The following is a 144179-nucleotide window of genomic DNA, read 5'->3' on the forward strand; positions in this document are numbered from 1 at the left end:
TCTTTTCTTTTTTTTTTTTTGCCATTTTGGTCTCTGTGTCTTCCATGTGGGGTGTTGCCTGAAATGTCCAATGGTCACTAACTGTCATCCCATATTTAAGATTGATGCTCAAGCAATTTCTTGTTTTCTATAATAATGAGATACTTAATTCAGGCCAAACTTTCCAGGAAAACAACTATATATATTGGATAAAAGTATAAAAATAACTTCTTAGAAGCAACATAAATGGGAATACACTTTAATACAACTGTTTTGGAGAGGAATTTACAAAATCAAAAAAGCTACACGTGTGCTTACATTCTGACCCATCAATCCAACTTCTATAATTACCTTGGTAGATATAACTCCACAATATGAAAATGTATATGAACAAAGTCATTAATTACATGATTATTTATAATTGTAAAATATGGAAAACAATCTAAGTGGCCAGACATAGGAGAGAGGTTAAATAAGCTATGCCACATCCACACAAAGTACTACAAGTAAAATAAATAATAAGGGTGATTTCTATCAACTGACATGGAGTGATATCCCAGACATATTGTTCATTGAAAATGCAAAATGTAGATCAGTGAAGGAAGGGAGATAAGAAAATATACATGTGTCTGATTATTCATGGAAAAAAAAGAGAAAGAAACGAAACTTAGAAATAATAGACCAGAAACTAATGAGACTGTTTTCCAAGGCTAATGGGTGAAAATTGGGTGGAAAGCATGAGGGCACTGGAATAGAAGTGATGACAAAGGGGCATTTCTTTGATTTACTTTTTAATATGTTCTGAATTTTAGAACTATGTTAATGTTTCACATACTTAAAGAAAATATTAACAAGAGTGGGAAATAACAAAAAAATAGAATACAGAAACAAATGAACTTAAATATATTCTAAATGGATAACATGACCACACTGAAAGGCCATGAGGGATAACTTTGAACACAGTATTTTGAATATATGCCCACAGGCTAAAGACCACAAGAACTGTAAACAAATATTGTGCTCTAGTTAGTAAGTGTGGGTGAGCAATTATGAAACTACTTTATGTGTATTCCATACTGGATAAGTAAATATATTGTGGATAATGAGAGCCAGGTTTCTTACTGTTGAAGAAAGCAGTTAATGTATGAAAAATGCTAGGCTGAATTCTGAGTTGTTTGGTTGAAATTTTTGGATGCATAACTGTAAACTGATGGATAATATCTATCTATCATCTATCTATCTGTCATCATCTATCTATCATCTATGTACACACACACACACACACACACACACACTTTTTCTCATCTATCCAGAGGAAAGAAAACTTCAAGACAACATCTCTCACGAACACAGACACAGAAATCCCCCCAAAATATTAGCAAATCAAATCCAGCAATATATAACAAAAGGATACTATCTCACATCTAGTATGGTTCATCCTAGGAATGCAAGGCTGGTTTAACATTCAAAATCAATCACTGTGACTCACCATATTAGTATACTGAATAAGAAAAAACATCATCATATCAGTAAATGCAAAACAGGCATTAACAGCATCTATTCACGATTTTTAAAAAAATTATACTAACTACGAATAGACAGAACTTCCTTAACCCAATAAAAAGTATTCATGAAAGCCCTACAACTAATATTATATTTAATGGTAAGAGTCTGAATGTTTTCCTCTTAAGATCTAGAACAAGGCAAAGATGTTCTCAATTACTGCTTCTATTCAATATCATACTGGAAGTCCTAGTTTCTACAAGAAAAAGAAAAGACATAGAGACTGGAAAGCAAGAAATAAAACTGTCTATTCACAGATGATTATCTGTGTGGAAAATCCCACCAAATATACACACACACAAAATCCCTTGGAATTAATAAATGAGTTTAGCAAGGTCACAGGAGACAAAGTTAATATTTTGTGTATTCTTACACACCACCAATGAACAACTGGAATTTGAAATTCTAAAAAATACCATTTACAATAATAGCAAAGAAAGTAGTGACAAAATATGTGCAGGATTTGTTTTTTTTTTTATGTGCAGGATTTGTATGCAGAAAACTACAAAGTACGAATAAAAAAATCAAAGATGATCTGGATGATTAGATCTATACCCTGGTTCATACATTACAAGACTCAGTATTTGAAAGGTATCTACTCTTCCTAATTTGAGTTATATTTTCAATAATCTTAATAAAAATCCAAGCAAGCTTTTTAGTAGATATTAATAAGCCAATTCTAAAATGTATACAATCTACACAGTGTATGTAAAAACAAAAGGAATAGTTAAGTCAATTCTGAAAAAGAAAAATATACTTGGAAGACTCACATTTTCTGATTTTGAGACTTTTACAATAATTGTAACAATGTGATGCTGGTGAAAAGAAAGAGACAGGTCAACAGAACAGAATAGAGAGGCCAGAAATAAACAAGTGGTACTAAAATAACTGGATGTCCATATGCCAAACAAACAAAATGGAAGAAAAGGATCTCAATACATAACCTCACATCTTATACAAAAACTAAATAGAAATGGAACATAGACCTACATGTAAAACATAACACTAAACAAGTTTTAAAAGAAATCTTGGAGAAAATCTGCACAGCCTTAGGTCTGGTTTTTAGATACTACCCCAAAAGTACAATTCATGAAGGAAAAAGACATATAAATTGGATTTTACAAAAGTTTTAAGTTTCTCTTTCAAAGACATACTTAATTAAAAGACAAGTCACAGACTGAGAGAAAATCCATGCAAAATACCTGTCTGATAAAGGATTTAAATCCAAAATACATAAAGAACTCTTAAAATTCAACAATAAGAAAATAATCACTTTAATAAAAAACATAAAGTCCAGTTTAAAAAATGGGCAAAGGATTTAAACAGATATTTTACTATACATGATACATAATTGCCAGTAAGCATATGAAAAGGTTCTCAACATCATCATTGGGAAATGCAAATCAAAACAATGAAATTCCAGTTAACATTCAAACATCCTATAATATCAAACCCTGGGAGGATGTGGGGCAACAAGACCTCTTTATTCATGGAAATGAAAAATATGGTACAGCCATTTTGAATGATGGTATAAAACTTGGTTATTATATTAATCATATGCTTATCATATGATCTAGTAATCATACAAAATATTTTGCTACATAGAAAAAAAGAACAACCCTTCATATTGTAGGCAAAGGCCATACACAATAAACCAAGGAAAAACATAATATTGAGGAACTTTTTCTAAGGTCTAACAGATTTCATAGCATTTTCAGATGCAGGTATTATAAACCAAAGCAAATAAAATTCACTTTCCAAGTTTATTACATTCCCAGGAACTACTAAGACTCAGATAAAACTCTGCTTCTTACGGAGTTGAAAAACCAGACACAGAGTTTGAAGGGAATACAGAAGCTGAAAAGGTGAACAAGGAGAATCCCAGAAAAGAGTGTTATCAAGCAAGAGCCAAATTCTGTGTATAAACTGGCCCAAATTTCTAATCCTTGAAATAGCCATCTAAAAAAAAAAAAAAAAAAAAAAAAAAGAAATAGCCATCTATTTATTATTGGGCAGACCCCAAAGAGCCCCATTTAAGCTAAAAGAACCTCTATATCAGTTACAGCCCACCCTAGAGGAGATAAGTCTCAAACAAACAAACCCAAAACTCTTTAGAGAAACATACCAAAATCACACAATTACTAGAAATATGAAGAAGAAATCTGTGAGCCATACACAAGAAAAAGGGTGATTGATGGAGGCTGACCCTAAGAAGGAGCTGTGGCTAGAATGAGAAGAAAAGAAGTTGAAATCTGTGCTCAAAGGAATAAGAATAAATATACTCCCTAAACAAACAAATAGGAAATCTCCACAGAGAAAGAAAAATCATAGAAAAGAACCAAATGAAAACCACAGAATGTAAAAAGAAACTATTCGAACGAACCTTTTCACTAGATAGTCACATAGAGTTACAGAAAATAATAAATGCTGCTATCTCGTTACTGCCATCAGGCAAGGAAAACTAAAAGGAAACCAAATGCTTATTACTTACTGGTTGGGGAGGTAGGAGATAGTGTTTTTGCATATTGCTGTAGGAATGTGAAGTGTTAACAGCAACTGAACAATATAACGTTTTTGAAAAGCAATTTGGCAACATCTCTTAAAATTAAGATTTCAAATACTCTTCAGCCCCTTCTGAGAGTTTGTCCCATAGATTGATTAATAAGGACTTATGATCATGAATGCTTACTAAAGCATTGCTCATACTGATCAAGATCAGGAAACAAAAACATTGCCCAACATTCGCATTCTTATGAAATAATGCTTAAGCAAATTCATTTAAATATCATTGTAAGCAATGATTAATATTAATGTATTAGATATAATTAATAAGTTTTGATGAGTTGTGTTAGTAATGTTTGTTTGGAAAATTTTGCTAATGATACTTACAAATTTTATAGTTAGCTGAGAACTTGCACCAATAGTAATATGCATTCCTCTTATGCCCCCCAAATCCTTGGGTACATTTCAAGATCCTAATGAAGAAAGTGACATTATGGTAGTAACATCCATCTGGAAAAATAAGCACATATAAATAGCAACTTAGAGAAGAATAAATTCCTTTTTAAAAAATTTTTTTTAAAGACTTTGTTTATTTATTCATAGAGACAGAGAGAGAGAGAGAGGCAGAGGGAGAAGCAGGCTCTATGCAGGGAGCCTGACGTGGGACTCGATCCCGGGTCTCCAGGATCACGCCCTGGGCTGCAGGCGGCGCCAAACCGCTGCGCCACCGGGGCTGCCTGAAGAATAAATTCCTATTTAAAAATGCTCACCTTCTTCAACAGTTAGAAAAAAAAACACATGTAAGTTGGTGTTACTGTTTTGGAGGGCAATCTGGCAATATTTAGCAGAATTTAAGAATTTGGGGAGAATTCAAAATTCTCCCATGCCTGTTGAAATATCTTAGTATCAGGGAGGGTGTATTGTGTGTTGTCAGTGGCTCAGTACGTGACCCATTTTGAAGTCTCATGAAAGTCTCAAAACTGCATATTTGACCTTCACGGGCTCCTAATTCCCTGACCCGCGTGCTGCATGTGTTAGCGCCGCCTCCTTCCCTGAGGGGTCTCTGCCGCGGTCCCGCAGGCAGGTCCCGCAGGCAGGTCCCGCAGGCAGGTCCCGCAGGCAGGTCCCGCAGGCAGGCTGCCTCCAGGTTGCTCCTGACACTGGCACCCTGGGCCTGCTGGCCGTGCCCGGCGCCCTTAGCTGGCCATCTCTCTCACAGCCGCGCTTGCACCAAGCACTTCAGGAGTCTGGAAGCTGGAACCCCATCAAGGTCGAGTGCTCCAGGTTGGACGGGCACCAGCGAGGGAGGGGTATAAAGTGGGGTAGTCCCCTTCCCAGGTCATCCCCCAGTTGTCATTATGAGTGTAATCTCTTCACCACCATAGCTTCTCCTTTTCAGCCATTCAAAGTGGATCTGCAAGCTCTGAAGAGGCGGTGGTGGGTGTCAGTGGACACTGAGCTGTGGCTTGGTGGACACAATGTCCACTTCTGAGATGCAGGCCCACATGCTGGCAGCAAACAAGGAGGTGTAGTTTCTTAGCATGATCCTGAGTGTATTTGGGGAGCATTGTGGCCAGGAGCAGGGAAGCCTGGCTTTCACTCCTTGGGAACTCACTCTAGTGAATGTGGGCTCATGGGAATAGAACTTGGTGTCCAATACTGTATTGCCAGCGTGTGGAGTAATGCCTGATGCATAGTAGGTGCCCAGTCAACGATTGTAGGGTGAATGGATCCCGTTTGTCAGGAATCAAACTTGGGAAGGGGGTGCTGGTCATACGTAGGGCAAATCCAGTCTCCCCAAATCTGAATTACTGCGTTGGGATTTATTTAATTTTGATGCCTGAAGGATAGCTGTCATCTTGTCCTGCCTTCTTCTTCCTAACAGTGAGAATTTGGGGTTCTCTATAGGTTTCTGTAAAAAGTTGAGCTTCTCCAGTATTGTTATGGCACCAAATTGCTCCCTACCAAACTGGATTGTTCCATATCTCACTCCATAGTACTTGTTATATAGCTTCATGTAGAAGTCTCCCAAGATTTCTTTCCATGTGTGATCAGACCTTGATATGTAAGCCTAGTCACGTGAGTGGTGACTACATTCCCACTTGAAGGCATCTGCATTACAGTCATATTTCTCTCTTTCAAAAATGCTTGCTCCCCAGCAAACAATCATACTTCAAATTTAACCAAATTGTTGGCATTATTGTTCACCACTTATGTAGCTTCTGCTTTCTTGAGATGTCCATATTGATTTCATTATTGCTTTTCTGGGTTATTTGTAGCTTCTTCTCCTTTAAATAAAGAGAATAATTTACTTTTTAAAAGCCTCCACGTCAGAAGTCTTATTTTGCTTGAACAGTCTGACAACTTGTTTGGCTCCACTGGCTTCTATCATATAATTTTTTAGGTAAGTCTGATGTCAGTTTTGATTTTTTTTCAAATTGTAGGTATCTGGAACCTTTTTTTTTTTCATTTGTTCTCATAATTCCCCATATTTTCTTAAGTAAGACTGTGGCTTAACCAAAGTCTCCTAGCATTTCTAAAAATGTTTCATCTATTTTGTTGCTAGGTTGTTTGGTGTGAAAATATTCAGTATACTTTCCTTGACTTGGTGGAACAGACTTTTTTTTTTTTTTTTTTAATCTCACATGTTGGATCTTCCTTTAGCTTGGGGTGGGGTGGGGAGATTCTCAGTGTATTTTGAGAGTGCTGTCTCCCCAATGCCCAATCTCCACTTTCCTCTCTCCTTCTTAATGCCTGGGTATTGGCTGTCCTGAAACTAGAGTACTTAAGGACACAAGACCTGGGGTCAAAAAACCTGGTTTAAGTCCCACCACTTCCAAGTCACCATCTCTCCAAGCCTTGGATTTCTTCGTGTAAAATGAAGATAGTAATAAGCCCTGACAAGGGAAGCAAAGCCATGTGGTTTTTGTTATCTTCCCAGAATTTGAAACTTGAAGGCAAAGCACGAGACTTTTAAGAGATTTCTGCTTGTGGCCTTGCAGGTGGTGACACCTCTCCCCTAAGTGGTGTTATCTCCCAAACAAGGCTGGCTGGGGTGGGGAAATTTAGCCACCTGCAAGCAGAAGGAGCTCGGGGCTGTGTGGGGAGACCCCAGGGCCCTGCCTCGTCTAGCTGTGTGGCCCTGGGCAGCAGCCTTCACTCCCTGGACTAATATGTAAAGGCGAGGGGAGAACTTCCAAGGTCAGCTTTAGGTTTAGAGTTTGATTTTTTTTTTTAAAGGAAAATTGATTTTCATTGTTTGTGCAGCATAAGCGAACAAAAAGTTTCCCCTTCAGTGGTGGCTTTTTATTCAGTGGTCTAATTGTGAAGGAGAAAAAGCAAATTAAAGTTTGAATAATATCGAAGGAGATTACAAAGAGAGAGAATTTCTGTTACGAGCACTTATTGGAGTACTTGATGAAAAAGATCTTAAGAACTCCAGCTACTGATGCCTGTTACCTGGTCACTCACCTTCCAGAAATCTTAAACAGAGCCAAAGACTCCATGGTGAGAGCTTTTGAAGGATAAATGTATAAGAATTAGAGTTCTCAGAGGTTCTTAGTTTTGGTTCATTGTAGTGAAAGCATTTAGAGCAGTTTACTTCTGAAGAAATCATATGTTATTGTGGGATGTGCTCGGTTTGGTGCAAGAGGGTAGAACAAAATGGAAGTTTTAAGTGTGATCACACAATCTTTAGTGTATCAAATAAACTTTTCTATACCACAAAGGTAACTCAAGTGATAAAATTAACACAAAGTTTTCTAGGCTCATATTTTGAAAGAGTATTTCCTTCAAAAAACAGATCCTAATTACTAGGATGGTTGATTACCCTTCAGCCAATAAATATGTGTGCAGGGGACGGTGTGAACAGGGTTTTGCCCTTAACTGCTTAGAAGAGTTAAAAAATATACATATTATCGAGAAGATCTCATATGCTGTAATAAACATTCAGAGAAAAAGTTACTTTTCTGTGGGTGAGGCCAGAGAAGAAACGGAAGAGCCATCATTTAAAAAGGGGGTGGAAGATGATGAGGTTTTTCACATGTGGATTCATAAGCAGGAGCAAAGAAAGGAAGCGGTGAAGGCAGAGGGATGGAGGGGCACAGGGAGTAACTTCACATGAAAATAAGAGAAAGAGGAGGAGGCGGCGACAGGCAGACTGCTAAGAATGGACAAGAATTTTCAGGGTCATTCAGATCACTGACTGGTACTGACTTACTAGAAGTAAATAGGGAAATACCACACGAAAGAATTCACAAAAGCAAATACCACAGTAGGTAGCACTTTACTCCTGCGAAAGGTAATTTAGAGAATGGGATGAATCGAACTCATTTGCCTGAAGTCTTTCAGCAACATAGTCTTTGTGACCTTTCAAAGGGCCTGTATCTGTGACAGCCACTAAGCACCACTAATTCTGGGGTGGGAAAAACTGACATACCTTGAAATGTGAAATAGGGCATGGCTTAGGCTATTAACCTACTAACACAATGAACGTTCCTAGGGCATGAAAATCTGGTTACAGGAGCCTTCTTAGAAATGTCGTCAGGGGTGTGTGAATGTTAATAACAGATTATGTATTTTTAGAAACAGGGCAGTTTACCAACATCATTCCAACAATACTGAATGCACTGACGCTTTGAAAGCCCCCCCCCCCACCGCCCTGCCAAAAGATTAGAGTTCTCTAATTACAAATGAAATAAACCAAAAGGTAAACCTTTTCAAAAATTCCAGTATCATAAAACAGAAAATTCCATAGTTTATGTGAGGAACCATTATACTTTTCTCATTTCCTCAGAACCCTAATTCTTATTCTGTAAGTGGTTTTTATTATAAATGGACTGTCTGCCTGTTTTCAAAAAAAGATTCAATTTACAAACATTCCCATATAAGCATGTATAATAAATACTGGTCTTCATTTCAAGTATGCTTCTACTGAGTGGAGCAAGATTAGCCCGTTCACATTTTTAAGAAACTTGTTCATTGGGAGAGAATCCTTTCCATCTGCAATAATAGGAACCCAAATAACAGTACAGAAAAGGAGATTCTGAGGACTTCTTTATGGACACAATCTCTATTAAGCACTGTGCTCTTTTGTGTGTCTTTTCTAAAGCAGCCAGAACCTGGGAATTTATATTCTCTGGCATAAGTGTATCAGAGAGGAAAATATTTCTACTACTTTCAAGGTAAAATCATCACAACTAAAGAATGAAAGTTGAAACTAGTTGTATTAAACAGGGCTCTTAAAAGAAAAAACAAAAACAACAGGGTTCTTCAGAGAAACCAAACCAATCGGATGTGTGTATAAACATATACACATATGTATATGTATTATTTGAAGAAATTGTGATCATGGAGGTTGGCCAAGTCCAAAATCTGCAGGCAGGCCAGCAGGCCGCAGACCCAGAGAAGAGTTGATGTTGCAGCCTGAGTCCAAAGGCAGTCTGGGGGTCGAAATCCCTCTTGCTGGGGAACCTGTCTTTTCTTCTTAAGGCCTTCAACTGATTGGATGAGGCCCACCTGCATTATGGAGGGTAGTGTTTTAAGGATTTATTTAAGGATTTTGTCTGAGAGAGACAGAGTGGGGTGGGGGGTGCAGAGGGAATCTTCAAGCAGACTCCCCGCTAAGCCTGGAGCCCCACTGGGGACTCCATCTCACGACCCTGAGATCATGACCTGGGCTGAAACCAAGTCAGACATTTAACAGACTTAACCAGCCAGGCGCCCCCATTAAGTCAACTGATTATAAGTGTTAATCACACCTAAAAAAATACCTCGCAGCAACGTCTAATCTGGGTACCCAGGCCCGTCCAAGTTGACGCATAAAATTAACCATCACACTAGCCAAGAGTCAAACATCTTCAGAGTAGAAAAATTTATTATTGACCTCTGTGTTGAAAAGAATGCAAGTGAAGTCAAGACATCTTGGGTTTTGTTGTTTTGTTTTAGTTTTAGGCTGACATTGCCAATATTTGACCATTTTTGATCTGCAAAAAAAGAGTAACTGGGTATGGCTCAATACAATATTTTGGCTTTCCAGCAGTTGCAGTAACACTGCCATCATCACTTGGATGCTTGATCAGAAAACAACTTTTTATAAAGCCAATTTCTTTTGGAATACCCCGAGGATTTAGCACAAAGTGGTGCCTGTTGCTGAGGACATGTCTGATTGAGGAAAAATGGCAGCCAAACCCAAGCTGTCTGTAGCCAGACTTGAAATTTTGTCTCCCCTCAATGGTAAACCATCAGTATGAACTTTTTCGTTTAACAGTGACACAAGTGAAAAAGTCTTTTAGCCCCGTTGGGTCTGATACAAAAGACAAACTGCATTTCGAACTACTTTTCCATAAGGGAGATTATACCTTAAGTGAATGAATTAATCCCAAACGTACTTTTTTAAAGTATTGTAACTAAGCATCTTATTTTGATACAGTCCTCAAAATATTTCACATGCATGAATTTTAATAAAATAAAATGTATTTAGTGTTAACCTTAAGAATTAACAAAGGGATGCTTCTCGATTTTCTGAAAGTTAGCACGTGAAGAGAGGAACTGCTGATACTGGAAATCACCGGTTCCTCTCTCTCTCTGAAAGCGGGAGGGCCTTACAACAGGACAGCCAAAGGTAAAGAGGCAACTTTCCTATCGCACTGAAAGAGGTGCTGTTAGATATACAAGGAATCATTTCTGCAATTGACTCCCGCTCAGATTATTAACCGAATCTCTGGGTGATGTCGCTCTTTCTGAAGCTGCATCACTGTTTCTCTGATGACTTTTAGACGAAGTGGTGTGTGTGTTTTGGTACAGATAACTGTCAAAGGAGGGTTTTCAGCAAAATTTTAGACAAAGAGCCCAAAGGGAACCTCTCCAAGGATCATTTATAGCACTGGCAGACAGTAAGTGTTAAAGGAATACTGAATGCCAATCTTATCTCATATGAACAAGAAACACTGATTTATACATTCTAATTGCCTTTTGGAAGTCTTTTTGGATGCTCATCTGGATTACAATTCTGATGCATGATCTTTTGACTTTTATTATTATTATTATTTACAGTTCCTATCCTTCCTTTAAAGGTACAAAAGTTTTAAAACAAAACAAAAGAAACCCTGGAACTTTACATTTTGTTTCAACAACAAAGTATTGTCCTAGAGCCAGCTATTAGAATCGTATATTTACGAATGAGAAAATATTTAAAATTCAAAGTGAAGAGAAAAAGTTATACCAAATAGAAATGTATCATCTATTAAAATTTCAGGAAGATCTACATTATCTAAAGCCATTCTATAATTTTATTCATATATTTTGTGGAGTTCACATATCTTTTTCTTACAGCAAACATAACACTGTAGGCCACAAGAAGCTGCAGTACTATTGTTTCATTAGCAGCAAGTTAATATTTTATATCTGGGTAACTGGACAATAAATAGCCTGCTTCTTTGGATGTGGATGTTTAAAATGTAGTATCACTGCAGCTTCATAATGTGATTGCTATTTTACAGAGCTTATACACACACAAAAAAATACGATCTTTGTCTATATTTTATACAAATACAACAGTAGTTTGTGAATACATTTTAAGTACATGATATACATGATAAGCCACTTGATTTCCCAATATCACAGAATAGCGATTTTAAATGCAATAAAAATATACAAAATTCAGCCTGGAATGCAGATTTTTCTATTTTGACTCAAAACTTTATCATTAGAACATTTTTTAGAGTACTAGTCCAAAAACTTTTTCATCAGCTAAAAATACAATTTCAGCAGTCCAGCTTATGTTCAGGCATGACGCAATCCATCTCCTAATGGATTCCCAGTTTTTGTTAAATTCAAAGGGCTGTTAGTAACATACAGCATGTTCTTCACTCCACACCATATTATAAAGCCCACTTTTCATTCTGAGTTATAGTCACCTTGTGGACAAAAGCTGGGTTTGTTCTGATAACATTTGCACGTCCAAGATTTCCTTTTGCAAGTGCACGTGAATACATTGTGGTGGGTGGTGTAAAAGTCTGTTAATGACAAGTCACAGTATAAAAATATATTGTACACCTTTACGCCTACTGGAGTCCTTTTTTTCCTATGGCTAAAAAAATATGACTGAATGAGACAGAGAAGTTTGTAGCACCATGAAGAGTTGTATCCCAAGTTACGTTAGCAGCATGATCCAACATGATATTGAAGGAGTGTTTCTGAGAAGATAAACATTCATTCTGGTTCATCTGTACCATTGAAGCTTATACAAGGAAGTGTTTTATACATTAGCAATAGTTCTGTCATTTCTAGAGCTAGATAAGCTTATCAAAGACACTGCCTTTCCATCCTCAAAGGGGTGATAACAAGAAGGGCCTAAGGGTGATGATCTAAGTGTGCCTTTACCAACGCTGGTGGGATTGATTTGTTTTATGTGATCCAAAAGGCGCTTTGTAGGGGTAATTTTTAGCACAAAACTACACAAGGCGACTTCTGTGGATCTACATAATCACGACAGACTATCTGTGCTGTAGACATGGCTTCTGACACAGTGTGAGAAAAGACGTAAAGTCAACGTAGGCACTATTTGTCAGAGATAACAGTCTGCTATTGCTAATGAAGAATACTCGACATTTAAGAGACCTCCTCCAATGTCACATGGATCTCAGTAGGCTAGAAGCAACTTGGGGGAACTGGTAATTTTTAATTTACATACTGGGAAGACAGTGTGTTTTGAAACACGTAAACCTTGTAAAAAAATAAACCATTGTAAAACCTTATGAAAAGACACACACTGATTCTGTGCAATATAGCAAATTGATAAGAAAACACTGTAAAAATGTACCTGTTTAATATACATCTACCATTTTTGAACACAAAGCATTATATATCAAAGGCCTACATATATATCATCTAATGGCACTTGAAACAAATTATAATAAGTCTTAAAATAAAAGGCATAACCTATAAGAAAGTTTCTGTAAAGGTTTAGATTCGTTTTGAAAGTGCTATATCTTGTAATATGTGTAGTATAGAGGTTGACCAAGCTCTATTTTTTAAAAAAATATTGGCCTATATATGTGTATTGCTTACTAGATGAATGATCCTGAAATATGTACTCTTTAACATTCATTATTAGCTTAATAAAGCAATCAGCTCTGGCTCATGTTTCAGTCAGTATATGGTTTTTAAAAACCGCTACTGTCCAAATTAACACAATATATCACTCTATTCCACAAATGACTAAGAATAATAAAGCACAAGTAACAAATAGGCAAAAATACACAGCTTGGAAGAAACACTAATTAAAAAGTTGCACAAAGAGTGGCGAGCGATCAGCCAGGAGAACTGAAACTTTGAAAACTGCACTTGGTAAATAAGAGGATTTGAAAATGCGAATTTTAACAGTGGCCAATAACTAAAGATGTTATCTGCATATATCAGTGGATAATATTGCTTACAGCGCAAGGCCCTTCCACACTCATGCTTTTGTGCCTGGTGACTTTGTACACACGTGTGGAAGTTCAAACTGAATGAGGTTCAATATCTTGTCTGAGGTCCAAATTCTAAACTGAAATATTTTTACTTAATGATAATCCCTTTTTTTTTTAAATCAAGCAAAGGCACTACTAGAAATTTCAAGGATGATGATTCTGGCCATGGGGAGAATGAAAACAGCATTGGCAATTTTTAATCACATCCAGTTGATGTAAAAACACATCTTTTTCTAGAAAAAAAAGAGCTGGTTCTGCATTACATCCTTGTTAGAGCACTGTGCAATTAAAATAAGTGAATCTGCCTCGTCTTGAACAGAAATTCTCTCAATAAAGGGTTTAGTGACCAGTATATAGTCAATTTGAAAAACATGAGCTGAATTCTCTCTTCCTTGGAAAGTGTTATTTCAAGTCTATGAGGCGGCAACAGGCAAAGAGGGGTTCACATGAAGATTAGTAAGACTCTACAATATTAACCCTGGTGCCCTGAAAGATGTGCCTCCACGTATTTTAATTCCAGGCAGGGTGAGAATTAGGCTAAAAATATACATACATGTATGGTGCCACTCCCCATTTCCAAAATGCTTTATTAAATAAATCCTGGTACTCCCTTTTTAATTGTTTATTAGCAGTGAAATACAGCCTACTAAGGCCAACGTCTCAGGTCATTAATTTGACTTCTCCTTAAGCAAATTTTCGACAAAGTAAAGTAGTGCTTCCACACTTGTATTTGTGACTTCTATGTAAAAATAGGTTTTCTATTTATTTGTGCTGTCACCAATTTCTTTTTCCTTTTTTTTTAAATGGTGATTAAAGCAATATTGAACACTAATCATTCAACTAATGATTTAAGTAAGCAATCTGTTTCATAGAAACTAGAGGAAGCAGTAATAAAGCAGAGCTAAAAGCCTACTTTCAGAGCAAATATTCTCCTAATCAAAAGCTTAGGAGCAGTTTGAAAAATTTTAAATGTATTTCCTTATTAAAACATATATAATTTTAATGCCTTTGGAACACACTTTTTTTATAAAATGTAATTTTTTATAATAAAATTTAAATACATAAGTATAAAAACTACTGCTCCTAGAATTAAAAAAAAAAAAAATAGGAGCATGATAGAGTATCAGGGAGCCACAGCTCCCTTAAGAGAGCAATTCTGATTCTATGAAGTGCGATATATGTGTGTGTGTGTGTGTGTGTGTATAATATATATAGTGAAACCCCCATTTACATTATTACAATTTACATTTCTCCACAAATTATACTACTCCCAAATATTTTAAATAATGTATTATATTCAGTAATCTGCACTCATTTTTAGAAATTCTTGGTAAACATCGCAATCTGCAGTGATAATTGGCCCTATAAACAAACAAAGAAGCTTCCATATAGGGCTAATGAGTGCTCAGAAATATTTTTTTTAAGAGATATATACTCTTCTATAAACCCTCCCCCTTACACCCACCCCAACAGACAGGTCCCAAAATAAGGTGTTAACAAGTGCTTAATAGATATGTTTCGTAGGCTGATGTCGCAACCAATATTCTGAAAAGTATAATCTGACCATCAAACAGATGATGGTGGTTGTCTACTCTGAGGAAAGCCCGTACTACTTTATTTAGTGAACACAATATTCTTGATTGTTGCTTTCACGTTAACTAAGACAGTGCTTGTTCTGCTCTGGTTTCCTCCCCCTTCTACAGATTCGACTGATTCGCAACACTCCCCTGATTTCCCAGAGATGTGTAAAAGTGGGGTTTTACTGTATATATTTTTAGCCACTTAAGACTTTGTGGTCATTCCTCGAAGAGTTTTCTAATGCATTTAACTTTAAATTCTCCCTCCAAAAATAGCAAGGAGAGAGAAATCGATACTGAAGAAAGATACCATGAGGGTAGGGCTGTTTTGTTTTCTGCTTTTGGCTCTTCTGGGAAAGAAAACTGTATTAAATTCAGCAAGGAGTGATGTAAGCGACATGCTTCTCCTTTACACCTAAAGAGTCTAGTTTTTAAGCCTGGCAACAAGGGACAGGATCCCTAGACAAGTTCGCAAGTTGAACTAAGTGCTTCACATCTCCCTTCTTAGGAGACCATCGCCACTGGAGAAAAGACAGGCCACTCTGGGATAAAGACCCCTCACATCTGTGCTCCACGATGGCTCTCGGTTCTGGATTAGCTGCGAACTGACAATTAAGATAGAGTTGCTGGCTGCACCTGACCCACCCTTTGGCCCTACAAGGCAGAAAAGATTAAAGAGATCTAGCCACACACTGACTCTGAAGACTCCCAAGCCATAACACGATGCATGCTGTTAAGTTGGAACAAGAACAACTTTGATATGTTGCCAACATCCCGTGTGCTAGTTTAAGGCCAACTACTGAATACCATGGAATGCCACTGTCACCTCACCAGGAGTCTCTTTTTGCTAGAAATACTGGTGCTTTGTGTTTAGGTTTTGTTTTCCTTATATGTGTATAATAAAGACGGCAAATATTTGAGCCAGACAATAGCAAAGTCTTCAAAATATACCGACCTGAAATTACGGTGTATCTAAGAAAAATCTATTATCTCTCCAAACTGGATTAATTCCTTTGAAACATTTACTTATGAATCCATTCAGAGACTGGAAAAAATTTAAAAGCTCTCAGGTTATTCATCCACGTTTTAGAAACTGTACATTCTATTGCAAAGATCTTTAGTGAGCCAAAATGTCAAAAGGTAGAGCCACTGTTGCTGGACAGAAAATTTTAAGATCTTAAAGTAATTTGAACATGGGACTCATAAGACTTTACTGCTAATAATGGCTTTCCTAGAAGAAAAAATCATCTTAAACTATGACAATTGGCAGTGAGTGTGGACAAAAATACCCAGGTAAACATAACTGAACACAAATGGTTCTGAAGCTCATTTATAAAGCTTGTTTCTATTTCATACTGGCTTAATGAAAACTGGTACTGTACAAAAGCAGAAAGTTTTATGCTGTTTTAAAGTAGGCACTAAAATAAAAATGGTCATCTAAGTCAGGGCTACACATAGATTGCTGTCAGCAGTCCACATCTTGGACTTCTACTGAAAAGCTTGATGGAAACGTGGCAGTGTGGTGCTTGTGCTGAAGCTACTGGTGAATGCTGCTGACAGAGAGTGCAGGGAGCTGAGACCTAGGGTGTTTGCAGGATCCTGAAGATCCTGTGTCTGGGGGGGCAGCTGAGACACAGAAGAATGGGCTTCTTCTTGGGAATAGCTCATTCCGAGGCTCCCCACCGATATAGGATTATAGGGAGGGCCATTTAGGGGTATGAAATTGAACAACTGGGAAAAATCCAAGGCTGGTGTGTTTAGGGGGTCACTGATAGAGATAGAGCTTTTTGACAGGGAAAGGTCCCCTGCACCATCATCAAGGGACCCAACCTGAGGATCCAACCCTAGCTTAGATGACGATGCTTGGGAATCCTGGGACGAAGAGGGCACGCCACCTTGTAGCTCCATCAGATAACTCTCAATCTCCCCCTTTAGTGGCTGTTCTTTCTCAGGAATAGAAATGGCATATGAGGTAGAGCTGAATGGGTATTTGAAAGAAAGGTGGTGAGAAGGATGGACAGCATCCATATCTATGGGGCACGTCATTCCCAAGGGTAAAGTCGTGATCATCTGGTGAGCAGGTCCCGAGCTCTGCATGGACTGAAACGGAGTGTTATAGAGGTTTAGCTGCAAAGTGTTTGTGAATGGCTTTGACAACAGTTCACTGGAAGGTAAGGACATCACCGGGAGGAGCTCATCTTTTATAGGCACAGAAACGTTGCAGGTAAATGGATCCAGAAAGTCCACCGGTTCTGTTTTGACCTTCAGAAGTTCTTGATTGTGACTCTTCTTCATGTGTCGTGTCAGGTGATCCTTCCGCCCGAATCTCTGTGCACAGTACTGACAGAGGAAGTCCTTCCTTCCTGTGTGCACCACCATGTGTCTCCGGACATCCTTCCGGGTGTAGAAGCGGCGATCACAGTGCTCGCACTGGTGCTTCTTCTCCTTCGCCCCACCAGATGACTTGCCCGCATGAGATTTAAGGTGCTCTAGCAGCACTCCCGTGCTTTCAAAAGTCTGCAGACAGACCTTGCAGGTGAGGTCACCACTGGTCGCGGCATGCAGGGCCAGGTGACGTTTGAACCCGAGCTTAGTGTTGTAGTTCTTGCCGCATTCTTCACACTTAAACGTCTCTTTGTTAGGGTCGTGCGTATGGAGGTGATTCTTCAGGTGATCTTTCCGGTGAAACATTTTTTCACAATAATTACACTTGTGGGTTTTCTCAGGAGAGTGAGTAGCCATGTGCCTTTAAACACAGACATATTCTGTAAGTATCACAACACAAATGGCACGTATTCACTTTTCAAATGGAAGCTAAACTGCTATGCTACAACAGAGGCTCCCTGATAACGGACACACTTTAACTTAACATGCGCTACAAGGACAGTCAGTACCCCTAAACACTGCATGAGCCACTGAAGTTGCCACTTCAGTATTCGCTGTTTTTTAGCTATTACTACACAAACAAATGAGCGAGACTGAACATACTCACGTAAACGTCCAGACCCTTTCCTTGTAATTTCTTTGAACAAACGGAAATTCTACTCTCATTAAGCATTTCATTAAAAAAAAAAAAAAAAACCCAAAGACAACTAACACATCAAAGTATGTGACTTAGAATACGAAAACTAGCCGTCTAATCTACGTAACATTTCCTCTCTGCAAAGCAGCTAAAGAAGGTGTATACAAATATATACGTTTACAACGGCTTCACATGGCCAACATAATAGAAAATATAATCTGAAAGACAAATAGAGTGTAATACCTTTGTAATTTGTACTTAGAAACAAAGGCCTTGGTGCAGTCTTGTTGTATGCACTTGTAGGGCCTCTCTCCTGTGTGAGAGTAGGAGTGAACCTTTAATTTCTCAACACTGTTAAAGGCCTTGTCACACAGTTGGCAAGGAAAGTTTTTTCTTGGTTTGGTTTCACCACGCTTACGTTTCCCTGAAGGGACTTTCTGGGTATCTCTTACTTCTGACAAATCACCAGGAATGACAGTGGCCATCGCAGCCTAAAGCAGGCCTTCTTGTTGGACACTTGGGAACTGCCCAACTCCACTAAATGATTTAGCTTTAGGTGGCTTCTCAAGTTTCATGTGGTCGTAAAAGAAAGCAAAAAGGGACTGGAAAAAAAAATAAGAAACAACTAGTTTGTAACTAAATTTAATTTTAAAAAATTTTATTTGCTATGTGATGCTTTTGAATTCAAAAAGGAACCATAAAATGGATTCAGCTGGTCTAATGTAATATCTGTAGGTTTCTTTATATTTGCCAAAATACACATTAATGCATTGCTCAGAATGAACAGTTCACACACCCCCAGAAATTCCACCTAACAAATGTCGTACTTGGGGAAAGTAGTAGTGATTTCAGGAACTCTCAGGAAGCGTCAAAACATGACACTCAAAGTGGCATTATTAATCTTCAGTTTTGACAAGGGATCAGACAACAGAAATCTGACTAAGGACAGAAAAATGTTTCTGCAAATATTTTAACGTCAGAAAATCATTTAAACTTGTGTGAGTCAATTCTAGTAAGGCTCCGTGTGATAGAAAAATATAGATAAGAGACTGAAAACTCTTTTAGGCACCCTGTGAACCACTTGGTCCATGGAGGAAGTCCTTAATGAAGACTCGGGAGGCCTGAAAGAGTTGAAAGCACCACGTACCCAGAGTAGAAATTTACTCTTTATATCAGTGTCATCACCCACACAGGGATTTCCGAGTCAAGAGTAGAAATGACTTCTCTTCGTAACAAATACACATTCTTAAAATGGTAACACCTTGTGAAGTTATCTGAGGTGAGGATCATGGCTTATCATTTGGAGGGGAAAGGAAGATCTGGTTGAGGTAATTTTCCTCACCTTTTTGCACATCACAGAAAATGATTCTGTTCATGGGGCACACTGAGGTTAGCGGATGAGCCAGAGTCATCAGGCCGCCCCAGGAGCTGAGGGGATCAGTCTTTGGCACACCTGTAACCCGTGTGCGGCACACCAGTGCGACTTTTGGCGTGGAGCACAATACTTGTGCGTGGACACATCATTATGGAGGCGTTTCAGGTAAAAGGTGTGTCAGAGTTTCAATTCATTAGGGGTGCTGTGAGGAAGAATGAAATGCACATATCGTATGGTAAAGAGTACATCTACTTAAACAAAAATTTTTCAATTGATTGAAGCCTTTGAAAAATGGGTAAGAGATAGTAAATATTATCAGCTGTATTTCTCAAAGTAAGAAACCTACTCCCCAAAGATCCACCTGACATAAATGACTCAAGGTTCCTGAGTGCCAATCTAGCAACATACTTTTAAGCGACATAGAGATGAGGAGACCTACAGTCTCTCTTAAAAAAGATCTGCTGTTTGAAGTGAAACTGCATGTGGCTAAATGACTGTTACCAACTACTACTCAGTTGGATTTTTTTATCCTATTATGTATTTAGAAAAAAAACAAAAGTCAGTTTCTCTATATATTCCTTGTTTTGGCATCATACTGATACTCGGTTGCCTTTACGAGCTAGACATGTCATGCTGACTCCTGCAGATTCCAGGTATACTTTTGCAGGGGCTCTAAATTTAACCTAATTTCTGTAAAACTAAGTGTATGCTACAACAGATCCCACTGTGATTCAATGTAGAGGCTGTCACTAAACAGGCAAAATAGGGCAATTATCCACTCATTTGATTAAAATGTAAGGCCTTAGGGTAAGTTAACCATGTTGGCTTCATGTACCCTTTCATCAGTAAGCAGATGCAGACAAGGCCTTCCTGCAAGCTGTGCAAATCGTATCTCCTCTGCAGTTTAAAAGTGATGTTAACACAGTTGACACAGCTGACATTACTAATGCTAACACAATATGCTCCCCTGGTTTTAGATTTCATGAATCCCGGGGACTTGTACTTTTCCTATTATATTCTCATTCAAGAGATAGCTTCTCTATCTCTCTCAGAAATATCTATACATAGCTCTCCTGCTGTGTCCAGCAATGACACTGTAAACTGCTAGAAACTACTCTGCCAAAGCAGGAAAAAACAGTAATTTTGACTATATGATTTCCTAACATGATGCTTTTATGTACCTCTTTAGAGCACTGTGGGAAATAAGCTGATGAATTTGTCAACTGTAAAAATCAACATGGAATGCCAAGCGTCTAAGTCCCTGAATATACCTAGTATTGGGAGATATTTCAGATTGGTTGTATTTGTCATTGTTGTGTTAAGAGATCCAAGCATAAGGGGCAGAGAATTCCAGTTGAGAAAAAAAGAAAAAAGGTAACTTCTGAGTTAATGAAAAAAAAAAAAAAAGTATTGCAAGTATACCATGAAACAACACATAAACATTTGATTGTATTAAAGTTGGTGATCCTCAATATGGAGTAACAAATGAATTGTGTCATCTTTGCATGTACATACTGAGCAATGAAGGACTACAAATTTCAAATATTACACTTTTCTAAGACCAGCTGAAATTTTTTCATGGCTAATAGTATCTTTTCAACTCAATATATTACAAAACTCAAATTAGTTATAGGAGCATTTAAAATTATAGGATAATATAAGGTAGTGAGCTCAACATTGAATAAAAGTCAACATTCATAATATACATATCATATATTTTAAAGACACATGCATAGAATTTTAGTAATTCTTGTTCAATGCATACCTGATGACCGATGGAAAAAGCCTCAGACCTTGATCTTAGCCAGTCCCATTGACTCTTCGTGGAAGAGAGCGGAATCCAGTCCTTCCCATTTTGGCTAATCTGTGAAACAAAAAATAAGAATGGACTACACTCTAAATGGAATCAGTATGTAAATGATGGAAAATAAAGGATGAAAGAATTGCAATTTCATGGCACATGCTTACATTCCATACTCTGCTGACAAGTCATGCATTAATTTTCACCAGTTGCAAATTTTTATTAGTTCTAAGCACATTTACATGACCAAATGAAATGCGGAAATGAAAAGTAAAGTAGTATTACCTATATAAATGGCATTTTGTGATGCTGAATGACTCCCCACTTCTGTCCCAAATTCAATTTTTAAATTTTTAAATCTAACTTGCCTACTGAGAGAAATGGATATTAGGGTTACTGTTTGTAAACCAAAAGGATCAAAACTTCATTAAGCTTACTAATATTATGGAAGACACAAACTTGGTGCATCTGGAACCTCACCAAAGAATAGCTGACTCCCGAAGAAAGTACCTCCTATGCCCACATTGCGCATACTTGTGCAAGGTGGGCTTCTCTGAGCTGCCCTTTTGTTTCTGCAATACCTGCCAATTTAATTCTCAGAATGCTGCAAGGATTGCTGAAAGGTAGCAATAACTCTGTGCTCTTTAGATTTCAAAGCATGCAAGGGAAGTTATATACGGGTTTGCTGCAGAGGTATCCAGAACAAAGCATCATTGGGTTTTAAAAGATCATTGTTGAAAAATCTTAAAATATCTGTAAAAAAAATGCCTATTGGCAGGATCTTCAGTAAACTGAAAACATGCACAGAGAAAATAATCTGCTAATAATTCTTGATTGTATCAGTCAATGTGAAAAGAATGGTCAAAGGCAACCCCCCCAACCCCCCCCCCAAAAAAAACCCCTAGGATTATCTACTGTAGAGACTACAAGGCACAGAGAAATTAGTAAGCTCTGAATATTTTAAAGGATGAACGTTCAGAAATCACAATTGTAAGAACATGAGAGTTATATAATATCAGTCAAATGGTTAAAATGTAATAATAAAAGGATTCACCAATGACAAGTGAAAAAATTTTACTTAACGTTCCAAACATAAATCTAATTAATTTCTCCTGAAATCACATTTTCACATACTTTTTAAGAATTTGATGTGTAAATAAAATATTTGCCAGAGGACATTCAAGCATCATTACAAAAATACTAAAGGTATATTTGAAAGCAGCATTATTCTCATAGTTTAAAAAACAAGAAACATTAAAAATCAGACTAATAAAAGATATTTAAAAAGTTAAAGCAAAAGCTTTATTCTTTGGTAAAGCACAGGACATGCATAAATGGAAGAACTGAATTCTGCACATCAAAATTGCAAAATAATAAAATTAACTTTGTAAATACTTACTTGCCCAGCGTACATACTGAGGTTTTGGTAGGGTAGTTAAGAACATGAGAGCCTGTTTTGTGTATTGTGTTATTTTAATAATATAAATACCTTGCAAGTGTACTGTGTTTTCAGCTCTATGACCTCCCTGGATTTCAATGACCTGAGAAGTGGATGCATTTATCATCATTGCCATTTTAAGGTAAGAGGCTCACAGAGGATGAATATCCTGATAGCACGCATGTGGTCAAGAAGGGGCATAAGCCCTAAAATTCCGATTTTACTCTTACATGACTGCATTCTAGGAGAAGGGTAGGTTGGCAAACCAATATGCAAGTGGATAAATCCTGTCATTACATTTAAAAGACAAGAATAGGGAATAGTGCCTATTATCTCTAGCAGAGCTGCCAATAGGATCCCCCAAAAGAAACAAATATAAGACTTTGCTTCTTTTAATAAAGGCAGTTTGCAAAGTAAATTTTCAGTAATTTATGTAACGGTTAAAATAACAACTAGTATATCTGAATGGACGGTGATTTGGGTAGAAACAAATGCAAACCAAAGTTGACTAGTCAACAATACATTTTTGTATTTTTCCTAATATAAATTTTATTGCATCTCAAATACATTAATAAAAGTTTCATTGATGCTGATTCTTCAATGGCATAATAAAAAGTTGAAGTATTTCAATATAGTTTAAAATTTGTATCTTCATTTGAAATATTACTATAGTCTACAAATTACCCATTTCATATTTTAGCCTGAAATAAAGCCATCATTTTCATTCATTTTATCACAAAACGTAATTCCAAACTCACAGTTAATTTCCCTAACTTCAACTGAACTATTTTGAGTTCTTATGAGTGATCCGATAATTTCAAAGGACTGCTAACTATTTCCCCAAACCAAGGAAACTAGGAGCCAGAGTTCATTATTATTTGGCTTGATAAAATAAACATTAAAAAATATACCGTCTGTATTTATGTAATCCTAAGATGTCAATTAAAATGATGTATTCCTTTTTATAGAAATAAGAAAGACTTTTAAAAAGTATTGTTAGCTATTCTTCTGAAAAGTCTACAACAAAATGCGTACTCCTAGCTTTCTTTTTTGTGTGTCAAAGAGCAGTTATTATGCTTTCCAAAGGATTAAAATTCTTCTTTGCCTTTATCTAAGAATTGTGAGACAATATACCCCTATACCCATTTCATATCGCCCTAAGAAATTAACACTTCAGAATGCCCTTCCAGTTTTTGCTGGTATGAGAACATACTTTTTTTTTTCCCCTCGGGCAACTCTGCATACATAAAAAAAGTAAAGAGAACAGTGTGTGTGCATGCACACACACATGTTCATCATCCTATGTTTTACATTCTATAACAGTGACTCACACAAAAAAACAAGCAAAAATGAATCATACATCAGAGGGTCTACTAAAACAAATTCCTATGAGAATGCTGGCATAAGAACAGCCCTGTACTGGAAACTGTTTCAATACTTTAAATTCCACAGTTCTGATTGTCATTTGTCTAACAGCTGTGAATTTTTACAACACTTACCTGCATCAATAATTCTTTCATATTTAAATTAAAAGTCAAACATACACTTCGATAATTAGGGGCAAACGCCATCGATAATCAAAGCACTGTTCATTCTCCCATATGCTAATCATAAAACACCGTTAGCAAACAATGCAGAAAATGTCAACATTTGCTTAAAACATGTTTTTCATATAAAAAGGTAGCTTGCAAAAGGAAACTTACCAACAGTTAATATTTTAATTCACAAGTACAAAACACAACAGAGCTTCAAATAACATAAACTGAGGACCAATACTGAAGTAAGGGCAACGGCATAGTTGGCACATTTTTTTTGGTCATGAATGTTATGTGGAAATCTTTACATCATTCAATTTCTGTAGGTCTGTAAAATCCCTTATTAATGGATAATAAAAAGGAGAAGTAGATCTTGCAACTATAAAAATCTAAGACTATTAAAAATAGACTGCAGCATTGGGGCAGGAGCTGTGTCAGTTTTATTCACTGCTGTTTCCCATAAAAATTTTTTGTTTTTTTGAATGAATGAAAATAATTAAAGCAGGGCAAGTACTTTCTAGCATCAAAATGAATGATAGGCTTGTTCAATCATCATAAAAGACATAGGATGGAATATACATATCTATGTTCAAGTAAAAAATATTATGGCATAGATACAAATTTGGTCCAACAAACTTGTTGTTATTGTTGTTATTATTATTATTATTATTATTATTATTATTATAACTTGTTATTATTATTATTGTTGTTGTTATTTTGAAACTTACCCACTATTTGTAAAGTCTTATATTAAAACAACAGCAACTTTAGTACAATCTAAAATATTTGTTTTGTTTCAGAAAACAAGCCTTCTCTGATCCATTGCTAAGGAATCTATATAAGTAGATAATATTGATCTAGTCCCTGCTCCTAATAAAAATTTTTTTAAAGATTTTATTAATTTATTCGAGAGAGAGACAGAGAGAGAGAGAGAGAGGCAGAGACACAGGCAGAGGGAGAAGCAGGCTCCATGCAGGGAGCCTGATGTGGGACATGATCCTGGGACTCCAGGATCACGCCCTGGGCCAAAGGCAGGCGCCCAACTGCTGAGCCACCCAGGGATCCCCTCCTAATAAAAATTTCTAAAGTGCAAACATGCCTGGAACCTGCACCCATGGCTGGCATGGAGCAGGAAGCATGGCTGGATGGTTAGATGGTGAGATGGGCTGCATCATGATGCCTCAAGAGGACAAAGAAGCAAGAGATAGTGCAGAGAACTGGGATTGTGCTGGACCCACCCACGTTGTAATAAGGTACCTGATTAACACATATCATACCCCCAATACTGAAAATCAGAGCTTATTTTCCTATAGTAGAAGACACAGCCTGTTTTGGATGACTGTACTTCATGTTTTCAACTTTTGAGCAATTTGTTAAAAGGTAGCTCTAGCACAACTCTTTTGAAACTTAGCATAAAATTTAGCCTTAATCATAGGTAGAAAGCCTCATGTTTAATACACAAATAATAAAAACCAACAGACAAGTGAAGGGACAAAGCAGACCTATTTGTTCTTAAGAACCGACAGGAAAAAAAATCAATGGATTCCAAAGTGGAACCAACAAATCCAACATCAGTTCTCTCTCTGTACAATTAGGATGTTCCCCTTTGGGCCACCTGGAACCTGGGTATGGCTGTTAATTACAATTTCTAGCCTTAAGAGAGAAGGAAGAGACAATCTGATGGAGTATTCAAATAAATTTTACCTTCCAAATATGAAATATTTTCATTGGTTATTTATTTTGTAGAACATAAATGTCATGGTAAGTTACATTTTTTTCTTTTCTTTTAAAAGCTCTTGTTTAATGATCCATAATTTAGAAGTCAGCATTTCATTTAAAAAACTACATGGGGGCAGCCCTGGTGGTGCAGTGGTTTGGCACCGCCTGCAGCCTGGGGTGTGATCCCGGAGACTCAGGATCGAGTCCCACATCAGGCTCCCTGCATGGAGCCTGCTTCTCCCTCTGCCTGTGTCTCTGCCTCTTTCTCTGTGTCTATGAGTAAATAAATAAAATCTTTAAAAAACAACTACATGGAGGATTCTTTCCCCTAAGGCCATACATTCTCATCAAAATAAAAAGCTAAAAAGAATACACATGGGTGGTACACTGGGTATTTCATTTTCTTCACATAGGGCACTTTTAGTCAGTATTTGCAAACAGGATGTGTGAAGGGATTTGTGCACAGGGAAGCGATGGTGCTTGGGAGAGAGCGAAGAATCAATTATATCTGAATACCAAGTAAGCTTGCTTAATCAAAACTTTAACCATTTTTAGAGGTTTTTTTGGCTTTGGTTTTCTTTCTTTCTTTCTCTTTCTTTCTTTCCTTTCTTTTTTTTTTTTTTTTGGTATGAAACATTTCCGAAATTTTGGTGCTCTGGCTAGGTGTAAAGTAGGCAACTCACAGATCAGCCCAATCTGAAAATTGCCTATTTCCCAAATTGTGAGGGGTTGTTTTTATGACCAATGATTCCTTACATTCCTGGGGCTACAACAAAAGTGCCTGCCATCAACTCTAAAAATATTCACACAGATGGACCTCAGACATCTGGAGAACATGCTTCCATTCATTTAGGTTGATACTACAAGGGCCTGATACTACTAAAATGACAAACACAGCATCATCTAGGTTTCATGTCTGAACTCTAAGCACTCCTACTGAATCTGCCTAGAAATGCCAATGGGAAGGCAGAAACAGTACATATTCAAACAAAAGTGATGAGGAGAGAAAGTTTTATGTAGTTACAAAAGCTCATGCAGAGAATTAGTTTTAAGTCATCTCAAAGTAAGATGCACTTGAACAAACAGGCTGGCATTATGGTATACAAGGAGATATAAACATTAAGTGTGTTTTTTCAAAATTTTGAGCCGCATTAATGGTATCATGAAAAAGAGCCCCCATCCAGGTAAGGTTCTCTATGCGTCATTACTCTGTCCTCCTTAAGTTATGCCTGTGTGACCATCCAGGACACAACGACTTCTGGAAACCACCCTTTCTATATATTCCTATAACGGAGTAAATAGGATCAGCTCTAGGCAAAATTGTCACATGAGGGGCGGCCGCTCCCTCCTCCACCTGCAGAGGACATCACACTGCCCGGGCTGACACAATCAGAAGAGATTTGATAATTACATTCCTCAACTGATTTTACTTGAGCCAGAATGAGCTTCACATCTTTACCTCTCAGGGTGTCTGTTACCACTAATATAGACTGTAAAGCTCTTCTTGAGATTACCTGTCTCTCCCCAGGGGATTCTAAATTCATCTGCAGGGAGACTATTATTTATCCTTATACCCCAAGCACCCAGTCAGGGTCCTGGCATGTAGCAGATGTTTGATAAATATTTATTGAACATAACTATGGTCCTGATAAGGGATTTCAGGAATCAGGACAAGCAGGTAAACATGTTTTGACGTTTCTGCCATTTCAAATCAGCATAAAGCAAGCTCAGAAGACAAACCCTGAAGGATAAAGCTGTTAGTTTGCTTTGGCAGAGTAGTAGATCTGAGAGAAGCATCACAACCACCTGGGGGTCCCTCCTGTTTCCATCAGGGGGTGCCAAAAGCTAGGAACACATGGGCAAGTACTACTCAGAGGCTGGAGGGTGACCCACACTCGGGATGCACTCAGCCAGCCTGGATTCTCAGGACATGTCTGCTTTCAAATACTCTGTTCCATAGCTCCTTAAGCACATGCAACCTGCATCAATTACCACCTATCATTTGGAAATTGCCAGTGAAGTTTCATAGGAAAGAAAAAGGAACAAAGTGACATTCAAATATTGAAAGATGATGTTCTTCATGTGAAATTCAAATGTGAGGATGATGTTGAAAATATTAGAGAAAATGTCTGAGGGATTACTGATATGAGAGGAATCAAGAGACAAAATCTACTTAAATGTCGTTGGCTACATAAAAGTAGTGAAAAACTTTTGTCTTTTTTCCAGCTGCTAAAATAGTTTCATCAAAAACAAGTTCAAAAACGACAGTGAGGTAGAAAAGGAAAAACATTCAGAATCTGTAACACTAAAAAACCATTAACATCTCTTCATATGTTTAAAAAACTGACCAAATATAAAAATGACTAGAAGTTTATGTTAACTAGATTTTAATGCTTAATCTTCATAGAATACTGTGATTAGGAATTTTAGCCAGATTAATTTCCGTACCTTTTGTTTAATTATAAAAGCTCTGCTGGTGTATTATACTGTGAGATCCTGCTTGACTCTTGGGCCATGACCTCCTGTCCCCAGGGCTGGGCCCTTCCCAGCCTGCCCTCAGTGGAGTTTATGACCTTTAGACTATCCTCTGGTACTTGGCACTGCCATCTTTGTTTTTATCATTCTTCCTTTCTTAGTGCTGAGGGTCCTGGCCTCTAAACCTCAATCCTGTGTGTGAGGTCCTGCTGACAGACTTACCTGGTATCACATCCATGGGTGCCTGGACTTCCAGTATTGCTACACCTTGGTTCTGTGCCACTGAGCTGCACCTACAGGCTGGGAAGTCTAGATGCCAGGGTGTGTCCCTGTGTCCCCTTTCCAACAAGGCTAGCAAACTGTACTTGTCCCACGGAGCTCCTTATTCTAGTATCTGCCCCATCCCAGCAAGCAGAGTGAGCGCCTTCCCCACCTACCCATAGACAGATTCCTCCCAGCAGACAGAAAGAAGACATAGTGGTAACATGGGATAGTCTATTACTCTGAGCAAGATTTGGAGAAAGAAGAGCTTAAGAGTTCATCTGCAGGCTATCTGGGGGAATGTGAACAAATAAGCTTTTATGGTAGGTAGGCATTTTGTGCACTGCTCATTGCCAGTCTTCTAATTCTTCCATTAGACTAAAACTCTTAATAAAGTCCTGCTGAACACAATACACATTGATAGACCTTAAAATAGTAAGTGGCATGCTTATTATGTGGCATGCTTTTCAAAGCTTTTAATATGATATCTTAAATTATTTGGAAACTGAAATAATGGATCACTTTGAAAGCCATGCCATATAATGATAAAAGCCACCTACCTGAGGCCCTGCTCCAAACTCTACAAGGCACCCTTATTAATAGACCATCACAGAATGAAGCATTCTGGGTGCCAAATAACGGCCAATGCAGCACCAAGGGGCAACCTAAAAAGAAAAGAAGAATTAGTTTGAAATTCCAAAAGTGTGACCCAATCTGGTTAATGGCACAGGAGTCAAATTGGTTTTTATTCATCATATTTTTTACTTTATTGGAAAACCTATCTCAATTCCCATTAGAAACAAATGTGAAACAATACAACATTTACAGTACACTGAGAAGTGAAAAGTAAATTAATCAATATCCCTAGGTTTATATATTTCCCTCCTGAATCACCAGTTATTTAGATTGTTCATATTTTTATTCAAATACTACTCCCAGTTTACTGTCACTCCTCAAAATTGCTGCTTATATCCTTCATTTATATTTGAAACACACGGACTATTTTCTCTATAATAATTTTCAGAAAAACCTTTTGAGGTGTATATCTTGTTCTAAACAATAGCGGATGGAGAAACCCTTCCTGATGAGTGTTTCCCTTTGGCCATGTGTTCACAGGCAAGGGTGTGTCTTTATGATGAAGCTATTACTTGTTTCAAAGAGAATTCACAGGTGGCACGTCCATCTTCAACAACACACAAAGAAACACCAACATGTATTCCAAAGTACTCAAGGTTTGGGATTACTCACAGCTTCATTCTGTTGGTACAGGTAAGGAAGGCCTACCACTACAGGCATTAATCGAGAGACAAAAGGGATGCCGGGAGCTCTATGCAGAAGTCATCTGCTTCATTTTCCCAGACCAGAGAATCAATGTTCAATGATATATGGCTACTGCTCTATTAAGATAAGTAGCTGACACCAATGTGATGCATCTTACCAACACTTATTACATATGGCATCAATCTGAAGTTCCTGAGGATGCAAACATACAAGGTATCTGTTCTCTAGGAGCCTACAAGATAGTTGTGGCCACAAGACAGATAGATACCTTATGTCCAAGTGACTGCTAACTAAAATAAAAGTTGCCCTTGTAAGGCAGTACTAGGGGGACAAATCAACAGTAAAGAACACTATTATATGGTACAAACAAGTACCTGAGAAGGTCAGAAAAGGAAAAGAATACAATGGAGTTTTGGTGATTTTTATCTTGAAGAATGTACAATAAAGAAAGGGGGGGCATAGGGGTGTGGTGGGGGCACACCAGTTAGCCAGAAGAACTCACAGATGAGCACCACAGATTATTACAGATTCTAAGATGATGCTTTGGCTGGAGTGCGGTGTAGTGTATAGACATTGTAAAGATTCAAATGAGAAAAGTTCACTGAATCCCAAGTGGCCGGGACTTGTACCCTCATGTACTAATGACAAGAAGTGGGCCGATTACGAAGCCCTGAGAACAAGCACTCAGGGCGGTGGGAGGGGTATGGGGGAGGGAAGAAGGTTAGGGCATGCTTGTGCAAATGAGATACAGAAGTTGGGTGCTGGAGTAGCATACAGCAGAGAGCTGAAAACTAGCAAAAATGAGCATACAGCAGAGAGCTGAAAACTAGCAAAAATGGGCATTTCCTAGAGGAAAGTGGATGGTCCTTAAGTGTCTGACCAGAGTGACAAGGGAGATACGAAGAAGGGAGACAGGGCTGTGTGGCTCACTTTTAAACAGAGAGACTCAAACCAAATTACTGGTTAACTCATGTTGGTGCCTAGTGACTGCCATTCTAATTTAAAGAGGGGATGGGGGATCCCTGGGTGGCGCAGCGGTTTGGCGCCTGCCTTTGGCCCGGGGCGTGATCCTGGAGACTCGGGATCGAATCCCACATCGGGCTCCCGGTGCATGGAGCCTGCTTCTCCCTCTGCCTGTGTCTCTCTGCCTCTCTCTCTCTCTCTGTGACTATCATAAATAAATAAAAATTAAAAAAAAATAAATAAAGAGGGGATGGGCAGGAATAGAGCTTCAAAGAGAAGGAAGAAAAAGATGGCAAGCCCCACAAAAAGACAAAGCTTCTATGAGTTTTAGAACCACCCTGCAATTCTTGCCTAGAGCTCACCACTTAGGCATGAAGACAGTACACTTCAATAAGAAAGATGGTGGGGCGAGGTGGGGTGGGAGGGCAAGAATGGGGAAGGAGGAGGTGGGAGAAATACCCCCATGTGAATTGCCAATTGAGCAGGAAGGAAGTGACTTCCAACAAAAGGGTGCTTTCTTCCAAAGAGCTGTGTACTGGAAGAGAAGAAAAAGACAGGCTGGCAGCTAAGGGGGATCTCAGGATGCCAGGTGGGGAAGACCTGGGACAGCTTCTGTGCTGAGTGAGGGTAAAGAGGCAGCGAAGAAAAATGGAGCATTCTGGGAGACAAGGCAAAATGGGAGCCTAAGTAAGGGGAGAAGTTTTCATCTTAGATGAAAGAGGGGCTTCTTTATGGACTTGGAAGAAATGTATATTCAACTTCGTAAATGTCTTGGTAAAAGAGGCAAGAGATGCAAGAAGTTTGCTTAACTTTGCCAGGGCCACGTAGAAGGGTCATGTGAGGAGAATGAAGGGGAGTGGGACACTCGGCTGGGGCCAGAGCAAAGGTTAAAAAGACACCATGGAGAACATGAGAGGGTGTCCAGGAGCATCCCTGATGCTTTTTAAAAAACAAACAGAATTTTCCATAAGAATTAAGTTTGTTAGTCATTGTTGGTGGGTGTATAAACCATTAAAACTTTCTGGACTACTCTGTGGAAACATGTAATCAAAGCCATTTAAATGGTCATATATGTTGACCGGATAAATTTCTAAATGTAAGCCAAAAAAAAAAAAAAAAAAAAAAAAAAAAAAGAGTGAGAAACAAAGATTTTAAGTAAAAGCAGGTTCAAAGTATATTTTAAGAATAAAAATTGATAATGTCTAATAAAAGGGGTAAAGTATACATCTATATGACAGAATTACTATGTAGCCATAAAAACCATGCATTTAAAGAATATTAATTCACACAGGAAAACACTGATATAATGCTAAAATTTTAAAAAGCAAGAGAGGATATACTGAGTACAATTTTGTGAAGTACACACTTAGAACTACTCCTTCTACAATACCCTTATCTAGGTAAGTTATTTTTAAAGACTAGCAAGATGTAGGCTTTTTATTCCTCTGTATTTTACAAATGTCCAACTTTTATATTAAAAAAATAGTTTACCAAAAAAAATGGCTTTTCAAATAATGGTGCTGTAAAAGTTTTCTGTCTATCAACAACAAAAATAACTTGAATCCATACCACACAATATATATACATAACTCCAAATGGATCATAGACACAAATGTAAAATCTAAAACTATAAAAATTCTGGAAGCAAATAGACAAAAATCTTGTGACATTCAGTTACTCAAAAACTGCCTGTCTACAACACTGAAAGCAAAACCCATAAATTATAAACTGGATATCATCAAAATTTGAAAATGCTCTTCAAAGGACCATGTTTAAAGAATGAAAAGACAAGCCCCTGGAAGAAAATCTCTGCAAAGCACAGATTTGATAAAGAGCTTGTACCCAGAAAATATTAAGAACTTCCAAAACTCAACAATAAGAAAACAACCCAATTGAAAAATGGGAAAAATATGTGAATAGACACTTTACCAATGAAAGTACATGGATGGCAAATAGGCACACTAAAAGATGCTCAACATCATAGGTCATTACAGAAATGCAGTGAGATATCGCCATCTACCTCCTAGAATGACTACAATGAAGTACTGTATCAGTACTGGTGAGGATGTAAAGCAAATGGAACTCTTACCACTGGCAAGAAGGTAAAAATACTAACGTCACTTTTTAAAAGTCTGTCAGTTTCTTAAAATGTTAAACATGTGCCTATTGTATGACACAGCCATTTCACACCTTTGTGTTTACTGAAGAGATATGAACACACGAATCTATACAAAGACTTGTACATGAATATTCATGTCAGCTTTATTTGTAATAGTAAAAAAACCAGATACAACCCAAATGCCCATTAGGATGTGAATGGATAAACAAGCTGTAGTAGAGTCATAGGATGGATTACAAATCAGCAGTCAAAAGGAATGCGCATACACACAGTAACATGGAGGAACCTTAGAATCATGACGCTGAATGAAAAGAAGTCAGACAGAAAAAGAGTACATATAAAATGATTCTGTTTATATAGAATTCTAGGAAATGCAAACTAATCTATAATGACAGGAAGCAGCTCAGCGGTTATCTGGGGACTGGAGGGAGGGTGGGCTGGGAAGGACAACTCACCAAAGGACATGAGTAAACTTCTGGGAATGATGGTTATGTTCACTATGTCGGTTGTGGTGAAGGTTTTAAGGATGTGGATACAGGTCACAACTTGGCACATTATATACGTTAAATGTGTGCAGTTCATTTAGCATCAGTTGTATCTCAGTAAAGCTAGAGAAGAAAAGCCCAAGTTTTCACATTGAGAAAAAACAAAACTAATGAGGATGACAAACAGATACTCATAGGAATTTACCGAAGTGTGCCAAAAAAAAAAAAAAAAAAAAAGGATGAAACAAAACCCAAACCACTTTCTGTGAACTGATACACTAACATCCTTTATGAGGGCAATGACTCAAAATGACTACAATCTTTCCTTCCAATTCACAGGGGCAAAAAAGGAAAAGAGGAATACTGGCTTCAATGTAAGAGTCACATTCAGTCCTTGCTAGAAAGGCTCTGTCTAGGCAGTTTTGAGAGTCACATTCTCAGCTGTCACCCGTGGAGGAAGCCAGTGCAGTTCACCTGTTGCTTTACAGACTTGCACATCGTGCTGCATGATTTAAAGCCTCCAGGAATACATGCTAGCTGGAACGGAGACTTACAAATAATAAATAGTTCTGGGATAAGTTCCATTTATCAAATACCAAAGGAAGTACCCACTGAAGCAATTCAATGCAGCCTCTGTATAGACCTTTTAAATATGTTAATTAGCGGTAGCCTTAAAAAGAAAGGAGTGCTGAGCTAATTGGTAGGCCTGCCTTTGATTAAAAAAAAAAAAAAAAAAAAAAAAAAAAAAGAATAAATGAAGTAACACTCCAGCCAAGATAACAAAAGAATAAGTACTAGCCAAGCTTGGGCAGGTATTCAGGTAGAGGGAGTCAGAAACTGTAGAGGGGGTCTAGGTAACCTGAGGCAATTTGTTATTTTTGGAGCCAGAGTGAAAGACTGAGCAAAGAGACTGGTGGAGGAGCTTCACAGGAGTCACGTTACCAAGGGCTGAAAACTTTTAAGATTTATTTATTTATGATAGACCTAGAGAGAGAGAGAGAGAGAGAGAGAGGCAGAGACACAGGAGGAGGGAGAAGCAGGCTCCATGCCAGGATCCCGGGACTCCAGGATCGCGCCCTGGGCCAAAGGCAGGCACTAAACCGCTGAGCCACCCAGGGATCCCCCAAGGGCTGAAAATTTTTAAATGATACCGTTAATTTGCGAAGTATCCTAAATGTTGGTACCTGTACAACTTGCTCCCGCCACTCCTGTCCCCAGCCACATTTCTAAATAATTCAGAAAACAACCAATCTTGGTGTGCTTTTGTTGCTTTCTGAAACAGAATTAAGTGGGGATTTTCCTTTTCAGTTTTTATTCAGGATAACATTTTTTTCAAAGAAAGCTGACCTTCCTTAATTATAAATTCACTTAGGCCTTTGGGGTGTTTACTGACGGGTAATTAACAAAAGGGGGTTTAAATTTGTCACTGTGAGGCCTCAGGGTCTTCTTTCTTGAAGCCTCCACCAGGATCTGGTGCAGCCCCTTCTCCACTGCAGGACACACCCCCGCTTGCTCCCCTCACCCCAACTCTGATAGGGACACATATTACAGAAAGGTTGCCTGCCCATAGAGTAGTACACTACTGTTGCTCGAGTACGGTTCTGGCAACTGTCTTTATGGAGCTCTTTTGCAACTCAGAGAGGGCATCGCCCCACAAACCTTACACGGAATCACAGAGTCTAGGGTGCTACAGGGAACAGTGCATGGAGACAATGGGCTTGTTGGGAATCACAACAGTGTCTGAATCCCGCCTGAGCCTTACCATAAGTGTAACTCTGGACAACTTAATCTCTGGTCAGCATTTTCCTCTGCAAGATGGGAATAAACATTCACCTTGTGGTGAAAAATTGAAGGGGATCATGCATGTCCAGTCCCTGCCATAGTTCTGAGGGTTCAAAATGCAAAGCTACTATACTCAGTGTGTTACTCAGAAATAAGTGCTACCCCAAAATGGCTTGATGTGCACTTAAAAATAAGGGATTTGGGTTTGTTTGTTTCCTCCCTGGCACAACCTCCTATAGAATCATAGCCAACAGAATCTTTGAAGGACAATGGCCATACTCCATGTAAAGGAGACTCCACACGTGTGATGCAGCAAGATGACTATTAAGAATGATGTTTGGTAAGTAGTTTATTTTGATCTTCTCATCTCTGCAACATAGGTGGTTATAGTCACATATAACCCCAAATCAGCTAAAACAAAACTGATCCATGTGGACCCAACAGTAATTCTGCATGTTGAGCTGAATGGTAATTTGGTAATATGTGATCATGACGATCCAGGGATGGACTGCCCCTTGCCTGTGGCTTAACTGTGGGAAAAGATTATATTGCACCTCCAAAAATATTTAATTACTAAAAATCAGAGAAAAAAGCTATATATTAGGGAAAAAATGTATTCTGTTGAAGTACATGAAAAGTAAACCAAAATTCTACACTAATAACAACAATGGAATGTCTCTTTCACACAGCATTTCAGATTAATCCCCTAACCTCATCCTCCTGAAATTGAAGCAAGGGTTGGCAACAGGAGTGTGAAAATGAATCCTGTCTTGCAGAGCCAGGCTGGTAGAGAGATTAAGTAGAGAGGAAAGGCACAGTGAGAAGACAGGGATCCAATACTGGGGGGGAAAAAATCAGTGTTTGACTACGACACACCACAAAGAAGGTTGCTCTAGAAGTTAGGATTTCTCACAGTTTTAAGGTAAGCAGTGTGTAATTTTTGAGATCTCCAAATGATTATACGTGTATGACTTTTGCATTCTTGCTTTCCTCTTGCAGAAGAAATGTTTCTCAACACTAGACACAATTTGAACTAAATAAATTTATACTAGGTCCACCTTGGCAAACAGTTACCTTTGGCCACAACACAGTTTATGTCAAATATATCTACAGGTACCTGCCACAATACTGGACTTGCTTTTGTTTTTTTGTTTTGAAGAATGCTACTGGCATTGATCTTGGTCATGAGGTAATGAATGATACAGAGACCTGAGTATGTATTTTTCCATGTACCTAACCTATGCAATATACATGTTTTGACCTTTCTGAGCCTCAGTATCTTGAGATGCAAAGAAAACACAATCAAGTGGGATACCCGGAAAGAAAGGGAGAAGATTATGGTTAACACAAAATTGATCTCAACAATACACTGATTGGTGGTCCTTTTGCATTTTATTTATTTATTTTTCCTTTTGCATTTTAAACTAAAACTCATTTGGTAATATAAAGCTACAGATAATTGTGTCGGGCAAAAGGGGGCAAAGTGACTCCAAGGGAAAAAAAAAAAAAGCAAAGAAACTCTTGGGCCTGTCTTGAATATTGTCCACTGAGTTTCAGCGGAGGATAGAGAATAAGCTCTACCACAGCAGAGATCTTGCTTTTTACTGTCCCTTTCTGTATCCCTAATATCAACAACAGTGGATGCACAAGGAGGTACTCAAATAGGTGTTGAATGAATAGGAGGAGGAAGAGAAAAGAGGGAGGGCAGGAAGGTTTCTATCCTCTTGCCACACAGATCTGGGGAACAAAACAGTTGCCCAACCTACTTGATTACCTTTGTGAATGATTAGGAATTGACTGAATACTTTAAATTTGAAAATCCTCTTGGATTTCCCTTGAGGATCCAGCAATCAAACACCTCGTTCTCTTTCCTCTCTTGGCCCACCCTCAACAGATACCAGGACACTGCAGTCACTGTGCCATCTTGTGGTCATGTCTAGCAAGTTCGTCTTCCTCCATACACCATTACAGTCTCCCTATCTGCACAGAGGCTCTTGGGATGGGCTGTAAGAATAAAGTTTTGGAAAAATAGATCTCCATTATTTCATTCAACTATCATGGAAAATAAAAAGATGAATCAGTCACCAGTCCTACCACCAAGATGCGTGTAATCTAGAAGGGGCGCTATCTCAAAAGAATATTTGTAATTAATAGCAACACAAAATAGAAGGTAGAAAATGTCCTCAAATAAGCGTAGCTTAAGAATAAGGGGAATACCTAGAGATAAATGATTCATTCAAGCTTTGGAGATCAAAGTTAGGGAAGGAAGAGCCACGCGAATGGCAAGTGGAGAGAGATAAGACATGGACCTTTGGGGGGCAGCTGGGAGGTAGGGTGCAGCCCCTGTGGAGGAGCAGGGACAAAGGCAGGGCTTGCAGAGCCTGTGGACACTATGGCAGGTGCAGTTATTTCTTCCTTGACTGCAGCCGACAGTGGCTTTCAAGAAGGCAGTGGGAAATGAGGTTGTAGAAACGGCAGGCTGAGAGGGACCAGGAGGCTAAAGGAAGTGCTCACTGAGGAAAAAGGCACTTCGGTGGGCAAGTTCAGACTCACTTGTGCCTGTCTGTGGAAGCAATATTGCCTGGCGGTTATGGGGACCAAGCAGACCAGTTGTGACGCTGTGGTTAAAAAATGATTTACCTTTCTGCAGCTTGGGTTTTCTCGGCCAAAAAGTGAGACAATTAAGCCTTACAGGTTGCACAAGGGATAGATGGTATCTGATAATCACATGCAAAGCATATGCCACAGCCGTTGGCACTCAAGAGTTTTACTAAAGTTGAGGAACACCAATAATATGAAGACCTTGAATGGCAGCATCTTTAACAGATGAGGGAGAACCAGCAGAGGTTCTGAAGAGTGGGGGAAAAAGCAGGGGAAGGATGAGAGCAGACTATGGCCTGTGACAGAGACACAGGAGCCAGACGGCTCATGACACACAGGTGTTTAGGGGAAAGAGTGCGGAGAGGGGCAAAAGGAGGAACTCTACTACTTGCAGAATGGACAGATCAGACTGGCCAATGTAAGGCTAGAAGGACCGCCACTGAATGGGGCGGGGGTGGAGGGGACCAGGTAGCTGTGCTGTCATAATAGCAAAAGAAAGAAGTTAGTTCATGGAGACGGTGGTCACGATAGGAACTAAATTCTACTCCCTTTTGATTTGGAGACATGTAGGCTTTTGGTAATCCTGGAAAGAACTGTGTCAGGGGATGGAGGAACCAGCATGGGACGCCAAGGTTGAGGAAAGAGTGCCATGTGAGAAATCTGAGGCTCTAAGCTCTTTGGAGAAATGGAATCAGCTGAAGGGGAAGGTAGAGAAAAGACAGAGCTTTCTGTACCTGTGTTTTTAAGATGGCAGAGGTTTGGCATGTTTACGTGCTGACAGGATCAGGTTGAGAAAGGAAAATGGATTAGTGAGGATGCAACCCAGAGCACAAAAGTAGGTTCAGGAAGATGGGCCATGTGCAGATGCTGACCAAAGACCAGACAACACACAGGCGGAGGGCAGAGAAGACAGAAATGAACATTGCCTCAGAGGGGAGGGAACATCTGAGCATAATTTTCAAGGATGAACAGGCATTGGCCAAGTGGGCAAAAGGAGGTAGGAACATTCCAGCAGAGGAAATGGCGTGAACGAGGGCAGGCAAACGAAACCCAGACTGATGAGCCTGAGGAACTTCAAGTTGGTGCTGTGGGGGCATAACCCAGGACCAAATCACACCGGGCCTTGGACTCTAGCTGTCCTTTCATGACCACTTTATGTATGCTGCTTCTAAAGCACCTGGTGATGGGACTGTCCCAGTCACCTGAAAGCCCAAGAAAAGGAAAAACAAGGGGAGAGGATTCTTCCAGGGTTGGGAATACTAAGGTGGGAGAGGGCAGTTGATGCAGTGGAATATTCTCGAGCACTAGCAAGAGCATGACGGGGTGGCAGAAAGCACACAAAACCCATTAGGAGAAAAGGAGAGGCTGAGGGCATCAAGAGTGCGAGGAGACCACCTCCAGCAGAGCAGGGCAGTTAAGTGGAATGGAAGGACACAAGTTGTGGTTAGCAAGGCCCACTGGGGTTCAGAGGCACAGAGGTGAGCAGACTGAGGTGACGACGACACTCTGGAAAGTGTAATGTAAGCACGAGGTGGTTTTAGTTTATGTGATATTGTCAGAGAATCTTATGACATTTGAACCTTCCAAATATTTAGTTTTCTCAACCAACATCTGCCCCTCAAGTTGCTACCTAGAGGTACCAAAAAGGGTGCCGATTTGAATCTTTTTACTTTTTTTTATTTTTTTGAATCTTTTTTTTTTTTTAAAGAACTAGGTAATGTGAATAATTACTTCTTTAGTTTATTTGCTTTGAAAATTCCAATTATTTCAGAATTTGGCAGGTGAGTTTTTTCTTCCTCACCACAGCATGAACTTGTAGTATGATTACACAGTGATGTTTCATTTGTCTTGTAATGTCTGAAACAAGGAGAAAAAACAGAAAGGAGGAACAAGGGTCTGAACAGCCAAAGCAGATGTTACAAGTGCATACATTTCATGCATTTTTATGATGGGAGCAGAGCCATGTTTCCTCCCTCACCAGTGCCAATCTCTCAGGCAAAATGATGCTGAGAGTTTTCACACAGGGAAGATGAGTATGAGTAGCCTCAGGCGTCAAAGGCAAATGTAATGATGGCAGTAGGAGGTGACAGCTTAGGATGGGAAACATACGAAAGGGAAATATGTACAAGAGAAATAAAGCATAGCCAGTAGCATGGTTTCTTTAAGTGGTCATGGCCCACTTGGGGGAGGGTTAAGGAAATGGGCACTCCCACCTGCTACTGTGACTCAAGTCCTCCTGGGGGTCAAACTGGCCATGCAATTGCCAAGCTAGAGAAAGCATTTATCATTTTCACCACCCATTTCACACATAAGAATTTATCTGGAACAAAAAACCCGAGATGCACTAAAGCTTTATGTACAAGGCCATTCATCACTGCTTATGTAATGACCAGAAATAAGCTACAAGGCCAGTAAAGGGATAAGGCTAAATAAATAAATCGTGGTGCTCATTCACCAGTAGTCTAGCTTTTGAGGAATATGAAGAAGTACCATAAAAGTACATGGCAAATAACATTTACACAGTGTTAGGCTTTCAAAAAGTAGGATACAAAACAAAGGAGATTTCAATTTAGTTTACAAAGGTATTGCCTAAGTCGTTAATTTAATTTAAATCCAATTAACATATAGTGTATTATTAGTTTCAGAAGTACAATTCAGTGATTCATCAGTTGCATATAACACCCAGTGCTCATTACACCAAGTGCCTTCCTTAATGCCCATCACCCAGTTACCCCACCGGTCACACCACCCTGCGCTCCACCAATGCTCAGTTTGTTTCCTAGAGTTAAGAGTCTCTTATGGTTTGTCTCCCTCTCTGTGTCTTATTTTATTTTTCCCTCCCTTTCCCTGTGATCTCTTGTTTCTTAAATTTCACATAAGTGAAATCATATGATGATTGACTGACTTATTTCGCTTAGCATAATATCCTCTAGTTCCATCCATGTCATTGTAAATGGTAAAATTTCATTTTTTGATGGCTGAGTAATATTCTATTGGGTATTACCTAGGTAGTTTAGAGGAGGAAAAAAAGCCTGTTTGTATTTAACATAGTTTTGATGATGTGAACTTAAATATTACACCAGAAATATTTCACATATCTATATTTACTATATTCATATCGATGTCATTCTTCTAGCTTACAGCACTTAACTCATTATTCACTTCTTCCACAAATTCAACCTTTCCAACATTTTTTTCTAGGAGACTCTAACATGTTTGGAGGTAAGAGCAGAACCTGAATCTTCCATCAAATGAGGGGCCACAGAAACATGTCAAACAATCCTACAGGGATGCAATTAGCAAGAAACAGACTTGTGGGAAACTCTACAGAACCAAACTAAACCAAACCAAAAAGATTCCACTTCTTAAATAAATTTTAAGGAGGAACAAAAAGAAAGGTAACCAGTAGGTCAGAAAAAATGAAATGCCCTTAGTATGTTATACTAAGGAAAAACCCCCATCTGTGTGCACGTACAATAACTTTTAGTATTTTAATTGGGGTAAAAGGAGTAAGGTGTGACCTTTCTGGAGCTGTGTGACCTGAAGGGTATAGACTGGAGTTTCGGGTGCCCTCAGTGGTCAAGTGATAACATCTTCCTCTGGGAAAACCCAGTGTGGGCATCAGAACACATTACTCCCCAGGACTGAGGGGCATAGTGAATACTTCCCAACTCTGAGTCTCTGGTGTGGTTGTGCAAACACCAATAGCGTGGGTGAGCTGTGTGTCTCTTGTGACTTCTCAGGCACCATGGGCATCTCCCTTACCATGTCTCCTCTCACTGCCCTGTGTACCATCATCCCCTGGGTATGGACCTCCCTCCCTCCTGCATGTCTGCCTCTTTGCCCTCCTGGTATGTGTACATGTGGCTTCCCCTAGGCGTGTGTGTGCGCGTGTGTGTGAGCACACATGCATTGTGAGCACACGTGTGCCCACTCTCTTCTGGATTTTTCTATTGTTCTGCTTTCCCAGTTGGGGGTATACTATTACTCCCTCTCCCTCTAGTTATGTATATTTGTGTGTCTCTAGGTAGGTGTGTGTCCTTCTCTTCCCTCTAGGAGTCTGTCTCTCTCTCCTACTAAAGGTATGAGGATATGGTGTCCCTCCTACTCTCCGGATGCCTGTTGTGTGTCTAGCTCCTTCTGGGTATAAGGGTGCCTTCCCCTCCGCATCCCAGTATGAGTGTGTCTCTCACAACCTGCTGGGTAAGTGCATGTGCAAGTATCTCCCTTCACATCCTGGCCTGAGTTCTTGTTCTCTCCCACCTTCTGGAGGTATGTGTGTCTTTCCTGTCCCCCCATAGCGAGCGTCTCCACCTCATCCTGGTATGACTATGTCTACCATCCCCCAACCTTTCTAGGTATGTATATCTCCCCCTCCCTGGAATCTGTCTCTTTCTCCCTCATCCTTCCACCTTATAGTTGTGTGCCACTCCCTGCCCTTCACCCAGTTATCGGTGTCCCCAAGGCAGAGGAGAGACAAACATAGAATTTCTGTACTTCTCCCCTCTCTGGCTAGGAGCTGAGTGTGCTGCTTTCTCTCCCTCCCCTGAAGAGTAAACCTTAACTCACATATACATACATAGAAAGATAAAGTATCCCTGGGTGTACAGGTCTCCCATCCCCACTGTGTTTAGTTTGTGTCTGTGTGTCCTCTCCCCCCATACACATGTCTGTCTTTGGGGTGTGTGTGTACTTGTCTCCACAGCCCCACCACAAGGCTTGCTGAGGGTGAGGAAGGGGCTTCTATATGTCTTGGAAGGAGGGCTTAGGCTGCGAAGGGAAGGGTCTAAGGGGGGGTAGAGAGGGGGGCAGCAGAGATGCAACAAGCCACCTCGCTACCTCCCAAACTTGCTGTCCTGCACTTCACAGTTGAGAGGCTGGCTGCCACTCCTGAGGGCAACACTCAGGCCTCTTCTTGCTGCCCTTCCCCTCCTTGATGCTGTCCTAGGACACTCCTGTAACAAAGCGCCTAGCCACTGCTCTCAGCTTCCTCCAGCTTCCCTCCACTATGGCCCTCCAGTCTGGCCCCAAGGGCACAGCATACCTTCCCAGATATTTACTGGAGTATTTGCCAGGCGGTTCCAGAGAGAGAAAGGAGGAGGAGGTTGGGGTTCAGTCTAGTGAGGACATGCACAGGATGGGAACAGTGTCTGAGAACAAGGAATGGAATAGGCTGTGCAAGCACAGAAGTGTCACCCCAACCAAGAGCTAGGCAGGCTGGGAACCTTGCTCTGGGACATACCCAGCAACCAAGTTCCAGAGGAGGAACAGAGGGAGGAGGCGAGGAAGGTGTGAACTGGAAGTCACTAGTTCCAGAGAGCTGCACTCTCAAAGATGCCAGGGAGGGGATGACTTCACTGCATCCCGGGCCCTCTGGTTACATGGAAAATAGTCATGAATGAGAATGAGGCCCGAGGTGTTAACCAGCTGGCAAACGGCAACCCATGCAGTACTCAGAGGAATTCTAAGCACTGTGTGGGCCAGCTGTCCCCAAAGAGGGCACAAGACAGTCCTGCAGAGTGGCTCTCTGACCTCACCCCCTACCTCTCTGCCTCTGCCTGGCTGGGCTCCTCTGTCAGGGTCCTCTCTGGAAGTGCCCCTCCCAGGTTGTTCCTGGTTTGCTCCCTTTTATTATTTGGGCCTCTACACAAAGGTTCCTTTAACAACATGTCTTCTCTGAGCACTGTCTCTAAAGGTCCCTTCTCCCCCAGTCCCCCAACTCTTCATCCTCGTATTATTTCCTTCATACCACCTGCCACGAGCTGAGAGAACTGTGTCTACTATCTGTCTCTTTTGTCCCATCTGGCTTAGCATCTGGCATAGTACCCGGCCCAAGGGAGGCCCTCTGTAAAGTCCTCTGACCAGGAGATGTGAAGAAAGGTGTCCTGGACACAGGTCTGGAGATATTTGTGGAAACAGAAACACAGTCATGGAGGCCCAGGAAGGGGGGCAGAGACTGAGGCTTTCTTAGTACAAAGCTGCCAGGCAAAGGTACGGTGCGAGTGGAAACCGGTGCTCAGGAATGGTGTAGTGTATGCTGAGAGGAGAAGCGCACCTAGGAAATGCCGAAATGTTAGGAGAATGGGCCTCGGGGGATCCCTGGGTGGCTCAGCTGTTTAGCGCCTGCCTTCCACTCAGGGCGTGATCCTGGAGTCCCGGGATCGAGTCCCGCATCAGGCTCCCTGCATGGAGCCTGCTTCTCCCTCTGCCTGTGTCTCTGCCTCTCTCTGTGCCTCTCATGAATAAATAAATAAAATCTAAAAAAAAAAAAAAAAAAAAAAAAAGAATGGGCCTCATCAGAGGAAAGTACACTGGACATGTTAGAGCAGGAGCAGCAAGGCCAGAAGAGCAGGAGAGGAGGGAGTTTTCAGAAACCTGTCAAGTCCTGCAGAAAAGCCAGTGGGAACAAAATGGAAAGATGCTACAACTGATGGGATATGGATGTTCTCTTCAGACTCAAAATACTGGGGCAGGATCGTGTAAACAGAAAGAGATGAAGGAAACAGAGACTGGATGGAGACCTCTCAGTGAGTTTGGCACTTACGGAAAGCAAGATAAGACACATGGTGGGGGGATGAAGGCAAAGATCTACAATATTTTGCCTCTGACAGGGGGAGACTGGAGCATACTTTGCAGGTGGTCGCAGGTGGACAGGAAGAGATGGGAAATACCAGAATGGGAGTAATCCAGTTGGCTCTAGCCAACTCATACATGCCTCACAAGGCCATTATGCCCAGCCTCCCTAGGCAGACTCCCCAGGCTCCTCTGAAGCTTAGTCCTACCCACAGAATTGTTGCCCACTATTCTGGAAGAGCAAGAGGCAAAGGGGAGACTGTGCTGATGGTCCCAGTCTTCTCCGTGGCCGGGTCACTGGGTGCGAGGATGGGGGAACAAGGTCTGAGGGCTAAGAATCAGTGAGGAAGAGACTGAACAAAGGAATGAGGAACAGATACACAGCCAAAAGACTGGCTCTGTATCACTAAGGACCCAACTGTGAACCTTGGGAGGTCTCATTTGCAACAGCATAAACACCCTTCGGTGTGGCATTCAAGCTCTGCGACATGCTGGTCCCAGTCTCCCTTTCCAGCGTCATCTACCATCTTTCTGTTCACCCCTGACACGGGAGACTCTAGTCACAGGTGAGGGCACAGGGTGTGCCACATGTCCAGAAAGGTCACCCCTCCCTTATTCTTAGTTCTCCCCTTCCGCTCGCTGCCCTAGGACCACCTCCTCTGTGGAGAGAATAACCTGGTATCAAACTCCTTCTTCCTCTGTATGTCCACCCCGTTTTATGGCTCTGCAATGGAAGTACTAGACCTACGTCTGAAGTTCCAACTGAATGTAGGAGAGGTGGCCAGGGGCCTGGAGGAAGGGTAGGGCCGTTAATAAACTACTGAAATCTGAACTGCTAGTTTAGAGATGTTGAGAGTTTGAGATGCCAGCTTTCCATTTGGGCAAAAGAGTCCCTTGAGAATGTACATCTAGAACTTGCCAGTGAGGGAGGGACTAGCAGTGATAAGCTGCTGAGTCACGTGCACAGCAGTGGACCACTGCTTCAGTGTTACCGGATGACAGTAACATTTCTGTAATTTTCGTCACATGACCAAGAACTCCACTTACTCTGGATTCTGAGTTGACTTTACTTTCCTAACTCATCCTCCCCTGCTCAAAAAGCTACAGTGCCTTCCACAGTGTAGAGTGGGAACTCCTTGGGATGGCAATCAAGGCTGCTCCCAGTCAGGCCTCTGCATACCTTGCTAGTCTCACCTTATACTGCCCCCAACAAACCATCCTACCCAGTCAGACTGGTATTCCCGGTGGCCCAGGACAACAAGCACATTTCTGCCTCCTCACTTCTGGGGAAACCATTCACCTGAAGGCCCTCCCTGCTTTCTGCCCATTCTTAACTCACACTTGTTCAAAGCCCACCTCAAGTTCCACCTCTTCCTCCTGGAATACCTATAATTTTTACTGTCTGGACCATTTGTTTCCCATTTTAAGATATACTGCTTTGTGTTCTCTTTCATAATTAACCTATCACCCACAAAGCATAAAAGAAAGGCAAGAAAAAGGTAGAAGGCAAATATAAGTACCCTAATAGGGTGAGGAAATACTTCTGGCTCCCATTTGGAGAATAAAGAAACATCAAAAAGAAGATGGTTTGAGATGGGACTTACTGGGCAGGTAAGATGTGGAGAGGTATGTGAGAAAAGCTTTGCAGGGACCAGCCAAAGTAAAAAACATGGACACAGTCAAATGCGGGGTGTGTCTCTAGATTCCCTAAATCTGTGGAGGTAAGTGCATGAATTACTAAAATAGGGATCTGGAGCTTAACTTGGAATTTTGGAGAACTTGGAATGATACCATATACTGCATTAAATTCTTTCAATTCTCCAGAGTGGTAAGATCATCAGTGACATTTCTATCTCAAAAGCCCAATATCTGAAATCAACAAAACACTATTTTTTTTTTTAAATTAATTTATTTATTTATGATAGGCGCACAGTGAGAGAGAGAGAGGCAGAGACACAGGCAGAGGGAGAAACAGGCTCCATGCACCGGGAGCCCGACGTGGGATTCGATCCCGGGTCTCCAGGATCGCGCCCTGGGCCAAAGGCAGGCGCCAAACCGCTGCGCCACCCAGGGATCCCCCAAAACACTATTTTTAATTGTCACAATAAAGAATGACATTGTTTACTTAGCTAAAACCACTCAAAAATTCAAAAAGAGACACTCATTATTCTGAAGCTGGAGTGCTTTGCCATAAATGCGTTTTAAAGCAAAAACTGATAAAACTACCCCTAGTGAGATCATTAAATCCTATAAAACAAAGTTTGGATTTATATTTTAAAAAATCTCCTTTAACTTAGCAAATTTATAATTTCCCTCCAATTCCTAATACATGGCTTAATAAATAAATAGACATACAGTACTTTCTAACTTGAGTTAGTATCAACGTTATGACTGAAAGTTTTCTTTTTACAAATTGTTTTTAAATAAATACATAAATTCCAACCTGGATAAAATTTAGGTTTACACTAGCAAACTGATGTATCAATAACTAGCTTACATGGTCTGTCCATTCTAAAGACTTACTTACACAAAATCACAGAATTTCAGTTTCTGAAATCACGAGTGCTCCTTGCATACACGTAATACCTGCACTTCCTATCTCACAACACTGTGGTTAAGAATGAAATGAGAGACTGTAGGTAAGAGCACAAAGACTGTTATCCAGCCAAAGTCCTTTATAACGGACGCATGGCATTAATACTCAAAATATTTTGGGTGATATAATTTAAAAGTCATGTTGGCTAATGATTCAGGGAATAATTTAACCAATCAAGTTAAGTTTCTTTTTCTTTTAAACAGAAACAGTCTCTTTTTTGTGCTCATTTTGGTTTTGCTTTTAGTAGGAAGAACTTTTAACTAAAACTTGGCTAAAACAAAAAAAAAAATCTTAGAATAGCTCTCATTTTTTAAAGGATCAAAACCTCTGCTTTCTTATTTGATCAGTTCCAAGCTATCTTAAAAATACTAGTACAATCTCACCTTATTTTAGTGAAGTAAGTGATGGACCAGATAAAGGTGTTTACCTTTAAAAATTCCCAAATTTCCTTTTTTGGCAGCTGAATACTATCCTTCTGAACTGTGTCATTTCAAACATCGAGCTTAGTACAGCCTTAGACACAGAAGCAGAGGATACTAAAACGTCTTTAAAATTTATAGTAATATGGATGCTTATTTTTCAGAAGTGGTTCAGGACATGATCGCTTGATACAAAGCACAGGAAAAGTAGTACGTACGGCACAGAGGCAGTGCCATACACAGGGTGGCAGCACTGAGAGCTACGGGTGGCCGGCAGACTGCCTGAATGGCCAATGCAGCCTCACAAGTGTGTCTGGAATCTGATTATGAAAACACTTCGTAGATACACGGGTATTTTGGTTTTAATTAAGAAATTCCTTTTAATTCTGGCAGAGGTATCCTGAATTTTAGAAAAGCTCTTCTGAGTCAGCCCCTGAATGTGATCGATTGCAGTTTTCTCAAAACAAACTTTCTCTTCCTCTTCTGCACAGATAAAAGGTAAACTGAGTAGGATTAAATTTAAGCACCATATCATACTCAGTGTTTAAGTAGAGCCATTATATCTCAAGTGTGTGTGTGTATATGTATGTGTGCACAAACACACACACTTTTGTTATTGTTGTTTGGGGGGTGGCTTTTCCCCCCAAAATTTATTTAAGCTAAAAACAAAAACAGTTCACCTACTTCTCCCTCCCTCACCTCACTCCCTGCCTCTGGTAACTACCAATCTGTTCTTCATATATGGGTCCTTGGCTTTGTTCTTGTTTTTAATTTCCCACATGTAAGAGAGATCATAGGGTATTTGTCTTTCTCTTACTTCAGTTAGCATAATAACTTCAAAGTCCATCCAAATGGTCACAAGTGGTGAGATTCATTCTTTTTTATGATTCAGTAATATTCCATTATATACAACATACATTATATTAATTTGATTTTATAATAATATATAATTATATATTACATATTCTACACAAATACTACATTTTATCCATGTATCTATCCATAGGCACTTTGTTCCCATATCCTGGTTATTATAAATAATGCTACAATGAATACAGACAGGGGTGCACATATCCTTTCAAGTTACTGTGTTTTCATTTTCTTTGGATAAATATCCAGAGGTGGAATTGCAGGATCATAGGATAGTTCTATTTTTAATTTTTTAAGGAACCTCCACACTATTTTCCACAGTGTCTGTACCAATTTACATTTGCACCGACAGTGCACAGGGTTCTCTTTTCTCCACAACGTTGCCAAAACTTGTTATTTCTAGCCTTTGAAATAGCCACCCTAACAGGTGTGAGGTGATTAGCTCATGGTAATTTTGATTTGCATTTCTCTGATGACGATTGATGCTGAGCATCTTTCCATGTGTCTGCTGGCCATCAGGGTATCTTCTCCGCAAAAATGTCTATTCAGATCCTCTCATCATTTTTTTAACTTGAATTGTCTGTTTTTTTTTGTTTGTTTGTTTTTTACAAATGAGTTGTATGTGTTTATATATTTTGGACAATAGTACTTTATCAGATAAATGATTGCAAATATTTCCTTCAATTCAGTAGGTTGTTTTTTCATTTTGTTGATGTAAACAAGCTTTTTAGTTTGATGTAGTACCACTTGTTTATTTTTATCCTGTTGCTTTTATTTTTTTTTAATTTATTTTTTATTGGTGTTCAATTTACTAACATACAGAATAACCCCCAGTGCCCGTCACCCATTCACTCCCACCCCCGCCCTCCTCCCCTTCTACCACCCCTAGTTCGTTTCCCAGAGTTAGCAGTCTTTACGTTCTGTCTCCCTTTCTGATATTTCCCACACATTTCTTCTCCCTTCCCTTATATTCCCTTTCACTATTATTTATATTCCCCAAATGAATGAGAACATATAATGTTTGTCCTTCTCCGTCTGACTTACTTCACTCAGCATAATACCCTCCAGTTCCATCCACGTTGAAGCAAATGGTGGGTATTTGTCATTTCTAATAGTTGAGTAATATTCCATTGTATACATAAACCACATCTTCTTTATCCATTCATCTTTCGTTGGACACCGAGGCTCCTTCCACAGTTTGGCTATCGTGGCCATTGCTGCTATTAATATTATATTTTAAAAATCATCACCAAAGACCTACGTCAAGGAGCTTACTGCCTATGATTTCTTCTAATGTTATGGTTTCAGATCTTACGTTCAAGACTTTAACTGATTTTTACTTAATCTTTGTATGTGGTAAAAGGTAGTGGTCCAGTTTCATTCTTTTGCATGTGGCTGCCCAATTTTTCCAGTACCATTTATTGAAGAGTGTCCTTTCCTCATTGTATATTCTTGGCTCCTCTCTCTGTCATAAATTAATTGGCTATATATGTGGGTTTATTTCTGGGGTCTCTATTCTTTTCCATTGATCTATGTGTATGTGTTTATGCCAACATCATACTGTTTTGACTACTATAGCTTTGTAATATAGCTTGAAATCAGGGAATGTGATGTCTCTAGTTTTGTTCTTCTCAAGATTGTTTCAGCTATCTGCTGTCTTTTGTGGTTCCACACAAATTTTAGGTTTGTTCCATTTCTGTGAGAAATACCATTGGAATTTTGATAGAGAGTGTACTGCATATAGATTACTTTGGGTAATATGCACATTTGAATGATATTAACTTTTCTAATCCATGAGCATGGAATATCTTTCCATTTATTTGTATCTTCTTTAATTTATTTCATATTTTCTAGTTTTCTTTTTTTTTTTTTTTTTCATATTTTCTAGTTTTCAAAATAAAGGTCTTTCACCTCCTTGGTTAAATTTATTCCTAGGTATTCTTTTTAATGCAATTGTAAATGGTAATGTTTTTTCTTTTTGATAGGTCATTATTAACGTATAGAAATGCAACAGATTTCTATATATTGATTTTATAACCTGAACCTTCACTGAATTTCATTATTAAATTTAACAGCTTTTTGATGCAATCTTTTGGGTTTCCACATACATACGTACACACACACACACACACACACACACACACACATCACATCAGCTGCAAATAGTGGACGGTTTTACTTCTTCCTTTCACATTTAGATGTCTTTTATTTCTTCTTCTTGCCTAATCTGTCTGGCTAAAACTTTCAATACTATGCTGCATAAAAGTGGCAAGAACAGGCATCCTTATCTTATTCCTGATCTTAGAGGAAAAGTTTTCAGCTTTTCACCATTGAGTATGATATTAGCTGTGGGCTTGTCCTACATGGCTTTTATTATGTTGAAGCGTGTTACCTCTATATCCACTCTGCTGAGAGTTTTTATCATAAATGGATGTTGAATTTTTTCATATGCTTTTTCTGCATCTACTGAGATGACTGTATGACTTTTATCCTTCATTTTGTTAATATGATTATTGACTGATTTGTGGCTATTGAGCTATTCTTACCTCCCTGGAATAAATCCCACTTGATCATGGTATATGTCATTCTTTTAATGTATTATTGAAGTCAGTTTGCTAATATTTTGTTGGACATTTTTATATTATGTTCATCAAGGATATTAGCCTGTAATTTTCTTTTCTTATGGCATCCTATTTGGTTTTGGTATCAGGGTAATGCTGGCTTCATAAAGTGAGTTTGAAAGAATTTCCCCCTCTTCTATTTTTTGGAAGAGTTTGAGAAAGAGTAGTATTAATTCTTCCTTGACTGGTAGAATTCACCAGTGAAGCCATCTGGTCCTGGACTTTTGTTTGCTGGAAAATTTTTGATTAGTGACTCAATCCCCTTACGAGTAATTGGTCTGTTAGTAATGGATCTGTTCAGATTTTCTATTTCATCATGAATCAGTTTTGAGGTCTGTAAGTTTCAGGAATTTATCTGTTTTATTCTCAAGTTATCCAATTTGTTGGTGTATAACAACTGTTCATGGTAGTCTCTCATGATCTTTTGTATTCCTGTGGTATCAGTTTTAACATCTCCTTTTTTCACTTCTGATTTTATCTGAGTCCTCTCTCTTTTTTTCTTGGTGAGTCTAGCTAATGGCTTGTCAATTTTATCTTTTCAAAGAATCAGCTCTTAGTTTCATTGATCTTTCCTGTTGTCTTTTTAGTCTAGTTAGTCTCTATTTCATTTATTTCTGCTTTAATATATGTTATTTCCTCCCTTCTACTAACTCTGGGCTTCGTTTGTTCTTTTTCTAGTTCCTTGAGGTATAAATTTAGGCTGTTCATTTGAACAAGAAGATATAGCATTTGTAAATATTTATGCACCCAAAATAGGAGCACCTAAATATGTAAAACAAATATTAACAGACATAAAGGAAGAAATAAACAGCAATACAACAGTGGGGGATTTTAATACCTCACTAACATCAACGGATAGATAATCCAGACAGAAAATCTGTAAATTAACATTGGCCTTAAAAATGATACATTAGATCAGACGGACTTAACAGATATTCACAGAACATTCCACCAAAAACAACAGAATACACACTCTTCTCAAGTGCACATGTACATTTTCCAAGATATATCATATGTTAGACCACAAAAAAAAATGTCGTAAGGTGATTAAAATCATATCAGGCATCTTTTCCAACCACAGTGGTATGAAATTAGAAATTAATTACATGAAGAAAACTGGAAAATTCACAAACACGTGGAGATTAAGCAACATGCTACTGCACAACCTACCGGTCAAAGAAATCAAAAGAGAAATAAAAGAGACAAATGAAAATGGAAATGTAACCTACCAAAATTTATGGGATGCAGCAAAAGCAGTTCTAAGAGGGAAGTTCATAGCGATAAATGCCTACCTCAAGAAACAAGAGTAGCCTCGTGCATATTTAAAAAGATTACTTGAGCTATAATTAAAAGTGCTTCAAGGTAGAAACTTCTTTTAAGAATAATCTGATCTTGGGAACAAAACTGCTATTAAATAAAAGCAGTTGAAGATTTAAAGTGATTGTCTTAATTATAACATCCAAAAAGAAACTTTTAAGGAAAACATCTGTAATGCTACTTAAAATGAACTAAAATATCCCTAAGAATCTTATATGCTTAATGATTAAAAATTTCAACTACAGTGGATATTCAAGTGACATAGATAAAAACAGTTCTAACCCACTTGTCACCATTCTTCCTTCAAAAAAAACTACAATAATCGAATATTTTAATTCTCTAAGTAGTTTTGTGCCTGTATTTGAAAAAATACACTGTGTCAAAAGATAGACATTTATAAACTTCTACAAACTGTCAATTATATGTATTCACCTTGTTTACAAACTTCTAGGCATATAAAAATAAATTCAGGTACAAAAACAACTTTCAATTAAAATTCCCTAATTTTAGCAGTACATCAAGTTATCCAAATATTTATAACCTTCATTCTATGTCTAATTAAATCTGTTACTTGATAGTTACTTTCATTTTGATTTATGATGATGTATTTTACATGTATTAACCTTTTAAAATGTATGTGTGCCAAATTATTGCTAAGGAATATTTGTCTTCTATTTTTTCCTTAAAAAGAAACTAAAGCAAATTACCTTAAAAGTTAAGCCTGATACATACACTTTACACAAGGCATAGTTAAATCAGTTATTTGTTTATAAGACAGGAGCTCTGAAGATGCTCAAATTTTATGAAGCATTAAAAGAGAAGGATAAAATATCACCAAATGCTGTTCAAAGAGTGCCTGTATTTGCAGGCACCTTCCTTCTTTCAAACACTTTAAACTCTTCCAAATAAGAACTACTAGAGCTGCTTCCACCACTCTTGATAAAATTAACCTATTTTCTTTTAGATCTAATTCTATTTTAGAGCTGAAACGCTAAGCATCTGAATAGTAATTTGCAGATAAACTACTACTAATATTAGAAAAGTAACATAACAAAGGTTGAAACTCTATACAATTAAATGAACTCCGTAACAAATTAGAAAAACACATGAAAAACATTTTATCAGATTTACTTTAAAAATAAGTTTAGAAATACAAGGAAAGTAAATTCATGTTTGAGATGGAGTTTATAATCAGATATACTGGTAATATTTAAGGTTATAATAGATCCTATTCAGCTATATAAAGAGACAACTCTCATAAACTGCAAATTTAGAACAAATTCAATTGAAAGTAAAGGAGCTAATATCTCTTCTTTGGGATGGAACAGTTATAGAAATTATATTTAGGAAATGCAAAAAGCTTAGAAAAGGTAATATACTCTTAAATAAAATTGTATTTTCATTTCATTTACTAAAGTTGATTTTAAAAAAACAACAACCCTGTTATTCTAACTCTTTTAGGGCATGATGAAAAGTGATGTGGGCTCTATGTAATTCCAGCTTTAAGACAATACAAGAAAATAAAATCAAATTACTGAGAAAATGTAACAGACTAAAATTCAACTTGTATTATTTTTAGCCTGAACGTTTGAACTACCTTAATCTTCCAGGTTCGGTTTCTTAAAATTCTCCTGATGGAGAACAATTCGATCAACTTTTTACTAATATACCTTCAAGTTAACAAAACTGATTAAAACATATTTTTATTTTGCCTTTTAGCCAAAGGAACTAAATCCCTCATTATCTGGTTGATTTCTAGTTTAACAGTCTCTAAAAATGTTTCTCAAAATTAAAGGCTCTAAAGTCTAAATACAAATTAAAATGATAGAATATATTTAAAAACCTGATGGCAGCCCTTTGGCTGTAGCATTTAATCTGAGAATTAATATTCTCATATTCAAAAACCAAAAGATAGGTTATAAGTAATCAATATGCACATGTACAATTTCAATATTGGCTTGAGACAATCATTCAAATATTTGATAGTTACAAGTCTAAAATGAGTCTCTCATTCTCAAAAAAGGAAGAGTTCAAGACTCTGCCAAGGGCAGATCATCATTCACAATCTATGGGGAATTGGGTCGTCCTTTAGGAAAAGATGCCTCCTCTACCCTCAAAATATTTTCTCATACCAAAGAAAACCTCTACACTGGAACATAACACTATAATAAGTCTAGATCCTCCTTCAGAAAATCAATTGCTAATTAATAAATAGAGAAGAAAATTTTCCTTTTACTGTCAGCATACACTTAAAAACATTCCAAAAATTAAGAACTATGCTTAATGTTCTTATCATTACCTTGTGAAAAGCTTTTCAAATGTTATTAAGTCTGTAGAAAATGATTGAAATGGCCCTAAAAAAGTCCACAAAGTACCCTGTTCTTAGACTAAGTTTTTAAAATCTATTTCACTAACCTAAGAGAAAGCTTTAAACTTTCTGATGAAGAATGAAGAAAATAATTTTCAATATTTTCTAAGGTTTTTCAGAACACTTCACTTAGGTACACATTTAAAATAATCTCTAAAATCATTTAAACATAGCAAAAAATAATTTTCCTTACTTAAAAATAAAGAATTGCAAATAACCATGACAAATTATTCTTAGAATTTAATTTAGTTTAATTCATAAGCTAAGAAGATATGGAGGAAAGGCTTTGGGGAATCTATTTTTAAAAGGCTATCAAAAGTCAGCAATTTGTATCAGAAATACTATCCTATAGATACCCCCAATTATCTCTCCCCTTCTGGGGGGTAAATTTATCATTTTTGCTTTGTAGTTAGTTATTCTTGATTCACATAGGTTAATTTTTCAATTTACCATGACTTTTATTTTATTCAAAAATTTTCATCTCCCTACTTCTTTCCCATTAATTTTGGACATTTTAGTTCATTCTTATGTTCCCATTACACACTTTCATTATTTAAACTCTTGTTTTTAAAAGGCATCAAAAAGACTTTCCAACACCTTCATAGTTCTAGATTTTCTGTTTTTGGGTTAGGAAAAAATTTCACTTAAAAAATAATGCAAGGAAACATTTCAAGCAAATTGCTTATCCTATTAACCTAGGACCTAATTGCCTAATTTCACTCATTTTACATATGCACACACATCTTTTAGGCAGTCATCTCAAATTCCCAACACACACTGTGGTTAGTTTTAATACCATGATCCTGCAGTAACTCTGTTTACAAGACATCCTGGGACTTTTAAACACTAACAATTTTAATGCAATATCACACCACTTCACTTTTTTAAAATAAGAAATTGTTTTATAAAACTGGATTTCTGTTTTCTGATAAACATTGAAAAAAAAAAAAAAAAAGCAAAAGCCCTAACACCTCAAGGACAACAAACAATAATACATACAGAAAACAAAAATACCAAACATACAGAAAACAAAAATACCAAAGCACCCTTGGTAATTCCCCAACACTCTATCCTTGTCAATATCACTCTGGAAAGTGGAGGCAGGGACAGGTGTACAAACTGAATAGAATGCAAACCACTGGACAGCAGGCCAAGTGATTTAAAAGTAAAAATCAACTTATGCCTCTGTTATAATTTCTAGAAGGCTTTCATACATGTATATTTCTTACAACATCAAATGTTAATAAGTACACACCAATACTTTTATAAAATATTATGACCTAAACATTTTCATTTAATTTCTCTTAATTAAGCTTGAAAATTAAATTTGCTAATGAAATATCAAAGTTGTCCTGTTATAAATGAGAAGTAGTAATACAACAGATGTCAGGTTCAGGCATTTCAAAAAAAATTAGGCATTGAAATAAATGCAAAAAGTAAAAATTAGTTACCTCCCAAGTGATCTTATTATAAAATGGAAAAGAATTCCCACACATGAATCCTAAAATCATAGTTAACTTTGCAGTTTATCAATCTGATGTACCCTGCCTTCACATTTAACTTATTTGTAAATACTTTCACAAGGCTACCTAAACACTTACTAATTGGTTAAATATGCTGCCTACATTAATTCCTGTTAAAATTAAAGAAATTAAAGGTCCCCTTTTGTTTTTTTCACAGTGGCTGATATACATTCAAAGTATCTGATGTTTCAGAAAAGGTGTTAATCAGGTTCTTAAAACATTTAAAACACAGCTCAAGGGACAATTTATAGCCCTTTTACCTTTAACATATTCACTATCTTGGATTTTGTTGAATACATTCAGTTGCTTTTTCCTTCTTCTGAAACTCTTCCCTTACTCAAATAACTAAAGAATCTAAGATGTTATCAATACAAAGAGAAAAAAAATTTATATTTATTCCTTATACATTTGGAAACACATCAAAAAGAACAAATATTCCAGGCAGTGTAAGTAAACTCATTCAGTAAAACTTTTTTCTTGGGTTTGTGTGTGTGTGTGTGTGTGTGTGTGTGTGTGTACATAAATGTTTGTGTAACAGGTAATTTTTTTTATATCTTAATTTTCCAAAGAACAAGATTCCAAATAAAAAATATTAAAACATTCCTGGAAGGAGTCAATATTTTGATTACACAGCTCAAGAGGCAAATGATCATTGAAACAAAATTTACAAGATGACTATAGGTATATGTTTCAGTTATCTGGCTTTTTAAATGTCAAAGACAGGGAAGCATTACATTTCATTTAGCAAACAACAATTTAATCCTTAGAAAGGAAAATTTCCAGAATGCAACCAAAATGTGTATAGTAACAACCAGGATTATGTTAAAAATGAAGGAAAAAATTCCCACCTTTGTGGGATATTAAATCAAAGGATATTAAAATCAAAGAGTACTCTTAAAAATTTTAAACTATACTGATAAAAGCAAATTCACTAATTTATTTAGCTGTAAGATGTCTGCTTATTAAAATATTTTGATTATAATAATCATACATATAGGGAATTTTATCAGTATTAGCCCATATTTATAAATTATCTTCCACAACAGCTAAACTCCTTATAGAATTTTGAATAGCAGAATTAGGCATATAAATTTCAAGTAAGAATCTCAAAGTAGGAGGCTTCGCTAACTGAAATAAAGATTTTGAGTATTCTATATCCTTGTGTTATTTCTGTAAATTGGTATAATTTAGTAGTAGCTTCAGAAAAGCTATGTTCAATAGGCAGTATATCTGAGACATTAAAAAAGCTCAACATAACCAATTTAAATTAGAGATTGTGCTGTGTCCTATCTAAATAAGACTCTCTAAGGAATTACAGATTTTATACTTTGTGCACTCTCAGTGCATTTTCTAATTCACATAAGTAGCTAGTTGTGTAAAACCCAAACACGAAGAAACTTTTATACCACCCTTTGTGAGAGAGGGGGGAAAAAACCACAATATCAGCACTTTTATTTAGGTTGACAAACTAATCATAACTTTAAGTGTCCAAACAGACTAAATAACTCAATGGTCTAATGTACTTGGAAGAAATATTTTTCCTTCACTTTTACAGAAACTGAATTTATTGATAGTTGCATCTAGTTTGTCAAAGTGGCAACTATTCAAGATCCAAAAGTCTCATTTATTTTAAACACAGAGGCTAATTCTGACTACTTATAGTTAATATAAGTTTCTTCAGCCACAATACAATAAAAATGTAAGAGAAATTTCAAAGGTTTTATAAATATTAATGGCATTCTGAAACTTCTGGACAGATGATTATTTTGGGGAAGGGGAAGTTTCTCTTTCCCATTGATAGTTTAATCACTTTCCAATCAGTTTTGATTTAACAGTGGTTCATAGGAATAGTTTTTAAAGAGTTCTTAGAAAGTTATAATTGCTTCCAAAATCAGAAACCACAGGATGATGTACTCAAACACTACACCAATGTAATGCTGTTAGGGAGGTATTTACAGAAGCGTGCAGATAGGAGCTCAGTTGTGAACACATGTTAACATACAATGGGCTTCAAAACAATAATCTGTTTGTACAGCTTGGGAAGTAAAAAATATTCTATATAAGACGTCTAAAAACCTAGCTCTAATTTAAATCCATTTCTCTAACCCATAAAAACAAAGGAAAAGAGGCATTTATTTCAGAACTCCATATACCTGTGGGAAACAGAACACAAGTAAATTCTACTTGAGATGAACCTTAATCTTAAACAGAATTCATCTAACAATTGACGTATTTTAAATTTTGAAAATACTGTGAAAATGTAAACCATTAGAGTCAAGAGTAGTTTATGATCAGTAAACATTTCCTGTTAAATAACACAAATAAATTCAACTTAAAAGATGCAAACTGATAGGTCTCAGGATTTTAAAACCTTTTAATTTCAAAGTAGCAGAGTTACAGCACATGTATAGGATGGGTATAAGTAAACTTTTCCATGGTGTTGGTGTATGTGCTTTTTTTTCCTCCTTAAAGAAATGCCTGCTGCTTACAGGGTAAAAGAATCTCCACCACTCTGTCTGCAGTTTTCAACCAGAAGTCCTCAATGTACCTTAAGCCAAATTGAATATTAGGTATTTTACAGCTTTTACAAAATGGCTGTAAAATCACATTATGGGCATACACAGCTCTTTGATCTTACTGCACAGAATTCATAACTGTTCAATAATGCTATACCATTACACCACACACCTTAAACTATTTCCATTTTTCCACAAATCCTTCCAAAATCAGCTTCCAAAGCAAAGAAATGTAACATGAAAAGTTCCTGGGAGGCGTGTTACACAAAAGAACAGCTTGGATACAAACTAATCTACACAATATCCATCTTCTGTTGAGACTGTTTATCCCTCCTTTCCCTCCATCACTCCTAAAGGTGGGTGCACTTGAGTAATGGAAAGAAAAGGCTCTTCCATCACCACACCCTCCCAGCACCTCTGCCTTTGGTCCTCAGACAGGGATTCTGTGCAGGTGATGAAAATCATAAGAAAAGAGAAGCTGTCCCTTTAAAATGCCCTGCTCTGTCCCATATCCCACGTGGAACCAACATCAGCAGCACTTTCCCATTAACTTCAATGTGATGCAAGAGGCACCATCCTTTTATATACGTAAAACCAGAAAACTTCAGCTTAATATTCTTTACTGAGGACGAACAGGTGAAGCAAACGGGTCAGGAAGGGAGAAACCAAGCAACTCCCCACCCCTCCCCAAAAGGTGCTCCAGTCCTGCACTCCAGTCTCTCTGTGCAACATCACCTCTCTACCCCTCCTCTGTAGAGCCCAGTTTAAAGAAAGGAGGGAGCCACTAACAAAACCTGAAACATAAATGCGACGAAAATGCAATCTAGAGCCGGAAAGGTTTATTCTTCCAATCACACATATTAACTCTATTAAGAAAATGGCATCACATTTTTTTCCACCAAAAAAAAAAAAAAAAAAAAAACAACCCACCCCACAAAGATCATTAAAAGAGAGTTATAAAACAGCAAATATAGTGTTTATCTTATCTCAGATCAGTCCACATTACCAATAAGTTTAGCAGTTTCTGCACTACCACCTCCCCCCTCCCTCCCCCTCCTTCTCTTGCATCGGATTTTCACGTTTTCTCATTGTCGGTTGAGTTATAAAAGGCTTTTGCCCTTCGAAAGTTTTAAAAAATAAATAAATATTAACTCCTTGGTCCCTGCAAAGTCAAAATGGACTTCAGGGGAAAGGCGGTTCATACTTTTACCTTTAGCGAGAAAAGGGGGAGCATCCCGGATTTTTAGGGATTTTTTGCGATTTTTAAAAAATTTTTATTTGGTTATATGCCTGAGTTCTCCCTCCATTTTGGTTGTTTATGATACTGACAACAAGCTGTCCCTGCTCTGTGCAGATCTCCTGCTTTCATTTAGCACCCCCTCCCCCTACCCCCCCTCGCAGCCACACATCCAGGGCTCACACCTCCCCGCAGACCCCGCACCCCGACCCCGACTCGCCCACCTGAGGAAAGGGCAAAAACAAATTCATTTCTCCAAAAAAGAAAAACCTCTTTTGAAAAAGGGGCAAAGTTACCCCAAGTCACTCAAAGTGCCCCCCAAATATTGCCGACTGCGGGTTTCCGCCAGGCCCTTTGGGAAGCGACCTTCCCCCGGGATGTTTTGGTGGAAAATGCGGAGAGTTTACTCTCAAAACTGAATTTATATTAATTTTTCCCTTATTTTTCGGGTCTCTAATGTCTTCCGCTCTCGCTGCTGCCGCTGCCGCTGTCACAATATTCACAGCACCAGAGAGGAGGAGGAGGAGGAGGAGGAAAACTTTTCAAACTTTCCAGACCCTGAATAAAGGGTTTTTTTTTTTTCCCACCGACCTCACCTTTGGGTCTCCAGCCGCATCGCCCCCTGCCCTGTCAGAAGCGACTTCGGGAATCCTCGCACCCCCGCTTAATTATTTTATTTTATTTTTTATTATTATTTTTCTCTCTGGGGTCCTGAGCAGGGGCTGAGAGTAGCACAAACTTTTCCTCCTCCTGCCGCCGCCGCTGCTCCTCTGCCCCCTCGGCTAGTCCCATAATTTAAATAACCCTGATATTTCTCCCGCTAAACGCCTCTCCGCCGCCCCGGACCCCGGGAGAACTCACCGCGGGGCTTTAACATCCTCCCTCCGGCCCGTCCGCCGCCTTTACACCGCCCGCGGAATTTCTAATAATTTTTTTCTCATATTTCGGGCTGGACGCGGCGGGCCTGGAAATTGTTTCCTTACGCCTCTTTCCAGCAGCCATTGTAGTGTATGCGCTGCCCCTGCAGCCCAACTTGCAGCTGCCGCTGCCGCCGCCGCCGCCGCCGCCGCCGACGTCGCGCCCACCGCCGCCTCCCCGGGCCTGCTCGGCCGCCGCCCCCGCCTCCCGCCGGCCCGCCCCCGGTCCCCGCCCGCCGCTGTGCCCGCCCCCCGCGCGCGCTCCGCCCCGGGGCCCGCCACTAGGCGCCGCCGCCGCCGCGGACGGGCCCGCCGATTGGGCCGCGGCGCCGTCCGTCAAACCAAAGTGTTAAGAGGCGGGCCCCCGCGCGGGGGGCGCGGCGGGGCGGGGGAAAGGGGCGGGGCCGCGCGCTCGGCGCCGCCCACTCCCCCCGCCTCGGCCCTCCTCCCGCCGGCTGGGGGCGGGGCGAGACCCGCCCGCCCCCGCCCGGCACGGCCCCGGACGGCTGTCAGTCAGGCGGCGGCGCGCGCTGATTGGGCCGGCGGCCGCCGGGGAGCGGGGGCAGCACGTTGGGATGCGCGCTACTTAAGGTCCAGCTGCGTGAGCCATTGACGTGTTTGGAGCTGGAGACGGCCTGGGCGCTGGTGAGGCGGCCGCCCGAGGTGAGTGGTCCCCCGCCCCTCCTTCCGCGGCGGCTGCGGGGACGCGAGAAGAGAGGGGTGCTCCTGGGCCACCGCGGGGCCCGGGTCCTCTTCTTCGGCGTGGAGCCGCTGCAGCCAGGCCTCGCCCCAGCGCGGGCCCTTTCCTGTCGCCGCTCCTCTCCACGACGCGGGCTTATTCGGGCTGGGGACGAGGAAGGTGACCCTCGCCCTGCCTGGGCACCCCTGGCTCTTCCTTCACGCTGCTTCTCAGCCTGTGGGACCTAACTGCCGACCCCCACTTCCAATTTCCCGCGTGCCCCTCTCCCCTTGCCCCACTCGGCTCCGTTGAAGGTCAAAGCAAGGTGTGTTCACCTGTGCCGGTTGTCCACCGTTAGACGGCCCGGCAGCAGCGCGGGGGACAGCGAGGCCGCGGACTCCCAGCTCCAGTTTCTCCCCGGACTACCCCGCCCCGCCGGGCCGTGCCGACTTCCTGACCCTGCCTTTCTGCCCCCCGCAGTGGGTTAGGGGCTTCAGGTGCTCGCATGGCGTGTTGCAGCTTCCTGCTAGGTGCATCTGCGTTTTAGCAGAGCCACAGACCCTGCCATGGCTCGGACCAGCGTGTGGGCATGGACGTGTTCAATAACGTTCCCTTCCCCTTACCTTTCAAAGCTAGTTGGAGAGTGGGGATGTGAACTGGATGGGAATTCAAGGCATACTTTTTAAAGCAGTTTGCCTTTTGGAAGAGATGTTAGAGTTATTCCTCAAATGTGCCGTGCTTTTGCGGCCCTCCCTCAGATCTTTGGTTTTCTTTCTGGCTGTCCTTTGCAAGTAGAGCTCTAGAATATTTGTTTGGTGCCTTCAGAAAGTAAGCAGGTAAGTCCTCTCCAGCAGATCTTCCCTTTCGCCCCTCCCCTCCCCTCACTGTAAATTGACATTTCAAGACTCTTCATTTCCAGTTGAGGTGTGAGGATTCTCGTGCAAAGGTGACATTTAGAAACCCGAATTTCTATTGACCTGTATTTAGAATCCGGAAGGGAAAGGAAAGGAAATCAGAATAAATTCGTGCTGCAAACCTGATTTGCCTATATGTGATGCTACCTACATGTTATTTTTAAAGAATTCTTGACTGATGATGGTAATAACAATGCAGCGAAAGTGTACTTTCATGTAAGGCACGCAACCTGATTTTGTCTGTGAATGATCATTGTTGAGATTATATATAAGGAATAGGAACAGCTAAGCAGAGTTCTGTGTGCTCACATCATAGGATGGATGAAAAAAAGAAGGGTGTAAGTTACTTAGTATCATCATCTCTTAGTAAGAAGTCAAGCCTCCAAAAGAATTGTGTTTAGGAGAGGAAGAAGCTTCTAGATGTAATTGAATAGCACCTTGAATTTCCCTTTTACCTAGATGTTTCTGTTAGCTAGATATACACATGTATTGTTCAATAAAAATCATAAAATGTTAGGATTACTTGGAGGATTCCTGAAAGTTAAAGGATCCTGGAATGACTAAACTTTTCTCCATCCTTCTTTGCAAAGATTAATCTCGATTAATCGCCTGGACATCCTGGTCTCTTTACTAGGTGAGTCTTGATTGGAAATACCTCCACTTTTTAGGAGTTTGATTGATTTTCCTGAATATGCCTTGTTTCTTTAAACATGACTGATATTGTTTGATGGTGTCATCTACGGCAAGAAGAGTAGAAACCATTTCATACAAAAATTCTGACCTTTGTCTGGTTATACAGAGTGACACAGTTTTTTATTGGATGGTGTTATGTAGGTCATACCATATTATTGCTTGTTTTCCCCAATTTAGGTGGAAGATGATGAAGCTAGAACAGGATTCAAGAGTTCAAGTTAACTCAGCCCCTTAAACTTAGTGCAGAGCATTTAAAAATATTTGTGGGTGTCTCATCAATAGTATCCCGATATATTGAAATGAAAAAAATCACTTGGCAGTAACAGTTTGTCGATTATTGTTTTTTAATTTTTCTCTTTTAGTTCCTTTCTATGACATGTCTTGAGGATAATAGACATACCAATTTCAGTTAAACTCCATTATAGAGAGCAGTTATCCTGGAATATAGTTGACGTATATGAGTACTGTGTGCCTTAGAATCACTAGTTGGCTCTTAGAGAACTGTGATAATCTTTAATTGATAAAGACTTCTGCAGAGTTGCATGTGTAAGACTTGAGTTGGAAGATGAATGGACCAGCACTCTGTGACTTCCTTTAACCCAGGGATGTATCAGTTAAATAGAAGATGCCACTAGAAGTAAAGTTTCAGTTTTTCTTTTTTAGCTTTTTAGAATGCCAGCTAAGCCATAAGTTGGGTTTTTTGTTTTTGTTTTTGTTTTTTTGGTATATTGGCCACCCCTGGTGCTGGCTACAGAGTATACACTGTAAGTTTAGTAAAAAAATGTTTCTGCTAAAGTTGGGTTGTACCAATTACTCCACACTTATTTTGTATAATGATCAAATATATAATAAGGAAGTAGTCGTTAGAATGCATGCTGTATTTGGGGCACCTGGGGGACTCAATCAGTTAAGCATTTCAACTCAGGTCATGATGTCAGGGTCCTGGGATCTAGCCCCTGAGCCCCCAAGCAAGCTTCCCACTCAGCAGAGAATCTGCTTGTTTCCTTCTCCCTCTGTACTCCCCACTGTGCTTTTGTGCACGTGCTGTCTCTCTTGCAAATAAATAAATCTAAAAAAAAAAAAAAATGCATGCTATATTCTTAGGTTTTGTTAGTATACTTAATAGTTTAACATTTAGAAATAAAGATAAACTAAAACTTAATTATATCTGAACTATCTTCCTGGACATTATAATCAAGTTTCAGTGGATGAATTTAAATGTGGCCTGAGGCACCATGGCAATGCAAAGGAAAAACCCATCCAAATATTTATTCTCATAATATAGAGGATGTATGAAATTCCTTACTGGATAATCATTATACCAAAATTAATTTTTAAGTACTCATGGTTCTAATGAGATGTACTGATTTATTTTCTGTCATTCACTGTGTAACTCTTTTCTCCAACATCTGCCTGCAGTAAGAAAACTGTTAGGATGCCCATGGTAGCACGGAGGCTGAGAGATCCTGACATAAACCCTTGCTTGTTGGTAAGGTGGTTTGCTTTCACTTTTCATGAGTATTAACTTGGAAAAACAGGCTTGTTCTATTTTTGTGGGCATCTGTTTTCTGCAGTTCTTGAATAAAGTTATTTCTATTCAAAAAATATTCCTGGCCAGTGTATCCTTATTTCACTAGAGCATTTTTTAGGTATTGATAATTTAGCTAACAAAGATCCATCCCTTCTAGGTTTGCATTTACATAATGTGCAAGCATTTACTTGCTGCTATAGTATCAGACAGACATATGTAAACACCAAGGAAAATGTTTAGTCCAAAAGTAGAAAGTTGCACAGCATATTTTCAACTGCCACTGAAATTTATGTGTTAATGGCAATAATTTCATCTTGTCCTTGAGAGAGCCTGGCTGCAATAAGGGGTATCATAGAATTTGCCTATTTAAAGCCTGAAGGTTTCTACGAAGGTATCTCATGCACAAAATGTTTTGCGGTAGTAATAAGGTTTTATTGGCATTTCTTTGGTATGACTAGCAATACAGACTTGTGGCTTTGTCACCCTGGAATAAATGCAGTCATCAGACTGTGCTCTTCCCTGAAGCTACATGCATTTTCCAAATATGCACATTCGTTAAATATTTGTCATAGAAATTTAGCTTTGTTTCATATGTTAGATCTGTTTTCAACAGCTTTATTAAGTCTCTGTAAAATAGACCGTGTTTCTTAGATCTGTGAAGCAAATTACCTACCCCTTTAAAGCTTTCCTTTAGATGACCTCTCAGAATCATACTTTTCACTTTGAAGTTTGTTATCCAATCTACTTTCCGTTTAGACAGCTTAATTTTAATTCCCCAATGGCTCCTACCTTCCTTTGAACTCACAGCCCTGTGTTGCTCACTTAGGTTTTGAAGTCATATTAATGATATCTATTAAAACTGCGTACATAATAGTATATGTACTTATGTAATGGAGGGAGAGATAGCCAAAAATACATTTAGATGAGTGGTGTTAATTTAAGTTGCCTTGATGTAGACCAGTTATTAGTGACTTACTTAGGATCTTGAAACCAGCTTAACATCAAACAGTCAAGTCAAAGTGAGAACTTGGAAAAGCAGGACAGCTGCGCTCTGCGTCAGGAGACTGGGTTTTGATTCTCCCTGTGCAGTAGTGATTTTCAGCACCCTGCACCTTGCCTCAGCTTCTTTGTTAAATGCTTACTGGGATAAATGATCTCAGTCACTGCTCCAGCTCAAGTTCCCATGATCAGATATTCAGAAAACTGACCCAGACTATGAAAAGGAAGATGTCTGCTCTGGGCAGAAGGAGTGCTGGGATGGTTGGAAAGATAATTCAGTTTCTGTTCATTATATATTCATTAAAACAAACTGAAGGGAATGCTTTGGGGGAAGTGGCTTTAGAAGTTTGGAGTTTTGGGGTTTTAAGATCCCATTCCACTCTCTTAAATGATGCCTATCTTACATCTTGAAGGAATCTGATGCTTCTACCAGATGTATGGATGAAAATAACTATGACAGGGAAAGGTGTTCCACTTACTTCTTGAAGTACAAAAACTGCCGGAAATTTTGGGTAAGCCTCACTTGGTTGGCTTTGTGTTAAAACTCATCTCTTAGGCTTGAAACTGAAGCCCAAACTGAGTCAGTACCCACAATCCCTTCGTAGTGATGAGTAGTGATGACTGGCGAAACTTAACTGTTTGACCCTCCTCTTGTGTGTCCTGAAGGATCCTTGAGAGCTCTTATTGGCTCCCTCCCCCTGCTTCCCCTCCCTCCTCCAGGCTGTAAGAATGCCGTTCTCCTATAGGTGGGTCTTCCTATGCATATTTAAGAGCTGCAGCCCTAAAATAATAACCTTGTTATAACTTTAGTTCTCCTGGAGATGAACAGAATGGATAGCTTGCTCTGTCATAACCATTTTAGGCTTCCGTTTCTGCCTTCTCCTTTCCCACCACCACCCTTGGTTGGTAAAAAGGTGCCATTTTTAGATGCTGGTATATGGTTTCTGTTTCTTTGAGCACTGGATCCAGCTACTTCCTTTCCCTTTTCTATATTAACTGTTGCTTTCACATAGCAATTACTTAGTAGAGCCTCTTGATGGACCACACTTTTGTGCTCTTATACTTAAAAGTATATTCCCTTCCCAATTAGCATCAATGTATTCTTAGGGGAATAATCACTTCTGTTTAATTGTTAGTTTGAAAACATTATCTGAAGTACTAGAATTAGTTTTTTGGCTCTTCTTTACGCTTGATTTTTAGAATTTCCTTTTTGAGGTGGCCAATTACTGGCAAATGATGAGCACTTAGTATATGATTGATTTTGGTTTCTTCTTCTTTTTATACCTTCATGCAGAATTCTGTCATGGTCCAGAGAAGACAGAAAGGAGTGAAGCCATCTATGCCTACAGCAGCAGAAAGAGACGAGATCTTGGGGGCAATGGGAAAGATGCCTTACTGACTGCATTAAAATTTTTAATTTAGAAGCAGATGAATATTTTAAACAAATGATTACTGTAATCTTTTAACACTTTCTAGGCCTTACCCAGACAGATCTTAAATTCTCTAAAGAGAGATTAGGTTAGCCCTGTGTCCTCTGTGTTTGCTCTCAGTGCCATGACGATTGTCTGGCATGGCTGGCTGTGCCATGCTGCTGAGTTCACATTACTTCCTGAAGGTAGGGAGCATTAGAAAAGGTCTGGACACAAGGAGGGGAGCTTTTTTGCTGGGTAATGAACGAAGGTAATGAACACTGGCCATGAAAGGAAGGTGGTGTTCCCAAGGATGGGAAATGATGCCAGCAACAACATAGTGGAAAGGAAGCTCAAGATAACTTTGGAGACCGGTCTGTAGACTGTCTTACCTAGAGTTTAAGGTGGTCGATGGAATGGCAGAACAGAAACTGGGAAGGTAAGTTGAGAGTGGATGTGTGGTGGCCCTCAAATCTCAGGCTCGGTACAAAGTAAGACCTCTAACCTCACTCCCTTATCTTTGTTTATATAAGGTTAGCACGCTGACTGGGTAGGGAAGCAGGGATGCAGGAGGATTATCTTAAATAAATGGCATGCAAAAGAACTGGTTTTCTTTTCTTTTTTTTTTTTTTTTTAGGCAAAGGCTTAGTTAAAGGATTCTGTGACTAAAATCCATATATATTGGATAACCTGAAAGCATGGTCTTCCTGCAGCACAGTAATGGAAAAAAAGGGCGATTCTCTTAGAAATGGGGATTTCTATTCGCTGGAAGAGATGGGCAAGGAAGGGTATGGGGGTTCATAGGTGATACACTGGGATGAGACTGGAGCTTCAATTCATTTTATGCTATAAACAAGAATATTCAGTATAGTGACTGAGGTGGGTTGTGTGGCAGCTCTCATAGCCACTACCTTTTAACGCAGTTTATCATATACTGAACAGTTTTATAACATTATTTAATAAAGTTTAACATTTACTAAAAAATCAACGAAAGAAATAGCCTGTGTCCCTTCTGTTTTTCTGGTGCTGGATCAAGTGTATTATTTTAAAGGCTGCTGACAACAAACTATCTATCTCGTTGGTCTTTGTCCAAAACCCGGGTCAGATGTTTTTAAGCCATATGACCCTGATTGTTAAATGTGATTCTATTTGAATAAAAGATGGATTGTTTGAGAAATTCCTTGATTTGTATTGATTGCTCTAAAAGTGATGGATTAAAATAGGAACTGACAAGAAACTAATACTTGTGTGACAAGCATTTCAGTATCTAAGAGTGCTGTTTAAGGGTTTGGAATTTTAATGTCGCTTCTTTAAATGCACATACCAATGTCAACATTGCTCCCAGAGATATTTGTCCTGGCCTACCTCTTTTTTTTTTTTAATAGCAACTTTATTGAGATACAATTCAGATACCGTATAAATTATCCATTTAAAGTGTACAGTGCAATGGTTTTTAGTATTTGACAAAGTTGGGTAGCCATCACAGAAAGAAACCATAAGCACACATTTTTTGTTTCCTTTTAACACCTCCCTTTTTCATCTCTCCCAACACCTGTGCAACTATTTTTCTATCTCTAGAATGGCCTGTTCTGGTAATTTATATGAATGGAATCATATGATATGTGGTCTTTTGTGACTGGCTTCTTTCACTTTTTTTTTTTTCCCCCAAGACTCATTCATGTTACCTGTATCAGTACTTCATTCCTCTTTGTTGCTGAATAACATTCCATTGTATAGATTTACCACATTTTATGTATCCATTCATCAGTTGGTGGGTACTTGGGTTGTTTCTATTTTGGGGCTACTATGAGTCATGCTGTTTCTTGGACATTTGTGTACAAATTTTTATGTAGGCATTCATCTCTTTGAATATGTCCCTAGGAGTTGGATTGCTAAGTCATATGGTAACTGTGTTCAACGTTTGGGAGAACTAACTATTCTTCAAAGTGGCAGCACCATTTTACCATGTGTGAGGGTTCCAATTTCTCCACATCCTCATTAACACTTATACTAGTGGGTGTGAGCTGGCATCTCAATGTGGTTTTGATTTGCATTTTCCTGAAAGCCAGTGATGCTGAGCATCTTTTTATGTACTTATTGGCTAGTCAAATATCTTCTTGGAGAAGTGTTCATGTAGATCCTTTACCTATTTTAAAGTTGGGTAGTGTATCTTTATTAGTGAATTGTGAGAGTTCTTTACTAAATACAAATCCCTTATCAGATAAAGGTTTACAAATGATTTCTTCCCTTCTCTGGGTTGTATTTTCACTTCATGGTGTCCTTTGAAACACAGAAGTTTTTAATTTTGATAAAGTCCAATTTATTTTTTCTTTTGTTGCTTTCGGTGACATATCTAAGAAAGCATTGCCTAATCAAGCTCAGAAAGTTTTACATATGTTTTTTTCTAAGGGGTTTTGTAGTTTTAGCTCTTTAGGTCTTCAATCCATTTTGAGTTAATTTTTGTATATGGTATGAGGTGGGAATCAGCTTCATTTTTTTTTTTTCATGTGGCTGCCCAGGTCCCCAGAACTTTTGGTTGAAAAGGCTATGCTTTCTCCTGTTGAATTGTCTGGGCACTCCTGCAAATCAATTGTATATGTCAGAATTTATTTCTGGATTTTGAATTCTATTCCATTGATCTGTATGTCTGTTTTTAGCCACAGTCTCTTGATTACTGTAGCTTTGTGGTAAGGGCATAGCTCTTTGATGAATGGTTTCTGGAAGTGTGTTTTCTATGCAGTACTTCTGGTGACAAACTAATTGGAGACTTTTGACCAGCAAATCTTTAATGTATGTAATCATAATGTGGCTCCACTTAGGCAAAGATGTTCAATTCTCAATTTGTCCTCACTAATTCCCTAATTCTTTGTTTGCATCTTTACACATACCCTGATAACTTCAGCAAACTCTTCTTGTAACCGGATTGCGCAAGACCTTGCTGCACCACTCTGGAGGGGCAGAGTCCCATCACCACTGTCAAATTTGCCACTATTGTAGTTCTCTTTCCAAGACACTACAGGAGAAGTGAATCTAATTACCCTGATAAATCAGTTGTATCAGGATGTTTGTTGGTGCAGTGAGAGAATTTTCAAATCTGACAAGCCTTTGATATCAACTGTCAACTAGCAGAATATGTAGAAGGAGGATTACTTGTTCACATGCATCTCTGAGGAAGCATCTCATTACAGGTTCTCTATGCAGTGGGAGAGAGTGGCACACTGAGTGCAGTATGTAAAAGTAATCCTTTTGAGAATCACTACCTACTTGAAAGTATAAGCAGTATCATTCATAGTTACATGTAAGTCATATATATATATATAGTTATAAATAATATTACTCATGGTTATATCCCTAATACCTGGCAAGCTTCAAGTGTGGGTAATTGACTAAAAAATATGTATGTATTGGGGGAAGGGATGGCTTTTTAAACTGAACACATTGAAGAACATGCTCTAATGACGCAAAAAGGTATGTAATCTTCAAAGGTCCAAATAATGCAAAGGGTATACAGTGTAAATAAATCTGCCTAGAAGCAGCCCATGTCAAAAAGTTTTCAAGGTTTTTATGCATACGAAGGATACCTCTAAATTTGTTTTGCACAAAAGGAACAGCATAGTGCATAAACTGGAGGTACCTTACTTTTTTTACTTAGTGATAGAGTTTGGAGTAATTCTCCACCAGTGATTATAGATTTACTCCATTTCTTTTGATGGCTGCGGTTTTCTCTTGTGTAGTTATACTGTCATTGAACCAGTCTCCCACTGATGGATTCGCTGTTAAAGACAAGGTAGCAACAACCATCACTGTGTATGGCTCTTTGCCTGTTCTGTTTTTATATCTATAATACATGCCAGAGATAGAATTTCTATCCAAAAGGCTTCTGCATTTTAAATATTGTAGGTATCCACAACCCCACCCCAACCCCACCCCCGGCAAAATGAACAAAACCTGTGAGTGTTTCTTTCCTCACACTCTCAATCCTACTGGGTACTTTATTATTATTTTTTCTAAAGATTTATTTAGGGATCCCTGGGTGGCTCAGCGGTTTAGTGCCTGCCTTCGGCGTAGGGCATGATCCTGGAGCCCTGGGATAGAATCCCACATTAGGCTCCCTGCATGGAGCCTGCTTCTCCCTCTGCCTGTGCCTCTCTCTCTCTCTGTCTCTCATAAATAAATACAATCTTTAAAAAAATATTTATTCATTTGAGAGTGAGAGAAGGGAGAGAAACTTAAGTAGACTCTACACTGGCAGAGTGCAGAGCCCACCACCGGGCTGGATCTCAAGACCCTGAGCCCAAACCAAGAGTCTGATGCTTAACGGACTGCGCCACCCAGCTGCCCCCCACTTGGGTACTTTAAAACCCTTTCATCCTTAAAATCATTGAATGAAAAATGGAATGGGTGTATTTATTTCCTTTACCCAATTCTTTTTTTTTTTTTTTTTTAGGTTGTCAGTGTGAATGATTTGGGGAACTCTTGATGTTGTAAGGAAACTACCTCTTTGTCATTTGTATTCTGTGTCTTTCGACTTTGAACTTAAAATTTCTGTGAAGTGATTTACATTTTAATGTAATTAAATGGACCGATCTTCTTATTTATGGTTTCTGGTGCTCAATAAATATTAAAAGAATCCAAGTACTAGTACTGCTATTACAGTTCAGTTCTGCTCCACAAATATTTGCCAAGTGCCTATAATGTGCAAAGTGCTAGGCTAAACGGGGTGGAGGAGCATGCATGAATAAGTCACCATCTGGCCCTCAAAGAACTTGGCGATGCTGAGTGGAAGAAGGAAATGAAAGCCACCGCAGGAGCAAGAACAAACTTCTAAGAGGGTAAGTGCCTTCATAAACACGAAGGGAAAAAATAAATAAATAAACACGAAGGGACACATGCATGTGGGGTATTTGGAGATTAGTCTTTACTGACTGAGACCAGAGTAGGTGAAGGAAGAAATGTAGACAGGTAGAGTAGGTTCACATTATGAGGGGCCTTGAATGCTCTGCTTGGGACTTTAAACCTTATTCTACTCCTAAAGGAAAGCTATGAAGTGTTTTGTGATGGAGAGGGTCCAATCCAGTTTGTGTGCAGAATAATTCAGGAGGTGCTGAGAGAGGGTTTAAAACAATCTTAGATCACTACAACTTGTCTCAACTGTTTTCCTCCATAAATTTTTGCCTGACTCCAGTTCCTTTTTTAATGCCGCAGCCAGGAGAGTCTTCCCAAAATGCAAATACCATAATTCCCACTTAAAATTCCAAGACCTGTCCATTGCCTCAGGATACTTGTCCCAATCCTTCCCTTGGTTTACAAGGTCCTCTAAGATCTGGGGACATTTGTGAAGGGCACAGGCTTGTGGGAGTTGGGAACAGGTCTGCTTTTAGACACACAAGACCAAGACTGTGTCTTCAAGGACCTTGGATTTCAGTGAGGGAGGCAGACATGGAAATGTCCGACTGTGTCCTTTCCCTGTGGGGTGTCCTGCTGCCACCTTCTCCATTGCCCGAACGTACCCGATTTTCCCAATTTGAATGGCCATCTCTCAAGAGCTGCAGTTAAGTGCTGCTTTTAGGTTCAGCTCACATGTATTGTCTCTAGTACCCATCTCTAGCACCGCTAGTCAGAATTAATGTCACCTTCTCTTCAGTTCCCTCCCGCCTCTATGGTGACACTCACTGTGTATTCCCTGGGTAGCCACTTACATAATCAGACATGGTAACATGAGACAAATAAAGTCACCTAAACGCTCTTTTAATTTCTCACTTTCTGTTTTTATTTTGCAGAATAAGAAAATAAGAAATGTTCCTTAAGTTTCAAATGCATTATTCTGAAAAGGAGCTAAAAAGAGGTGGGCTTGGTTTGCCTTTCAGTTGCAAACACAGGACAAAATTTTCCTTGACAGGTGGAAGATTACCAGTGGTTTCTACTGGTGGTGGTTGAACATGCAGAGTGGTCAGTGTGAGGTCTGCCTCCCTCCCAGACTTCCCAAGCCTGCTGGATATCTCTCAGAATGCTGAGCTTTTCTTTGGTCAGCTGGGTGGAGCACGCCAAAATGCAAAGTCTGTTTCACAGCGCCTGCTTTCTTCCAGGAAAACTTGTAAATTGACATTTAAAAATCTGCTTATCTCAAAAACTGTCACCTAGGTCCAGGGGCTTAATTTTTCGGTTTCTTTTATCACTGTGTTTAGAATCCACAAATAAATAGGCTTGGGACCAACACAGATTCCTCCACCAACACCGACAGCCCTCCAGAGATGTGAAAAGAAAGTGAGGGTCATTTCACAGCATCATATTCCAGTATTGGCAGGATGAGGGAAAGATGGCAGGTTGCAGGGAAGTTTGCAGGGGTGGAGGGGGCTGGTGGCTGATGGGACAGATGAGCAGCAGAGAGAAAAGATGGGAGTGATTTAATAGGTGCAGGGCGCTGGCTCTGGATTGCAATGAGCATTGAAGAATAAAAAAATAAAAGATTAGTAATGATGAAAATAAAGCTTCCAATGCCAGAACCTAAACCAAAAAATCCCGCTTAATACACAGAAGTAAAACATGACATGATTGGAAACAGCATTGCATCTGGAGTCAAAATATCTGGGTTTGATTCTGGCTCTGCCACTTATTGCCTGTACTGTAAATTGCTTCAGCTTTTAGAGCTTTTCCTACCATGAAGACGTATTTTTTAAATGCCCTAATAGGTTGTTGTGAAACCCAAAGAAGATTTCAGATTATTATTCAGATTACTATAAAAAATAGACATACTGAATTTATTTGTAATAAGTGAAAGCCTAGCTAATTCTTGGTCTACTTGGTAAAGCTATGATCTCAATTGCTATAACCTTTTTACTTGATCCCTTCTCAAAATCCCCCCTAGAATAACTCCCCAAACTTCATCTATGCTAGAAGCGGTTACAAAAAGCCAAATTGATTGTTGTTTTATTTCACTCCTTCACTTTTACAATTTCACAGTATAATTTGGCTCAGAATGTTCTCTCCTTATAATTTTTTTTTCTCACTCACCCCCTCACACTACCCTAGATGCTTCATATACACCTGAAGTCCCCAGTCAGCAAGAACAAGACAATCCATTTTGGAAGAGGGAGATTATAAAAAGAACTGGAAATATTTACCAAGTCACTCAGAAGAAAATATTGTCCATCTATGTTCAGGGCATGACATGCATGAATAAAACTGCCTATTTGCTTGATTGTCCCTCTACCCATGATCAAGAGCCCTCTCCTTTCTCTTCCCTTCAAAAACTGCCCTCCATTCCCTTTAGGGATCACCTCTAGTTTTTCGGACACCCTGAAATCTTTGTGCGTGTCAGCTGTACTCCACACTCCAATTCCCCCAGGTAACTCCCCAACCTCACATGCAGTGTCCCCTCTTTGCACCTTCCCTATGCCTTGACACTGTGTGTAGCTCTAGCTGACTCCGTCCTCGATTATATGTTGGTGCCTATTGTGCTGTCCCTACATCATACACACAGGTTGTATCTGTCACGTCCTGGTCTGCAAAAGCAGAGACTGCTATGGTCCTCCACGCTGGCGCAGCACCCTGCAGTTGGGGTGGGGGGATGTAAGCCCCACCCCAACCCTGTGAAATTGGCTTTCTCCGTGGCTTGCAGACAGGAGACTTGTGGAGCCTAAGGAACTGCGATGCAGGGCAGGGCTCCGCGGCCTGGCCCCACGCACCCCCGTTTTCCCAGTGCTGGACCCTACCTCGTCAATGCCCTTCCATTTTTTGTGGCTCCTGGCTGTGGCTATTATTCGGATTACTATTCATTTTGCCATTTAGCACTTACTGAGTCTGCACACAGATAAAAGGCTTCTCTAGGGGATGTAAAAGTGAATGAGAAAATTTATAATCTAGGAGAAAATTTGCAGATTAATCAGCATCATGGACTGTATAGTAGATTCTCTACCAAACCTTTCATTGATTCGAACGAGTTCTTTTAAAATGTCTGATTCTATGTGCGCTGTCAACCCTGTCTCCCTCTCTGCTCTTGAGGTGATAGTGAGATGTGACAATAGAGAGGACAGTGCTCTTTGTCAGGAAATAACAAGGAAGAGGAACACAAAGGGTCCAGGTGATCTGCAGAGTGGATTTTTTTTTTTTCCTGGATAAAAAGGCTGGTTTTGTCATTTTGTTGTACTGAAGAGCTTCCTGACACATTCATAGGCTCCTTAAAGACTCAGGGAATAGTGGATTGGGGTGGGGTGTTTTCAATTTATAGTTCATATACTTGGCAACTAGAGTGTCATCTTGTCTTTCTGTTTCTTTCATTTCAGATGTATATGTCATCTTGTATAACAACATTCCAAACCCTTGACAGCTTCTGTGCATAATTCCCACTTTTGAAAAATGTCTTACACAACCTCAGTAGACTGCATTTCTTTACCTCTTGGGAAAACAACACTGAACAATGATGACACTACAGTGAAACTTGGACTGGTTACTTCTGCAGTCCTGTCAACCACAGGGGCTACGGTCCCAGCCCTTCACAACTCTGTGACCCCTAACATCTAGCACAAGAGTATTTAGTGTTAGGGTTACCTCTCTTTAAAAAAATCCTTTATTTATAATTTTGGTATGAGGGAGTGGAGAGAAGATGTGAAAAGCTGCGGAAACGAGGTACGGAATAGGATGTATATAGCTGGTGGTTGAAGGTGTGTGCTTTGCTTTGTACTGAGCAGATTTAGAACCCCACTTCTTCCTAACTATCCTAAACTATCCTAGCCATGAGCTTTGGACAAATTGCTCAATGCAAAAGTATCCAATTCTGCAGCTGTAAAATACCAACCTCAGTGACTGAAATCTAGGGAGCCCCAATAAATATTATTTATTTTATTCTCTATCCCTACTTTTTCAAGAGAAGGAAAAGTAAAAAAAAAAAAATGAAATCTCCTTTCAAATAATGGGGTTTTAATTTCAAAACCCCCAAAATTTCAAAAATTTCAAAAAAATTTAATAATTTCAAAAATCAAGAATCTTATACTTTGTCTTTTATCTGCTCAAATAGTAGATCAATACTATCTACTTCCATGTTGTTGAACTCCTCATACTCTCAAATAGAGCTCTTGAGTAAGAGTTTTTAGTGCTGAGTGATTACCAAACTAATTATAGTGATTTTACTATCTGGATATCTTTAAGGGAAAAGGCCAGATGCGTAAGATTGTATGGTTTGGCAACTCAGTAATCTTCAAGAAGACAGTAGTGTATTTACAAAGCATAGAGCATTATGTTAATTTGAATAGAGACCTTTCTCCTGAAATGTGATGGCTCTGAGGTTCTGAATGTTTCCCTAAACAATAAAACAAAGGATGGATTTACTTAGAAGGGGTGAATAACCAAGAGTAAATGAATTATATATTGAAACATAAGGTATTCAGGGGAATATGGGTTAGAATGGATCAAAGAAATAGGTGTGTTTAGATTAGGAAAGAGTTCTGGGCCACAGGGAATTGTACAAGAATGACATGGACAGCGTTTAAAATTTTGCTGGAGTTCAGCACCTAGGGATGAGGAAAGTAAGCAAGGAAAAGATTTAGCGATCAGTAAGGAAGTTTTTATGACCCAAGCATTAGAGGAGTACCTAACTTCTGGCAACTTATTCATTTGTACAGCAAATATTTATTGAATTCCTTAAAGAGTTTCAAAGCAAATGAGATTTATTACTGCACAAAGTAGGCAACGCCTCCTACTCCCCTGGGACTTACTTGATTAGAGAAAGAGAATTAGCAATGAACACAATCAATGAACTAGATAGCATATTAGAAAGTTTTAAGCCCTGTGAATGAAAGGACCCTGAAGGCAAGAGAAGGGGGAGGAGCCCTGGGATGTGGGGGTGGGGCAAGGGGTTACTGGGTATGGCTGGGGGGGATGGGCAACAGAGCTCAGTCCTCCCTGGCAGTTCAGGCCACCACACAAATGGATGAGTTTGCTTCTTGCTATTTTGTCTGACTTTGCTTTTCTAATGAACATCTGGGTTTTAGGATGTGAAAGTAAAATCTTAAAAAAAATTTTTTCTGGGATCCAGGCAGCAAAGGAAACAGTGGGATCAGGACAATGGGTAAGTACAATGAACTTTAAAACTGTACACAGCAAGGAGTGAATAGGGGCTGTTGTCATACATAAAATGAGCAAAGACTTCATATCAAATCAATGTCTTATTATAAACTCTTTGGGTACTCACTCATACTGATCAATGTATAATTTTGTTCTTGTTTATTTATTTAAAAAGATTTATTTATTTATTCATGAGAGAGAGAGTGAGAGAGAGAGGCAGAGACACAGGCAGAGGGAGAAGTAGGCTCCATTCAGGGGGCCCGGTGGGACTCGATCTGGGATCCTGGGATCATGCCCTGAGCTGAGGGCAGACGCTCAACCAATGAGCCACCCAGGAGTCCCTAATTTTATTCTTGTTTAGATTCAAATTCTAGAAAATGGATTTTTGCTTCACAATATAAAAAAAAAAAAACTTATGAAGTTAAAAAAATAAAATAAAGACTGTGCATGAAGTTTTGGAATTCAAAAGCACTTCCCATTTTGAATCTACAGAATGCTAACCACCTCTGAAGAAAATCTCTCCCCATGGGGATCCTAAGATCTTAGGTGAAAAATTCAGTTAGTTTGTCCATGGCCATCTTGTCAAGCCCCTTGATAATTTCCTCAGTTTCTCACTTTTCTCCAGGACATTACACTGTGTACTCATAGTCAAGCTTGGAACTGTGATCAGAAGGCTACTATAAAATACTTAAGATGCTGATTTGATAATGGAGTAATATAACCTCAGGTAGGAGGAAGAAACACTTTTTCCCCTTTTTGGAAATATGCTATTTGTTGTCCTGGCTGCCGGAGGCCCTGCTGTGCTAAACACATGGTATTTTGGATCTTCAACTCTGACGGAGGTGAGCAACCTAAGGAATCCACATCTCACTATGTGGAGGGACCTGGTAAGCCACAGGAGAATTTGACAGCTTCTAATCTATTGCTGTACATTCAGGCCACAGTGGGGTCCTTCTTTTCAACTCCTAGCCCTGGACTAGAGGACCAATTCAGGAGAAGTGGAAGAACAAGAGCCCTTGTGGCAAACTCTGAGACCTTCTCAGTTACCTGCAAGTATGGTCACACCGAATGTCTTCAAATTGTAGGACATGACAGGGAGCAAGAGTTCTCTGAACTGCTTATCTATTTAAACAGAGTTTTTCCCCTCTGATGCTCCAAGCTAGGGCTTGAAATCTCACAAAATAATAAAATAATATATCACTCCTTAGAATATGCTGGAGGTGGTGTGGTCTCCCTGAATGAACTGAATGAATAAGACAAAATCACCTGTACCCTTCGGAACACCCTAGATATCCCACCCACACAAGAAGTGGCTCAAGTCAAAATATTTCACAATATTCCACCCAAATTAAAACAATGGAGGGGCAGACTGGGTGGCTCAGCGGTTTAGCGCCTGCCTTCGGCCCAGGGAGTGATCCTGGAGACCCGGGATCAAGTCCCACATTGGGCTCCCTGGATGGAGCCTGCTTCTCCCTCTGCCTGTGTCTCTGCCTCTCTCTGTCTGTCTGTCTGTCTGTCTGTCTCTCATGAATAAATAAATATAATCTTAAAAAAAAAAAAAGAGCAATGGAGACAACTGAAAAGTGTAATGGGAACTGTATATACCAAAGGAAGAGAAAAGAAAGTCTGGATGCCTCCATTTTTCTTTTAAGATTTTATTTATTTATTCGACAGAGAGAGAGAGAGCACAGCAGGGGGAGAGGGAGAAGCAGGCTCCCCACTGAATAGGGAGCCCAATGCTGGGCTCCGTCCCAGGACCCCAGGATCATGACCTGAGCTGAAGGCAGACGCTTAACCGACTAAGCCACCCAGGTGCCCCTGGATGGTTCCATTTCTAACACCAACAGGCAAACACAGAACATAGAGGTGAAAAAATAGGCACCTGTCATTTTCAGCAATTTTTTTCAAGTTTGGGGGATTCTTTTGTAGTAGAGTTTTTGGACTTTAGAAAAGGGATAACAGGAGGTAGAAGTCTCAAGTGTGAGACAGAAATAAGCAGACAGAGCCACGGGCATAGGAAGCCTATTTAATTTTAATTTGAACCTAAATATTTTTACAGAGATGTCAGAGTTTGTTGGCTTAGCTGTGTAACTCTGCTACGAGGTGCAATTGTTCCATAATGTAGAAATGAGGAAACGTTTCATGGAATTGTATTTCTCGCCTTTGGTTTTCCTTGCTTCAGTGAAAAATGTTGAGAAAAAGTTTACTCTGTGGTTTATTCTAAACAAATTCAATTCAGCATCCAGGTATTATTGCTCAATCAGCCAACTTAAGTACTTATTTTTAAAAGTGTATTTTTGACTTTAAACACTTAAATCCATTGTGGTTTATCATGTCAATATATGTTTTGGCGCACGCACAGCTCTGAGAAGGCCTGGTAAAATTCCTTAAAGGAGTCTTTGAAAAGCTCTTGCAGCAGGAACAGTCCTCTCTGTTCTCCAAGAAGATAGATCTGCATCTGAATACCTTAAAGCATATTCTGCAACTGCCTGTCCCTCCTTTTCCAGAGCCAAATCCAGGCCCCGATGATGGGGTAAATGTACCAACCAAATAAGTTGTTTTTCAGTTAGTACAAATAAAATCCAAGAATTCGTGTTTGTGTGGCTGAGTGAGCTCACATTTTGAAATAAGAACAAATTCAATTTGTACAAGGACTTCAATGACAGTTCAATCCAAGTTTTCCCTCATCTGATCTCCAATAACAACCTTAGAAGACAGGCAGGGCAGCTATGAGGGTTCCTATTTTCACAGATGAAGAAACAGATTAAAAAAAAAATCAGCAATAGGCCAGGGCCACAGTATTCTGTCCAAGGCAGTAGATGGAGGAGTAGGTTAATATATGATGTATCTGGTTTTGTTTCAACTTCAAATCCAGTGCACATCTATTATATAATAGTACTTCCTGAGAATCAATTGACTGAAGGTAAATACTTAAAATAGTCATAATATTAGATCAGTGAAGATTGTTATATTAGAAGTATTGGCAGGAATTGTTATTGTTTTTATCGGTGTCCCGACTATTAAAGTGGCACAAGAAAGCTTTTTAATAAAATCAGAAAAAACAGATGGTCTCAGGAGGGAAAAATGTTTCCTTATCTAGAATATTACTGGATAATGTGTATTTCCAGATCCTCTAGAATGTTCTTTCAAAGGTCCTTGCCCCATTCAGAGAAGATGGGTATTTGTAATGAACCCTAGTCAAGGATGGAAATACTTGTTCTGCCAAGAACATTTTTTTGGGAGATATTCCACTGTTAATAACTACAAGTTGTCTCCATAATGAAGCAATGTTATTACCACTGCTCCTCCTCTTACTGATGCTACATTTCTATCAGTAATAACAATAACTAATATTTTTAAATGCTTACTATGCACCAACCCCTGTGCCATGTACTTTCTGTGGATACATTGTTTTCTTTCCCATTTATTCTTCATGACAACCTTCAACCTTACATGATAGAAGAAACACCTATAACTGCCTTCTGGGCAGCTGCTAGTTATAATAATAACAATAATAATAATAATAATAATAATAGAAATCTGTTGTTTATTATCAAACTTGTTAACACACCTGTTTTTACCAATGATTTAAATGAGCTTTCAAGAGGTGAAGTGATTTCCCATATTCCCGTGCTAGTAAGTTAACGAATACGTATTTGGATTCAGATAATCTGATTTCCAACAAAGAGAAATTGAATCCCCTGATTCTACTATTCCCCCTTCCTGTGAATGATCTCACAAATTGAATTGTACATCTAGATTCTCTAGAACAAGGGACTCAGAACTTAATGTCCTTCTAAATCCAAAGTTCCTAGGTTAGGAATTCTCAAACTTTTGAATTGATGAAGAATCACTTTCATTCTTCTAGAATGCTATGGATTACAAAAGAGCTCGAGAGACCTGGCAAAGTGTAGAGTCACATTAAAAACACACACACACACACAACAAAACAGACTTCTAGATGATTGGGGAGGTTTTTATCAAGTGTCAAACCCAAGACCTGGAGATGCAGGAAATTACATGTTTGTTTGTCTTGAAGATGCTTCCTACCTGATAAAAAATATTTGTTTTCATGAAAAAATATTGCAAGGGAATATGAAATAGCAGGTTCTGTTAGATCCTAAGGCTTTGGAGAGAGTAGTCTGCACAGAGCAAGGGGAGCTGCAAAAGCATGGGTCTAGGGATTAACCCAAGAGGTGCTGGAGAAGGCTCACTGCAGAGCTGGCATGAGGCATGTCAGGTTTTTTGTTCTCTCCCATGGTAAAATGGAAGTGACCATCACCATATCAGGTGACAAAGTCTATGTTTATTATTGCCAATGCCTGTAATGAAGAGAATTATTTTCTATTATGGAGTTCCCTTTAACTTGATCTTCTCTTTCCAGACAAATCCAGAGAAGCGATGTTGTTGAGTATTCCTTTAAATGAATTGGCTTTTTTTTTCTTTGATTCATTAGTCTGAATTCAGAATATGCACAAGGTGCTATAGTGCAATGGCTTTCCAACACTGCAAATTTCTAGAGGCACTTTGATGGAGATCTAAGTCCCTGGGGCAATAAGTAGCCCTATTCTCTTACTGACATTGCAAAAAAGAAAATGCCTGGGTGGTTGCATCTGAAGAGTTGCCTGTAATTATATTCACTGGGTCCACTTTAGAGAGGGACCCACAGTAGGGGGTATGCATGTTGGACCCCTTCCCGAAGCGGTGGAATGACTCCAATCCCGCACAAGGTGGTCTTGTACATCATTTACTGAGGCTGGCATGCAGTTCCAGAGGCATGGATACGCTGAAATGTGTGAATCAATGCCAGAAGTCAAGCATGGCCGTGGCTTCAGTAAGAGCACCAGAGACCAGCCTGATACTGACTGATTAGAAGCGTTTCATGAATGAGAACATGTGGCAGTGACACATGCAGTCAGATATTCTGGGAGTGAGCCACCATTCTGAAAAGAATGGGACTTCTGAAAAGTCATTCAACCAGTCTGGTCTTTACTTTCCCCACGTACTTAATAAAAAGTTAGACTTGCTGCTCATCAACCCCTCCCTTCTCGCTGAAATGCTCTCATCTCTAGTCTAGACTTGAAGACCGTGTTTTGAGAACCATCTATCTAGTGACCTAAAAAATGGACTGGACTTCTCAACCTGTTGAAAGTATAAAGGAAGAAAAGCTTACTCACTACTAGAATTTGGTTTCAGAGATATTTAATTACAGCATTTGGAGATGTGTCATTCATCCATAGCTGGTCAGAGACATGGTCAACTGTTTTGCTAAGTCATTTATTATCTCCTTCTATAATTACTAGTCTCTAATCACCTAATTCTATTCTACCAGTTTGTGTGAGGGGAGCCTTACTTTTCTATCCTCTGTATCAAAGCCCTACAATAAAGCCATGATGCTCGTGATCATCTTTCATTCTGTTGCATTTCAAAATTTTTCTTCTCCTGCGTTTCTGATTATTTCTGTTTTTCCTGGCTATTGAATCATAGAATTATAGTCTTTCAAAACTAAAAGCGATTTTAGAAATTATTTAATCCTCTGTTTTACTTAATTGAAATTTGAGAACAGGAAAGATTATACAATTTGCCAAATGCCTGCAGCTGGTTAGTGGCAGTTACGCTTAGTATCAGGTGCCTGACCCTTGACCTGCAGATTTCAGGGAGACCCAGGAGGCTCTGGCTCCACCAGTGGGTAGAGCCCAACCTGACCTGATCTGAGAGATTACGATACAGCTGCCTGGCTTCAGCGATGCCCGGGTGGAGAGAGCCATGGCGTAAGGTCGAATTTGGGCAGCCCACTAAAGACAGGGTGGAGAGAAGAGCATGAAATTAGAGTTGAGGGCATTTGGCAGAAGGTGAACTCTAGGGATAATCAAGACTAGAAGGGAGTTTACTGATTATAAACAGAGTTCAATGTCTTCAAATGCCAAAATACTCATCCAGACACTATGTATTTTGCCCAAATCTCTACTTTGGTGAGTTTCATTTGTTTGTTTTTGGCGAATGTGTACAACTTGGCTGAAAGTGCTGAACACAAAAGGACGGACGTTGGCCGCTGTTGAGAATGGATGGGGAGGGGACAAGCGGAGGCAGGGAGCCCAATCTCCAGTCAAGGGATGATGGAGGCTTGGGTAGAGGCTTTGAGCAACCACAGAGAGGGTACAAAAGACGCAAGGCAGCAAAAACAGAGGAGGAAATACTGGAGACATGGGAGCACCTGCAGGAGAGAGACGTGAGTTATCTTAATTTTCTTTTTAGATTTTCCTTTTTTTTTTTCTTGGTACATGTTTTATTAAGAAAAGAATATAGTCAAAATCGCTTTACTGGATCTGAGTCTGGAATGACTTTCTGTCTATTATTTTTTCATGGATCACCTTTTTTTTTTTTTTTTAAAGAACAATTTCGGGGATCCCTGGGTGGCTCAGTGGTTTAGCGCTGCCTTTGGCCCGGGGCGCGATCCTGGAGTCCCGGGATCGAGTCCCGCATCGGGCTCCCTGCATGGAGCCTGCTTCTCCCTCCTCCTGTGTCTCTGCCTCTTTCTCTCTCTCTCTCTGTGTCTATCATAAATAAATAAATAAATCTAAAAAAAAAAAACAATTTCAAATTTATAGAAAAGTTACAGAAATAGTGCAAAGGACCTTGATATACTCTTCACTCAGATTCACCAACTGTTAACATTTGCTATGCTTTCACTTTCTCTCTTTTGTGTATTTTATACACATAAAAATTATATATTCTTTCTGCGTCATTCAAGAGTTCATAGCTCTTTTACTCCTAAATGCTTTAATTGTATATTTCCTAAGAACAGGACATCCACTTATGCAACCATGTATGAGTCTCAAAATCAGGAAATTTACATTGATACATGATTAATATCCCATCTATAGACCTTGTGTGAATTTCACAAGATCGTCCCACCCCAGGACTGTTCCAGACCGTGATTTTTTTCTTCTGGTCTGAGATCCAACCCAGGATCACCTGTTGCATTTAGTTTTCATGTGTCTTTGGTTTTCTTTGATCTGAATCAGTTTTTCCTTCTTCTTTGGCCTTCTGTGAGTAACATTTTTAAAGGGTACAGCTCAATTATTTGTAGAATGTTTCTCAGTTGGGGCTTACCCATGATTTCCTCCTGACTGGACTCAGGTCATGTTTTTTGCAAGGGGTCCCACCTGAGAACAATTGCAGTCTTCCCAAGGCATCATATTAGGAGATACATTTTGTGTTTTGTTACTATTGCTGAAAAAATTAATTACTGGTGATCTTAACTTTAGAGAAAGAACACGTATTTCAAACAGTGGATTTTTTTTTTTTTTTTGTCTTCAGCTCAGTGTAGTGTCATTATTGAAAAACAATTCTGGAAATATTTTTTAAATCAACATGGGCTCACATTTTATCCATATTAAAGTTGGGCATACCTACAGAAACGGGATGTGAACATACTGCCGTTATCAGGCTAAGTCCTAACACAGTGAAAATTTAGATAAGGGAAAGTTTCATGCATAAGGAAATGTTGACCTAAGCAGGAATAGTGTTCTTAGCTTCTGCATGTGTATAGTTTCTAGGGAATCATTTGGATACATACATTTTTCAGATCTGTTGACTACATCTAAGCACCAAATATAAATCATAGCATTCGGGGGACATTATATATGGACATTATATATACCTGCGAACTTCTCCTTGGATGACTTCCTTGGTCCCAATTAAAAACGAACAGACTTAGAATAATGGTCCTACAATATTTTGATCTGTGGTGGAGGTGGATCACTCATTGTTATTGCTAATTGTGGCTGTTAAGGAAAAGGACCTATTTCTCTAGATCAACAATGAAAATTCATAAAGATTTTGGGTTTGTGGATGAAATAGGCTTTATTTGTAGGAATCCACTGAGAAACTATTCAGTATCAGAAAATTGGTCTTAAAAGACGTTGATGGAATAATGGTTGACTTTTCTACAACAGCAATTGGGTTTCTGTGGCATCTTTGTTTTTGAACTGCTTTTGTCAGAATGTGGTTTGCCTGTCACTGGTGGTGCTGTTAGACATGGCGACGGGTGATTTGTTTTAATAAAAGTTTTAGCCATAGATGAAGTACTATGGATTTAGAAAGAACAGCTAAAATGCTTACTGCAGAGCAGAACTTGCAATTCTTTATTTTGAGTGTAGATTGATTCTTTTTTGAGTAAATGACTTACTAGTCATTCCGTATTCCCAAGAACGGCAAGAAGAAAAAGATAGAGGAGGGAAAGTGGATGGGGAGAGGATTTCAGGGACACTAGCACTCAGGGCTCAGATGGTGCATTAGAGAATCTGGCTGGGATAATTCTGATTTCCACTGCTGTGAACCCAATTCTCTGGAACGTCATACACAGCTCAGCAGGATGAAGCTGCAATGCTGCTAGAGGGTGACAATGGTAGTAGCTCTATGCTGCCATCTGGTGGTATTTCGCTGCACTGCCTCCCCCAGTGAGTCCTAGGCTCCGCTGCCCTTGAGCCCCTGGCTGGCCCACCCACACCCCCAAGTGTAAAAATCGGGAAGTTTGGCCTGTTGGTCCATTATGTACCACAGTAACGTCTCTATTCTTCTGGTGTTCTTTTCTCCTTTGTGGAGTAGATTTCTTCTCCCCTTAGAAACCTTGGTGCCCTTTGCACTGTCTCTCCTTTCTCCGTTGAGTCCAAGAACAAGAGCAAGAACAGCTAACACTTATGGAATCCTTTCTAGCTACCAGGCTCACTAAGTGCTTTGTAAATATTATTTTATTTAATCATAGGAAAAAAAGCTACAGGAAGTAGAGAGAATTATCATTCCATTTTACAGATGGGGAAACATAATAATGGCCTAGCTCATGTTGAATCATTGGCTTATCTGCCTAGAGCCTGAACCCATCTGTGCATAGCCTTCACACCTGTGTATGAAACTGAATAGAATGTTACCTGTCCCACTCACATTTTGCTTGGTCTTATTTCTAATTGTGGAATGAAAGACTCATCTCTTATGAAAATATGTCAAGCATTAGTGAACAGGTTGCAAAAATATATTTGGTGGGGGTAGGGAGCTGCTAACTAGTGCCCCTTACATTTGGATTCATGTTTCTGAGGTGGCTGATCCAGTCTGGAGAAAATGGAGTGATTTAATAATTGTGAAAGTCAAATGAGATAATGTATATGGATTGAATTTGAATACTCTATGCCAAAATTTATTATTATGTTATAATGTTGGACAGATTCTTAGTGTCACACGTGACCAAATGAATATATTTAATAAAGGTGTAAATATTTATTTTGTGATGCATCTGAGTTAAGTACAGCTTCTTTAACTTAGAGAATAAAACTCTATCTGATTGATTTTAAAGCAGATTAATTTTTTTAGAATATACAATATATATTACATATTTTGTATTTTTTTTTTAGTATAGACTTTAGCCGAACATTTTAGTCAACCAACCAGCCATTCATCCACTCTCTCAGTACAGATTCTTATCAAATTTAAGAACATGATATTGTACTAGTCACCATGTTGCTAAAATTTTCTGTCTGGTCTGGTTTTTAAAAAGGCAAAATAGGGATGCCTGGGTGGCTCAGCAGTTGAGCGTCTGCCTTTGGCTCAGGGCATGATCCCGGTCCTGGGATCGAATCCCACATCAGGCTCCCTGCATGGAACCTGCTTCTCCCTTTGCTTATGTCTCTGCCTCCTCTCTCTCTCTGTGTCTCTCATGAATAAATAAAATCTTTAAAAAAATAAAATAAAAAGGCAAAATATCTATGATTAAAATATCGAGTTTACTATTTGACATTATATTAAATATTCAACAGTTCATGATTAAAATGTAGACCGTAAACTTGTGCAAACAGTAGCTATTTTGTAAATACTTGCTTCCATGGCCCCTTCCAAGCCACTTTTGATTTGTGAGGATTTGTGAGGATCACAGAGTGGGATCCTGAGCTACATACAACCTGTAGATCAGCCTTGCTTGGAGATATCTGGAAGACCCTCCAGAGATTAACTAACATGAGATTCTAGGCAGGACATTAAAGAGTTTTCTTGAAGAGACCTGGTACACATACAAGATTCTTTCAAGCTGTAGAATGAGAAAAGAGGGGAGATAATGGCAACGTCAATATAGTGAGGAATTCCTCAGTAAGGTATTGCCCAGGATCTCCCATAGTGAACTACTTCCGTGCCTAACGCTATGAGGAACGGAGGCTGTGACACACACACAAGGCCTCAGCCTTTACGCCTCTGTAAGCTGCTGAGCACCCCTGACAGGACTGTGTGGGGCCCACACCGTTGTGGGGCAGCCAACAAGAGTGCGAGGCACTGTCTTCCCTTGGACAGCAATGGTGAGAACGTGTTGGAGGACGGAACAAAGCAAAGAATAGAGCCAGATACTGTAAAGTCTGGGTACTCTCAGGGCCATTCCCAGTTTCCTCTCCCTTCCTCTACTCTATGGGTTGGAAAGCTTACACACTCATCTTCCCAGATTCCCTTGCAGGGAGAGGTTCCCATATGAGCTAGTTCTGAGTAACAAGGTGTTAGTGCAAGCCATTAGGTTGGGATACCAGAAAATCTTGGGAAAAGACAATTTGGGTTGGAATGCTCCCTCAGCCCTTTGCCATTCTTCTTACTTTATCTTTCCTGGTTGGAACTAGCCCTGGGTGTGTAGGACTAGATTTTTTTTTTTTTAATGTATAAGCATTTTTTTTTTTTTTTTTTTGCCAGCTATGTGTAGAAGGACTTTCTTATTTGCTACCAAATGCATTCCTAACTGATAGAGCCTCCAGGAAGCACCAAGGTGGTGTTTGTTAATAGCTATCTGGACCAGCCTGCTAGGGCGACTGGGAGCCAGGGAGGAGGGTAGTGGCAGGAATGGTGGTGGGAGAGCTGGCAAATGCCAAGTGTATGCAAGCCTTGGTAAGTATGTGCTGGCCTGGAAATCCTGAATTTCTGCAAGCAGGGTGGGAGGCTGGTCCAGAGAACCACACTTTGGATTTCTTCCTTGTGATTTCTTTGTACTCATCAGCTGGTGTAGCCTGAGGAGGTGGGTTGCAAGTGTATTGGTGTTCATATTCTTGGATTTCAATGTATCAATTTGCTGATTTATTACAAGTGTCTCCAGTGTGCTTCACAATTCACTGGCTCAAGGTTTCACAAACTTTTCTGTTCAGGGGCATATGGTAAATATTTTAAACTCTGCAGGCCACTCAGTCTCTGTGACACCTACTCAATGTCCCCATTGTTGCATGAAAGTGGCCACTGACAATATATAAATGGAAGAGTACAGCTATGTTCCAATAAAACTTTATTTACACAAATAGGCGGTGTGCTGGATTTGACCTGAGAGCTATAGTTTGCCAATCCTTTGCTCTAGATCTCAGAGTGGCAGAAGAGATAAGGGTATTCTCTAAAGTTAGATTTATATGTCACTATAAATTATTTTTGCACTATTAATTTATATTACAAAATTCATTTGTTTCAATAGATTTTTTCTCAAGATTTCCCCTCTGAAAGTTGGGTAATGTCGAGCAGATTTTCTGGGCCAGTTGCCTTTCTGATGCAAAAGACGCTGATAGCCGTGTTTCTGAAAGTGTGTTCTGCAGGAGATCAGTTCCATTGGATACCCCAAATCCAAAAATAAATAGAAACGTTAGATTTAAATACATTTGGAAAGCACTGAATTTAAAAGTTGAAGCAGTTTCTCTCTCTCATATGCTACATCTACTCAGTCACCCAAGCTAGAAATCTGCAGATTATTTCATTATTTTTTTAGTTTCCTGTATCAAATCTATCTCCAAGTCCTATTGATTTGACTTCCTAAATATTCTTCCATTTTTCATTCTCTCTCTCTCTCTCTCTCTCCTTTTTCCCCCAGATATTTTATTTCAGGTTCTGGCTGCTTCTCATATTCAGAATCCACCCCCCGCCCCAAACACTCCAGTCTCAAACCCCCTCTGCCAGAATCCTGTGTCAAAATGCAAATCTGACCATGTGAATGTCCTGCTTAAAACCCATTAATGACCTCTCACAGTGACTGGCCAGGACAACACTTTCTAACCCCTGTTCACTAGGTGTTAGATGTGCTACAAGAAAAATTCTGTAGGAAGCATTAGATAAACGGAGTCCTTTACCTCTCAGAGCTCTTAATATAAAATGAATTTTGACTCTTCAAGAAGGGATACAGGTTGCAGCAATTTCCAAATCCAACTGAATGTACGGCATCCTTTTTTCCTGGGAACTAGAGAATGATTAGTTTTCCTATCAAGCCTTTTGAGAAACACTTCCCCCACAGATACAACAAAGAATTAAAATTAATGGGGGTTTGCTCAACTCTATAGCCCCAGTCTAAGAATTAATGTCTCTTTGATGCTGCCCCACAACTGTTTTTCCTTGGGGAGACTGTCTCCTTTTCCCTGGCGATACAGGCTCAGCATCTGGGGGAAAGTTAGGTCTGAGGTCAAAGAGATTCGCCTTGGAATTTCAACTACTCACCAGATGTGTGAGTTTGGGTAAGTTTCTTCAGTTTCCCTGAGTCTCTTGTTGTTGCTACTTATGCTTGACCTGCCAGGGGAGCACAGCAGGAACGCCACAGAAGCCACTCTGGTTTAGCCTCGCATCTGAGTAAGAACTAAGTGTCCTGGGTACAAGGAGGGGCCCTGAGAAAATCTTATGCAACTAACAGAGCATTAGCCATACTATGCCAATAGGAACTAAAAAGCAGGTTTCAGGTGGCTCTTCCTTCAAGTGAGATCCAGGTGGTTTCCTCTGCTGTACTATGCACACTACAATGTCAGAGATGACCTCTTGCAAAGCCTCCAATGATGCATTTCATTGAGCATCATTTACCTTTTGTATGAAATAATGTGACCATACCTGGTCCTTGCCTTGTGTCAAAAATTCTTCCCCTCTCCTGAATTTATTCACAGAACAAATGGCAGTGTTTTTGTTTGTTAATGAATAACAGCCTGGACCTTGGAGCTGTGCTATCCACTGATTTTTATTCTTTAAAATCTTAATTAAAGATATTTAGGAAAAAATAATGCAAGTTTTAAGGAAAATATGAACAAAATGTGGTGTATTTAAAAATGGGTATGAAGGGGCGCCTGGGTGGCTCAGCTGGTTAAGGAGCTGCCTTTGGATCAGGTCACGATCCCAGGGTCCAGGGATTGAGCTCTACATCGGGTTCCCTGCTCATTGGTGTGTCTACTTCTCCCTCTTTCCCTGCCCCTCTCCCCCACTCATGCCTTTTCTCTCTCAAACAAAGAAATAAAAAAAATTTTTTTTAAATGGGCATGGAATATTTATTGAGGAGATGTAAAATTTTCCTAAATTTGGATATGTTTAAAATGGTCTTGAAAAATACTATAAAATATGTGATGGACAGAGCAAGAAATTAGGTAAGACAATTTCTGGAAACAATTTATAAATGAGAAATATCTGAAGCTTTCGGGTCTCTGTTATGCTCCATTTTCTCAGTAGATGGCGCCCTTCCACCTTCAAAACTTTTATTTACACTAAGGTGTAAAAGGCTGACAATCCATTACAACAGTAATCAAATCCTCTTTGGGTCTTTCCTTATTACATACATACAGCCCTATGGCACCTGCAATACCTTCCACAGAGAAAGGATTGCATAGTTAAGCCAATATTTCGAATACAGTAAAATTTATTTCCGCACTTTAATATATTTGCAAGAGTCAATTCTTTCACTCATCTACTGGTAATTCACAACTACATTCTCACATATTGTCTTCTTCCCAATATTTCTAACCTCACGCTAGGACTCTTACTCCAGATAGGCCACCCAGCTACCGTTTTATCAAGAAGAGCAAGCCATTCCTTTTATCATTAACTCAGTTCTTCAGTCAACAATTATTTATTCAGTACCCACTATATGCCAGACACCACAAAGCTCAAAGGAGGCAAAGATACATGAACAAACGTCTTTGCCTTTAAAGAGCCCGAACTTCTTTGAAGGATATAGAAACAATTATATTGTGTACACAATGGTACTTATCATAATGTTAAGAGAAAGACATGTGGTGTTATAGGATCCCAGAGAAAGGGGACCAAACCCAGTCTGCAGGAGGGAGTGTGGGAGAGCTCCCAGGGATTACTAAGGTTAGCTAAGCCAAGTCTTAAGGGGCATTAGTTTAGCAAATATCAGGGTAGAGCTATGTTCTAGGTAGGCAGTGTTACAGAATGGGGGTAAGGTGCGTCATACCTGTGTAGTTACTTTTCAGAGCAGCTCAACCTTAAATACAGCCAGCAGGTCACCATTCTGGCTGCATATTAAATGCACTCCGGGCTTTCAAAATACCAATTTCTGGTCTTCATTCCCAGATAGCCTTCTCTAATTCATCTAGAGATGCCTGAGTACTGCTGCTAAAAACAAAATTGTCGTAGATGAGTTTAACAGGTGTCTGGGGTTGGGAAACTTTTTGTTGGTGAGTGAGTGAGTAATGAGAATCGAGCTTGGGGTGGTAGACAGGTCTTCACATTTTACACTTGGGAGGCTTGATAAATATGTAGATCCTGGGCCCCCTTCCAGGAAATTCAACACTTTCCAAATGCATCTGATAAAACTAGTCAGAAAGTCACATTTGAGAAACACCAGAACACACCTGGGAAACCTTGTCCTGTTGTCCATGTCATACCTACTAATGAAGTTTTGTTTTGTTTTGTTTTAGCTTGCTAATTTGTTGCAAGGGACTGAGATGGTTTTGGAATTGCTTTTGAGAGGAGCCAGTCCAGCGGTCCTGTGGGAAGGATGGTATGACCCAGGCAGGGAGATAATTAAGAATACTCTTGTAAAACTTCAGGTGAGTGTATGGAAGCCTGACCTTGGATGGTGGCAGTTAAGGACAACGGTGTGGGCAGTGTGGGAGACAGCAGGGATGCCAGAGATACTCAGAATGCTAAACTGCCAGGACGTGGAGATTAGTAGGGGCTAAAGAGAAGGATAGGGCTAGATTAAGATCTTTAGGAGCTCTAAGTATTAAAAATGGTTATGTTGCCTCACTGTACATATTTTTAAAAAATCCATGGTGAACCATATAATGTACACAAGAAAATTCAGCAAAGTCCTTCTTTTAAATTTTTCCTACAGTAAGGTTTTTTGTTTTGTGCAGTTTTAAATATTGAACTCTTTCCAATTTTTTTTCTGATATCCCTCAGTTGTTGACACCTTGAACACTTAGTAGATCTGACTATTGGGAAATTCAGTAACTACTATCAGGGAGAGAGGGAGGGGGAGGGGGGAAACAGGGATTGGAAAGGGACAGAAAAGAGGAGAGGGGGAGGAAGTCTCTTACTCTTCTTATAAGGACACCAATCCTGGGACACCCAGGTGGCTCAGCAGTTGAGCATCTGCCGTCAGGATCAAGCGCATGATCCCCCATCTGGGAAGCCTGCTTCTCCCTCTATCTCTGCTTCTCTCTGTGTGTCTCTCATGAATAAATAACTTAAAAAAAAATCCTAAAAAAAAATAAGGACACCAATCCTATCATGGGGGCTCTGCCCTCTAGATCAGCTCACCTCCCAAAGGCCCCACCTCTGAATACAATGGCATTGGGGATTAGGATTTCAAAGTATGAATTTTGGAAGGACTCACACTATGTCCAAAAGACCTGAGTAGTAGGGCTGCTAATGCCACAGCCAGTACAGCTCTGCTGCAGAGCCCTTCCTTTATTCTGGGCCACTTAAAACTCCCAGCCATCCATTGCACTCAGTAAATGGGCTGGTTGCTAAAAACCTGCAAGGCAGTGAGGGAAGCTTCATAGAGAAGGAGAAAGAGCTAGGTGAGGTTGTGGGTAAATAAAGCTGTACCTTGCCTGGATCCACGTTGATGGAGGGGGCACTCTGGAGCTTAAACCTTAACATTGCATTGTCTCCCGTGTATTCTGAATCAAACAAACACAGGCCCTGAGGTGAGTGATTGGCTTTGCCCAGTCAGGGAGGGAGGAATCTGGGGAGAAGATGACAGGTTCGAGTTGTTGGTAATCACTTGTAGCAGCTGGGATGGCGTGGGGGTGGAGGGGTGGCAGGGGGAAGGGAGATCTGAGTGGGCATCAAAACATCTAGGACATTCTCATTACAATTTGAAAGACACAGGAAAGAGAAGTAAAAAACAACAAAAAATCACCCTGTCACATTACCCATTGAGGCCACACCTAAGATATGTTTGGTACATGTCCATCCATAAGGTCTTCTCCAAATGATTCTAAATTGTTTCAAATTTTATTTTATATGGTCGGATTATACACCATTTGTTATCCTATTTTTTAAAGCCTCGTATCAGTTGTTAGAAGCATTTCTCACTTATCATCCTAAGAGTTTTACAAACATAATTTTTAATCAATACATTTAGACATTTCTCATCACAATGAAAAGCTAAGTTTAAGGTCAAGAAGCAAGCTCTGATTTTATATGATATTTGCAAAACTAAGGGTGTGGATAGGGCTGGTTATGAGTTGAGAACTGTCACTGGCCAGGTGTGGACAGAGAACATGGATCCTGTGTTAGTAGGTACATAAATGACAGGACATGGTGGGTTTGTGCACAGAGAACCTTATATTCTTGGGTGATGAGTCTGTAATGACTGTAAAAGGATGATATTCACAGACCTATTATACCAGGATCCAAAACCTCAAATGTTTACCTAGAATGGCAGATAACACAAATAGATGAGCAGTGGGCCAAAAGAAAAGGCACATGCCCAAGGGGGGAATACTGCCCAAGCGCATTGCCACACAACAGGTTCTGATTAATTTAGCTAAAATCCAGAATTTTGTGTGTGTGTGTGTGTGTGTGTGTGTGTGTGTGTGTGTGAGAGAGAGAGAGAGAGAGAGAGAGAGAGAGAGAGAGAGTTTTAAAGATGGTCCCATTTTCTCCAGTCAGAATTTAGGCCAAAATCAGCAATAAGTCATGATTTCTCTTTGTAATGTTTGTGCTAAGTTTTGTGCTACTTGGGAATAGTCAGACGACAGAATGCGGTTCTCACACTCAGAGGCCTCAGCGGACACATTACCTCTGACACATTAGTAATACAATGACAACCTCTAGCTGCCTGATCTCTTAATCTCACTCCTCCTTTCTGAATTTCAAATCTTTCTCACTCCTGTTTCTACCTTCATCCCAGCTTCAAATAAGCCTCATGGCCTGGCCATGCTACTTGCCTTGGGAGCCTCAATAAGGAACATCTCTATTAAAAAAAGGCAGACTCTTTGGCCAATTCCAAGCTTCATAGATTTTTTTTCTAAAAAAATTAGGTAGACGTTAGATACAAAAGCCTCAACTTCTAATAAAGGTAATATGGGTGTGGAAAAAAGAGTTGGATTCAGTATCATTTAAAATACAGAAGAAGGAAAAGCAATTACAGAAATGAAGAGATTTAGAATTAATAAAAGAGTATTATTGAAGTATATGCTTTATGAGAATGGAAAACTTGAATAAAGTAGCTGCATTCCTAGAAAGAAATACAAGGGCAAAATTGATACAAGATGAAATAGGGAACTTGGATCAACCAATACGAATTAAATATATGGAAATGATGGTTAAAGATCCTCCATCTCAAAACCTGCTAGCCCATCCAGTTTTATGGGTATAGTTTATAGAATTTTCAAGGAAGAGCTAATTCTGGTTTTATGCAAGTTTATATTAGAAAATTGAAAAAACAGTTATTTATGATGTTAGTAAAAGAAATGTTGGAAAATTAGGAATGCAAGAAAACTTTCTTCATTTGATAAATTTTATGTACCAAAAGACTTCACACTGAACTGTAAGTAAGTATATAAACTTTATACTTATCAAAAAAGCTTTATACACATTCCTTTTATTTTATTTTATTTTTTTTACACATTCCTTTTAAAGGCATAGAAAGTTTTTTTTATTTTGTTTTTTGTTTTTTGTTTTTGTTTTTGTTTTTTTTTTTTTGCTATAAGGAAGGTTTTTATATTTATCTACTTGGTTGGACTTATTAGCCTTTTAGTCTTAATTAGATTTTTAGTCTTAATTAGAATGGCTTTTCTTAGTATAAGGCTCTATTTGAATTTTCTCATTTTTTTCTAGTACTTTTATGTGTTTTTAATGAAATTTTCTCATGTTTTTCTTAATGAATTGAATTTGTGAATTGAATTTTCTCATATTTTTCTTCTAGTACATATAATTCTTTTATTTATTTGGAATTTAGTGTAAGATATCCTATTTGTTTTCCTCTTGCTCCAATGAAATTCATTAAGAAGCCCATCTTTCCACCACTCTGCTGGAGAGCCATTTCTTATTCTGAACCACTTAAAACTACTAGTCTTCACATTTCTCAATAAATGAGTTGGTCAATATCAAAATAAAATCCAGTTAGATTTTTTAAAAAAATACTTTATTTATTTATTTGTGAGAGTCCCAGAGAGAGAGGCAGAGACACAGGCAGAGGGAGAAGCAGGTTCCCTGCAGAGAGCTTGATGCAGGACTCAATCCCAGGATCCCAGGATCATGACCTGAGCCAAAGGCATATATGCTCAACCATTGAGATACCCGGGTGTCCCAGTTATATTTTTAAATGAGCTTTGATACATTGGCTCTAAAAATTTTATGAAGGAATTAAGGTTTAAGTTCCATGAGAATCTAAGTCAACCTTAAAAAGAATTTATCAAGGACTTTCCAACCAGATATGAGGACAACTAGAGACTGAGCAACTTTGCTGATTTCTTTTTCTTCCTTTTCTGATTGCAAGTATTTTATGTTCTGTTTTATCTTCTTTAAGCTTTAGATTTAAAATGCTTTTCTCTTTTCTGGCTTCTTTCTTTCTTTTTAAAAATATTTTATTTATTTATTCACGAGAACACAGAGAGAACAGAGACATGGGCAGAGGGAGAAGCAGGCTCCCCATGGGGAGCCCCATGTGGGACTTGATCCCAGGACCCTGCAATCACGAACTGAGCCAAAGGCAGATGCTCAACTACTGAGCCACCCACGTGCCTCTCTTTTCTGGTTTCTTGAGGTAGAAGCTCAGCTTTCTTCTTTTTCTAATGGATACATTTAATGATGTACATTTCCCTTTAAGCATTGCTTTTGCTACATTGCATACATTTTGGTAAGTTTATTTTCATTTTCATTTAGTTAACAATATTTTTAAGTTTCTCTTGAGACTGCCTTGACTCATGGCTTATTTAGAAGTGTGTTGTTTAATTTTCAAATATTTCGGGAGACTTTGAAGATATTTTTCTGTTGTTGATTTCTAGTTTAGTTCCATTTTGGTCAGAGTATATACTTTATACGTTTTCCATCCCTGTAAATTTTTTATGATGTGTTTGATAGCCCAGTATGTGGTCTATCTTGGTGGATGTTCCAAGATAGAGATGGGCTTGAGAAGAAAATATATTCTGCTGTTGTTGGTTGGTGTATTTTGTAAATGCCAATTAGATTGGTTGATAGTACTATCCAGATGATAGGTATCCTACTATTTTCTATTTGCTTTGTCTATGTACTTATTGATGAAGATATATTGAAGCCCTAACTATAATAGTAGATTTCTCTATTTATCTTTCAGTTCTATCAGTTTTTGCCTTATGTATTTTGATTCTCTGTTGTTAGGTGCATACGTATTTAAGACTGTTACGTCTTCAGAGAGAATTGACCTCTTTATCATTAGGTAGTGCTTCTTTTTATCCCTGATAAACCTCCTGGCTCTGAAGTCTGCTTTATCTGAAATTAATAAAGCTACTCCAGCTTTCTTTTGATTAGTGTTAATATGGTGTATCTTTCTCTATTGCTTTGCTTTTATCCTGAGTCTTTATACTTGAAGTGAATTCCTTGGGATATATTGTAGAATCCTGTGGTGTTTTTTTTATCCATCTGATAATCTCTGTCTTTTAATTGGTACATTTAGCCACACATATTTAAAGTGATTATTTATGTAGATGAATAAAGCATTTTCTACTTGTTGCATTTGTCATTTGTTTTTTATTTCTTCCATCTTTTTTCTGCCTTGCCTCATTTAGTTCAACATTTTATATAATTCTATTTGTCTCCTCTTAGTGTGTCAATTATATTTCTTAAAAAAATTTAATGGTTGTTTGTTCTAGAGTTCACAATATATAGTTTCGATTAATTGATTAATATATAGTTTTGATTACTCTTAAATAATACTACACAGTTTCATGTGGCATGGAGCCCCTCCCAACTCTCTTCCTTTCTCAACTCTCCTTTGATCTCCATATTTGCCTCTCATTTGCCATAGCTTGCATGTCCTGGATTGCAATTCCTTTGCTATTCCCAAATAAGTCCATTTGGTTGGTAAAATAACAAGATGTTCTGCTTTTAAGGTTGACATTACTAGGTGTCAGAGAAATAGGATCCAGTAAAGACCTCAATAGCTCCAAGGCTGGTGATCAAATATTTGCCAGTACCTACTGAGGCCATTGAGCTCATTGCTTTGTCGTTAACCCTGGAGTTTGAGGGTATGTTTTCTCCAGTATTCAAGTTCTATTCTCTTTGTGTTTTGAGCTCTCATGGCTGTATTTAGGGATCTGTTCAAAGGCTTTGTCCTTTTTGTTTTCATTAAGCCTTTGTCCTTTCTGGTGAGTACTTTTTGTTTTTGTGAACCTCTGATTTTGAGTAATGGGAGCCCAATCCTCTAAATACTTTGTGGAGAGCCCCCACTTTCTGCAGAGGGCCCAGTTGGTTTTATGTTTGAAAACTATGGTCCTTCCTCATGTGTATTTTTAACTAAATGGTCCAACTTAACTAAAGATAATTTAAATTTTCAGTGGCCATTATGGGGAGCTTTCTATTTTTTTTTTCAAGATTTTATTTATTTGAGAGAGAGAGAGCATGCGAGAGAAAGCAGAGTGAGAGCATGAGAGAGGAACACAAGGGAGAAGTAGGCTCCCTGTTGAGTAGGGAGCCTGATGTGGGGCTCAATCCCAGGACTCTGGGATCATGGCCTGAGCCAAAGGCAGACGCTTAACCAACTAAGCCACCCATATACCCCAGGGAACTTCTATCTTGCCAAACTTGTTTTTTAAAAACTATATTAGAAAGCTACATCTCCAAAATTGAAAGACAAAGAGAATGGGATACCTATTTTAATAGGCATGCAGAAGCCTCCAAAAGATTTCAAAATAGTTTCATTGAAAGATTCACGGCAAAAGGCTTATGAAAAATCAAAGAGATAAAGGGTATCTCACACAAGACTATAAGACTGACCTATAAGATTGATATAATTCCCCTTTACTTTCTTTATTTGAGTGCTTGGTCTAGTACTGAGTATTGTCTAGAACTGCTTTTCCATTCTAAAGAGACTATTAAATGGTTACCTTTTGAAATAATACCACCCCCCCAAAATGAAATAAGACTACCCAACTCTATGAGTGATCCTCTTCAGATATTTTTCAATCCTTGGTCAAAAGCCAAAGTAGGAGCCATAGTTAAAGAATTTCTTAAACCAGGAAGGATCCTTGAAAGTTTTTGTAAACAGATTACCATCTGGGTCTAGTCCAGAGAGGAAAATAAACTTTTTTTTCCTTCCTTTCCAAATCCAGAACAATTTATTATTGATATTCTCCCTCCCACAGATAACTTCTGCCTTCTTGCAAGCAGCCTCATTTTACAAACTTGGTTTTCTGCCTGCCTGGGACATGCAGGTTGTCTGTCCTTTTAGCTATCTATGGAGGTGACTCTAGATCTTGTGAAGATAATATCTTTTATAGTCTCCTTGAGTATGTTTCTTAGATCCATGAAGTTGTTTAATGCTGCCTGAAATATGTACTGTTTGTCTCAGGTACAACCTGACAAGACATTTCGAAGGATTAAATAACTTTGTGATCAGAAATTTGGTCAAATTGGAAGCTGGTATTCAGGGCCTGATAGAATTTTTTTTTTTAGGCCTTTTCCCTAAGCTAAACGTAGTCAGAGGGAAAGACAAACATTCTAGCAGGTGAGTGGAGATGGGTGTGCCAGTCCTTTGATATCATTTAGGTGGCAACTGAATTTTTCTATGAATTGAAAATGGCTGTATTTGCACATATTTAGTCTTTGCAAGACCAGAGGTGTGGCTCCAGAAACAATTTGAAGTCTACAAATCCTATTTACCAATCCTCAAACCTCTACCATTCATCCCAGAAGGCTTGTACATATTGTCCTGAGGGAACCAAAATCTTGCATTTTTCCCCATGTGCCATTGAGATGCCAAGTTTCTACTCAGAGTCTTCTCCAGAACTCATATTTGGACCATCTCTTTGATATGAAAACTTAAAGGAGGCAATTTTTATCAGAAGGGGAAGGAAAGAGGAAAGGTTATTTGAGTAGATCCAATTTCTCTTATAACTAGTGAGTTTTGTATTATTATACCTAATTCATGGCAGTAATTTTACATGGGAGCTTTAAAATCTCTGTTTGCATTTGTCTGTGTGTTCATGTGTGTCTTTATATATGTGGGTATGTAGATATGCGGTATTTTTCCTCCAGATGGTATTACCAAAATTAATTTTTAAAAGAGATCTATGTAATTAGCTTAAAGAACAGTAAGCACTTAAATAAATTGAATTCTTAGAAATATAGTAGAAACTTAATCCAAATGAATTTTAGGTTCACATGATTTAGGAAAAAAGTTAAGTATTAAAGCTACTTTAAGCTTGTTGGTTTAATTAAAACAGGCATGTTTTTAGAGTTTCCAGCAGTTAATATAATACTTTTATTCTACTCAGGCTTACTGAAGGTCAGATGAGTTCCTGTTATCTCTCAGAAATTTGTCAGTAAAAAGGATAATGTAAGATGACGGTTAGCTATTTAATATCTCATGAAATTTTCACGACTAATCTAAGCATAATTATTAAGAACATTTATTATTAAATAGATGTGAGATAAAAGTTTACAAAGGAACTTTTCAGCAATACTTACGTTTACTTAGTTTATCCAAATCTTTTCAGTAACTTAAAAACTTAGAATTTTGCTAAGTTAAATTAGATGATAGATAGTCATTAAATATCTAGATCATTTCCAAATAAAATAAAATAATGAAACATAAATACAAACAGAGTTTTATCTACTTTCGGCTTCTCATAACACAGAAACTAAAAGATAGTTGGAAATGTTAGTGCTACATTGAAAATTGAAGAAGGCATATACTTTAAGGAATTATAAAATTTGTTTAACAAATTTGCCAATCTAAAGAAGAATGACGAAACAGAAAGTTTATCATTGCTTACTTGTTAGTTTTCACTAGAAATTAAGGTTTCAAAGGGTTAAGAATTCTAATAAATGAAGCATACTTGGTGACCTTTCTGAGTCATTGGCTGTGCATATTGGGGCAGTCTGAACAGGGGTCCTGCACCAAGATGCTTCAAAGCCTTGTTAAAGATGGTGCCTTACTATACTCAAATTTACCAGGAAATTTGGGTAAGAATGGGGTTGATGGGCTTCATCTTTTATAAAATCAGAAGTGCTGATAAAAGAAGCAAAGCTTTGAAACCTTGGCGTTTTGCACCCGCTGGAGGTCATCATTAACCAGCTTTACTCGGAGTACACGTCAGATGGACCATCACTCTGGCTGTAAATCTCAGCAAGCTCTGTTAGATGGCAACACGGAGCATCGCTGTACACTTGTAGTTGTGTTGTTTTCTTTCTGGCATGAATAGATGTACCTGTGAGGTGCAAAAAAAAAAAATCTAATAAATGTAATTAAGGGCACTGTGAATAATAGGGGACATCTTTTTATTAAAAAAATATTTATTTATTTATTCCTAAGAGACACACAGAGAGAGGCAGAGACATAGACAGAGGGAGAAGCAGACTCCTCATGGGGAGCCGGATGTGAGACTGGATCCCCAGATCCAGGATCATGCCCTGAGCTGACAGCAGATGCTCAACCACTGAGCCACCCAGGCGTCCCACTGGGGAAAGATCTTATGCAAGGAAAGCAGGAGGTGTGTTATCAGTAGGAGATGATATGAAGACTAGAGATGCATTCTTGTTGAGAGAAAAGAGAGTGATTTTGTCCTAAAGCGAGACTGTTTAGAGAGGAAAAACATAGGACAAAATTTGAATAAAAAAACAAAAGACAAAAAAACAAAACAAAACAAAACAAAACAAAAAACAAAAAAGCTTGTAGAAGATTTGTGGAAAGGAATCTTGGGAAAGGAATTTCATGTGTGGCCAAGCTAAAGAACACAGTCGAGATTAAAAAAAAAAAAAAAACCTTTGATATCCATAGTGAATTTATTAAAACTAAACCTTAATTTTCTTTCATCTACTGAGAGGACAAGTTTTCTTGAATTGTTGGTCACCTTTTAATAAGAAATTGTAAACAAAGGGTTTTCCTTACCTTTTAAGTGATCTTTTTATCAAAATAGTTCTTTGTTTTTTTTTGTCTGAATCGGGTCTATGGTTGCCTTAAATCTAGTAGAACTCACAATATTGAAAGTCAAGCTAAGTTTGCTCAGAGCTATGTAATCTATATTTGCCCAAGAAGTCTTTAATTGTCTCTATGGTTAAATGGATAAGTAAGTATTGTTTCACGGTGACCTATGATGCTTTTGACCAAATGTTTTAAGACTTTGATATTTTTGACAAACTTCCTCCAGATTAAATTCTAAATACAGTCTTTTCTAGTGAAATCGATGTTTGGGTTTTCCAGAGAGTCCCTAGAGCATCTCAAAAGATTTGTTCTCTTTTCTTGTAAGAAGGGAGATATTAAGCTAATTAGGCTAATTTACTATGTTAAATTATATGGGAAGCATTGTCAAATGAGACATAATAATAAGCCTTCTATATGTTTTATTTGCATAGGTATATGTTATAAGCATTTCAAAAATTGTGAAATTTTTGGAAATCTGATATGTCCTAGTATAATGTTATCAGTCATAATTCTAATTATTATCTTCAAATGTTGCATGTTACAGAGATAACCAAATTTCCTTGTCAATTCCATTATAACAAACTCTCATCGGATGTTTAAAAATAAGCATCTTTAAGTATTTTCATGGGTAGTTACTGTTTTACTCTGAAGGTTTTATACGTGTTTCTATGAATTACTGATTTTTGAGGAGATTCACGGAGAGCAATTTTGACAAATGTAGGTTTTATTTTTTTAAAAGATTTTTATTTATTTATTTAAGACAGAGAGGGAGAGAGGGAGAGAATGAATTGGAGAAGGGGCAGAAGGAGAAGTAGATTCCCTGTGGAGCAGGAAGCCTGACACATGACTCCATCTCAGGACCCTGGGATCATGACCTGAACCAAAGGCAGCAGCTTAACTGAGCCATCCAGGCACCTACAAGTGACGATTTCTGATAACTTCATTATTTTTATTTAAAAATTTATTTATTTATTTATTTATTTATTTATTTGAGAGAGAGAGAGAATGAGGGAGAAACAAGGGGAAAAGAAGCAGACTCCTCATTGAGCAGGGAGCCTGACACAGGGCTCCATCCCAGGACAGTGAGATCATGACCTAAGATGTAATCAGCTGCCCAACCGACTAAGCCACCCAGGCACTCTCCTGATAACTTTAAGATCATAAAATTGGACTAGGTAAGAATTTCCAGAACTAGTGGACAAACTAGATTCAAGCAGGACAAGTACTAATTATATGAACTAAGGAGGGTGACTATAACTATTATGACTGCTGGTCATAATACTGCTGGTTCCATGATGCTTTGTTTTTTTTCAAAGGAATTTTTTCCTAAGCTGTCTATGACATACAGCAATTTGATAAAGTATACCTTTGTAAACAAATATGAAAATATTAATTTTGTTTCTCCCTATCTGATCCCTTCAGAATTTGGAAACTCTTGAGTATTCTTTTCATGACATTATAGTTATTTGCATAAGTTCAGGAAAAATCTGTTATCCTTGCAAACTGGACACAGGTGGAGACACTGGCTATATTGCCAAGGCTTTGGTGTTGTAGGTAAATCTGATAGGCAGTCCTTGGCTTGGCTTCTTGACCTCAGGGGCTAAGATATTTCAGTCTGAGACTCCTTATGAAAAGTTCTAGTAAAGCAGTCTGAAAAACACATAGGCAGTCATTATTTTTGCTATACATATGTGAATAACCAGGCCAAGTTTAACCCAAATGAATTAGTTTTACTGTGATTATCTTTGGTTAAAAAAATGGGGATACTTATAGAGAGAAAAATTATGTTTGCATCTTTGTCTCTATTTGATTCTAGTCATGTTAATTGCCTTTGAGATTTTGTTCTACACCTATAAACTGGACTGGATCCTAAATTCTAGTTTCCTCAGATATCTGACTGTGACTCTCCAAACTGAAGTTTCCAGTTTTGTCCCACTTTTCTGATTTGGAATCATTAAGAACAAAGATGGCTCCTAAATCTCCTTGGAAGGGACTATACTGGCTCTTTCTTTCTCATTACTGAGATGGTGGCTAAGCTTTGGGGACTTGAGACTTGACTACAGATCTCACACCTGAAGAAGGCTCTGCCTGACATCCAGTCCTGCACAAATGCTGGAAGCCTCCTAATCAAACTGATGAGGAAGGAAATAATCTGACCTCAAGGTAGACTGCTTCCTCCCGATTCAAAGTATCAGCATTTCCTACTTTAACTAAACATAAAATCCTTTATTCTTTTCTTTCTGTCCTTTACTCTGGCATTGGCCTGGGAAGAGAACACCAATATCCGTATCTCCCAGGCCATTGTTAAGCGGGGTAACTCTTCTGACTGTTGGATTTGTCATCAGCAACTCTGATGTGTTCATGATACCAAAGATCCCTGGGCCTTACCTGTAACCAATTTCTCTTACGATTTGTTCCCCTGCACTCAAGGGAAATACAAAAGGGCTAACTTCTCATCTCAAGGTTTTTCAAAAAGACCCCTTTAGGGTGGAATGGTACCTCACAGAATATCATCCAAATTCCTCTAATCCATAGCTTGAAAAGGCCGATCAGGAAATCCCAGCTAATGGATCAATAACCAGACCTTAGCTGGAGTCTCCTGCACTCCACCTGGTTTCAGATTTTATCTGTGGTGGACAGCATTACCTGTGGGCATATGAATGTTTAATTTAGTTAGCTGGTGAGTTGAAGGTCAATGTAGCTGGTGAGTTGAAGGTCAATACTTATTGGGATGTTTAACTAACTGTCCTTGTCGACATCCATAATAAACCAGACGTCTCCAGTTGATTTCCCTCACTAAACCTTCATAGCTGTCTTTAACAGGAGCTTCTGGGAAGTATGCATGACTGCAGGTTTTCCTCTACAGGGAGAGCCATTCTCCCCTAGCCATTCTCCCCTAGTAAGTGCCAATGAAGGATGATCAGAAATCTCTCCCTAACAATGAATGCTAGTCGATTCCACAGCCAAAGCAGTAGCAGCCAAAAAGTGATCACTAGACTCATTGGCTAAAGTAGTCTTAGATAACGGTATAGTCCTTGATTACCTACTTGCTAAATAAGGTGTTTATGTAAGTGCAAATAGTACCTGTTGCACCTAGATAAATGACGCTGGAGAGGTAGAAATTCAATTACATAAGATCAGGGAACAAGGCCATTGGTTACAACAAATTTCCCCTAATGACCCCTGTTCTTATAACCTATTTTGTTAGTTACTGTCAGGTTTGGGCTCCTGGCTAGAACCATCATACAAGGTGCATTTGTCATAGTACTTTTGATTCTGCTTTACATACTTATTTTAAAATCATGTACTTGCTCCCTGTCTAATCTTTGTAGAAATGACATACCCAATAGTGTGATGTTCACAACCTCGATAGATATAGACTTTAATAAGAAATACCCGAAAATTCTCTTTCCTAACCTTCCTTGTTACTCAAATGTGATCTCATGTGTTTTCCAACCGCTATGTACTTTCCCTCCAACATGGGACATGACAAGGAAATGTCTTTCCCGGCACAGAGGGGCAAAACCACTAAATATGGAAAATCTGACTCCTAACAAGAATGCCTTCAGAGGGATCCCTGGGTGGTGCAGCAGTTTGGTGCCTGCCTTTGGCCCAGGGCGCGATCCTGGGGACTTGGGATCGAATCCCACGTCGGGCTCCCGGTGCATGGAGCCTGCTTCTCCCTCTGCCTGTGTCTCTGCCTCTCTGTGTGTGTGTGTGTGACTATCACAAATAAATAAAAATTAAATAAATAAAACATTAAAAAAAAAAAAAGAATGCCTTCAGAGAGGCAACTGGGTGGCTCTGTGGTTGAGCATCTGCCTTTGGCTCAGGTCATGATCCCGGGGTCCTGAGATCAAGTCCTGCATCAGACTCCCCTGCAGGGAGCCTGCTTCTCTCTCTGCCTGTTTCTGCCTCTCTCTCTGTGTTTCTCAGGAATAAATAAATAAATAAACTATTTTTTTTTAAAAGAGTGCTTTTAGTGAACAGTCTTGATCAAAAGGAGGAAACGTGAAACTGAACAAAGGAAATCTCATTTAAAATGGAGTCAGGGGGCCAGAAAGGGGAGCTCTCATGCCCTACCATTCGTCAATCACAAACCTCAATGGGAAAAGATGTACCTTGCATCACCAGCAGGAAGAAGCCCACTTTACTACTCCAGCTGGAAGACTCCAGACCCAGCAAGAAGTTCGGCCAATAAGAAGATACTACAACTCAGCCAATGAGAAACCATCAGAGCCTAGACCTCTCATTTCCCTCCTGCTTTCATTCAAAGCAGCCCCTTCCAACTTCCTCCTTTTTTCTAGAAAATAACCTTCTTCTCCTTGGATCTCTGGACTTTAATAGTTTGCTATAGCATGTCCTAAATTGCAATTTCTCTGCTATTCCTGAATAAACCCATTTTGCTGGTAAAATAACTGGCTGTTTTACTTTCAACAGGCCTTAATCCCATAAGACTTCCTCCACTGTACAAGAGAATTTTAAGTCTAGGTTGTTACCTATGCTTCTGTGCCGCTGGCTATAAATTGGATGTTCCCAAGACCCTTTCCTTTAGTTTGATTAATATGCTAGAATGGCTTGAAGAACTCAGAGAATCATTTACTCATGTTTACCAGTTTATTATAAAAGATATTATAAAGGTTATAGATGAATAGCTAGATGAAGAGGTACATAAAACCCAGAAGAGTCCCAAGTACAGGAGCTTCTGTGCCCATGGAATTGGAGTGCACCATCCTTTAGGCAACATAGAAGCATTCACCAACATGGAAAATCTCTGAGGCCTGTCCTCTTCTGTTTTAAAGGAGCTTCATTACTAGGCATGATTGATTACATCATTGGCCATTAGCAAGTGATTAAACCTCCAGCCCCTCTTTATTCCCTGGAGGTTGGGGTGGGGGTCTGAAAGTTCTAACCCCCTAGTCATGATTAGTTCCCCTGGAAATCAGGCCCCATTCCTAGGGGCTTTCCAAAAGTCCCTTTATTAACATAACTCAGGTCTGGTGGAAAGAGAAAAAAGGCCTGTTAGATGGATAACAAGCACATCATCTACTATTCCCATCAGAGCCCTTAATATAGGAATCATAGTTTCTAAAAATTCTCTGACTGATAATTTGAACATCTCTGTCCTACCTGAGTGTGGGTCTAATGGTACTTTGTCTCTTCAGACTGTGTTTTACTCTTGATTTTTGGCATGCTCTGTAAGTTTCTGTTGAAAGCTGAGCATATTTTATTGGGTCATAGAAACTGGGGTAAATAGGCTTTTGGTGTGAGGGTTGATGTTCATCTGGCTGGGAGCTGGGCTGTGTTAATATTCCTGTGGCCGTAAGTGCCAAAGTCTTCAAATCCCTCTAGGGTCCTTGTCTCTGTCTCCCCTGTAATCTTTGGGGTTTCCCTAAGTATTTCTTTTCAGAGTGCTGCCTGTACTTGCAGCACTGTAATCTGCTGTTATGCTGGAGCTCTGTTGATGTGTGGTATGGAGTGAGGAGAAGGGTAGCATTCTATAAACTTCTGATTAGACCTCAGGACTTGTTTCTCAACACTGTAACCTTCACAAATGTTAGTCCAGAGGTAATAAATCCACTTCTCAAGTGAAATACTAAAATACTTTTCACATACAGGTTTAAAAATACCGGTATAAATGTAAGATAAAGAGATTTCAAGTGGTACCACACATATTGCCACAAACTGGAAGTTTGAGGTTAGAATTTAGTTAGGGGACATAGTAGAGAGAGGTGTTTATTGAGTGTATAACAAACCCTACATTAGGCATTTTATAATTGCCACCTCAATCCCTACAACAGTCGTATGAGGAATTACAGTCATTTGCAGAATTGGAAAAGGGCTTCAGAAAGTTCAAATCACAACCTGAGTTGCATAGCTAAACTTCTTTGAATCCCCAGCCGTGACTTGGGAGAGCCTGTGACCAAGGTGATGAATGCCCATTTTCCCACTCTTAACGGTTTGTTATTAGATGGAGTCATGGCTGATGTAGGAAAAACTATAGTCGTCGGTCTCATTTGCATCTGACTCATAATGTTTGAAGGCAATGTTGTGTGGCTGCTTCTAGAAATATTCTTAAAAGGCAAATTGGTGCTTTTGTTTCTTTTGTCTTTGTCCCTTCTTATATCTGCAGCCTGAAAAGTGGCTACAAAAGTGGCCATCTAACTGATAATCATGGTGGCCACGTTCCCGGGGTCAGCCGAGTGAGGGCTGTCGGTAGTCCAGGCCCCTGAAACTTTACAGAGCAGAACCAACATAGCAGACATGGGTAACATAGTTCTGGACTTCCACACAACAGAAAGTACACATTTATAGTTCTTTTTTTAAAAAATAAATTTATTTTTTATTGTTGTTCAATTTGTCAACATACAGAATAACACCCAGTGCTCATCCTGTCAAGTGCCCCCCTCAGTGCCCGTCACCCAGTCACTCCCACCCCCCCACCTCCCCTTCCACCACCCCTAGTTCGTTTCCCAGAGTTAGGAGTCTTTCATGTTCTGTCTCCCTTTCTGATATTTCCCACTTATTTTTCCTCCTTTCCCCTTTATTCCCTTTCACTATTTTTTATATTCCCCAAATGAATGAGACCATATAATGTTTGTCCTTCTCCGATTGACTTACTTCACTCAGCATAATACCCTCCAGGTCCATCCACGTCAAAGCAAATGGTGGGTATTTGTCATTTCTAATGGCTGAGGAATATTCCATTGTATACATAAACCACATCTTCTTTATCCATTCATTTATAGTTCTTAAATCACTGTTCTTAAATCTAATCTGTAATACAGACTAGAAATCTGCTAATAGCTATTTGGCAGTGGAGACATTTGGTTCAAATGACCTTATTTTACCCTAAAAATTCATCTACTGAAGAAGATTGTGGCATGAGGGGAAAAGATAGATTCGGAATTTTGCTTGGCTTGGATATATCTGCTGCTTAAGAATAATCTCATGGATTTGAACTCAGGTTGGAGAGCGCCCGTGTGCAAGCAGAGATGTTGGGGGACACTCTCCATCTGCAATCTTGGCTGAGAGGGTGGCAATCTGGAGCCTTGGATGGTTGGAACGGCCAACACCCTTTGTGATAGGAAGCCCTCGACAGTGTGGGTAAAAGGCAATGGCTTTAGCAGAGGTAAAACTGTGGTCCCAAGCCTGTTGTTAGCCCTTTCTGGCAAGGGTTGTCTGCCAACCATGCATGGGATCCAGCACAACAACAAATGTCAAATGACGTACCAGAAGCCCACGGGTTATTGAACGAATTGTATTATCAAAGCAAACAAAGGCTGGGCTTGAAATAGTCTATAATTCTTCACATCTCCAGTTTGAGGCTATATCAGCTGTACAGTCTTGAGAAAAGGGTATAGTCTGCAAAGTTTACCATGGATGTGGCCTTGGAAAAAATTAAACAACAAAGAGCCCTCTCAGGCCTTGCAGGGCAAGGGCCGGGACAGGGACAGGGAAGCACTTCATAGAGCAGAATCAGGCAGCACCACTTGATAAAAGGAGCCCTGCTGATTCCTGCTCAGCAGGATTCCACCCTTAGGGACCACCACGGTGTTTCCTCTGTCCACCCTTCCCTCCACTTTTAAATGGAAGATTCTTCTTTTCTCTTTTTTCTTTTGTTTCCTTTCTTTTCTCTTGCTCTCTTCCTAATCATGGCTATCCTGCTTCTCAGGCACCTGTATATTGAGTGTGATGGGGGTAAATGGCTTGCCTTTTATTGTGTTGTCATCAAACCAAGAAGAGGCATATCTGGATTTGATGGAGAAGACTGCTTGGCACTAGAAATTCTGGACTTTGCAAGGCATTCAGCGACCCGGCAGGGTAGTTGAGGTGGACCTGATCTCTGGGTCCTGTCTGATAAGAAGAGTATACACACATACTTGGGAAAGTAGACCCTGGCAGAAACCGTAAGTTGACACCTGCCATCTGTTCTTCTTTATGATAATAGAACCCCTGATCTTTGGCTGGCTCATGGAAGCACAAAATAGAGACCATGTTCAGGCTCCTTTGCAGGTTGGCCTAGTCATTTGACTAATTCTGGCTAAGAGGATGTGGGGTTTGCGAGGTGTGCGATGTCCGTGGATTGTTTTTAAAAGATGTAGAGGTGGCTTCTGTCCCCTGGATTCTTGTGGGCTGGAATCTAGCATAATGGTCAAAGTTTAGTGGTCACTGTAGACTGTGCTCATTAATGACATGTGGGCTGTAAGCCATGCATAGCAAATGCACCCTGGGTCCCTGGTACATGGATCACCCTACTAACCTGAACAACTACCTGAAACAACAGAGAGAAATACATTGCCACTTTCCATCCTTCTCACATCGGGTTTTCAGTTACCCCAGCTGTAGGCAATCCTTACTAATAGGCTGAGCCAGCCTCGATGTAAAGAGTAGTGGTAAGAGCCTGAACTAAGGCGGGAGTACTAAGGACCAAGAGGAAAACCTGCTGGTGATGGTGGAGAGGCAGAGTAGCCTGGATTTGATTACTAATTGCATGGAGAGGTGAGAGATAAAGAAAAGAACATTGTGCCCAGGGTTTCTGGTCTGGACGGCTTGGACAGAGCCCAGGAGGAGGAGCAATGGGCATGGTTAGATGTCCCGGGCAGGGGGTGAGGAGTCATCTACACATTGAGGAATCTGAGGACAGAAGCTTGAAGAACACTGATAATTTGAGGAGTGGGCAGTGGAAGAGGCCAGTAGGTAGATAATGCCGAACAAGGGCAGACAGGTTAACAACGTCAGTCATAAGAAGTAAAATAAGATGAGGAGCAAAATCCTCAGGGATCTTTTCATAGAAATAGCCATCACCTGTTGGATGTGGAGGCTGGATGGCTTAGGAACCAATGTGAGGAGAGGAGATGGACACATTCCTCTAGGCTGCATTTTAAATGATGTTACTAATAAAGAGGAGAGAGTGTTACTGACACTGTGGAATGGAGGTTTTTGGAAAGTTAATTTTTTATTAGTTTCAAGTTTCGCATGGTGTTTAGTGTACTTACAGGATGCAGGGAGCAATGCAAGGTGGAGAGGTTGAGGTGTAGGATAGGGTGCCTCAAAAGCCCCGGAAGGCCCTGGGAGGGCACATGCCATAGGGTTAACCAAGTAGGTGCATTGCTTCCTGAGGCTGATGAGGCGGAGGCAGAAAGAAATGCCTCTGAAGAAATTGGATTGGGTTGCTGCAGAGTTTGTATTTCTCAGCTTCAATATTCTTGGTGAAGTAGGAGAGGTGAGGTTTCCCTTGGGAAAGGTGATGGGATTCTGGTGAACTTGAGAAGAAAGGAGCACAGAAAGACCACCATGGGGGAGAGAAGGAGCCAAGGGGGACAGGTGTACCTGGCTTTGAGTAGAGGCCCCGTGTGATAGCAAGGCTAGCCTCTGGAAATTGCAAGGGTGAAGACAATGTGAGGCAAACCGATGAAGCTCAGGCCTTGAAGCAGAAGCTGAGGACACTGAGCTGAGGGGTCTTACCTCTACCATCACTGCTGTAGTTAGTGCTGGCCCACAGAAGGGAGGTCCAGGTGCTAGCACACTCACGGTTACCGTCCTACAAGCAACCTTCAAGGGCTGAGCACCAATGACTGGTGCACTTGTCACTGGTTTGGATTCCAAGTTGACAGCAAACTTGTGAGGAAAAAAAAAAAAAAGGAATCTAGGCAATGAATGGGAATCGCAGGCACTCAGCCATGGTCTGCTCACCAGCAGCACAGGGAAATTATTGAGGAGCTTGGGAGGGAAGTGAGCTGGAGATGCCTGGATAAACTCCAGAGAGGTCACCATCCTGGAAATGGAGGTGCCTAGATGCTGCCATAAGAGCTCTTCACAGAACAGGCCTGCATGGGACATCTTGCCTCACATCAGCTCTTGTTTGCTGGACCAAATTCTTGGTCATGTTTCTCTCCAGTGCTGATTCTCAAAGGTCGGAATTAGGGTTTTCGTTTATTTTTTTTTTCCCCAAGCACTTAATTCACTGTACCTCCAAGATTCTAAATGATTTCATTGGATGAATCATGACCACCTCACCATTAGGACAGTGTGGGGGGGGGGTGTAAAGATCATTCATGCCCTGGATTTCCTTTTCTATCTCAGGCTCTTTGGATCTCCCCAAATTCATACATTGAAGCCCTAAGTCCACAGGGTGGTGGTGTTTGGAGATGGGGCCTTGGGGAGATAATTAGGCATAGACCCAATCCTGGGGATAGGGCCCTCATGATGGGATTAGCAGCCTTACAAGAAGAGGGGAGCCAGATCTCCCTCTCCATGCCCATACCCAGAGGAAGGGCTGCATGAGGTTATAGGGAGATGAGGTGGTTGGTGAGCCAGGATGAGAGCTCTCACCAGAAACCAAATGAGCTGGCGCCTTGATCTTGGACTTCCCAGCCTCCAAAACTGTGAGACAATAAATTTCTGTTGTTTCAGCTGCCCGGTCTGCGGTATTTTCTTATGGCAGCCTGAGCAGACTAATACTACATCCCAATGTAAAAACCAAATGAACAGAAAAAGAAAAAGGGCATGGCCACACATTTGTACCCAGCCAAACTCCTAATACCAAGAATTCTTCTCAGTTCTTGAGCAGCATGGTGACTCCTGGATGCTAGATCATGTCATAATGGATGGCAGAAGGCTCAGTCCTGAGGTATAACTCTTGCCCTCAAGGCTCACTTAGGTGTCAGGGTCTTGATTATGGCTTTATTAGGACTAAATTTCAAATGGAAACTGGTACGAAACAGATGCTGAGAGCACTTGCCCCCCTTGTATTAAGTCACCTTGTTGTAGATTACCCTCTAGAACCCTGTAATTTACATGTGGTGTCTTCTCATAGGAGCTCTTCAAGTAAATCCGAATTTGTTTAGACAATTTTATGGGTACTGTAAAACCACAATTGAACTTCAGGCCTTTGTAGCAGTACAGCCAAGATGCACTCCAATTAGAAAAAATTGCTGTTAATGTTGTTACGATGTGGTGGCTGCCCACTGCACCCCAGACCTTTGTTCTCCTAAATCCCTCGAGTCTCTTCTTTATTCTTCAGCTAAATAGACAGGCCCCTAGATTCTACGCTTTTGGAATTGTAATAGAGGAGCAATATTGTGCCTCTCTCTTAATTAACCTTGTTAACCAAGGATTTGGAACATTAGCTGGTTAGGCTAAGAGGGCCTTTTGAGCTGCTCAGTACACATCTGTAGTTGAGTAGGATGTCACTCTTGTGAAATAAGATGCCTTTTCTTCTTTGGCATACACCAAATACCTTTATTATTCTTTGAGTAATCGTGTGATATTCTTGTTTAGTGAAATAATGTGTGTAAAGGGCAGAGCTTCATGCCAGGCATAATAAAACCTTAGTTATTGCTTTTATCATTATAAAACAAGGTTGGTTTTTTTCCCCCTCCCTCTTTTTAAAAGTTTTCTGTATGGAAAGGAAATACAGGGGCAGAGTTGTCAGAATCATGCAGGCAAGCTCAAGATAAATCAGTCTGCGGTAGATTCCAGCTTCCACATTCCCTGAGACCTTTGCCTTTCTAAGAGCATCTTACCCCCACCATATTCATGACTTGTTTCTTTGACTCTCACTGAGTCTCCTGAGGTACTTCCCATCCTTTCCTGCTTCCCACACAAAAGAAGGTAAGAGACAAAGGCTGCTGTTTTTCTCCAAAGGCAGATACCCCTCCCAGCCTGGGAAGGAGTTCCAGGGATATGGCAATTAACGTATTTTTTTTAATCTTCCTTTTATAGTTAATCTCCAAATCATGAAAGCAGTTGGCCAGTTCATTAAACTGTAGGAATACAATAGGTCTGAAATGAAGGCAGCACAGATGAATGCCAATGCATAAAACTGTCCCATTTGGTGGAAAAATACAACATGAATCTCAACCTGAAATACTAAATTAAACATTTGAAACTAACCACATGAATATGTTTTCAGACTAATAGGCAGCAGTTCATCTAACGCAGTGGAATGTCATCTTCAGAGTAAGAAGTAGCCATTCTTTGATCTCTTCTAGGAAAAAAATGCTCCTGTTTAGAATTTGGCATAAAATCACCTCCTACTAAGTTCATTCAGTGAATGTGCAGGAAGACTCCCTGACACAGTGGCACCTGATGTGCCCTGAGTGGGACTGGCACTGAGTCTGGGAGTACCCAAGGCATGTAGAATTAAGCATTTGTATGGCTGCTTTGGGAAGAAGGCCATGGGATGCTGGCATATCCTACGCCAGGTGGCACAGTTTCAAAAAGGCCAAAGCTGAGAAGAAAAGTGATGGGGAACCCAGAGCTATGGAGTGCATTCTAGCAAAATACTCATCCATGCTCTTCACCTCTCACTGTTCCCTGCTGCAAGTCCAGGGAAAGCCGCCTGCTCCATTTGAGCCACCTCCCCAATGGCTAAAGTATAGGGCAGCTCATGAGAGACAGGATTCTTTTTCTCACACATCTGTTGCAAGCAGAAGTGACAAAAGCAGGCTATTTTTTTTAATTAAACAAAACAAAACCCAACCAAAAAGCAGATACGAACATTATTTTCAAAGGCACTGGTTGAAAATACTAGTCCAGAGAGCAGAAAAAGAATGGTACATGTAGTTTCCAGATATATTGTTGGACAAAAATGCTTTTCTTCATTGAAATAAGAATTATGGAATGCTGGCTATCAGATGACATCAGACACTGAGTTGGTCTCTACTCTTTCTTGTTCTTGCCAACAAAGCCATCCATTATATTCAAGGCACCCATATAGTCAGCCACAAGCAGTGATACCTTGACAGGCAGGATACTAAAGAGAAACAAGAGAAGTTTTCTTGGTTATTATTATCATGAAAGCATCTTACCAACTCGGTGGAAATGCAGTGTCCCTGACTTGTTGCAGATGAAGTCACTGGCTTACCCACACAGTAGTAGGGGGCTTGTCCACTATCGGGGGAGGGCACTGGCCTGGGGTCTCTATATGTCTTCTTGCTTTCTTTACGTTTACTCAACTCACTTCTCACATCAGTTTCCAGAGCCTCCCTGCACTATGTGATTATTGATGGGAAGCAGTGAAGTCTTGTGGAGTGGGAGGAGCCTGGCTTGAGTCCTAGCTTCATCACTTACAATGCCATCCCAGGTACATTACTTAGTTCTCTTGAGTCTGTTTCTTCTGCTGTAAAATGAAGCCATCAAATCTCATTTTCTGGGACTCCTGTGAGGAATAGATAGGTCCCTAGACCTTTGGCAAGACTCAACTAGGACCACTCATCTTCTCTATCCCTGCTCACCCTTCCCAACAGAGGGCAGACCCCATTAATCCTGACATTCACACTGCAGAGCAAAGGGAGGCATGGTAAACCTAAGACTTGTCCTCACGGTAAGATCAAGGAAAGGACACTGAGCTCACATCCATCTGCAGGCACCACAGGATGTCACATGTTACTTTTTCCATGGTACCTCCCCTGAGCAACACACTGAAACATCAGAGCTCAACCCGCATCACACCCATGCCTCCCACTCTGGGATTTCTCTTTCTTGCTTTGTTTCTTCCTAGCACTTAAGACTACCTGGCATACCTTTTCTTTAACTTAATTTTTTTGTCTGTTTGTTCTCTGTCACCCACCCCACAAGAAGAAAATCTCCATGAGGGCAGGGACTCTGGTCTTTTTCGTTCTTTGTTGTAACCCCAGATCCTAGGACTGGGTTAGCAATTCGTGGTGCTCACTGGGTGCTCTCTCATGCTTACTGAATGAGTATTTGAAGGAATGTGTGATGTCATCCCCTTTATTGAAACTTCATGTTTCTAAATGGTTCTCAGGAACTATGTAGATCTCTCATTAACCGGGGTCCAGAACTAATATCTTATAAAAGTAAATATAACCTCTATGATCATTCAAAAACACTAGAAAAATTAAGTCTCATGTTCTTTACTGTTGGCATTACTATATCACACACTTCTATCTATTAGGCAATAATAGATGGCCACCGTCCTGTGCACATGCCCGCTGTCCCATAAACTGTGTGACCCTCACTAATCTACAAGCTATTACAAGCACTGACTTTGAGGTTGTAAATGAGAAAAGTGGCCAGGAGAATAAACGGCATGCTCAGACTTAAGAAACAGCTGGATCATAACCCCAGATTTCAAAGTGCTTGTCAGAGATCCTTTACCCTGCCTCCTACAGCCTGCCGGCTGTATCACTCCTGTGCTAGGTGAAGCCGGACCCATGAAAGGACACATGCAGAATTCTGTACCAAGTACAAAAAGAATACTTGTGCCAAGTAGATACAGTTAACTGAAGAGAAGAAGGCATTTCCTTATGCAAGAAGGACAGTGGCTACCAGCCATAATATCTACCTTCAAATAACTGAAGAATTGTTGTCAAGAGGAATGGAATTAGACACAGTGCTAGAGGGCAGAGCTAGAACTGGTGAACATTTAAAGGAGACAGATTTCAGAGCCATGGAGGGAAGTGGGTTGATAATGGAATGTGCTTCCTTGCAAAGCAGAAGCCCTGATTGGGCAGAGGGTAGGGAGGTATGGTATAATTAGATGACCTCTTACAGTCCAGAAAATGAATTGAGATAGTGGATATATGCAGCTGCTCAGCAATTTGGCATTACCGTTCCTATAGCTGGATCCCATGTTCACAGACTGCAGCTGATGGGTCTCAGCACTAAAATCCAATGGGGAGCAGAGGGGGTAAGCAAAGATGCCCTCTGGTACTTTCAAGAGGTGGTTATTATTTTAGTCTCCTGCCTCCAACTTTTTAAGCCATCTTATGCTTCAAATTTATCCTCCACTGCCAGTTTTACCCATACCAGAGCTTCCTGAAATGTTTGGCTTTACTGTCTGCCCTTGACTTGGGGGATCTGTACTCGAGGAAGCGTGGACACAGTATCTGTTCCAACATGATTATTCTATGATGCCCACAAGAAAGACCATCTGTCAGGGGAAAAAAAAATCACTTCAATCTGTCCACAGATCATTCACTAAACCCACTTGTCTCCAACAATAATGCAATAGTAAGATGGCTGGAAGGATCCAATTCCATCTTCTAGACTCATGGGAAGCACTGCAACTATGCAGATTTGAGACTGTGTCAGCAAACTCCCACAGGAAGGGATCAAAGTTCATTCATTTGACAGATATTTTTAAAGGGGTTCCTCCTGGTAGAAGACTAAGCTATTGACTGGCTCATTGGAGAAGTAACAGGAAGTTGATATTGTTACCTTTTCAAAAACATCACAAACGATATAAACCTTGGTACATATAAGTACACTTTCTCTTGCAGGATGGCATCTACTATCTTGTCAACTACATATTCTGGTTCCAGAACTGGTAACAGAAAAGGACGGCTAAGGAGTAAAAACAAAAACAAAAACCCAAGTTAATAAATTCCTAAAAAAAAAAAATCTTACAAATTAGGGATAAAAGAAGCTTAAGAAATTATCACTTACTTGCCTCTTTGACCTATTTCTATATATACTCCTTTATCATCAACATGCTAATAACAACTTTCCTCTGAAATGGCACCTGATGATTCTAATTAATACACTGGTGTTACAATATGCATATACTTGAAACCATAGCAAGCAACTTCCTGTCATCTCTGTGAGAGGCAGACTTGGGCATTCATGCCCTTTCAGGGATTTTTCAGTCCTTCCATGGAGTCGGCCAGGGAAGGGGGCAGAATGTAGTTTGGTGGCAGAGAGAGAACGCTACAGCCAGGGATGCTGGGGAGGTGGTCAGCACATCTGGCCTCGGGGTGGTAGGAGCTGGACCCAGCCTTGATAAACCCATCCACATTAAAATCAGTATCTTAAACACAAACACATCTGAAGAAGGAAAAAATTCTGAGATCTCTTATAAATCAGGCTAAGAAACGTTAAAAAAAATAGAACAAAATAAAACAGGTGGTTAGTCATTTCTAAAAATGCAGTTTCTCTGAGATCAAAGGACATACTTACACAGTTGAACAACCTTCAAACATGCCAGTGTTAATAAAAAATGGGCATACAATAGTGGTTTTGATGCCGTTTAGTTTCTGGACTACTGTTTCTGCAAATATAGATTCAGCAAATCCAAGGGCTGCAAATTTACTTGCACAGTAATCTGAAAAAGGCAAACAACGCTAATGTATATTCTAGAGCTTTTAAATGGCATTACATCAAAGTTTCCTCATGACACTAATACAAATGGAGAATGAGACAATGATTCCAGAATTATTTTGTAGATCTTGGTCTCTGTGCCAAGAGGAACAAGTGGAGAGGAACAGTATCACGTAAAGGTTGGTTGACAAAAAGGGGCAAGTGCTCTCCAGGAGACACCAGGCTTCCGGGCGCCTCCTGCAGGTCACATTGCTAGACATCACTTCCACTCTGACAAGTGATCAGACACTGTGCCAGCTGTTACACAGGGCACAACGTGGGCGTCCAGTCCTTGTCCCACAGACTTTCCAAAGTATCAGGACAGAGAGATACACAGAAGAAGAAATCCATTAATAAAGGCATGTAGGAGTCCAGGCAAGAGAGATCTGCATGGGCTGTGATACTCAGATCAAATTTTCTTCTAACTCTGACTCTCTTCTGCTTGCTGGAGAAAACCAGACTGAGGAACACCAAGCTCTATCTCTTACACGTCTTGAAAATGCAGGGGGAGTGGGAAGCGGCGTCGATGTCAGTTCTGAGCTTTCTGCCTACAATCATACATCAACTAAACAGCTGCATATTGGACTCAAAAAATGGGAACATTTGGGGGAAGAAAAGGCATTTAGGTGGCCTCTGACTTTCCTTTTCCTCACACCATCCGAAGAGGCAAAGGGGCTGTCCTTGCTCTGGCAAGAAGCAGCCACTACAACTGGCAAGAGTCAGGTCCCTAGGTTGTGGTGGGTTAGACAGTAGAGGACAGGATCTGAGCAGCTTCTAGGATCACCTGAGTCATTTGGTACGAACGCAGGTCAGTGAGCCCCTGCATTTCTGAGGTTCCCATGAGCAGATGTGGTCCAGGACTCTAGCAATCTGCATTCTAAATAGCACCCTCGCTGATTCTGATGCAGGGGAGCCAAGATCCACACCGAGGGAATTACAAAAATCTTACACATGTTTCTAGGGTGAACAGGGCATGGGAGAGTCTTATATCCTAAGACAGAGATATTGTGCCAGGAAAAGGATTCAGAGGAGCTGCAAATAGACCTGTAGGAGTTCAGAGACCCATGAGGTAACAATAATACCTGGTGAATTCTAAGAAGGATGGAGGAAAGGAAGTTTCACGCACGGGGAGATGTGTATAGATGGGTAACTGTATAGATTTGGGGTGACTGGTGGTTCTGAAAACCCTATTCCTGTAATTGAGGTGAACTGTGCCAAGACCACTGCTATGCACCTTGAGCTTCGAGTCTTCAACCAGTGGACAAGCAGCGAGGATAATTTTAGATTTCTTGGGCTTGAGAAACTTTCTCCAAGCCCACAGCAGAAAGAATCTATTTAATGGAAATTTCAGAGGCCAGAATGCTCCTCCTTACCATCCTGATAACAGCACCAGGGAAATTCTGGGGGACGGTGCCTATGCTCATCACTTGTATAAAAATAATTTATCAGTAAGGTCTCTTTCTTTCTTTTTTTAAAGCCCAGGGAACTGCACTGACCCAATGATTCCAAAGTGCATAGTTCAACCTTGTATAAGCAAATCTGATGGGCAGCTTTGCTGTACCATGTTCTCAACCACTTACCTTATTGAGTATGGCTCTTAATTTATAACCCTTTATCATTTGTACATCAAATCAACGCTGATTATTCAGAGCTAAGTAAGATAAAGTCATAAAACTTTTTGCAACTGCTAAATTTCTCTTACCTGCCAGTTTACTTATTCCAACTAATCCAGCTGAACTTGAAATGCAAACCAAATGTCCATGGTTATTAGCGATCATAGCAGGTAGAAAGGACTTACAAGTCTAAGAAGAACAAGGAAGAACTGTTAACATTTTGTACTTTTTTTCAGAAGGTTATATGACCATTCTGATGAAAAGAGAGTCTTTCAAGTTCATAAAAATACCTGAAGGCACTGGGGTATAAAAATGTAAACATCTGGAAAGTAAGCCTCGTAGTTTGTTCAAGCTCGTAAATCAGTATTTTCCTGGTGGCAGTTCCAATATTATAAAAAAGTATTTATTAAGACTTATATTTAGCTCATATTTGACTTTGAAAAACAATATTCAGACAATAATTGAAGCAGTATTGGAGAATCTTAACTGTGGCAGACACAATCCACAAACCAGTAAGAGTACTTGGAGAGGTATGATTATTTAGATTTACATTGCCTTTCCCACACTCCTGCTTGGATCATATTTGGATTTCAAATTTTTCGGAACATTATTCATAGGACACACTGATGTTGGTGTCAGTTTAAAAACATCACTTTGTTTTGAAATTCACCTCTACTTTGAATAATGGTTTCTTTTTTTTTTTTTTTTTTTTTTTTTTTTTTTTTTTAGGTTGGCAAACTGAATTTATTTATTTATTTATTTATTTTTTTTTTTTTTTTTTTTTTTTTTTTATTGGTGTTCAATTTACTAACATACAGAATAACACCCAGTGCCCGTCACCCATTCACTCCCACCCCCCGCCCTCCTCCCCTTCCACCACCCCTAGTTCGTTTCCCAGAGTTAGCAGTCTTTATGTTCTGTCTCCCTTTCTGATATTTCCCACACATTTCTTCTCCCTTCCCTTATTTTCCCTTTCACTATTATTTATATTCCCCAAATGAATGAGAACATATAATGTTGAATAATGGTTTCTAATTTTTATTCCACGCCAGTAGAGAGGATAGAAGATAGAGAGAAAGAAAGGATGTGTGCTGTGTCTCAGTACTCTAGAGCACCTTCACCTTTGATGTGGGGCCTGGAAAAAGAAGGTAAAGGAGGGAGAAATGAGCTTTGATAGAAGATATATTCTACAACACAGAAATAAGTCTTAAATAGAAATACTTTAAAAAAAAAGAAAAAAGAAATACTTGCTTATTTATGTGAATTTGTATTCATGCTTATTTTCAAATTTGAATCATATGAATAAATATGAGAAAAGGGATCTCTTATAAAAGTCAAACAACCTTTGTGTGCATCACAATGACTTTCAGAGAGAAACTAACGCTTAGAGAGAGGTGGAAAATCACAACAGCACAGCATAATAAAGAGCTCCCTGAGTTGTGATGGCCTGAGATGAGTCTCTTTACTTCTCCCTGGGGATGCGTCCCTTAGGAGCACGGTCACCAGGAGCCCTCTGACCCACTAGCAAGTGCCTACTCTATGCAGGGGCTCAAAGAACGTATGTGGATTTGACCAGGAAGAGTGTCCAGAGTGAGGATGATGGGGGCCGGGGACACACCAGCATTTTGGGGACAACTAGAGGAAGAGGGAGACAAAGGAGAGAGAGAGAGGAGAACCAGGAGAAAAAAGAACACAGCAGGAGTAGAGACTTTCGATGAGATTATGGTTTTATCTTAATTCTGGCTGAAGACTCTAACTTCATCCTAATGAAGGAGAGGGATATTTGGGACAAGACACCATAAATCACTTGCAGTAGCTCCTGAAGGTAGGCAGTGGCCACTTAGTTCTGGATCTTTCCATCTTTCTCCTGGAAATAATACGAACACCAATAATACCACCAATGCCAGGACACTTTTGGTGAAAGTAGGGGACAGAAACCTATAAAGTCCAAATAACATTGGACTTCAGTTGTCAAATGAGAGTTGGGCAGGGAGTCCAAGCGAGGAGACACAAGGAGCATGAGGGGAAGCTAAGACGTCCAGGAGAGTCGAAGGAGAGATGTCTCCTTCGTTCCAGGAGAGAACCACCCAGGGCAGTGGGAGCAGGGAAAGGCAAGGGAGGGTAATGCCCGTGGGTGAGGAGGCATGGCAAGACTGGTTTTAGCTAAAGCCAGGAAAACCCAACATCTGTAAGGGGCAGATCACCTTGGAGGTCAGGGGCTGTGCCCTTTAATGCCCACAGCTCCTGTCCTGTGCCTTTTGATGTCACCAAGCATACTGGTACAAATTCTCCTTTCCCTGGTTAGATACTTAGGGAGGTGACTGCAGGTCTTGGTTTGCCCAGAAGAGACGTGATTAATGATTATTTAATAATGCTCACTTTCACTTTATTATATATATATATATATATATATATATATATATATATATATATCCACTTTCAAAAGAGTTCTGCCTAGGCAAATTATAAGGTCACCCTGGTCACGCCTAGGCAAATTATAAGGTCACCCTGCTGTCATTTCTGTGTAGCCTTGAGCAAATCTTTTAACTCCCCTGATCCCTTATTTCACGGAGCTATTTTTTTTTTAAAGATTTTATTTATTTATTAGAGACACAGCGAATGAGAGAGAGAGAGGCAGAGACACAGGCAGAGGGAGAAGCAGGCTCCATGCAGGGAGCCCGACCCGGGACTCGATCCCGGGTCTCCAGGATCACACCCCGGGCTGAAGGCGGCGCTAAACCGCTAAGCCACCGGGGCTACCCTCACTAAGCTATTTCAAGGATTATACAGGAGGTGCCAAGGAAAGTATCCGACATAAACTGGCGATCAATAAGTGACAGTAAGGCCTTGGGACAGTTGTGTCTTTGCAGGATTCCTGAGCAGAGGCTCAGACAGGTGCAGGTTACATCAGATCAAGGGGGGACAACTGGGTAGACTGAGACGAATCTAAAATCAAGACGTCTGTGCTTTAGTTAGGGGCAAATAAAATTTTAAGAGAACTAGAGGAGGGGTTCTTTCTAAATTCAGAGTAACTTTATATTTGTTATAAGAAGAAAGAAATAATTACCCATAAGTGTGCTTTGAAATTCACATCTAAAGCTTTTTCCATCAGCTCATCTGGGCAGTCGAGGAAATTTTTGCCTGTCACGATTCCGGCATTGTTGATTAGGATGGAGATATCGCCAACTTCTTTTTTAACCTGAATTGAATGACAGGAGCAACAGCACCAATGGAGTAATTCTTTACATGATCTAAGTCTCGTCTTCCCATAGCTTTCTATGTTTCTTTTCCTTGTTAACTCAGATGGAGTGTACGCACCCGGCAAATAAAGTATCCTTTATTTTCTTTGCTGAGTTTATAGTGCGTCAGACATCCACGTCTGATGCTCTTCTTATTTTTCCCCCTGTCTTAGGACCATTCCAACATTGCAGGGCCACTACCTTCCTTAACAATTAGAGCAATTAGAGCTATTCTTATACTCGGTGATCAGTCACATTGCTTCAGGCTCTGTGTAAGTGGCAGGTCATTTCAATTATTGTAATAGGACATAAGGCCTTATAGCCAAGTCCTAGAAATCAAGACCCAGCACACACTGAGGCGAGGTGGAGTAGGAAGACACAGAAAGAACACGAAGTTCCTAAACAGGTTTGACGTGGCACAGCTCAGAACCTGTCTGTCCTGCTTGTACCAGCTAGCTGGTTTTCTTCTCCCTACCACACGCTTCTAGGTGTTAAGATATGTGAAGGGAGGATCAGGGGTTGCTGCAACACTGGCCAGAGCAGGTACTCAATGACTTGTAGTTAAGAAACAAGATTTCTGGGTGTGACCTTGGAGCGTTTTGTTTATGGTAAATCTTTAGCTTATAATCTTGGCTCTTATGGTAGAAGTGAGCACAGGATTTTCCAGGATTGGTGACAGGAGATGGTGGTGTCCCTTTGCCTTTCTGTGTTTTGAATTTCATTACTGTGATTTGTATCCTACAGCAGGGGCTCTGTCCCCAGATCAGTGAGAACCACTGGTTGCACTTGCCCTGTGCTCAACAACAGGAAGCTCACAGCAGTACCCTTAACATCTCCAGTTCTCTGTGTGTGTGTGTATATGTGTGTGCACGTGTGCGTGCATGCGTGCACCTCCCTATATGAATGGCACAGGCTGGCACAGGCTGGCACAGAACGGGCTGTATTACTGAAGCTGGGTAGAAGCCGCCACCTCTCTCATCTATGTTGTGGAAGGCCTGGGTCCCAGCAACGAGGGTGATGTGTAAGGTATTTATTAGCCAACTAGATCCGTAGCCTAGGGAAAATTCAGGATGAAATAGAGCCTACAGAAACCCCACATTTTATGACAGAGCTTCCTACAGAAACCCCACATTTTATGATAGAGCTTTCAGATAAAAGCACTGTCAACACTCTGACTTCAAGTTTTATTTGGAGAGGGGCTAAAACATTGAAGTCAAATTCAAGCTGAACAGCAGTCGAGGCTAGAAACAACTAGCTTTACCTGGGGTTAAAATCAGGTCCAGGCTTCCAGGTCATTCCAGGTGTCATGAACGAATCAAGGGAATAAAAGGCACAGCATGAAGCATATAGTCAGGGAACTGTAATAGTGTTGTATGGTGCCAGTTGGTACCAGCACCTGTTGTGAGCGTAACATAACACATGGAACTGCTGAATCACTGTGTTGTACATCTAAAGCTAATATAACATTGTCTATAAACTATACTCCAAAAAAAAATAAAGAAAGAAAAGAAAAGAAAAGCTGGACAGGGCTGTGGACTGGAAGACAGTACCAGCATCAGAGGCTGATGTCCTAGCTCAATCATGGATGGCAAAGCTGGAAGTTACATCACAGAGAAATAAATAGGTGTGTGTATCCACTGGTGCTTCCTTCATGAACAAAGCATGTTATCATGTCCTTGACAGAATAAACATCAGAATTTCAAAATGGCATCTGGTTTTATTATCCATGGCTTGTATCTTTGCAGTATGTGAAAATTCTATCTTTATGAATCATACTTTAAATGTACTGGGCTAAGTATTTGTGATAAGATTTTTCATGTGAATAATCTTCCTATTGCTTTATCTGTTTTGTACATAGGTTTATCTTTTTTTTTTTTTTTAAGGATTATCTTGCTCCAAAGTCTGCTTTTTCCTTTTATGTAAAGCTTTGAAAGACATCATGAGTATTCAGCCTCTGCCCTGTTGGGGAAAAAAGGGATCAAGTTCAACTGTAGTTCACTTATATATTTAACTATTACTGACCAGATAACACAATAAAGCTCATCCATGGGATGAACTTATGCTCATAATTGTTTGCAATTATGCTTTTTTATAAGAGACACGGGGTACCATCTAAGGGAAATGATACAGACTAGTTTTTAACTAGTTTTCTTTTTTTTGCATCCATTATTCTCCTCTTTGTAAGAATGTGGCAACAGTCTGTTCAACCCTGGATAACAGGTCTAGTGAGATTCCCACAGAAACTGTCCCTGCCTAATGGTAGGGATTCCTCTACAAACATCCACGCTGTAAGAAAAGCAAGAAGACAGCAAATCAGTGTCTAACTTTAAACTGTCCAAGATACTGGGATGCCTGGGTGGCCCAGTGGTTCAGCATCTGCCTTTGGATCAGGGTGTGATCTTGGAGTCCTGGGATCGAGTCTCACATCAGATTCTCTGCATGGAGCCTGCTTCTCCCTCTGCCTGTGTCTGTCTCTGTCTCTCTCTCTCTCTCTCTCGGTGTCTCTCATGAATAAATAAATAAATTAAAAAAAATAAACTGTCCAAGATACTAATTTTAACTTCCCAACCACAACTTATTAGTGGTGATGGGCAATAAAGAAAGGTCTGCTAGTGACCACGTGGTTTAAAAAAAATGAAACATTCCTGAAATTTGACCTTGCACATCAGGAAGCAGAAATAAACCTTAAGGTGTTCTCATAGATGTCACAAATAAGGCTTTTTTTTCCCTATTGAAACAATGCAGTCAACTGGAGGTATGCCAAGTAAAATTGATTCTGATTTGGACTAAGGGATATCATTAAATGTACTCAGACACTTCCACATGCCATGGTAAAAGGTATGCCACTACATAGCCCTAGTCTGGTCTTGTGTTCATTGTTCTAAATAATTGCTTACCTAGGATGCCAAGTTCTGAACTTGGGGCCAAACTATGATCTGGGGACACAAGCATTCAAAGTTCTTGGTGTCTGTGGAGATGGCACACTGTCATACCACCCTGAAAAGTTTCACCTTGATCACTGCTCTATGGAATACTTAAAAAAAAAATCCCCAGTACCTTCTCTCTATCCAGAATAAGAAGGGCAAATGGCTGGTTTATGAGTGGAGTTGAGTTTGCTTCCCCTGAATTGAGAAGAGCACGTAATCAATTCTTTTCAAGACCCATAAGTAAGAAAAGCTGAATAATAAGCTGGTAATATTCAATGTTTGACCATTTCTGAGCTAAGCATCTTGGCCAGAACTAAATCACAGATATAGGGAAGAGGCAATTATTTATTTATAGAGTGTCTCATATTAGCTTGCTCAATATTGGAAGGTCATCAGGACTTGAACATGAACCAATTATTGCTTAACAGTGGCTAGAGAAGTTGTTTGCCATCATCATGAGTGAACACATCAGGTGATCAGTGCTTCAAATGCACAGGGATTAATCTGTGAGGTTGGCAAAGGCAAAGACACACCTGCACCTTGAGGGAGATGCTAGCTTGTCAGGTTTCGGTCTCCAGACTGTACTGGGCTGCCAGGGATTGGAGCACAGTTACAGATGTATAGCATTTAAAGACAAATTTAAACAGAAGCTACACAATCACCCACCAATGACCTGCCAACCTTACCACTAGGAAGTGAGGTGGGAAGGAGATTTGAGGTAGGGTCTACAGGCTGTGAAAGAGCTTTCCAATGTGGCTGACCTGCTCTTTGCAGGCCAGTCTGGTTCCTTCCTTCTTACTGAATTGGGGAATTCTGGGTGCCACCAAAAAAGTGGCCCAGGATAGTGATGTGCGGAGTACTCATGACAATGAGGCGGGGAGGGGATAGAGAAAATCCTTATGAGGGAAAAGAGGCAGCAACAAGTATGTGCCTCAATGAACTAAGAAAACTCTTTCCACTGCATAGTGGGGTTATGACTTCCTGGAAGCCTTCTTTACTCGTGTAGCTGTATCATCACCAAAGAAGCCATAGCAGTTAAGAGTCTTTAGGATGAATAAAATATTCTGATTTTCTTATGACTATTTTAAAAGAAATACACATTCAAATGAAAGGCACTGTGGTATGGTGGAAACAGCTGGATTTAAACTCAGACTGAAATGGGTTCAAGCCTTGACTTAGTTATGTGCTAGCTCTGGGACCCTGAATAGATTATTCCATATCTCTAGGTCTCCTTTCTCTTCCAGGAAGGGGGCCACCCTCTACCTCTTATACTGTAACAGGGGCCGCACAGTCCCTACCGTCCACTGGGCAGGGAAGAGTAGGTCCTCTGGAGTCAACAGACTCAAGGCTGAGCTGGATCTTTGCTACTTAGTAGCTGTTTCTTAGGGGAGCTACTTACCTCCTTAAGTCTTGGTTTCCTTATTTGTGAAATGGGCCTCATAATGGACCTCACTTTATAGGATTATGATATAATATAGATGGGGTGCTTAGTATGGTATATTGTACACAGTGACAATTCAAAAACCCTAATTTTCACTCCCCAATTCTTTTTTTTTTTTTTTTGAGAGAGAGAGAGAGACAGAGACAGAGATAGCGAGAGAGAGGGTGAGTGGAGAGGAGAGGGAGAAGCAGGCTCTATCCCAGGACCCTGGGATCATGACCTGAGCCTCCCAGGCGGCCCTCCCTAACAGCTTTTAAGTTAAAGGGTGCTGGAGACAGGCAAATCTGCACTGAGCAAGGCAAAGGGACAGAGGAGGCATGCGTGTGGGCGTATCTCAGAGTGCTTACTACCCACGGGGAAGAGCGAGACACAAGAACTACCTGCTCGGCCACTCTGTATATGTCTTCCCTTTGGCTGCAGTCGCAAGTGTAGGCATAAACTCTTGTGGCTCCGGCTTCCCGGGCCATCCTGCACGTGTCCTCGTTCCCCTCCTTGTTGATATCCCAGAGAACCAGCACCGATCCAAGGCGGGCAAATCTGAGGGCCAAGAGCCTTCCCAGTCCGCTCCCGGCGCCAGTGATGAGCACGATTTCACCAGCAACGTTCTTCCGTGGTTTGGGGATGATGGTGAAAACCATAGATTCCAGAAACGCAATCACTGATTTTCCTAAGAAAACGACCAAGTCCTTGGCTGACTTCAGGTTAGAAGCCATGTTGTGGCTGAGACCTATGAGAAAAAGAGACCCACATAAAGACCTCGGTGACTATTCCCTCTGAGTGTGCAGACGACCCAGAGCTCATGCTTTCTGAGATAGTCGGAGAAACTGGGACATGTAATTTAAACTTCCCTCTTGGTGGCAGACTTTGAACTTAGACACAGAGACTGTGTCTTGGCCAGCTTTCATTCACAGCACCAAGCGGGGCTCACATCTGAGTGTTGTACAGGACAGAAACGTTCCCTAACTAGGAGGTGTAACCATGCCAAAGTTTAACACAAAGGAGAAGTTAATTATTTCTCATAGTTAACCTTTCTTCATAATAATCTCAAGTCCTGTTGACTGCTTTTATTATATTGTAATGTTTGTGTGATAACTGCTACCTCTCTGGTTTTACTTTTGTCTCCTTTTAGGTTTGTGGTTATTGTTGTTGTTGTTTTTAAGATTTATTTATTTGAGAGAGAGAGAGAGAGAGTGAGCATGAGCAGGGGAAGGGGGCAGAGGGAGAGGTTGCGGGAGAGAAGCAGACTTCCTGCTGAGAACAGAGCCCTATGCAGGGCTCTATCCCATGACCCTGCGATTATGACCTGAGCCAAAACCAAGAGTCCAACTCTTAACCAACTGAGTCACCCAGGCGCCTCTGGGTTGTGTTTTTTAATTTGCACAGTTCTTCTTTAATTCTGTGTCACTATTTAAAATCTGACATTCAATAGATAAAGAAGATGTAGGGCAACACGCACGCACACACGCGCGCGCACACACACAGATACCACACAAAGGAATGTCATGCAGCCTTAAAAAAGAAGGAGATCATGCTATTTTCAACAACATGGATAGAACTAGTGAGTATAATGCTAAGTAAAATGAGTCAAACTGTGAAAGACAAGTACCATATGGTTTCACTCATACATGGAATCTAAAAAAAAAAGAATACACAAGTAAACAAAAAGAAGAATCAGACCTATAAATACAGAGAAAAATGGAGGGAGGATGGGGAAAATAACTGAAGGGGAGTGGGAGATACAGGCTGCCTTCCAGTTATAGAATGTGTAAGTCATGAGAATAAAAGGCACAGCACAGGGAGTATAGTTAATGACACTGTAACAGTGCTGTGTGGTGACAGATGGTAGCTACACTTGTGTGCACAGCATGACATCTAGACTTGTTAAATCACTATATTATACACCTGAAACTAATGTAATATGGCATGTCAACTATACTCAAGTAAAAAACTTAAAAAAAAAATCCGAGATTCAAGAAAAAAATGTAAAATCCTATTTGTAGAACACATTCCAAAAGGAGTCATTGATATTCTAAACTTTTCAGTTTCACTGTGAGCGTGGGATACCCCTTCCCCAGATTCTGGGAACTCCATCCCACATCACTGACCCTTCAGCCTTGGGACTGTAGAATATAGGTGAGAGACAGATGAGACCGCTGTCCTGCCCTGCCCCTGCCTACCTGTGAAACCTAGGGCAGGCTACTTGCCTATCTGGGCCACAATCTCCACGTATCTACTGGTCCTGTGACATAGGGTGGCTTTGCAGATGAAATAGGAATGAATGTTATGTGCAGGACCACAATGCTAGCTCACAGTAAGTGCTTTATGAATGTTAGCATGTTTCTCAGATTTGGAGTCCTGCTCACCAAGAAATCACCCAATAGGTTTGCTGAATGAATAAAAGGCCTCCCTTTGACAAGCTCATACAGGGCTATAGTTTACATCCTGTTATCAGTTGCTCACCCTTTAGTGAGAATGAGTTTATAAGATGCTTTACTAAAAGCCAGCGGAAAGGGAAGGTCTTATTTCCTACAGGATGAGAAGACATGTTTAGCAGGAGCATCCTGTGCTGGAGGTGGGAGGCTTCTCTGAATGGGGTGTCCAATTGAGAGGCACAGATGAGGGCAGGAGATGTCCTTCATTAAAGAACCAGCAGATTCACTTACTTGGCAGTTTGGTTGAGGATAGACTAGTCACTATTTATGATGATGGGTGGATAGATTCATCAACAGCAGGGCTTGGAGCATGGTGAGACCCTTAGAAGTCACTGTGACCTAAATTGTTGTTTCTTGGCTCATTGTACAGATGGGACTGAAGATCAGTAAGACTATGTATATAGTTTACCCCAGGTCCTGGTGCTAGGTAGTGCAGGGCCAGCTGAGTTCATTTATTATATTTACTGAGCCCTGATGCTGTGCAAGTCTGATGCTGGACATTGGGACTGAGGGAGTGAGCAGCCTCCCATGATCACTGTCTTTGTGAACCAAGGGTCTAGTTGAAGAAACAGACACTGAGCAAATAAATACATCACTACAAACTGTTATATTACAAATAAAACTACAGGGTGCTATAGAGAATAGATGGGAGATCTGGTTTAGATTGGGTGCTGGGGAAGAAGCAACAAAAGAGATTTGGTGGAAGGTGACATTTGAGCAAATGATGAATGGTCAGAGGTACACAGAGAGAGAGATCTGGGAGTAGCCTGACCAACAGATGGAAGGAAGAGTTTGAGGCTCGAGGTAGTTAAAGCCTGAGAATTAGAATCCTGGTGGTAGGAGGCATGGATGTTTTGGTTAAAGAGAGTTCTTGTGGGGATCCCTGGGTAGCGCAGTGGTTTGGCGCCTGCCTTTGGCCCAGGGCGCGATCCTGGAGACCCAGGATCGAATCCCACGTCGGGCTCCCGGTGCATGGAGCCTGCTTCTCCCTCTGCCTGTGTCTCTGCCTCTCTCTCTCTCTCTCTCTGTGACTATCATAAATAAAAAAAAAAAAAAAAAGAGAGTTCTTGTGGAGCACTGGGTTTCACCATACTTTGGATGAAATGGCCCTCAAACTCTCTGACATTTTTGCTCGGATTTATTTTCATATAGTAGCTTTGGATGATTGATTTGAATGATTTGCTGAATGTAAAAAAAGGCCTCCCCTTTTAGAAAAGAGCCTCTCAGGCTCTGCAGAATTTGGAAGGAAGGTGCCTTAAAGGGAAAACAGTGGTTTTCAGACTTTCATTTTAAGCACAGTTGAGGGGGCTGTGTCTTTAGACTGGCAAGGATGACGGCCAGACTTGCCACAGTAATGGGGCACCCTGGGCACCTTCTCCAGGCAGCAGCCTGGGTGACTCCCAACAGTCCTTCCATGAGAAAACCTACACCAGCTCATCCATGCCCCCTTTCAGGCACACCACTATGCAAGTCCATGCCAGAGGGACAGAGGTCTGTTTCTCTCCTCAGTGGGTTCCAACACCATGTGGATGGCTAGGACTCTCTGGGAGAAGGTTCTTAATGCCAGAGGCCCTAAACTCCAGCAGCCCATTGTCTCAGTGCTGGCACGATGTAAGACCTAGAGCAACATCTTACCGCTTATTGCTGTCTCAGCCAATGTTTACTAGGTTCTTAAGAGCTTGGCATCCTGAGATCGCCCTCACTTGGGGTTTAGGGTGTCTGTTGGGTATCTGCACAGGTAGTCAGTTGTAGAGAATAAAGTTTGCGCTGGAATTCTGGATCTGCCACTGATTTCTCTGCAACGTTGGTTAAAGTTTTCTTTTGTGCCTCTTCTAATAAGAGGATTCCACACTATGCACTGATGGAGGAAATGTGGAAGTGAAAAGATTTAATATGCTTCTCTCTCTGTCTCTCATGAATAAATAAATAAAATCTAAAAAAAAAAGATTTAATACAGTCAAGTATTAAGGCATGTAATATGGTCCCTATGTTCCCTTATGAAATTTCTGAGCACATTGGGCAAAGAAAAAGGTCTTCACTGTCCTGCACACAGCTCCCTCCAGGATGTACTGGGTGGGGGCAGGGGTGGGGCAGGAGGAGCTGGGCTGGATTTCAGCACCTGCCAGGTGACACCTCATCTCCATCTCCACCCCTCCTGCCCAGAATGTGGAGGCCTTGCTAGAACCATGCCGGGCACAATGACTATGCATTGGCTAGAGCTATGATTGGTGCTCCTGCATAGGAATGACGATCCCTGCCCATAGGAAGGAAAGATGGTTCTAGTAAGCATACTTACAAACACCTTGTAAATAAACGTAAGGTTTCATTTTAGTGTAAAGACTCTTAGGAAGTTACAGAATATATTAAATTTAATCAGTTTATACACCTCTTTGGGGTCTGCATCCCATTCCCTGACTAGTTCAAAAACTGAACTAACTTGAGGCACCTGGCCAGCTCAGTCCAGAGGGCAGCGACTCTGGATCGCAGAGTCGTGAGTTCAAGCCCCACGCTGGGCACAGAGCTCACTTTGGAAAAATAAAAAAGAAAGAAAGAAGAAAAAGAAAAGAAGAAGAAGAAGAAGAAGAAGCAGCAGCAGCAGCTAAACTACCCTGTGCAGTGTAAACACGTGCCTTCTTCCCAGGCCAGGGCGCACGCAGCCAGTTAGGGGGACGTGAGGAATTGGGGGCGGCGAGGGGGGCAGACGCGCCGGGCAGCGGAGAGCAGGTGCCGCTCCCTCCCGCCCACCCCAGTCCGCCGGCCCGTGGGCCCCCACCCCGGGCCCCCTCGTACCCCGCCCCGTGCCCCCCCCAGCCCCAGCAGTGCCCCCCGGGCGGGGCACCGAGCTACGGGCGCCTCCGGCCGCCCAGCGCCCCTCCCCGCCCGGGGGATTGCGCGCCGGGTCCGAGGTCGGTCGCTCACCGAGCGCACGCAGCGTCGCTGCCGGCCCAGGCGGTGTCTGCGGGGGGCGCCGCGTCGCTGGCTCGCGGCTGGGCGAGGTTCCGGGGTTTATCTCGGAGGCGGCCCCAGGCCAAGTCCACGGCTGCCGGCTCCGCCCGCGTGGGTGGAGCCGCCCCGGGGCCGCAGCCACGTGGGCCCGCGCTCGCTCCCCCCTTTCCTTTTCTTTCTCCCTCCTCCTTCCTTCTCCTTCTCTTTCCTTCCTTCTCTTCCCCGAGGAAAGAGAAAGGAAGAAACCTCCTTCCCTCCTCCCTTCCTTTTCTCCTTCTTCCTTCCTCCTTCCTTCCCTTCCTCCTTCCCCCTCCCTTCCCTCCGGACACTTCCTTCCGGACTCATCTCCTCCTCCCTCAATCCACCTCTGCATTTGACGCCTTCGTCCTCCCCCCTCGCTCCTCCCTTCCCTCTCTCCCTCCTTCCTTCTTTTTCCCTCCTTCCTCCCTTCCTCCCTTCCTCCCTTCCTTCCTTCCCTCCTTCCCTCCCTCCCTCCTTCCTCCCTCCTTCCTTCCTTCCTTTTCCTTCTTTCCTTTTCCTTCCTTTTTCCTCCAGGCCACTAGCCCGGGGATATCCTATCGTTATGGCTGGACACAGGCGCTGGGATTTCAGTTTGAAGAATCATCCCTGGAGTTTGGAAATGTCTGGTATCCAGGCTGCATCCCACATAATTAAATCAGAATTTCTGAGTTGGAAGGGGCCCAGGTATCAGCATTTAAAAAGTTTCCAGGGATCCCTGGGTGGCGCAGCGGTTTGGCGCCTGCCTTTGGCCCTGGGCGCGATCCTGGAGACCCGGGATCGAATCCCACGTCGGGCTCCCAGTGCATGGAGCCTGCTTCTCCCTCTGCCTGTGTCTCTGCCTCTCTCTCTCTCTGTGACTATCATAAATAATAAATAAAAATTAAAAAAAAAAAAGTTTCCAAAGCACAGCCCAGGAGGAGGGTAGGAAAGGAGGCAGGTGCAGGAGTCCTTGGCTGGGGGACAGGGAGCACGCTCTGGGAACCAGGTCAGTTCTCTGCAGCTTGCAGAGCAGGGCAGAAAGGAGGAGTTCCCCAGCAGAATCAGATTCCTGCAGTTGGGATCAAGGTCAACAGCTTCCCTGGCCCCATGGCTGTAAGGAGTGTGGGTGTGGGAACACAGCTTGGAAGGCAGGCGGGGTGCTGGGTCCAAGTGGGTGCGGCACTGGCAGGAGGCCTAGAAGTAGGGGAGGGCGAAGCTTGTTCCAAGGAGATGAGGTTGAGAAAAAGTCAACACTGTACTCTGGTCCAACCAGAGTGTTCACTGAACACCTGTGTACAAAGATCTAGAAGATACAGCAATGCCGCATCTGTCCAGAAAAAAAAAAAAAAAAAGATGTTCGGTTTATTAGCTGAGCCTCTAACGTAGGATAAATCACTGCTGAAATGCTTATAATACAGGGTGGGGTGTGTTGGATGGCATAAGGAGCTGGAATATTAATAAATGATGGAGTGTTGAAAGAAACCCAGGGAGTCAGGACAAGACTGTGTTTGGAATTCACCAAAGGTTGGGAAGGACACAGAAGTGGTAAAAGCTCAAAGGAGAGCAGATTAGCCAACTGGTATGTGAGGAATGTGAATTTGTTTTTTACTTGGCTGTGAGAAGGAACAGGTAGGTTGTATATGCCTTGAAAAGTGGGTGGAGGGAAGAGCCTTGAGTGTCATTTCAGCATGTTACTGGTGTTCTGCAAGTTGTGGTGAGTAGAGCAAAGTGCATAGCTGTGCTATCTGAAGGTGAAAGGGGCAGGTGAGCAATCATTGCGTAGAGGCATGTGCTGTGCAGGGCTGGGTGTATGGCTCTGGAGAACTGCAGAGCTTTTGGGAGCAAGGGGGAGACTCACTCATGAACTGCACATGTGTGAAGGTCAGTGCCAAAAGTTCAGAAATAATAGACATCAAACCAATGTATCACTGAACTAGTAATTAGTAAAAGTTTATTGCACACACACCAGGAAGTTTGCAGACTGGGAGCACTCAACCCAAAACATAGAATGAGTCTCAAGGTAAAGCAGCTTATATAGTGACAAAGCAGTGACCGGTTATTTTTCACTGTGACTGGTTGTAATATTAGAGTTTTCTTAAATGATAGGAAATTGGCCAGTGGGTACCACATATCAACCTTAAGAAGCAGTTTAAGCTTCGAGGTATAAGCGAGAAACAACCCAGGTCAAGTTAGCCTTACAAAATAAGCTAAATTAAATTTTGCTCCTATGACTAAACTGGTTTTGTCTACTTGGGGAGTTTTCAATGTGGCCCCTATTGTTTTGTTTTTTGTTTTTTGTTTTTTTTTCCCTGTTGGTTTTTCAACAACAGATATGCACTGCTTGCTCCTGGTGCATAGAATTGCACCTAGGACCTAACTAGTTTTCACAAGGAGAGGTCACTGGAAGGGCCTTCCAGACTTCGGAGACAGAATGGGCCAAAGTGGGGAGGTGGGCACCACCTAGGTGTGGCGAGAACTCTGGCGCAGACTAGTCAATCATGGGCCCTGCTCACACCATGTGCCTGCAAGAGGTCACATGGGCAGCCAGTGGAAAACACCAGCCTCTGAACCCTTCATGTTTTTCTCTGAGCAACATTCTGAGCTGTCACTCTTGTTTCTGGTGAGAAGTTCAGGGCAGAGCTCAGGAAAGAAATCTCGAGCATTATCAGAAATCCCATTAAAACAAAATATGAATGTAAAGCAGTGGCAGTTTCATAAATGATGTGATTAAGGGAAATAGAAATCTTTGGGTTCGGAGAAGACCCCAATTTGACTCAAAGTGAGGACTCAGTGGATTGACCATGATCCTGAAAGATAAGAAAGTATTTTTAAAAGGTCCTTTGTGGTAAAGGCTAGGAAAAGCCATGAAATGATGGAAGATGTAGACTAGGCTAATGAACAGAGGAAAACAGGCTCTAACTTCATTCTTAGCAAAATGAGTAGTAAAATGTGTCTTGCTTTCCAAAGTGACAAATATTAGAAAAAAAGAGCATGTCTTCCTAAGGGGGTGGTGTTATTTATACATTGCTGGAGAGCAAGTATGTATCAAGAGCTAGAAAGGTTTATACCTCACACCAAGTTCTACCAATGGGATTTTATCTTTACCAAATAATCAGGTCTCATTTGTTGAGTCCAGGAAGGGAAATTGGCCAATGGAGTCATGGGCTGGAAGGGAGACTTTTGGTTGTATTGAATCCTGTATTACTCTTTCTGGAAATAAGTAGGTCAGTAAAAAACAAGGGATCCCTGGGTGGTGCAGTGGTTTGGCGCCTGCCTTTGGCCCAGGGCACGATCCTGGAGACCCGGGATCAAGTCCCACGTCGGGCTCCCGGTGCATGGAGCCTGCTTCTCCCTCTTCCTGTGTCTCTGCCTCCCTCTCTCTCACTGTGTGCCTATCATAAATAAAATGAAATAAAATAAAATAAAATAAAATAAAATAAAAATTAAAAAAAACCAAATGTCAGTTTCTGACAAGTATACACAGATGGCATGCTCTACAACCATTCTTTATAAAACCATGTGTTTTAAGAGCATAGGAAAATACTCTTTACATAACGTTGGTTTAGAAAGCATAGTGTAAGACTAAATGTATGTGATTCAATTTTTCTGGCAATTTTCATTATAATGCATTAGAAATGCTGGAAGTGAGTTCACCAATATCTTAGCATTCTTTTATTTTCAAATAGTGGAATTTTTTTTTCTTTCTTTTTGTATTTTCCAAAGTTTCCATTACATACATATTTGTATTTCCCAATAAAAATGTTTCTTAGAGCATACAGACACAAGAAGATTTCCATGTAAGACGGTAGACTGAGTATATGCATTTATATCCTATTTTCTTCCAAAATTCCACTGAAAAAAAAAGGGAAGATATAAAAATGTGAATAAAAACATAGCAGTGCTTAGAGAAAGAAAGGGACTACCAGTGAGCATGAACTAGAGGTTAGTAAGCAGATGGGTCTCATTTTTAAAAACCAGAGCAAAAGATAGCTTAACCTAAAACACACCTGGGTAAGGCATTGCAGAAAAGAATCCTTCTTCCCAACAGAAACCCTGAGCAACTCCAAGTCAGTAAACAAACAGACCATGGAAATAGGACATGGGGCATCCAGGTGGACAAAGAGTCTTGACACAAAAACAAAACAATGACAGTACTGAAAGGTAATATAGGACAACTATTTTGTGGTTTGGGGCTAGGCAAGGGAACCCCTTCAATTCTTCATTTGACTACATACATCAAAACTGTAAATTGTAAAGAGGACTGGCAAAGTGGTGGAGGGTAGGGTCCTCAGCTCACCCGGCCCCACCAACTCACCTGGATAACTTTCAAAACATCCTGAACACCTACAAATCCAACCTGAGATTTAAAGAGAGAACAGCTGGAAGCTACAGAGAGAAGGGTTTTCACTTCTAACAAGGTAGGAAGGCAGACAAAGAAAAAAAGGAAAAGAAAAAGAAATAAAGTGGGGGAGGGGCCCCATGACTAGCAGGCGAAAGGGGATGGGCCAGAGGCGGCTGTCCTTTACCCCAGAGGCTGCTAACGGCCAGAGGCGGCTGTCCTCCGTTCTTACGGAGCGGTGGTCCCTGGGAGCGCGGGTCCACAGGGCCCGGATCCCAGGGCGCCGGGCAGACACAGCTGCGGATCCTGCGCTCCCCGGGACAGGCGGAGGTGGGGAGGGCACAGGACAGCGAGGACGGTCCTGCCGCCGGGTACCCCCAAGCTGTGCAGATCAGTGCTCCCCGCCCCTGGAGCATCCAGGCCAGTGTGCACTGGGAGCTGCGGTGGTTACTGCGGGAGCTGACTCCAGGGCTGGAGAGCTGGCCGCCGCCAGTGGTGTTGTCCCTCTTGGTGTCACCCTGTGCCTGGAAGGGTCAGGGCCGCCAGGGAACAGAGGCCTCCCCGGGTAAACAGCTCCCACTGAGCTGTGCACCTGGCAGGGGGCGGGGCAGCTTCCCCAGGTGCACACACCTGAGAATCAGCACAGCAGGCCCCTCCCCCAGAAGCCCAGCTGGAAGGACAGGGAAGAGCAAGTTCTTGACCAAGCAGCACTGGAAAGCTCCAGGACTGAGGGGAAATAGTATTTAGAACTAGAGGGTCCCTTTTTCCCCCTTTTCATTATAACTCATTTTTATATCAGGTTAAAAATTTCCAATATTTTTTCTCTTTTCCCACCTAAACTATAATATTTTACCAACTCTTCATTTTTAAGTTTTTTCCTTTTTGATTTTCATATTTCTACAATTACATGTCTTTTTTTTTTAAGATTTTATTTATTTATTCGTGAGAGACACACAGAGAGAGACAGAGAGAGAGAGAGACAGAAACACAGGCAGAGGGAGAAGCAGGCTCCATGCAGGGAGCCTGATGCGGGACTCGATCCCAGGACTCCAGAATCATGCCCTGGATCGAAGGCAGGCGCTACACTGCTCAGGGATCCCCTACATCCTCTACACTCTACATGTCTTAGATATATATATTTTTCACTTCTGGATTTCCTTCAACCTATTCAATTTAATTTTGGTAGATATACAAGATATGGATTTTTGCTTTTTGTTTTCTCTGTCTCATTTTGTTTTGCAATGGTGGAAGTTAGTACCTGCTAACACACGATCAATATACACCCAGAACCAGGTGGAACACTGTATTGATTCATTCTGTGAGATTATATTCTCTCTTCCTTTCCATTCTGCACCCCCCCCCCTTTATCTTGTTTATGTTTTTGTGGTCGATGTTGGGTCTTTATATATAAGTATTGCTGGTTTATATAAATTTGGAATTGAGCATCTTCTAACATACAGAACAAAATACACTCAGAACCAACAAGATCACCCTCTAGGTCCCCTCATGGAGACTACATTCTCCCTCCACTACCACTTCCTCACCACCACCATTCTCCCCCCAACTCTTCTTTTCTTCTCTTTTTTTTCCTTCTTCTTTGTTTTTGGCTTTTTATTTTTACTACTTTGTTTTAAAATTTGTTTTTCACTTTAGTGGTCCTTTTGTTTTACGTTGTTCTTTTCTTCTTTTTCTTTCTTTTTAAAAATATTTATTTATTTATTCATGAGAGAGAGAGAGAGAGGCAGAGACATAGGCAGAGGAAGAAGCAGGCCCCTTGCAGGAGCCTGATGTGGGACTTGGTCCCGGATCTCAGGATCACAACCTGAGCTGAAGGCAGCCGCCCATCTGCTGAGCCACCAAGGCATCCCTGTTCTTTTTCTTTTATTTTCTGGTCTCTGACCTCTTCAGAATCATCTAGGGTGTATTTTATTTAGGTCATGGTTGATATTTTTGACTCAGCTCACTCATATAGCCACTTTGCACTGGTCAAAATGACTAGAAGGAGGAATTCACCACAAAAGAAAGAACCGGAAGCAATACTCTCTGCCACAGAGTTATGGAATGTAGATTTAAATATGATGTCAGAAATTCAATTCAGAAGAAAATTGCAAAATTACTGGTGGCTCTGGAAAAAATGTAAAGGACTCTAGAGACTTCTTTACTGCATAATTGAGATTTAATCAGGCCGAAATTAAAATTTTTTTGAGCTGAAATCCAAACTGGATGCTATAAATGCTAGGGTTAATGAGGTGGAAGACAGAGTGAGTGACATAGAATACAAGTTGATGGAAAGGAAGGAAGCTGAGAAAAAAAAAAGAGAAAAACAATTAAGAGCCCACAAGGAAAGGCTTAGAGAAATAAATGATAGCTTGAGAAGGAAGAATATACATCTAATTGGGATTCCAGAAGCTGAGAAAGAGAGAGGACCACAAAGTATATTTGAACAAATCATGGCTGAGAATTTCCCTAATCTGAGGAAGGAAACAGGCATTCAGATCCAAGAGGTAGAGAGGTTTACCCCCCCCCCAAAAAAATCAATAAAAACGTTCAACACTCTGACATATAATAGTGAAACTTGCAAATTCCAAAGATAAAGAGAAGATCCTTAAGGCAGTAAGAGACAAGAGATCCCTAATTTATATGGGGAGAAATATCAGATTAACAGCAGACCTCTCCACAGAGACCTGGCAGGCCAAAAAGAGCTGGAAGGATATATTCAGGGTTCTAAATGAGAAGAACATGCAGCCAAGAATACTTTATCCAACAAAGTTGTTATTCAGAATAGAAGGAGAGATAAAGATCTTCTAAGATAGGCAGAAACTGAAGAAATATGTGACCACCAAACTGACTCTGCAAGAAATATTAAGGGAGACTCTGTAAAAGAAAGAGGGAGCAATCCACAAAACAGGAACTGTATAGGTAATTTGATAACACTATATTCATATCTTTCAATTGGTACTCTGAACGTGAATGGGCTAAATGATCTCATCAAAAGACACAGTGTATTGGACTGGATAAAAAAGCAAGACCCATCTATGTGCTGTCTACAAGAGACTCATTTTAGACCTAAGGACACCTACAGCCTGAAAATGAAGGGGCAGAGAACCATTTACCAATCAAATGGTCCTCAAAAGAAAGCTAGGGTAGCAATCCTCATATCAGTTAGAGTTTATCCCAAGGACTGTAGTAAGAGATGAAGAGGGACACTATATCATACTCAAAGGGTTTATCCAACAAGAGGACCTAACAATCATGAATATTTATGCCTCTAATGTGGGAGCTGCCAAGTATATCACTCAATTAATAAACAAAGTAAAGAGATACTTAGATAATACACTAACAGTAGGAGACTTCAACATAGCACTCTCAGCAAATGACAGATAGATCTTCTAAGCAGAACATAATCAAAACAACAGGGGCCTTGAATATACACTGAACCAAACAGATTTCATGGATATATACACAACTGAATACACATTCTTCTCAAGTGCACATGGAACTTTCTCCAGAATAGACTACATACTGGGTCACAAATCAGGTCTCAACTGATACCAAAAGATTGGAATTGTCTCCTGCATATTTTCAGACCACAGTGCTTTGTAACTAGAACTCAGTCCCAAGAAGACATTTGAAAGAAACTCAAACACATGGAAGTTAAAGAGCATCCTACTAAAAGATGAATGGGTCAACCAGGAAATTAGAGAAGAATTAAAAAGATTCATGGAAACTAATGAAAATGAAAATACAACCATTCAAAATCTTTGGGATAGAGCAAAAGTGGTCCTAAGAGGGAAATACATCACAATACAAGCCTCCCTCAAAAATATGGAAAAAACTCAAACACACAAGCTAACCTTGCACCTCAAGGAACTGGAGAAAGAACAGCAAATAAAGCCTAAACCAAGCAGAAGAGAGATAATAAAGATTAGAGCAGAACTCAATGAAATAGAGACCAGACAAACTGTAGAACAGATCAACAAAACCAGGAGCTGGTTCTCTGAAAGAACTAATAAGGTAGATACACCCCTAGCCAGCCTTATTGAAAAGAAAAGAGAAAAGACTCAAATTAGTAAAATCAAAAATGAAAGAGGAGAGATCACAACCAATACCAAGGAAATAAAAATGATCTTAAAAACATCTTATGAGCAACTATATGCCAACAAATTACGCAATCTAGAAGAAATGGATGCATTTCTGGAAAACTAAAAATTACCAAAACTGGAACAGGAAGAAATAGGAAACCTGAACAGGCTAATAACCTGTGAGTAAATTGAAGTAGTCATTCAAACCCTCTCAAGACACAGAAGTCCAGGGCCAAATGGTTTCCCAGGGGAATTCTATCAAATATTTAAAGAAGAAATTATGCCTATTCTACTAAAGCTGTTTTGAAGGATAGAAAGGGAGTGAATATTTCCAAACCTGTTTTATGAGGCCAGCATTCCCTTGATTCCAAAACCAGACAAAAACCCCACCAAAAAGAATTATAGACCAATATCCCTGATGAACACAGATGCAAAAATTCTCACTAAGATACTAGCCAATAGGATCCAACAATACATTAAGAGGATTATGCACCATGACCAAGTGGGATTTATCCCTGGAATGCAAGGGTGGTTCAACACTTGTAAAACAATCAACATGATAGATCACATCAACAAAAGAAGAAACAAGAACCATAGGATTCTCTCAATAGATGCAGAGAAAGCATTTGACAAAATACAGCATCCATTCCTGATTAAAACTCTTCAAAGGGTAGGGATATAGGGAACATTCTTCAATATCTTAAAAGCCATTTATGAAAAGCCCACAGTGAATATCATTCTCAGTGGGGAAAAACTCAACAGGAATGTCCACTCTCACCACTATTATTCAACATAGTACTAGAAGGCCTTGCCTCAGAAATCAGAAAACCTAAAGAAATAAAAGGCATTCAAATTGGCCAAGAAGAAGTCAAACTCTCTTTCTTTGCATACAACATGATATTGTACGTAGAAAACCCAAAAGACTCCATCCCAAGATTGCTCCAAGATTGCTAGAGCTCATACAGCAGTTCAGCAATGTGGCAGGATAGAAAACCAATGCACATAAATCAGTGGCATTTCTATACACCAGCATTGACACTGAAGAAAGAGAAATTTAGGAATCAATCCCATTTACAATTGCACCCAAAAGCATAAGATATCTAGGAATAAACCTAACCAAAGAGGTAAAGGATCTATACCCTAAAAACTACAGATCGCTTCTGAAAGAAATTGAGAAAGACACAAAGAGATGGAAAAACATTCCATGCTCATGGATTGGAAGAATAAATATTGTGAAAATGTCTATGCTACCCAGGGCAATTTGCATTTTCAGTACAATTGCTATCAAAATACCATGGACTTTCTTCACAGAGTTGAGACAAATAATCTCAAGATTTGTGGGGAATCAGAAAAGACCCTGAATAGCTCGAGGAATATTGAAAAAAAATGCCAGGGGAATCACAATGCCTGACTTCAAACCATACTACAAAGCTGTGATCATCAAGACAGTGTGGTACTGGCACAAAAACAGACACATAGGTCAATGGAACAGAGTAGAGAATCCGCAAATGGGCCCTCAACTCTGGTCAACTGATATTCGAGAAAGCAGGAAAGGATATCCACTGGAAAAAGGACCGTCTCTTCAATAAATGGTGCTGGAAAAATTGGACAGCCACGTGCAGAAGAATGAAACTGGACCATTCTCTTACACCATACTCAAAGATAAACTCAAAGTGGTTGAAAGATCTAAATGTGAGACAAGAATCCATCCAAATCCTAGAGGAGAACACAGGCAACACCCTTTTTGAACTTGGCCACAGCAACTTCTTGCAAGATACATCTATGAAGGCAAGAGAAACAAAAGCAAAAATGAATTATTGGGACTTAATCAAGATAAAAAGCTTCTGCACAGCAAAAGAAACAGTCACCAAAACTAAAAGACAACCTACAGAATGGGAGAAGATATTTGCAAATGACCTATCAGATAAAGGGCTAGTATCCAAGATCTATAAAGAACTTATCAAACTCAACACCAAAGAAACAAACACTCCAATCATGAAATAGGCCAAAGACATGAACAGAAATTTCACAGAGGAAGACATAGACATGGCCAACATGCACATGAGAAAATGCTCCGCATCACTTGCCATCAGGGAAATACAAATCCAAACCACAATGAGATACCACCTCACACCAGTGAGAATGGGGAAAATTAACAAGACAGGAAGTGACAAATGTTGGAGAGAATGTGGAGAAAGGGGAACCCTCCTGCATTGTTGGTGGGAATGTGAACTGGTGCAGCCACTCTGGAAAACTGTGTGGAGGTTCCTCAAAGAGTTAAAAATAGAGCTACCCTACATCCCAGCAATTGCACTACTGGGGATTTACCCCAAAGAGATGATGTAGTGAAGCGGTGGAATACCTGTACCCCAATGTTTATAGCAGCAATGTCCACGATAGCGAAAATGTGGAAGGAGCCTCGGTGTCCAACGAAAGATGAATGGATAAAGAAGATGTGGTTTATGTATACAATGGAATATTACTCAGCCATCAGAAGAGATGAATACCTACTATTTGCTTCAACGTGGATGGAACTGGCGGGTATTATGCTGAGTGAAGTAAGTCAATCAGAGAAGGACAATCATCATATGGTTTCACTCATATGGGGAATATAAGAAATAGTGAAAGGGATTATAAGGCAAAGGAAGGGAACTGAGTGGGAAATATTAGAGAGGGAGACAACCCATGAGAGACTCCTAACTCCGGGAAACAAAGGTTTGTGGAAGGGGAGGTGGATGGGGGGGGATAGGGTAACTGGGTGATGGACACTGAGGAGGGCACTTAACGGGATGAGCACTGGGTGTTATACTATATGTTGGCAAATTGAATTTAAATAAAAAAATTTTAAAAAACCTGTAAATTGTATAGCAACGTAAAATGACACACTATAGAGTAGGAGAAAATATTTTCACCTAAAGAATTGATAATGAGGCCGACTTTATAGCATTTCTATAAACCCATGTGAGTCAAGAAGTAAGAGAAAGGAGTAAAAAAATGCAGAGGCAATATACACAATGGAATATTATTCATCCATAAAAAAGAATGAAATCTGGCCATTGGCAATGACTTGGATGGATCTAGGGAGTATAATGCTAAGTGAAGTAAGTCAGTCGAAAAAAGACAAGTACCATGTGATTTCACTCATATGTGGAATTTAAGAAACAATACAAATGAGCAGAGGGGGGGAAAGAGGGAGAGACAAATAAAGAAACAGATTCTTTAAAAAAAAAGATTCTATTTATTCATTTATTTACAGAGCATGTGCATGGGTGGGGGGAGGGGTGGAGGAGGGGGAGAGAGAACCTCAAGCAGACTCCTTTCCAAGCATGGAGCCCAATGCAGGGCTTGATCTCATGACCCCGAGATCATAACCTAAGACAAAACAGAGAGTTAGGAGCTCAACTGACTGAGCCACCCAGGAACCCCAGATTCTTAACTGTAGAGAGCAAATAGATGGTTACCAGAGGGGAGATGAGTGGGAGGATGGGCTAAGTAGGTGATGGGAATTAAAGAGGACACTTTTT

The 144179-nt window shown here is 40.2% G+C and overlaps 3 protein-coding genes across 6 annotated transcripts; 1 reads left to right on the top strand and 2 right to left on the bottom strand.

Moving 5' to 3' along the window:
- Positions 1 to 11075: 11075 nt before the first annotated feature.
- PLAG1 (PLAG1 zinc finger) lies at positions 11076 to 61059 on the bottom strand. 4 transcript variants are annotated; one of them, XM_038579342.1, is made up of 5 exons: positions 60850 to 61059; positions 29278 to 29382; positions 21254 to 21352; positions 18357 to 18715; positions 11076 to 17837 (listed from the first exon to the last, which is right to left on the bottom strand). In XM_038579342.1, exons 4-5 carry the CDS (start codon positions 18596 to 18598, stop codon positions 16580 to 16582), a joined length of 1500 nt encoding a protein of 499 aa, XP_038435270.1. In that variant the 5' UTR covers positions 18599 to 18715; positions 21254 to 21352; positions 29278 to 29382; positions 60850 to 61059; the 3' UTR covers positions 11076 to 16579. The 4 variants fall into 4 exon arrangements, with proteins under 4 accessions (XP_038435270.1, XP_038435269.1, XP_038435272.1 ...); XM_038579341.1 differs by lacking the exon at positions 29278 to 29382; XM_038579344.1 differs by lacking the exon at positions 18357 to 18715.
- Positions 61060 to 61451: 392 nt separating this feature from the next.
- CHCHD7 (coiled-coil-helix-coiled-coil-helix domain containing 7) lies at positions 61452 to 68307 on the top strand. The gene is made up of 5 exons (XM_038579347.1): positions 61452 to 61568; positions 63089 to 63132; positions 64611 to 64680; positions 66135 to 66233; positions 67016 to 68307. Exons 3-5 carry the CDS (start codon positions 64627 to 64629, stop codon positions 67118 to 67120), a joined length of 258 nt encoding a protein of 85 aa, XP_038435275.1. The 5' UTR covers positions 61452 to 61568; positions 63089 to 63132; positions 64611 to 64626; the 3' UTR covers positions 67121 to 68307.
- Positions 68308 to 113972: 45665 nt separating this feature from the next.
- SDR16C5 (short chain dehydrogenase/reductase family 16C member 5) lies at positions 113973 to 132359 on the bottom strand. The gene is made up of 7 exons (XM_038579348.1): positions 132208 to 132359; positions 127237 to 127583; positions 122317 to 122448; positions 119339 to 119438; positions 117457 to 117601; positions 116719 to 116844; positions 113973 to 114292 (listed from the first exon to the last, which is right to left on the bottom strand). Exons 2-7 carry the CDS (start codon positions 127567 to 127569, stop codon positions 114199 to 114201), a joined length of 930 nt encoding a protein of 309 aa, XP_038435276.1. The 5' UTR covers positions 127570 to 127583; positions 132208 to 132359; the 3' UTR covers positions 113973 to 114198.
- Positions 132360 to 144179: the final 11820 nt, after the last annotated feature.

The sequence above is a fragment of the Canis lupus genome, chromosome 29 (genome assembly GCF_011100685.1).
Source record: "Canis lupus familiaris isolate Mischka breed German Shepherd chromosome 29, alternate assembly UU_Cfam_GSD_1.0, whole genome shotgun sequence".
NCBI classification, from domain to species: Eukaryota; Metazoa; Chordata; class Mammalia; order Carnivora; family Canidae; genus Canis; species Canis lupus.

Bases quoted from the DNA above. Each gene is read 5' to 3' on its own strand.
- CHCHD7 (XM_038579347.1), top strand. From the start codon at position 64,627: ATGCCCATGGTAGCACGGAGGCTGAGAGATCCTGACATAAACCCTTGC. The intron at 64,681-66,134 runs GTAAGGTGGTTT...TACATCTTGAAG, and splicing joins ACATAAACCCTTGCTTGTTG to GAATCTGATGCTTCTACCAG. The intron at 66,234-67,015 runs GTAAGCCTCACT...ACCTTCATGCAG, and splicing joins AAAACTGCCGGAAATTTTGG to AATTCTGTCATGGTCCAGAG.
- PLAG1 (XM_038579341.1), bottom strand. From the start codon at position 18,598: ATGGCCACTGTCATTCCTGGTGATTTGTCAGAAGTAAGAGATACCCAG. The intron at 17,838-18,356 runs GTATTACACTCT...CTGTGTTTAAAG, and splicing joins TCTAAGTACAAATTACAAAG to GCACATGGCTACTCACTCTC.
- SDR16C5 (XM_038579348.1), bottom strand. From the start codon at position 127,569: ATGGCTTCTAACCTGAAGTCAGCCAAGGACTTGGTCGTTTTCTTAGGA. The intron at 122,449-127,236 runs GTAGTTCTTGTG...CATTCAATTCAG, and splicing joins TATACAGAGTGGCCGAGCAG to GTTAAAAAAGAAGTTGGCGA. The intron at 116,845-117,456 runs GTAAGTATGTCC...TTTACTCCTTAG, and splicing joins TTTGAAGGTTGTTCAACTGT to CCGTCCTTTTCTGTTACCAG.